At 39.4% G+C, this 144,179-nt stretch overlaps 2 protein-coding genes across 8 annotated transcripts in view; one reads left to right on the forward strand and one right to left on the reverse strand.

The window, feature by feature from the left end:
• The first annotated feature begins 15,638 nt into the window (after positions 1–15,638).
• Positions 15,639–96,590, forward strand: gab3 (GRB2 associated binding protein 3). Of its 2 annotated transcripts, none has more exons than XM_039766319.1 (10): positions 15,639–15,800; positions 61,089–61,392; positions 74,738–74,960; positions 75,181–75,530; positions 77,655–77,710; positions 77,792–78,044; positions 78,144–78,234; positions 82,744–82,846; positions 85,542–85,667; positions 95,383–96,590. In XM_039766319.1, exons 1-10 carry the CDS (start codon positions 15,729–15,731, stop codon positions 95,497–95,499), a joined length of 1,695 nt encoding a protein of 564 aa, XP_039622253.1. In that variant the 5' UTR covers positions 15,639–15,728; the 3' UTR covers positions 95,500–96,590. The 2 variants fall into 2 exon arrangements, with proteins under 2 accessions (XP_039622253.1, XP_039622254.1); XM_039766320.1 differs by lacking the exon at positions 15,639–15,800 and adding an exon at positions 53,778–53,813.
• Positions 96,591–108,897: 12,307 nt separating this feature from the next.
• The window catches only part of arhgef9a (Cdc42 guanine nucleotide exchange factor (GEF) 9a), a 147,888-nt gene continuing 112,606 nt past the window's right edge, over positions 108,898–144,179 (reverse strand). For all 6 annotated transcript variants that reach the window (XM_039766324.1, XM_039766322.1, XM_039766321.1 and 3 more), the window contains 10 exons: positions 141,467–141,646; positions 131,484–131,681; positions 130,758–130,937; positions 129,421–129,653; positions 128,240–128,369; positions 126,245–126,376; positions 117,048–117,291; positions 116,665–116,733; positions 109,317–109,417; positions 108,898–109,013 (listed from right to left, as the gene is read on the reverse strand). In XM_039766324.1, the coding sequence (XP_039622258.1) occupies positions 108,924–109,013; positions 109,317–109,417; positions 116,665–116,733; positions 117,048–117,291; positions 126,245–126,376; positions 128,240–128,369; positions 129,421–129,653; positions 130,758–130,937; positions 131,484–131,681; positions 141,467–141,646 (1,557 nt within the window). In that variant the 3' untranslated portion in view covers positions 108,898–108,923. The remainder of the gene's footprint in view (positions 109,014–109,316; positions 109,418–116,664; positions 116,734–117,047; positions 117,292–126,244; positions 126,377–128,239; positions 128,370–129,420; positions 129,654–130,757; positions 130,938–131,483; positions 131,682–141,466; positions 141,647–144,179) is intronic.

Consider the following 144,179-nt stretch of genomic DNA (forward strand, 5'->3'; position numbering starts at 1 on the left):
ATCCAAATGTGCAGCAACAGTGGACAACATAATCCATCTGTGTTCGCCATGTCAATATGGACTTGTGTGTGTGATGTTGTTGGTCTACCAGATTGAGCTTCATCAGTTATTCTTGCCCTTCCTGCTTTAAACCTTTATATTAGTTCATAACATTTCGTGGAGTTATGCTGTTTCTACTTTCATACTGAACCAATATTCTTCTGTGAAGGTCAGCAGGTTTCACTGCCTCTGCCCAAATAAATCTCACTACGGTACATTGATCAACAACGGTGTTCATTTGATCTTGGCTTCCACAAAATTAACAGCAGAGTGCTGCGTTCTGAGTGTTCAAAGTACCCATAATCCATCACAAACATGTATGGCATTGGCTTCTATCCATTGCAGTTACTACATAATTTTCAAATTGCCTTTCATTTTTAACTCTCACTCATATTACTTTATTTTTAAAATACAAGTTGGTTATAAACTCTACTTTTTTAAAACAGTTGTACAAAATATCAAGTAAATATATTATTGAGTTTGGTAAAGCACTGAATGGTGGTGCAACATAGTGGCACAGTGTTTAGCAATGCCGCCTCACACATCCAACATCCTGAGACTGAGTAGTCCACATTGTCTGGTAGTGCCCACATGTCCCCTGTGCATCTGTGTGGTGTCTACATGCTCTCCCCAAGTCTGTGTGGGTTTTCCTGCCATATCCCCAGAGCCATGCAGATGACATGTATTGGCACTTCCATACTGCCCTGGGGTGTGTTTGACAGCCCCAGAGATGGACTGGGCTGTTTTCTGCATTGCACTCAAGCTCTGGTCATCTGTGTCCCTGTAATAGAATAGTTTTAAGTATGAATGAATTAATTCTTGTTCATTTTTTCTTTTCTTTGACCTCACTCTTCAGCACAGCGATAACATTGCATCCCCACATTTCCAAAGCCTAGTGTTCAAATCCCGACTTGGTCACTGCCTGCGTGGAGTTTGCATGTCTTCACCACATTTTTATGGATTTTTCTAATCCCAGTCTCCAAAGACGTGTGTCAGAGTGTCTGGCAACTCTAAATTGGCCCTCCTTGAGTAAGTAAACCCACTAATAAACTGACATGCCATCCAGGGTTGCCTGCCATACGAACAAAGTGATCTAGATAAGCTCTGTCATGGAAGTCTGGGATTGGGGTAAATGGGTTAAGAAAAAAAAAAACTTTGAATGGATGGATTATGCCCTGCCAATTCATAGAAAAGAGACAATTTGTGTCATTCAATTGATTTTGTCATGTTTTAAACTGGCTTGTCTGAGGCGGTACTCATTTTATTGAGTTTCATGTAAAAAGAGTTGAATTTCCTCTAAGCTCGAGCTGGGAATGTCCCCCCTCTTATGTGAAATTCATGCAAAGAAAGCTAAGCCTTTAAAGGCCAGCCTAGTCAAAATGCATCCTGCCATGGGGAAGTAACGCAATGTTAACTGTCAGCTCGGTTGCCGGGGTCACTTTTCTTATGTTTCATAACTCATCTGCTTCCCTGTTTGCCCAAAAGCAGAATCGCTGCAGGGGTTTGCACCTTCTTATCTTCTGCACCCACATGGTTATTCACAGGACGCAGTGCTGCAAGACCATGCCAGAGAACTGTAAACAAATGTGTGAACCATGGAAAGCCTGTGAGTGTCGCTCTAAAGAAGTGAAAGAAACAAAAAGAAATTCTGGAGAGCTGTTCCCTTTCAGGATACTGTTCTAAATGAAGCACAGCAGCCTGGTTCTTACTGATTTACTACAAGTGCACAAGTCTGGACTTCTAGCCAATAGTTTATCTTGAGTTGAAGCAACCAAACTCTTCTGACACTGATATCCTTACTGTTACAAAACCCAGCAAAAGCACGTCCAGAACATCAAGCCATCTGCCTCAGAGAGACTACAAATGTCCTGATCTCCAGAGTTATGCATTCTATCTGGCCTTTTAATGGCCGTTCCATTATTATTAGTGGCCCCTACTATCACAATTATCAGGTGCTCATGATTTCATGTTTTGTCCACTAAAAACCTGAACTGCTCCCTTTGTAAATTCGACCATAGCTTTATTAAATTATCCTGTGCTGTAACAGTGTCTCCTCTTGGTAGTTTTTAAAGTAGACCTGTGTTGGATTTGTAATGGTGCTAAAATGTATTGAGTAGACTTTCAAGATCTTCCTAGTATCTACCAGCAATGCATTTTTTGTTTTAATTGATTTGCTGGTAAATCTACTGAAATAATTGATTGATGTGACTAGAGCTGCTCAATTCATTAGGCAACATTGGCAACCGGCAAGGGTGCCATCACCCGATGGGTGCTATTAATGAAAGTTAAGTGGCGCATACTCCAGATTCTGTGGAGGACCTCCCCTTTCCTTGGTCCATAAAGTCTAATAATACTGAATTTGGGCTATCGACACTGGGGCACCATTTCAATAACTCAAGTGGCACAATCTCCTGACACCAAGATGGAACCTTCTTTCTTGGTCCTTGAAGTCTAATAATACTGAATATATGCTATGGATACTGCGGGCACCATTTTGGTGACTCAGGTGGCTGGTTCTCCAGACACCGAGGGGACACACACCCCTTTGTCCTTGAAGTTTATTAATGCTGAATGCATGCTATGAACACTGATGGGTGTTATTCTGGTAACTCAGGTGGCTTGTGCTCTAGACACCAAGGAGGACCCTTCACCCTGGGTCCTTCAAGACTTATAATCCTGAATGCATACTATGGTAATTCAAGTGGCACACACTCTGAACACCAGGAACCCACCACCCCTCCTGGGGCTCCATATGCACTTTGAGTGGCACTGGATGTGACAATCGATTAATTTCCAAACCTACTTAATCTGATTATAGTTTCTCAAGGATTCAGGGTCCCAGGCAACATTGGGTGCACAGAATAAAACAGCTTAAGATGGAGAACCGAAGGGATGAGTAGTACTTGTGCTATTTTGACAGATTCTTTAGTGACTCAAAATCAACGAGTATGGGTTTGTTTTAAGGTGTGCCCTGTGGCGGATGGGCATCCCACTCATACTTCCAGTTTGAGTTCTAGCCCCCTGCAATTGGAGTAAAAAGATAGTTGATGGGTGGGTGGATGATTACTGGCAGTAAATACTACAGTGGGGTTCCCTCTGTAATCCTGGACTTTAATACTCTCATCCTCTTTGCATGTCTTCCTCCTTAAGCTCTGTTTCCTCTCAGAGCCCAAAAACACACTGTTAGGCTTAATGGCATCTGTAAAACTGCCCAGTGGGAGTTAATGTGTATGACATACCGGCATCCTGTCTCAAAAGCAAATGTGTTTCTTTCTTGCAAATGATGCTATGTCATGGGTTTTCCTGCTGAAAAGCAGGTTTAGGTAATAAATTAATGTACATATAGATGAAGGGAGGAGGATCCCAATATTGCTGATCTTTCAGACGTTACTGCTGTTCTTCTGTGGAGACTTTTCTCAGAATTTATCTCAACATTTATGGGAAATCCTGCCCACAGACACACACCCATACCCTGCCCAAGCTCTACAGAAATACATGCACACACATACTGTATAATGGCCTCCTCCGAAAGCAAACACTTCAGGGCCATCATAATGGAGTCATCATTTTCTGTCAAATAAAGAAAACTGAATATTTTCTTTTTTCTTAATGCACATATGAAAAGAGCTGATTTAATAATCAAGATGGGTTTGTACCTTAGAAATACATTTTTCACTTACATGATTTTCTTCTGTCAATGCAGAAAAAAATTAAAAGCTTCAAAAATTCTTTTCTAGCAGAATCATTAATATTTTCTGTATATTGCAATTAATTTGTTATATACTAAAATATACTGTTTTATATAATTAACTTATATTTATTATAAAATAAATATGTTTTGATCAACACTAATATGTGTGTATATACAGTACAGTATATATGTTACCGGCAATGTATGAAAGGCAGGCATTGTATAGAATGCCTAGGCAATATATACAGAATGGCAAAAATTGGACGGCAAAGTATGAAACGATTAATATTTCACACATTTCCTAGGCATTCTATGCAACACCAAAAGACAAACCGGCAAAGTATAAAATACTCCCACTAACAAGTAGGTTCATATTTTATTTTCTCTTGTTTTCCTCAATAAGAAAGTCTTATACTTTATTTTGTATTTCTTTCACTTTCATATACGTCTTTTCGATAAAAGCCTTTTCATGACTCTCTTTTAATACCTTGCCTACTGTAAATAGCATTTGTCATTCTATATAATGCCTAGGTATTAAATACAATGCCTAGGGAAAGTACATATAATATTAAAATAATTTGGATATTTCATACTTTGCCCAAAAACACCAGGCATTTTATATATTGCCTAGGCATTCTATACAATGTGTGCTTCATGCATTGCCAGTATGTATATATATATATATATATATATGTATGTACAGTATACAGTATATATATATATATATATATATATATATATATATATATATATATATATATATATATGAGGGTAAATCAAAAAGTAAAGAGAGAGAGAGAGAGGTTAGGAGCACGCACTGATACAGCGCATTGCCTCACCCACCACACAACAAACCACCTCAAGATCCCAGATTAGGACCCGAGTGCAACCATGCAATGGGTGACACCTCAGCACCACACTAGTTTAAATGTAGTGGAACAGTGTGAGGTTTTTTATGGTGGATGGAGTGCCAAGTCTGCCACCAACCCCCAAGTTTTTCCCTGCAGGTTGGAGGGCTGACATGCAGGGCTGGATGCAGATTAACGTCATACCCAGGACAGAGCAATTACAGGTTAAGGGCCTTGCTCAAGGACCCAACGAAGTAGTAAAGAAATTTTGAAAATTCTCTGGTAATTGCAGATAGAAGCTCGCAATACAACATGTCCATGAAGGCGTATGGGTAGTTCAAACATGCATATTGTGAAGCACTTAAAGTTAATCCAAGGTCAAATGAACATGGACGCTCGGCTGCACCATTTTTGAACAGTGTGCTGTAGTGAGATTTCTTTGGGCAGAGGGTGTGAAACCTGCCGAAATTCTCAAAAGTATGTTGATTTGTTCAGATCAGTAAGCTGTTTTGGTACCCATCTTACACAAACTTTATGGTACCCCAAATCATCAGGCATATGGCATGTGCCGATCCATAGCTGATATCCAAATGTGTAGCAACAGCAGACAATGTAATCCATCAGTCTTCTCTGATAAAGGCATTCACCATCTCATTGTGAGCTTGTTTGTTTGCACAATGTTGATGGTCAACCAGATCGAGCTTTGTAGGTCACTCTTGTTCTTCCCACTTTAAACCTTTCTATCCATTCATAAACTTTTTTTATTGAGTCATGCCGTTTTCACTTCCGTACTAAGCCAATGTCCTTTGGTCAATTTCAGTAGGTTTCACTCCCTGTGCCCAAAACAATCTCACTTTCGGCGCATTGTTCAACAGTGGTGCAATCCCACAGAGCATCTCCCATGTTCATTTGATCTTGGCTTCAGCTAGACTAACGGCAGAGATCTGTCTAATGTGTATTCAAACTACCCATAAGGCACAAACATGTTGTATTGCGTCAGTTTCTGTTCGCTTCAATTACCACATAATTTTCAAATTGTCTTTACTTTTTCATTAAGCCTCATACGCTCACCAGTCACTTAATTAGGTAAACCTTGCTAGTACCAGGTTAGATCCCCTTTTGACTTCAGAACTGCCGTAATTCTTCATGGGACAGATTCAGCTATGTGCTGGAAGCATTGCTCAGGGATTTTGGCCCATATTGACACAATAGCATTACGTAGATGCTGTAGATTTGTTGGCTACACATCCATGATGTGAATCCCAGTTCGACAACATCCCAAATGTGCTCTATTGGATTGAGATCTGGCGACTGAAGAGACCATTTGAGTACAGTGAACTCATTGTTATGTTCAAGAAGCCAGTTTGAGATGATTTGAGTTTTGTGACATGGCGCACTATCCTGCTAGAAGTAGACATCCTGATGGGTACACTGCATTCATAAAGGAATTGACAGCAACAACACTCAGGTAGGCTGTGGCATTTAAATGATTTTTAGTTGGCACTAAGGGGCCCATAGTTTGCCAAGAAAATATTCCCCACACCATTACACCACCACCACCAACATAAACCATTGGTACAAAGCAGGATGAATCCATGTTTTCATGTTGTTGATGCCAAATTCTGATACTACCTTTCTAAATGCCACAGCAGAAATTGAAACTCATCAGATAAGGCAACATTTTTCCAATCTTCTATTGTCCAATGGGGGTGAGCCCATGTGAGTTGTAACCTCAGTTGCCTGTTATACGCTGACAGGAGTGGAACCCTGTGTGGTCCCGGTGTAGTCCATCTCTTCCAAGGTTTGATGTGTTGTGCATTCAGAGATTCTCTTCTGCATACCTTGGTTGTAACAACTGGTTATTTGACTTACTCAAGCCAGTCTGTCCATTCTCCTTTAACTTTGACCATCAACAAGGAATTTCCACCCAGAGGACTGATGCTCAGTGGATATTTTCTTTTTTTTTAGACCATTCTGTATAATCAATCCCTAGAGATGGTTATGTGTGAAAATCCCAGTAGATCAGCAGTTTCTGAAAAATCCAGACCATCCTGTCTGGCACCAACAACGATGCCACATTCAGAGTCACTTAAATCACCTTTCTTCCCTATTCTGATGCTTGGTTTGAACTTTAGCAGTTTGAGTTGCTGCCGTGTGATTGGCTGATTGGATATTTGTGTTAACAAGCAGTTGAACAGGTATACCTAATAAAGTGTTTGGTGAGTGTGTATGTATACTAGGAGGTTCACTTCGCTCACCAACCGCTCACCCCGGCCTGCACTATGCATCCGCCACTTCACATCTCTACCACTCACGTTGTGAAGAAGGGGGCTGAATGCACCCCAAGGAGACACAGTTGCTCCTCCGAAACCCCCTCTTAAACAGTGATACGATAGGAAACAAACAGGTTTTTTTTTTACCTCATCTTTGCTCGATCAGCTGCTGCTTGCTGTGATCTGCATCTTGCATGGCGTTTCAAACATCTAAAAGCCTGTACAGCAGCTGTCCTACTCTTTGTCTTTTATTTACAGCGTGGTTAAATCTCTTGGCACAAAGTATTGCCTTGTAGGATGTGAGTTCTTGATATTTTTTAGTTTATAATTTAAAAATGGAATAAGAATCTTAAAATCTAACAACATCACTTTTAAGTTTGATAAATTCTGAAAAGAATGATACCAAACATATATATGTAGGTTTTAAAATAAGCCTTGATTTAAAGTGGACAAAAAGTGTAACATAAAAACGTGATGTAAAATCATTGTACAAAATCGTTGCACTTTTAGGCTTAGGATTTTATATATATATAAAGCCAGGACAAAGGATTCTTTACCTAGCCATGAGACCCACACAGTGTAAGTAGAACACTGATAAATGGGCATCCTGGACAGGATTGTTGGTGGTTTCATTCTTGGTTGTGACAACATAATGGAAGGATGGAAAGAGACTGGCATTCCCACGTGCACACCAGCAGGGCTGCCCATCAATTCCTTGGCTCCGACCAGGAAAGCTTCCAGTAGAATACTTCTATATTTTTAACTCCATCTAACCAGGACATGCCACTTGGGTGCAATGCTGTGGCTTCCAGGAATTCTAAAAGAAGCCATTCCTTCTTGAAACTTGTTTGTTAAATTGACATACATCTTATGAGCCTATGAATTGTGTCTGTGGTTTAAAGCTCTGAGATGCCCCCCAGTTTCCATACCACTTGCATAAAATGTATTGTTTTGCTTGTGCAACCACTAACCTGTTGATGACTTCATTGTCTTCATCATTAATCTAGCATGTCATATGGAGGTAGCCCTTTAAAGTGGAGAACAGGTGGTTGTCACACAGGGCTGTAGCATCTCACAGAGCGACCTTTGCAACCTGTGCACTGTGAACAGGGACGTTGTCATGGTGCAGAAGTGGGGCGGATAACAGAACACCTTGCAGCTTCTCCCATTTTGTCTGCTACAAGCTGAAAAGTAGATCTGCATATTATTAACTAGGTAAACGGGTCATGTGAAGCAGGTAATGAATGTGGACTACACCCTGTGTCACTTTTTATTGATCTAAGTGCTGCATCTGATACAGTCAATCCTAATTTTCTGCTCTCCTGTCTCCAATCAAACCTTGGAGTTTGTGGCATTGCTTTATTGTCATTGAAATCACATCTTACTGATAGGCAACTCATTTCTTTTTATTGGAAACACGAATGTCATACTGCTCTACTTTCACAAGGCTCTGCTTTAGGTCCCCTCCTGTTTAATATTTACATTCTGCCCTTAGACTCCATCATTCATCAACATGGTTTACCATTTCATTTTTATCCATCCATCCATCCATCCATTTTCCAACCCGCTGAATCCGAACACAGGGTAACAGAGCCAATCCCAGCCAACACAGGGCGCAAGGCAGGAACCAATCCCGTGCAGGGTGCCAACCCACCGCAGGACACAAACAAACACACCCACACACCAAGCACACACTAGGGCCAATTTAAAAATCGCCAATCCACCTAACCTGCATGTTTTTGGACCGTGGGAGGAAATCGGAGCGCCTGGAGGAAACCCACGCAGACACGGGGAGAACATGCAAACTCCACGCAGGGAGGACCTGAGAAGCAAACCTGGGTCATTTCATTTTTATGTTCACACAAATTTAATTTAGTACCAGGCTCACAGGTCAGCTTCCACCTTCCTCCTTTGTAAATTGCTGATCTTATATCAAGTTTTAGATGGCATCAAACTTCCTAATGCTGAACAGTGAAAAAACGTACATGAAGCCTGTTGGATCCAAAGCTGCTGTTCCAAGGGTTAGTGACTTCAGCCTTAGTTTAGATGGAATTGCAATGTCCCCTCTCTAGTGAAGTTCATAATCTTGGTGTTACTTTTGATCCTTCATTTTCTTTTCAATCACACATTTTTTTCCTTGACTATACTCACTTTCTGTCACTTGTGTAGCATTGCCCTTGGCTTTTGTGATGTAGAAACTCGTGTTTATGCTTTTGTTACTTCTCATGTAGATTACTGTAATCCACTCTTTTCAGGTCTCTTTGCCATAACTTTTAATAAAGTGTAATATATATAAAATTCTGCTTTCAGATTACTTACTGACACTAGTGAGAAGTCAAGCAAAATTACACCTTTTATTGGCTAACTAAAAAGATTACAATATGCAGGGGTGGCAGATGACAAGGGACCTTGTCCCACTGGGACACCTGGAACAGGGAAGGACCGGGAAAGGGGCAATATATTCCCCTGGACGCAAGAGGGCAGCCCCCCTGGCTTCCATCAGAGCTGGGAAGCTCAGCCCTGTATGGGGTCCGTGGCCGTCACCAGGGGGTGCCTGGATGGTTCCTGAGCCAAAGACAACGGCACTTCCACCACAGCAGGAAGTGCTGCTGGAACAGGAACAATGTACTCCCGGAGTGCTTCCAGGTGCAAGGGCAGCACTTCCTCCACACTAGGAAGTGCTGCCAGAAGACCATCACAGAGCACATCCGGGGCGGGATAAAAGGGGCTGCCTCACTCCATTCGGAGAGCCAGAGTCGGATGGCAGTAGATGGAGCTTATAAGAAGAGGAGTGGAGGCGGCTGAAGGAAGGAGGAAGAAAGGACAGAGCTATTGTGGTGATTAGGGCACTGTGTGTGTTGTTGAAAAATAAACGGTGCATGTTTTGGACACTTGGAGTCCGTGTCTGTTTGTTTCGAGGCTGATCTTTCACAGCAAGCTTTCGAGGAAACTCAGACCCCTTCTTCTGTCAAGATGTAATCAGAAGGAGCCTGAGTTGCCTCGAAAGCTTGCATATTGTAATCTTTTTAGTTAGCCAATAAAAGGTGTCACTTTGCTTGACTTCTCACTACATTCGTAATGGCTAACATGGTACAACACCCTAGTATTACTGACACTAGGAAATCTGCTTGTGTCACACTTGTTCTATTTCAGTTAAACTGGCTTCCTGTAGCAGCTCGTATAAAATATAAACTACTTGTCCTTACATTTAAAGCTCTAAATGGCCTTCTTTAATTTGTGAACTTCTCTGTCCTTACAAGCCTGTGTGTGTGCTCAGATCTTCAGGCACTAATATACATTATATTCATCTTGCACATCTGTCTGTGGTGGGATACAGATCTTTCAGGGTTGCTGTCCCCTACAGTCTGGAACAATCTTCCACATCATCTCCACAACTATACAAATTTAACTCCAACCTCAAAACACATCTTTTTGTTAAACGTTATCATTCCATTATTCAAATTTGACAGTCTTTACTCATCATTTCACCATTTAAAAGTAATAACAAAAATGTTTTATGCTATATATTCTAACTTGTTTTATTATATTCTGTGTCATTTAAACATTTAGGCATGCATTAGATTGAATAACCTTGATTATGATTGTAAAGTGACCCTAAATCTTAGTTAAGGAGCTATATAAGTAAAACTTATTATTACACTATGTTATCAGAATTTGTGTTCACCTAATCGCCACTTGTTTGAATCTTACATGTTAGAGGGTCACTATGCTTCCATCTTTTAAATCATTCTTTAGACTCTGGCTCATAGTGACGGAGCCAGATTTCATTTTCAGTTGCTTATTAAATTTCGCCCAGTGCCAATTCATTGACTTAAAGTTCTCCTTGCAACATGAAAATGCAGTGATGCTTCATTTCAGGAGTCAACATTCTGGCCATCCCACATGCACCGACCTGAGCAGGTATAATTGTTAAGAAAGAATGGATTCAAATGACCCATAACAAATCACTGTTGTGTCTGCTGTCTCACCCACCATCACTATTTGATTCTCCTTTCTGATTTGCTCCACAATTTCGTCTGTCGTCAGTCCTGCCACAACTGAATTCTGCAGTCCATCTCTTGTCTGTGACACATGAAATAGGGCTAGCAGCACACATTGACTGAGCAAAAATTAGTTTCCAAATGCATTTTGTTCACTAGTGTTAAAAATTCCCTAATCATGTGATTTTTGGCACCCATATTGACTTGGTTCCTGAAACAAGAATTATACACACCAAAAACCGCATGCTTGAAAGTTGTATTTTGTCATAGAGGAGGTCATCTTGGGTCATTTACAAAATTAGCTCAGTAGAGCACCAGAAAACAAAATTTATATATATATATATATATATATAGTGACCTGTAGGGGGTGCAGAAGTACCCCCAAATACTAGACACAATAAGGCCACACAAGTCCCAGATTCAAATAAGGTATTTCTTTATTTAAATAAATACCTGAAATCAGGCTTCTTCCTCAGAGTCAGCACAAAACAAATCTTTTTCATTGTCTTACTTCTTCCAAATCTCCCTAGATGAGAGTTGCCCCACTCCACCCCTAACTCTGAGCCCCCCGAGGTTCCTTTTTAACTCAGCACTTTTGGAGCCAGGACATTGCCCAAAGGAAGCACTCTGGTGTAAAAACCCAGTATGGCTGCCCAATTGGACTACTTTTCCCAGTATGCTTTGCGGGTGTGCATGGGTGCACCAGTCCAGGAGCACTACCACTCAGCAAATCCTTGCCAGGAAGGGAGGCCAGAGTGGAAGGACAGCAATTGGCTGTTCTCCTGACCAGATTGGGAATTTATGGAGGCCAGGATAATGGAATAATGGAATGCAGTTTAAAAGTAGACTCCGCCTCACCTCCAAAAGTTGCATCGCGACGCAGCAGACAACAGTTGCCATATATATGTTACGGCCAAAACCCGAAATCGGCCAAAGTGGAATGTGTCCGGTCAAATTGGGAAATGGCCAATGTCGCTGTAAATTGACCAGCCAATGTCCGATCTTTTCCTTGATTTCGGGATTTCGCCAGCCAGTTTGTGAAATGGCATGGTGCAATTGGCCAAAGTCAGAAGAAAAAAGGCATGAGCAGCAATTTTTTGCACACTTAGTAGTGCAATTGCATCGAGTGTAACCTTTGCCGCTGGTCAGTGATTGGAAAGACGCGACGGTTTGTAGTAATTTATCTTCTGTGCCTACGGATTCCAGTGTGAGCAGTTTCTCGTGCAGAATGGAAAACTCACTTCTGAATCTGCATCTGAATTTTTAAGCATCTTCGCATCTTGAGTGGACAGTCTTACATCAGCACAACGAATTTTGGCTAGGTATTTCTTGCCACTTTGAGAAATGGCCGGCCAAAGTAGCATATACACTGGTCATTTCTAGTAATTCGGACTTTGGCCACACCTTTCGGCCAAAATGTGAAATGGCCGACCAATTTGGGAACAGGCAGAACTTCGGGTTTTGGCCGTAACATATATATATATATATATATTTGCCGTCCTCCGCAGCTCTGCCCACGTAGTAGTGAAACAGGACAGTGAGGAGGGCCGTGCCCAGCTCCCCACTCCTGACGTGACGCTTCCTCCTCCCCTCGGCCTACATACTCTGTCTTGGATATATATCGCTCCCGCAAGTAAACTATGATTCTTAGCACAATCAGAGAAATCACAAAATCAACCGGAATGTTGAAGCAAATTATAGAAAAATACTTGATCTAAATACGTTAAGTAGTTCTCTCGTGAAAAGCTGACAGACAAACAGACAGACATTGGATTTTATATATAGAGAGAAAAATACGAAAACCCCCCCACACACACACACACACACACTGTAGAGGCAGGAATGTGGCATCAATCCATTGTAGGTCACACTCACCCATTCATTCACACAGGGCCAGTTTAGTATCACCAGATAACCTACCTGCACATCTTTGGGTAGTCAGAGGGAAACCCATTGAAAGAAACTGTAAACTCCATCCAGGAATTGACTGGAGATTGAACCCAGGAATCAACAAAATGCAAATCTTCATTTCTGTGCCCATCTGTCTGTTCCCAGCTCCCCTACAAATGTGTACTTGAAAGCTACTGTAGGTCCAGAGAAGGAATGAATGGATGGGTGTCTCGTAGTTTTTAATCTCCCAACATGCTGACTATAGTCGACTTACAGGAGGCTTGGATTAACTATGGATAATCAGTTCTGGTTCTGCTGCCTTTCCTGTACTCACAGTTTGATTAAAACTTGTCTTCTCTCTCTTAGCTCATCTTTTACAGCCTCAGCTTGCCTTGTTCAAACATGGCTGGTTGCAGCTGACCACAAGAAGTTAAAATCAAGCGGAACAACTTTACATGTGGGTTCCAATGTGGACAGCATACTTTTTATGAGTTGGTGCCTGTTGTGGATGAATGTGCATGGGGGAGAGCAACTTGTGCTAATAACGGTATGAAATTACATAACCCAAAATAACTGACATTTTTACAAAAAACAAACCCATAAATACACAGCCTGTGATTTGTCTTGACTGCTGGACTATTCACATAATATTCTCAAAGCCAGTTACCAGGAGCCAGAGAATACCAGGGTCCAAGTCTGGACTTAGTGCCAGACAATCGCAGGGTCCACTCACATACAAATAGGGCCATCTTAACTCAACCTACATGTCTTTGGGATGTGATGATACAACTGGAGTATCTGAAGAAACTAAAACGCGGGCACAGGGAGAATGTGTAAACATCCACACAGACAGCAAGCAGGCACAGTATTCAAACACAAGACTCTTAAGCAGTGAGACTAACTACTGCATCATTCCAGCATTATAAAGTCCTCTATCTGGTTTATGTCCATTCCGGTGCAGATTCAGGATATTTAATTGGCAGGTCTGGGACAATGCAGATTTGGAAAATGTATTAAAGCACAGTGTTTATGACATCCCAAACCAGTTGTACCTCTCTATGTTTATTTGCGACCCACAAGTTTATCCTTGGTGAGATGTGTGCTAATGTCAAAATGATCCACTGCACACATAACATGTTGTCCCCGTTGGTGAAATGAGCATGAATACCAGAACGGGTTTGGAGGTGCCTTAATGAAATGACTGCACATGTTGGTGCAACAAGCACACATGTCAAAGTGGTGGGACGGGTTTCCATATATGAGATCATCATAGATAAATAAGATGATATAAATCATGTGGCACTGTCGATTACTAAGGCGACCCACTACTATGGCAACCCATGAGCCATCAGCCTCAGCATATGACCCCACTGGTTGAGAAACACTGGACACAGCAGACAGTTTGAGTTAATGATTTTGTCTACAAGATATTCACATTTTCTTTCAATGTTTACTTTTCTTGTTTTGGGGTACCTTCTGTTTATATGTGCCCATCATCCTCCACAGTCCAAAGACATGACCAGGCTGCTTGGTGAGATGTGATCAGCTTCACCCTTTGATGGACCAGTGCCCATACCTGGAGCTGTTCCGGCCTTGACCTCTCATTGCTGGGATTATTAATGTACAGAATAAAGAGTTTTCTGAATATGAAGGAATGGGCAGATGGGTGTTTTTGACCCATCTAATTTATTACAATTGAGAAGATGTGCATGTGTGTGTGTGTGTAATCACCTCTTATGGCTACTTCCCAAGTCTACGAATGAGTGTGTAGGACGAGAAGTGGATATGACCCTTTGATAACTGGTATTTAGGAGTCTTACACCCTCCCAAAATCTGTTCCTTCTCTCTCTCACATACACATACACACAGATCAATTCATCTGCCTGTCCATCATTTTTATTCCATGTCACATGACAGATTACAACTTGTATCTGCTGTTCCTCATTTCATTTCTCTATCTCCCTTTGTGGCTCTGCCTTTTGCATACATTGTCCCTCACAATGGGATGATATGTATGTGTCTTTGTTCTCATTTTGTTGATATCTCTAAAAATATACGTCACGACTTTAGGGGCTTAAGCTTGACTGTGATTTCCAGCATGTATTCTGGTGTCTCCAGGACTGGTTCCTTGAGTCCAATGCTGGTATGGAGTCACTGTGATTAACAGTACCACCTTACAGAGTCCGACTCTTGGACCAGAGGTCACTGCTTTGTGGTGTCTGCACAGGTGTTTCCATGTGTCCATATTGTTATAGACTGGTACCCAGGTAGGTGATATGGTTGAGACAGTGAAGAGCATTGCCGAGTTCAGGATCTGACTTCCATCATGTTCGCTATGATCATGGAATGTATTATCTGTTTTTTGCCCACTGTTTGCCTTTCTCAAGCTGATGTGTGTATTACATAAACTGGCATCTCTAGACTGGCTCCTATGGTTACTGGTTCCCCGTCTGAGTTTGTGCCAGATAATGTCTAGCTCCATACTCTGTAACCCTAAACTGAATGAAGTGGGCTCAATAAAGGATGCATACCCTGATAACAATTATAGCATGTATAGGAAGACACATTTGGAGCAACAAACTTAATTTAAAAATACATACTGATACTGAAAAATACAGAAGATTCAACGTTTAATTTTGTTCTTACAGTCAGACATGTCAGTGCTGCTTCTCCGTCGCTTCCCTGCCGTCTCACATGTGTCCCGCTCAGTTATCCCAGCACGTTTCACTCGCCCACTTATCACCTTCGGGTTTTTAATCTGGATTCAGGTCTGTTTGGTTTTGCAGCTAAAGTGGTTTCCAGCAGCTATTGCGTCTTGTCGCCACTCTAGTGCTTGGTTGGTCTGGATGAAAACCGCTGTGTTCACATAGTGGGAGGAGAGTGGTTTTTGTCAAAGATCAATGCCTTGACTTCCTTTTCTTTGCTCCGCTCAGATGCAGCCAGTTTCGCATTCGCAGCAGGAGCGCTGTCAGCTAGCGGCGTCAGCATGAGCTCCGGGGATATTGTGTGCACGGGGTGGCTCATCAAGTCACCTCCCGAGAAGAAGCTCAAGAGATACGTGAGTAGTTGGCTGCGCGGGCTTGTCTTTTTTCCACCGCTGTTTGATCTTCATTATCTTGTAGTATGAACTGTATGGGATGCGCGTGTGCGGACACAGAGAGGACACTCCAGCTTCGAAGCTGCCGCCTGGACCGCCCTGCACCACGGATGCCCTCTGCAAGTGGCACAAAAACAAACTAAAAATGATCGTTTTGCCGCGTTTGGATTTACCGCGTACCTCTGCACCGAGGGTCGCTTCGAGTTTATTATATGTGTAGAACGGCAACTGGCGACAGTCATTTAGCTTAGCGCTCTCATCAACCTGTGACTAGATGGGGATTGAAAGCGATTGCACTGGGTGTGGAGACGCAAGTCTGCCCTCCTGCGTGTTATTACCGCCTTAGTAGACGTGCCAATGCTGCTTAAGCAACGCTGGAGGTCCCGTGCTGGTATCGTTGAGATGCCGCTTACGCTTTGTGATATGCGACTGAGCTGAGCGGCGCCTGCTCTGGGCGGCAAAGAGTCGTTTCTGTTCAAAAGCTTTAAATTATTGTCAGAGCGAAAGAAAGCAGGATATCCCGCTTTTCCACCCCCACCCTCCGCCCAATCCTATCCTATCCCACACCCGATTGGCGAGGCGGAGCACGCCGGCTGGCAGTCGCCACCTTGGTGCTTCGTCCAAATTGACAGCGTAGCGGATCGCTTAGAGAGTTTTCTTGGTTTGTTATTGCAGATGGCACGTGCCGTTTATTAGTCTACCCGAAGCTCGAAGGTGCATGGGGTGAAATTTAAAGGGGTTTTGATTCACAGTATTGTAAAGCCAACGTATTTACTGGTAAGTGTATTTGTCTGAAAAACAATGTATTTAAAGAAAAATGTAATCAGAGCTATGACGCTGATAACAGCTTGCCCCCGAAAGGGAAACCAAAAGACATTGTGTCTGTTGAGCTGGGCACCCCTATAGCAGAGTGACTAATACGTGGTGTCATTTCCTATTTTCAGCCAGCGATGCCACTCTGTTGGGACGCTATGGTGTCTCCGTTACTTTTTTGTCATTTTAGAAATACGTGTAAAATAACATGGGTACCTACCATCTTGGATGGTGGATGGGGCGCACTGTACGCATACCAGTTGCATGAAAGCTACAAAGAGATGCCTTGGTGTCATATTACTATATTTTTTATCAAATTAAGAGAAAAGAAACAAAATTTATTAATCAGCGTGACATCAGGAAAATACATGTGGGCGTACTTAATTTGTTGTTCATTTTTTGTTGAAAAGAAAAGACTGACCTGCGCAAGAATGGCATATTTTGTTTTGCTGGGTGCTTCATGCCACACAATTTTAAAGTTGCTCAGAGGATGTTCTAATAATTGATCAAAGCAGTTTCATCCAGATAACTGCCAATAAATAAATGCTTACAGATCAAATTTTATATTATCTCTACCCTGTACTTTCCCGGAGCATATGCACTTATTATTAAATTAGGGGTTTCCCCTTACATTTGTCACCCACTCAGTAATAGCAACATAGTAAAAGGAAAATGTAAACTTTACAGAAGCATTTCCTTTTATCTGATGCCATGTTTGTGAGCAGATACATGCAGCGCTCGGTGTGTAAGGTCGAGAGTAGTCTGTTAAAAAATCAAATCAAAAGTGGGTGATTATTTTGTACACTGAGGTTCCATTTCTTGGAGAAAGTTTCAGTGAGCTTGGTGGCTCAGTAACACCCACAAGAAAGGTTTTGATAAAGAAGGGTCTTCAGAGAATTTCTGCTGGACTGTAATAAAGTAAAGTGATGCATGGATGATTTTTAATGGTTACTGTTTTGCCCATTATCTGGCAACTAGTTGGCAATGGGGCTGTGGGCATACAGTACCTATATTGCTTGTACAGCACAAGCAGTTTCGTGTTAATGTTTTAGGGATGAGTTTGCATTCTGAACTCTTTTAATGTGGATGCGCTTGTTATAAATGAAGTATCCTGCTGTCTTACTGTGTGACTTACTAGTGACCTTACATTGCCAGTGAGCTGACCAGCAGCTGGGTCTTTATGTATTTAAATGCAGAATGCCTCACAGTGGGCTCACAATATATTTTCAATATGCGAACATGTATGTGGATTTTTGAACCCCCCATATGGCACAGCACCACAGAGTGAGTTCAAATTACTTTGTCAGTCTGCTACCCAGTTAATTGAGTGGCTGGATCTTCTCCTCTTGATATAAATGATCATTACACTGAGCTCACATTATGCTGTCAATAAGTTGATCACATGTTAATTTGTTGAATCTTTGCACCCCATGATGTATAGCACTTCACAGTGAGCTCACATTACATTGTCAATATGTCAAACAGTAGCTTTGTAACTGGATCTTCACCCCCCATTACACAGAGCACTTCATAGTGTCTTTTTTCCTATGCTGGCTAGGTGTTTAGTAGCTGGTTCTTTGCACCAATTTATAAATTAATGTTACAGTGAGTTCATATTACCGCTTTAACAAGTTGAACAGTTGTTTATTATCTTTCAGTGATACACAGTGCCTTATAGTGACCTCATATTACATGGGCAGTTTCAATAACCAGTAGCACATTATCTGGATCTTCATATCAAGGGATATACAGCACCCTACAGTGAGCTCACATTACATTGTCAATATGCCATCCAGTAGCTTTGTAACGGGATCTTCACCCGACCCAATGACACAGAGCACTTCATAGTGTCTTTTTCCTTATGCTGGCCAGGTGTTTAGTAGCTGATTCTTTGAACCCCTGATAAAGTAACCTTACAGTGAGTTCATATTACCACTTTAATAAGTTGAACAGTTGTTTATTAGCATTCTGTGATACACAGTGCTTTACCTCATATTACATGGGCAGTTCCAATAACCTGTTGCACAGTATCTGGATCTCCATACCACAGGATATACAGCACCCTACAGTGAGCTCACATTACCTTGTCAATATGCCAACCAGTTGTTCACTTGGCTGGATCTTAACACCTTGCGATGCCGAGTGCCATTCAGTGCATTCACATTATATTGAACTTTATAGTGAGTTCACATTACCCGTTTAATATGCCAACCAGTAGCTACGTAGATCTTTGCAGCCCACAATATGCAGCACCTTGCAGCGTTACAGCCCACATAACTTACCAGTAGCTCAGAATATGGATCACACCCATTGAAATACAGCATCTTACAATGATCTCACATTGCCACATCAATATGCAGCCCACTATCTCAGAAGCTGGATCTTCACACCTTGTGATACACTGAGTCGCAAACTGTGTTCAGATGACACTAACAAAATGATGACCTGGTGATCAGCAGCTGCATCTCTACTTCTCCTGATTCACAATGTTTTACAGTCAGCTCATATTACGCTGTCAATATGCTCACCAATTTTTCAGTAGCTGGATCAGGGCAGTCCATGATAAACAGTACCAAAAAGTGAGCTCATATTACATTACTGATATACCAATCCAGTAGTTCATAAGCTGCATCGTCACACCCTGGAATACTGAGCACCTCACTCGCACCTGGATCTTTTTCAGGCCATGGTAGAAAACCCTTTACAGTGAGCTCAAATTACATTGCCAGTATGCAGATCCGCAGCTTAGTAACTGGATCTTGAAATCCCCTGATACAGATAGATTCACAGTGTGTTTATTACATTGTCCTTATGCTGAACATTTCTTTTGTATATCAATCTTCACACCCCCTGATACGCAGTACCTTCCAGTGAGCTCACATTACCTTGTTAGTATATGCCAGCCGGTAGCTCACTAGATGGTTCTTTAACACCCCCTTCATACAGAGCACATTCACAGTGTGCTTACGTTACATTGTTAACATGCCAACCACATGTCCTGTAGTTGGATCTCTGCTCCCAATGATTCACAACACCTTACAGTGAGCTCATATTACACTGTCAATATGCTCATCAATTCTTCAGTAGATGGATCAGGGTAAGCACCTAACAGTGAGCTCACATTTCATTGCCGATAGCTGGATCTTCACACCCTGGGATACTGAGCGCCTCACAGTAATCTAGCTGGATCTTTTTCACACCATGATACAAAGCATTTTACAGTGAACTCACATTACATTGCCTGTAGTCTGATCAGTAGGTTAGTAACCAATATTTATGCCCCTTGATATGGATACCTAAACTGTGTGTTTATTACTTTGTCCATATGCTGACCAGTTCTTCAGTAACTGGATCAATGCACTGAATGAGGCAAAGCACCTTGCAGTGAGCTTGCATTACTTTGCTGTCCAGTAACTCACTAATTAGATCTCCATGCCTTATGGTAATACTGAGTTCCTCAAATTGTGTTCCTATTGCATTGTCAGTATGCTGACCAGATGTCCAGCAGATGGATCTTTGCACCCTTTGATGCACAGCCCCTTACAGCAATTCCCACTTACATCATCAATATGCTAACCAGCGGCTCAAAAGATGCATCTTACATACTATCTTGTGGAGCACCTTACAGAGGCCTCATATTACACTGTCAGTGTGCTGACCAGCAGCTCAGAAGATGCATCTTTACATACTATCATGTGGAGCACCTTACAGAGGCCTCACATTACACTGTCAGTGTGCTGACCAGCAGCTCAGAAGCTTCATCTTTGCACCTCAGGGCTCTCTTCAGCTGAGAAATGCCATACGGCTCTCTAATCAGCCCATATTCAGGGTGCTGTTTCAAGGTTTCATCACCCAGCAACAATCTGCTTCATAATAACCATTCTTGTGCGGTTGATACACAGACATGCAAAAAAAAAAAAAAAACTTTTGCTAAAATAATAGGAAGTGGAACTAGTTAAATATTTACATGCAAATAAACTCCCAGCTGTCTTGTACACTTTAGTGTTTCAAGGTAATGAACAGAAGCAAAAATCCAGAGGGGCTTGTTTTTCCCTAGAGACTGATTGACCCTTGGGGATTATGGGAGAAGGGCCCAGCAGGAAGTCCACTTGATATGGACAACACACTTAAGACGGCTGATGCATTTGGTTGTAATCAGTCGGAGGGATCTTGTTCTGAAAGGCGCCAAGGCCCCTCTGTCTGCATCAGGGTTTCCTGCCTAGAGGAGTTCAGCCGCTGCCCTCACTCACTCAAATTGCTAGAGTGGGAATCAATAGTGGACCAAGATGTTTTGAATTCTTCCAGCAGCTGGCATCAGTTGTATTTTTGAAAGGGGCCTGCCATCTTATAAGTTGTGACACCGCTTGCCTCCTATTTATGCAGTCTGTCAGGTTTTTCCCTCTTGGTTAGGCGTCTGCAGAAGCTTTTTATTTCTGCTGGCAGTTTCCTTTTGGGATTGTCTTAAAGCTCTTAAAGTCAGTTGCGAGTGAAAGATAACCCCTGAGCAGCTCTGCCTGTCTAAATGTTATCAGGAACTTAGTAGAAAAACATTCTGCTTAATTGAAAGTCAACTTCCAAGTAACTGGTACTTGGGACAGCTCTCTAGTGAGAAAAATTAAATGCACACATACCACGCACCCCGCCTCTCACCATGCTATGCAAAAAGGCCTCGAACCTTTGACAGATGGCACATTTAATGGCTGTAAATGTGAAGCAGGAGATGAACATGCAAATCACTTTCCACAGAAGTTCATGCTTTCTTTATCAGCTGAGCGAGCTGAAAAAGGGCAGCATTCCAACTGCTTGGAAATTTTATTTCTGTATTCTACATCACTGAGTGTAGTGACACACTGCTACCATTTTGAAGTAATCTCCTGTCCTCCACCCGTGGGCTTTGAAATGTTAATTGATTACCAGCAGTGTCCTATAAAGTGAGTTTACAGTTTGCACTTATGTGCCTTTTTATATTTCAAAAACAATGTTAGTGGGAGAAAAATATATTAGTATTAGAGAATGAATCAATCAGGTCTAAAATGCGGGATCTAGGCAACCGTTTTCAGAGATGAAGAAGAGACAGATGGCAAGTGAAGCAGAGATTTGAAGTACACACATGGAGAGGCAAGCAAAGACATAGAGAGGAGTAAGAAAACAAAATGGCTTGCAATGAGAGTAGGAGGATAATGAGATTTGATGGATGTAAGTGAGGAGTGAGATGTGAAGCAGAAGTGTGTGCTGAGGAGAGGAAATTTGAAATAATACTAAACAGCACTTGAGTGGAAGAAGATTCAAGAGTGTGGCTGGCTACATGTTGTAAGGGGCAGACATTCTGAAATATACAGTATCAATTGGTGAAGGAGATGCAGAGAATGCAATCGGAGAGTGGTGTGACTTGTCTGGCACAAGGAATGAAACCAGATATGTGATGGAAGCAGATAAAATGAGAGATTGGATTGGTAATGGTTATGAATGATGTGGTAGACATTAATTAGTTATGGTAGAACATGGAGGCTGAAATGTGCTGGATGAAGGTTATCAAAATGCTGTTGATAAATTATAGTAAGTGATATGTGGAAAAGAAAGGTAAAGAGTGAGATGAGACAGGTGAAATGAAAAGCAATGTGGGTCAAAAGTGATGAAAAAAGAAGGATAGTGAGATGTTGTTGAGTGTATGTGATAATGTAGATATATGGGCATTGTTGGGAGGGCAAAGAGGTCAACAAAAGTGGGGAGTGAGATGAAGTAAGTGGAGGTGTAGGAGGAGACAACATGACACATGGAGGAGCAAATGTGAAGAGTGAGATATAGCAAGTGAAGATACAAAAGTGGATGGAGGCATATCGTTGAGAATGATATGTGACAGTGAACACATAGCAAGTGAGTTGCATTGAATGATGCATTGTGGAGGAAGATAGAGATTGAGATAAGTTGAATGAAGATTACCAAAGAAAGTGAGATGTCATGAATGGAGAGGGACAAGAGATGTGGTAGATGAGTTACAAAGAGTGAGATGGGGCAGGGGAAAGCGGAGATTGAGATATGCTAAATGAAAGGGAAGAAAGCGATTCAATGTGATGCAAAGAATAATGGCAGATGAAGAATGGTGAAGTGTGAAAATAAAGAAAGATGTATATGTATTTTGCAGCATGATATATGTGGAGGAAAATGGTAAGTGAGACATCATGAGGAGATATATAGAAATAGATGTGGTGGAAGATTAATTGAGTGTGTGATGGGTTGAAAGAGAGTTAAATATGATGTGCTGAACTGCAATGGAGTGTGGGTGTTTAATGGATGAAGCTGAAGTGAGTGAATGGATGAGGGAAGGTGAAAAACAGACGTGATCGGTGAACTAGAGAGGGATATGTAATAGGGAAAGATGGGAGATGAAATGTAGTGAATAAAGGTGGGCAAGCGAATGTTAGGTAATTGTTGAGAGTGATACATGGTGAATGAATATGGAGGGGGGAGAGATGTGGTGAATGAACATGTAGACACAGTTATAGGTGTATTTAAAAGAGTGATGTGTAGTGAAGAAAGGTACAGACTGAAGTGTGGCAGAGAAAACAAGGAAAAAGTCTAGGTGTACCTATGATGGTGTTGTTATATTTCTTTTATAAAAAGGTAAATTTCCTCCTTGGGACAATAAAGTACTGCGGTATCTATCTATCTATCTATCTATCTATCTATCTATCTATCTATCTATCTATCTATCTATCTATCTATCTATCTATCTATAGTGATGTAAAATAGAGACCAAGATATGCTGAGTGAAGGCAAAGAAGATCTGGTAGGTGATTTGTAGAGCAAGCAGGTGAAGAGTAAGATGTGGTGAGTTAATTACTAGAAATGAATGGTTAAATAAACTACAGAAAGAGATCTACAGTATGACAGCTTAAGGTGTAAAATGAAATGTGGTGAGTCAAGCAAAGGAAACAATTGTGGTAGATAATAAAGTCATATGGTTGGAAAAGTTGGCACATGAGATGGGTACATTAAGGAGAAGAAGGAGATGGAATTGAGTTCTAGGGCAAAGTGACAAGGTTATAGGTGGGCCAGGATAGCAATTTATAACGTTTAGGCTAGAAAAATAAATCCTTTGGTGATTAAATATAATTAAAGCAAATAATTAATGTTCAGTATCATATCTTATCTCTTGTTAGAGAAAATAAATGAATGCTTGTAATATTTAAGAAAGATGAACAAAATAGTAAACCTCAAGTCCAAATTGATTAGCTTTAAATGGCCTCGTTAGCTCCAGTCATCAAGTAGAAAAATTAACAACAACAGATGTGTGTATTATGATGGCCATTTTATCACACAAATTGTCAGACTGCAACAGATCACATGATGTAGGATGTAAATAGCACACAAATTGTGCAGAGCGTACAGCTAATTTATAGTTACATATTTTGTATATGGAAATTGCAATCCTTGTTGATGGTAAACATTTTTAAACCAGCTAATGAGCCAAACATCATACGGTCATACTTACTTTTTGGAATATCCTTTTTTATATATATAATATACAGTCTTGGCAGTTTGCGCTGACTGTGTCCAGTGCTACCAACACACCTGCACAGAGGAGAGCAGAGAGCTTTGTGCCTTCCTTTTCTGTTTGCCATAAGAATTACCAGACATGTTATGTTCTTATTCTGCCTTTTGTTTTCAGGCTGTACGTTCTCCAGCTACCCTACATCATCTCTCATAGAGGTACTAAATCTGAGGCATATTTATGAACAATTCTGTGTCTGTTTTCAACTATATCTATCGTGAACACACATAAAAAATAAATCATAGACTTGTACAGCAAGCTGGATAAAAATAATGATATGAATCTCTGTTTTGACCTGCCACATTATTTCTCCATCCAAATACTCATCCCACTAATGAACCCTTGGTGTAAGTTTATTATGGCATAGGGGGAGTGGGAACACATTGCTTGTTGGTTAGACATGCAATTAAGAATTTCATTGTACTTTATTGACATGATAGTACTACTACTACTTCTACTACATAATCAACTTGTTCAACAGCACATGATAAAAAACAAACATAAAAATAACACAACAGCTGTGTGAGACTAATCTGTATCTTATGATTATGTCATGAGTACTAGTATTGTGGGTATATTTGTAAATTTTCCATTTTCTGGTTTATTTTTCATTTTGGGGTGTGTCCAATTTTTAAACTAATTGCCCGTGATGAACTTCTCTCATTTTTTGTTGTTTAGTCCACAATGTTGTAGAAACTCCTCACATCAGAACAGTGCAGCCTGACTCTGTTTAAAATGGGATGCTGTGCCAGAACTTCATCAGGAACAGCAGGACACATATTGGAAACTTATTAAGGGCAAATGTCACACAATCACTAGCATGTTTTTAGGATGTTTTCTTCATACAAAAACTATAGATACATGTAACAAATTACCAAGTAATATGGTAGACAATAGGACTTTGGGGACCTTCAGATCTCAAGCATTATTTGGGTTGGGTGGAATGGCCTGCTGTTGTCATAGTTCTTTTCATGTTCTAATAGGCACCCATGTCACCAGAGACTGGATTACCAGCATACAGGCTGTTGAAGATTGCTACACCTGGTAGCCAGAGATAGGGGTATGCGAGGATCCTGGCACCAGCAAATTAGGAGTGGCTGGGTGAAAAAAACAGGGTTGGTGGACATAACGTGAATGGGCAATGTCCCCAATTTCGACATCAATAAAGTAGGTGGTGGACAGGTGCTGTGATCTTCCCGTTTGGTAACTTGTTGATGACATGGCTAAGATGAGCTGAGATCAAGTTCAGTAGCCTTTTGTGTGTTTTCTGACATTACCCAAGGGTCAAAAGAAAAGTATGTGAATCCTATTTAATAAAAATAAATTATTCGAGTAATATCCAAGGTGGAACATATTTCCACAAAAGTGAAAAGGGAGATGGAAGGGCCACAATAGTATAATTGCCAAACCATTGGAAGAGAAAAAGAACTAATGCAATACAGCTCTGTACTACAAACTGTGATATAAACAGAGCCAAGTCTGTTTCTAAAACGTTCTCAGTTATCTTTGAACATTTTCTTCAACACATTTTGCAACACCATCTGAGGATAAGAAAATGTTCAGGAAATGTTCTTTTAACATAGACTGGAGGTCACTTCAGAGCCACAGACGATGGAGCTCACTATTCAAGGCTGAAATGATCTCTGTATCACAAATCAATGCAGTAGGAGTGCTAGTGGTAGTATTATCCCATGTTTAGAGTACAGTCAAAGTCTTGTATGTTCAACCAACATCACCACTCACTGGTGCCAGGACAAACTTCACTTTATGAAATAGAAAGCAGAAAATGGCTTATCTGATGTTCATTTATGCTTCCAGTTCATAGCAACTACTGGATGTAATTGGGCAGAAATACAAGAAGATTTGTCAAAATCATTCTGGCATTTTAGGACAGGCTTATTATAGTGTACATCAACCAAACATGTCAGATCCTCCTTGATTGCTATGGATTGCTTATTGACTTTGCAGATATGTGTTTAGCCATTTACACAGCATCACAGACCAGCATGCAGTGAAACTGCAAATTATCAAAGGTCAAACAATATTATACCCCTAAGCGGTAATTATAGTGGAGTGGTTTGTTCACCAGTCTGCACTTAGAACAATGGCATCTTCTTCTGTGCTCCATTCAAACCAGTTACAGTTTGAAAGGAGACTTTAATCCACAAGGCTGCCAGCTCTAGTCCTGCCTTTGCCTCACTGTGAAACCCTAAGGCATTTACTTAACCCGCTTGTGGTCCAACTGTGTTAAAAATCTACAAGCAGCTGTACCTTATCTTGATTTTTACTAAAGGCCCCTGCCAATAAATAATAATAAAAATGTAAAGCCAGTTGTTAATAATAGCAACTTTAAAAAACTTTTTCCAATGGATTTTGCAGGATTTACTCAACAACGTCCTCAGCAACATCAGCAATACCTAGAAACTTAAGCAGATCCAAAAATAATGATTTATGATTGGGTGGGCCCTGGCCCACCTGCAGATTCGCCTCTGGTAGAAAGTGTTCTATGCTGGAGGAAGTGTGAATCGTATTTAATAAAAATGGAGAAGCAGATGGGGTGGATGTGTTGCAGACAGTGAGAATTAGAGGATGAGGAGTGTTTTAGGTATAGTGAATGGAGGACTAGAGCTAAATACACAAGGTGACAGATGCATTGTGCTTATATTAGAAGTGAATTCTAAATAAAATTCTTGCAGCAGGAGCAAGAGGAGAGTGAAACTTTGTGGATGCCAGAGAGGAATCAGTAACACTGATGACACGGATTTGGCAGCAGAAGTGAGTGAATTATGGTATACTTTGTAGTAACGGTACTGGCAGAATTGTAATGTGTACAGTGCGTTTGCCCTGCATATGAAATAAAAGTGATGGTATGGCAGGTATCTAGAGACCAGCTTCCTGAAATACTGCATCCAAATGGTGTGAGAAGAGATAAATGGGATATACAGTAGATGGTTAGTAAAGAGAAATGGGGCAACACAGACACAGGCTATATAAAGAGGTACTGGAGCTACAGGAAGGGTCTATTTATCCCCCACCATTCCTGCACCTCAGCATCTCTAAATGGACACCAGGACAGCACATTCCCGCCCATGTCCATAGGTCCTTACCTCCACGGGAAATTCTCAGCTAAGTGCAGGCTCACTAAGCCGCTCTGCCTTTGTCCTTGTGGAAAAATTTCAAGGGCCAAAGTCAAGTTGCAGACTTCCTGCGGGCAGCTATGAAATCTGATGAATTGATTCTGTATTGTTTTCTGTTGTTGACGCCAATCACTGAGGTGAAGAGGAAAGCTTTGGCTGTCTGGGAAAGCAGACACTCCTGAAGGCTGCATTCATGTCTCTCACGCCTTTGACATGAAAGGATATCTTCAGAAAAGAACCTGTGGATGACAAGCTTATTTAACCCTGACTCTGCCTTGCACTTCCCATGTTTCTTTCTCATTGTTTTATTATTTTATTTCTTTTTGTTTTGCATCCTTTATTCACTTTTGTTGCAAAAAAATGCATTCAGATCAAATCAACTCTGTCAAAAACAAACAAACAAAAAGTTTTCAGCAAGCTTTGCTAGACATTGTTCTGCTGCTGTTTTTAGCTGAGAGCTATCAGCTTTTGCAAATCAACATGTCGATATAATCTCATTTGCAGCTTTTTTAAAAAAAACAGAAGTGTGCTTGTGTAATTGTAACTTATGTTCTATAAAAAAGTAATAACAAAAATGACATGGTGCCAGTGTTATAGGAATTCATTATACAAAGGCTGGGGATTTAAGAGCTTGTCCTCAGTATACTGAGAGGTGCCATTCTTCTATAGTGACCATACTTGGAGGTGCTGAAACACGAGAGCTTTATGCAGGGTGTTACAAAACATAACATTTTCAAATTGTTTCACTTATGGTCATGGAGCACCAGAGCCTGTTCCTGTGATAAATAGCAGGTGCAAGGCAGGAACCAACCCTTACCAGGGTACCAATTTATTTTAGTGCAAACGGGACCAATTTAGAACCACCCATTAATCTAACATGCAGGTCTGCGGGATGTGAAGAAAGAACTGAATACTAAGGAAAAAGTCATACAGGCAAGGACATGCAAAATCCTCAGAAAAAGCAGCTAGGCATGGTTGTCGGACCCAGGACACTAAATGCCTCAGGCAGAACCACTATACACTGCACCAATCTGCATCCCTCCATCCCAACATATAGCCAGTCATAATTAGCATTTCACATTGTGATTGACTAGTACCATGTCCAGAAATTGTTCCTGCCTATGTTTGCTGGGATTGGCTCCAGCTTCCATGGCCAGGTTAAAGTGGTTTTGGAAAATGCATGGATGGTTTTCATTAAAAAATCTGTTTCAAAATGCACTTGACGGTGTTGGGGCACCATTTGCATTAGAGAATTAAAATCAATGTACTGTATTCATGGGCAATACAAATTTATAATCAAAGCCTCCCAATGACACAAATGCATCTCCATGTCAGTTTTAACCATTCCATCACCTCAACATTTAAAGCTACAATAAGGATGCTCATGGAATGGTGCATTCTCTTAATTAACAAGACGTGCTGAGGCAGAGGTTAACATGCAACAGGGATAGATTGAGTTGTTTTTGGCCTCAGCACAGTTCCCTGTATTCTGCTGAGCTCTCATCTGTCATCATCTTACATATAAAGCATTTGTCTCTTGTGGTGCCTCTTGTGAGTCTGACACACAACATTTGTGCCTGTTACTTTAGCCACACATATTTACAGTGTAAGGCCGCAGTTCATTTCTGTGCTTCTCGCTTAGGAGTGGTCAGTAGGAGTAGTGACACTGTACGTTTCCAGCATTGAAGTGTTCAGTGAATATATTAGCCATAATACCAAGATCTGCGAATTTCCACTTGGACTGAGAAGATCCTAACAGGGTTACAGTCAACCAAGATAAACTGAGATAAACACTGGCCATTTGTCCTGCAAAAGGTTGCAGGAGTGTCTGATTTGTTCTACCCTCTGTGGTTAGTGTGTAGAGGCTAAAGTCAGCACCATTGTTACTCACAGCATTTCTATTCAGCAACAGAGATGAGCAAGGTGAAATTAGTGTCAGATTAATCCTGGCTTGTTGTGCCAATAATGCAGAAATTGGAAATGAAAAGGCCATAGCAGAGTGATATTAGTTAGTGTGATGATCTAGATAAATACATTGAGCGTAGGATTTAATTCATTTAACAGTACAGTGAGTGAGATGGACAAGGCAAAGACAGTGTGTGGTCTGTTTTAGCCACACTGTTCACCAGCATGGTGTCCATGATGGACAGAATGGTCAACTGTAACTTCTCTCTTAAGAGAGCAGTGAAAAGGATGAATGAGGTAACATAGGTATCTGATTAAACTCACCTTCTCTGGTCATCCGTGAGGTGGCAGACAGAGCTGAATGATGTGACAGCACCCTATGACTCAATTCAATTCTTTTTTGCAATGTAGGGTCAAAGCAATTGCACAAGTTTCCAGCTTGTGATTGGCCCTAACATTTCTAGTCATCCATGCAGGTATGGTCTTGAGAAGCCACATTGGCCCTATTGTCTCTGGCTAGAGATATGTAACCACTGAATGATTACTTTTAGCTTCTGTTATCTGTAAAAGGACAAACTGAAAGCCGAGTCTGATTGTTCTTTAATTCTCTGGTCAGCAGTATGCTATTCACTGGAAGGACTGGGCTGGCTGATGGTGACACTTGCTCTGTCCAGCAGCACTCAGATAAGCTCGAGGACAGCTGAAGTGAGCTTTTCAGGGTGGAGCTTAATGCCTTCACCAGTGTTGCTCTTGCCTCTAGCAGCTTTTTCTGGCAGTTATTTTATGCTGCGGGCAGTGAGTTCCAGTAATTGGTAGGGAACTCCTAAAAACAGATCAGTTCTGAAGCCTTCATTTCTAAGTGGTTGCAGCTCAGAAAAGGAGCACCTGTCTTAACCAAAACAACAAAAAAGGAAGCTGAACAGTCGGGAAACTGCTGGCCTACTGGCCCTGAGTAAGAATGAGTATGCAAAAGCGGCCGTGGTCACAAGGCTGCCTTCATCAGAGGCCTGCAGGTCCTCCACAACTAAAGAGTGACTGTTTAACTGAGGACCCTACACAATTTTATCATGATTAAAAATAAATCATGGAGATTAACCCATAGAGAATATTTTCGGGATCTATGGTTGAACAGCCTCTGCTCCATACAACCCATCCAGCCAGTAGTGCCTCTGTGGTCCACCTTAAAATTGGGAAAAATTCAGCAAACACTTCACATAGACTCCAGAAATTCTTCAGTATTATTAGTCCATCCTCCTGGTCAGTGTGTCTTTTTTAATAAATGGGTTGCAGGAGTTCTTGGAGCAGCTCCCTGCACTATTAGCTGTGATGTAAGCAAACATTCTGGTTTTAAATCTGCTATTTATGATGGTTTACTGTTATTGGTCTCACCGTGAATTACATTTTTTAAGATTATTCATCTACTGGGTATTTCTTTATTAGGGCACCATGTCCTTGGTTTTGATCCACTGGCACTTGTGTTACTTTCTTATCTCACTTTTCTACTTAAGTCATAATTTCTTCATTCCTTAATCTTGTCTTCTGACTGTCATCTCTTGCCATGTCTTCAGTTATTTTTGTCTCTGTGCCAGTTGCTTTCTCTGTCCCTATCTCCTCCTACCTATTTGATGCTTAATTTCTTCTGCTTTGTTTTCTTCCCAGTGTCTTTACATGCTTTATCTCCATGTCTGCCTTTATCTTCCCATCTCCTCTCCATGTCTCACCTCTTTCTTCACCTTCCCATATATCCAATCCAAATTGAGAATAATTGGTATAGCAAAATTAGTGGCCATACTCCTAATAACGTACTAAATGATAGATTGTAGGGTATCTGGAGAAGAAAACCCACCATGAAGGCAAAGGGCAGAATTTAACAGGTATGGTGATTCTTATGGCAAACAGAAAACTACATGCACAAAGCTCTCTACTCTCCTCTGTGAGCTCTCCTCTGTGCAGATGTATGGGCATCACTGGACACAGTCACTGCAAACTGCCAGGATTGTTTACTATAATATATCTCCTAAAGTAGAATATTCAGATAAATAAGTATCATTGCATCATGTTTAGTTCATTACCAGGTTTCAAAATGCCTACCTCCAAAATGACCCAAGTTACACTTTTTTTAGCTTTATACCAATTACAATTTCCAAATACAAAATATCTACAGTATCTATTAATTAAGTCTATGCTTTTCACAATTTGTGAGTTATTCCCATTTTTACATTGTGTGGCTTGCTGCAGTCTGACAATTTCCATGTGTGCTTGTCTTATATATAAACGTTTATGTGTGGAAGTGTGTCTGTCTGTCTGTGCTTGGAAGTGAGAGATGGAGTCAGGGTAAGGGCTCTGCCTCCAAGGAAACAGAAAACTCGCTTAGCTGCTAATAACACAAGCGAGGCACGCATATTAGCAAAACAAAACCTCAGAAGAAAGACAAAGTCGCTTAGCCGCTAACATCGGCAAAACAGTATCCCTTTTACTTTTCCTACAGCTGCTAATACACAAGCGAGACGAGCATGTCGGCAAAATGAATCCTCCTAGGAGAGTGATGCCCAGAGTACTTCTTTTCAATTACCAGACAGCTCTACATTTCAGTTTTTTTTCTGACGATTTCAATAGTTTCTAGGACCCCGGGCACACATCTGTTTTTGTTAATTTTTCTAGTAGACAAATGTAGCTAATAAGGCCATTTAAAGCTAATTAATTTGGACTCAAGGTTTACTGTTTTCTTTATGTTTATAACCATATCACAAGCATTCATTGGTTTTCTATAATAAGGGAAAAGATGATGCACCACATGGATTATTTGATTTAATCAAAGTTCATTGACAGATTCATAATTTTACTGGCCTCGGAAATTATGTCTTGCCCACCAAACTGCTACCCTGCCCCATCTATGGCCTTGTCACTGAATTCCAATACTCACTTCCATCTCCTTTTTCACCTTAATTCACCCAATCTCATGTGTCATCTTTTCCAGCCATATGACTTTATCTGCCACAAGTGTTTCTTTTGCTTTAATCACCACATTTCACTTTACACCTTAATCTGTCATAGTGTAGATCTCTCTGTGCAGTTTGCTTCATCATTTGTTTCCTATTTCTTAACTCACCACATCTTACTCTTTACCTTCTTTCTGAACAATTCACCTTCCACATCTTCTTTGCCTTCACTCAGCGTATCTTGGTCACCATCTATTTCTACTTCTACTGATAGATAGATAGATAGATAGATAGATAGATAGATAGATAGATAGATAGATAGATAGATAGATAGATAGATAAGGAAATGCACTGAAGGCTAGGCAATGAAAGGCACAGTATGAGCAGCAGCCATACCACATTTGCTTCAGAACACGTCATCCACCTGAAGCTAAGCATGTTCGGGCCTGAACAGTCCTTGGATGGGAGACCAACCAGGAAAATCTTGCATTGCTACTAGAAAAGGTGTTGGTGAGGCCAGCAGGGGGTGCTTATCCTATGGTCTGAATGTGAAGCCAATTGCCCCAACGCAGTGATGGGGCCACTGTGCTGTAAAAATGATGCTGTCCTTCAGATGAGACATACAACCAAGGCATCTTTTGTAACAAGTATTGGGAGTATCCCAGTGTCCAGGCTAAAATTGCCCACCACGGCCTAGTCGTTCTGATTCCTAATCATCCCCTGTCTCTAATTGGCACACCACTTCAACATCTAACAGCTAATGTGTGATGACCAGAGTGGCTGTCATTTCATCATCCAGGTGAAAGGCTGCACATTAGTGGTGGTTAAAGTGACTTCCCACCCATTGTAGCACTTTGAGCAGTGAGAAAAGCTCTATATAAATATTATGAATTATTATTATTGTAGTGAAGTGCACAGTATTAGATGGATACACAAAAAGGTAATGAAAGACATTATATAACCATAGACAGACGGATGAAATGCTAACAGTCCTGTCCTGTTATTTTGTATCTTATTCCTTTGTAGATTGTCTAGGAAATAAATTGGGCAAGTGCATTTAGGACTGAAGAAAGAGAACACTTCTTTACGCAAAGAGTTGAAGAGTTGACATGCAGTTGAAGTAAAACCCTTGACAAGTTTTAAGAAGTGTCTAGATGAGATATCAGATAGCTTAGCTATTAGCTAAACAAACAAGCCTGATGGGCTGAATGGCCTCCTCTCCTTTGTCAAATTTCTTATGTTCTCATGTCTCATATATTGTTATTATTTAACATTATATTGATAGAAATATGTTGACATGGATTCCTGAGTTTTTCTCAAATACTGCATTCTTTTATAGTTGGTGGGTTTGAGAAATACATGTACTGTAACTATTTCTAACAAGGTTTTATAAATATAGACTCCTGTAGCTGTCTTTAAAATGCTTACACAGTGTATATACTACTGTATATATGCTTATATCATAGATTTCTGATGCATAATTGCTTTATGTTCCAGGGGGTCTTACATCTTCAGTATAAGTGAGGAGGGAATGCCAATTCAAGTAGAAACTCTGCGCAGTTTCTACCACAGACACTGTGGTTGCAGCTCTCCCAAGCCTTAAACTCAACGTTTCCTGTGAACTAGGTTCTGCTGAAACACATATCTGCACTCAAAAATACCAAAGAACAAGCAACCTAATGTCATTTCTAGGAAAGGGTACAAGACAAGGGGTTCCCGCCTGGTCTGTCGGTGAAGAAGATAGCACCTCACTGTGGTGGTGCTGTCTTTTTTGGCAGAAGAACCTTCGTTCAAACACGGACCCCTATTGGTTGTTTATATGCTGGCTTGCTGATGCTGTGGCCAGACCACAAGCAGTGAAATTAATTTGGCGCATGACGTTCCTCTTCAAGTGCCTGAGTTCTTCCTTGTTGTTTCATAGAATATTTCAGCTGTCGGTAAACATGCTGTCTTATCAGCTTTCACTTTACGTGCATCAGTAAACCATACAGGCAAGATTTAGATTATGCTTGTTTCCCTAAATAAAATAGATTATTCTAGATAATTTGAATGTGAGATCGTGGTTGTTGGGGGTGGTTTCTAGATATCCAGGGCCCCTGCTTGTTTCTTCCTGTTGTGCTGTGTGGCAGCCACAGTTATAGACCGTGTGCAGATAAAGCTCCCTGCATCTCTTCTGCAAAGGACTGTTTGGACTGCAGTTTCCCTACCTCTATACAGAAAGAGGCAGCATAGTAACAACATTGTTAATGTTTCAACATAATATCTTAGAGGACATTCAAAGACAAGCTAATATTGTATGTTATCTGGGAACTCTAAATGTAGCATGTTGCCTCAGTTAGGCTAGTTTTGTAAGCAGTGTGAGCTTGTGAGATTGGACATTAAAACAAAAGGATGTTGTTTTTAGTCTCCACAAATGGAACACTATGTGGCCACAACAAGTTGTTTAACCTGCCAGTGCTCAAACTGTAGCCCAAAATCACAAACATATTAACATTCTGATCTTTATGTGACTTAAATGTAAATGTTCTTGCCTTGTTTAAGCTCTGGCTCCCAGTAACTCTTTACAAGTACACATAGATTTAGAGAATGGATCGATATTTAGAGAGTCCCTAGAAATGAATGCTCATATAGAATTTTATAAGGAGACAGTCACATTATCTTTTAGTTTTAGTTTCAATTTTAAAAATGTCCACCTGCAGCACTAAGGATCTGCTGACAACATCTATTATTGTTGCTAGCTGAAGAAAGGCACAGGGAAGCATTTGCTAAGTAGCCTTATCATAATACATACCTGTAAAAATATTGCCACTCTCTTTTTACTTTGTGCAATGATAACGGCATCTACCTGATATACCAAGCACCTCATGTTTAAATTGCATGTCCAGCTGCTGCACATGTGGAATTTGCAGGTTCTGCCCATGTCTTTGTTGATTTCTCTGGATACTCCACATTCCAAAGACATGGATGTTAGGTTAATTCTGAATGAGTGAGTGTGAGCTTTGGGGCATATGTGAGTGGGCCATGTAGCGGGTTGCTGCCCTGTGGTGCCTGCCATGTGCCCTAAGCTCTGTGCATCTGTGACCCAGAATTAGAATAAAACAATTTAGAATGGTATGTTTTTTTATTATTAACCCCCAAACAGCGTATATATCTTTTAAGAATTTCTCCTTTCCAAGCCATTTCTGGTTAAAATGTAATTTTTGGACCTTAACAAATCCGTCAACTCAGACACGTAATATCACATTTGTAAGCTCAAGGATATGGAGGACATGCATTCAGTAACGTTTACAGTGCAAGTGACTGTGAGGGGAGTAATGGAAGGATTGTTGGAAGTACCAGAATATGGAAGTGTGTAGTGTGCTATACCTGGCATTTTATCTGACATCAAGCATAGCATTCTGGGGTTTTGTGAGCCAAAAATAGGGACAGGCTGTTTGGGTATTTGAATTGCTGTCATTTATTTAACAGAACATAACAATGTTAAATCAGCTTATTTTAATTTAGGGTTACTAAGGGCAAAGCCTATCCCAGATGTATTAGGCACCAGGCAGGAGCCAATCAAATGGACCTGCTGACTTTATTAAATCTGGATTCATTTAAAGATTAATGTGTTTTATAATAGTTATGTATTATTTACTAAAGATCTTAACATTTATATATGATTTTTTTAAAATAAGTTAAGGCTCAAGAACCCTGCAATTTTATATTAGAGCAAAAGGGATGAAAAATATGTGTACTTTTTACATCCTAAAGTTGTCAAAATCTACTCCTTTCTTTTAGTAATGATAATATTGATCACTTGCTAGATACTAAAGAGTTGTATTTAAAGTTCAAAGGACAATCTGCACTTATGCTTCTGCTATTGTTCTGCACTTGCAAATCACCTTCAGATGTTCACCATACAAAAGCATACAGGTAAATACACAAAAAGTGTTATTGTGTGTTAAACACAAAGATGTGCCGTAAGGAGTGCAGACCCTGGCGAGATTTGTTTTTTGGGAATTGGCTGGTAAATTCCACCCAAGATGTAAGATGCTTATTATGTGAATGCTGACTTAATTTCTGCAGTTAAGTTTTATTTTGGTGTTGGTGTAGAAATTAAATATACTGTATATGTGCTTTCTCACAGAATCACAGAATTGCAAAAACTGTGAATTCTGCACACTTTATTGTTTTGTAAATGGCGCAGTGGTAGTGCCAGGGAGACCAAGGTTCACATTTGATTTCCTCCCACCATCCAAGGACATGTAGGGTCGGTGAATTTCCTGTTGTTAAATTGGTCCTAGTGTTTGTTTGGTGTGTGAGGGTGTGTGCATGTGCATGTGTGTGTGTGAGTGTGTTTGCCCTGTGATGGAGGGGCACCCTGTCCTTGATTTGTTCCTGCCTTATGCCCTATGCCGTGACCCTGGCCTGGATTAAGCAGGTTTGAAAATGATATGACACGGAAAATGAAATCTACATCACAATGAAGTGTGCAGAAAGTGAAGGGGTCTGAATACTTTCTGAATCCTCTGTATAAGTGTCAACTCATTTGATATACTATAGTTGTGTGGTCATATACTTGCAGACTTTTGTTCAATATCATATTTTGAATAGGTGACAATGTGGAAGCAGGTTTTTAGCATCTACCACGTCTAGCACTCCTCAGGGGGTGCAGAGATTTGAACAGCAGATTTCCTCAGAAGGTGGTAAACCACCATACCTGATTTTCTGAACTTTGGTAACCTTTCAGTAACACAGGACAGATGCATCTGTATTTTCCATTCCTTAGCTGTAATGGCTTCTTCCTCTGAATTTCATATAGTCAATAAATGAGATGTGCAGAGTTTGATTTTAGTGATCGTAAAAATGCAATGTGGTATCTTCCTGTTTCATCCATAAATGTTACCATTGAACTCTTAGTCTGTTCTTTTGGTCAATACCCACGAAACGGGGTTAGAAACTAAACATCAGTTACAAGCATGAAAAGCAGTTAATTGAGAATGTCATATATCAATTTAAAAGTGTTGAATTATATAGCATCTTGATGTTTATGTTGATCATATCACTTATCAGATATCTCATGTGGTACACAAGGAGACACATAATTAGCTAGGGAATAGCTGGCTTCTCCCTGTGGGTAAAAATTTTCATGTTCTGCCCATGTGTGGGTATTTTTCCATGTCGAAAGACATTCATATTAGATTATTTGGTAAAAATCTACATTTAACTGAGCAAGTGGGAGTGCCTTTAATGGACATGTAGCCCATCCAGAGCTGGTTGTTGGGATATGCTTAGGTTTTCCAAAACCCTTTAATGAACTAAACAGGCTCAGAAGTTGGAAAAGATTGCTTTTCTGTCACTATTTCATGGGTTACTGGAAACTATGGGGGCGACATGGTGGCGCAGTGGTAGCGCCGCTACCTCACAGTTAGGAGAACTGGGTTCGTTGGAGTTTGCATGTTCTCCCCGTGTCTGCGTGGGTTATCTCCAGGTACTCCGGTTTCCTCCCACCGTCCAAAGACATGCAGGTCAGGTGCACTGACGATTCTAAATTGTCCCTAGTGTGTGCTTGGTGTGTGGGTGTGTGTGTGCGTGTGTGTGTGCGTGTGTGTTTGCCCTGCGGTGGGCTGGCACCCTGCCCGGGTATTTGTTCCTGCTTTGCACCCTGTGTTGGCTGGGATTGGCTCCAGCAGACCCCCGTGACCCTGTAGTTAGGATATAGCGGGTTGGATAATGGATGGATGGATGGACTGGAAACTATGGAATGAAAGCTGAATCCCCAGACAAATTCTAGACAGTGGGAAAATGTTCAAAGTCAATGTGATAATCAGGCTCACACAGCTATAAGACTATTGTGTCAAGCCTGACCTCTGTCATATGATAAACCATTAGCTAGTATTTTTACAACACTTTACAAAGGATCCTGCTTCACAGAGAGATTATGGCACTTGTTTTCAGATCACACATGGCCACCACCACTACCAAACAGACAGTTACTTGAATCCAAGGAATGAGAGAGCACCCGTCTAGAGCTGGACTGGTACATGACATGATTTATGCATGTTTCTGAAATCAGCTACTTACAAAATACTTTTTGTGTTTTTTTTTTTTAATCCCAGCAGTATACTGACATCCTTTGCTGCTGTGTAGACACATTTGTATTGTATTTTTAAATAATGGTTCAGTCTGAGCTCCTGGTGAATTTCTTACATTAATATGGCTGAGGTATTAAATATCAAAGTTCTGTAAAATGTTGTACTTACTATGATTGCACCTATATTTACATTTTTTTCTAAAATTCTTATTTATGAAAACATTAACATTCACATAATAGGGATATCTAGGCTGTTTTACAGGATTCATTTTAGTGGAATTTCTAAGAAAGGAATTGGTGTAGCTCTAGATACTTCATAATGCATCTTAGAAACCGACAACCTGTCTGTGTGTGTTACTTGGTGATAATTGCACTGTTGAATTTTTGAGGTGTGGGACTTGCTAGTGTTTTAGAGTGAATATGATTCTAAAATGACTATAACATTACATTTACAAACATGCTTACAACAATTCATGGTTGTTGGCAACAGGAGCCTATTTTCACAGTATCAGGTACAAGGTAAAAGCCAAACCTGAATAAGAAGCCAGTCCATTTAAGGACTCATTTATGCACACACCCAGACACGGTCAGTTTAAATGAATTTCAGATTAACTTAACATGCACATCTTTGAGTATATGAGAAGAAAAATGGAGTGCATGGAGAAAACACCTGCAAAGACATGGGGAGAAGATGCAAGTTATACACAGAAAATGACCAGGCACTGGATTCAAATCTAGGTGCTAGATCGGTAAGGCAGTAGTGCTGACCACTGCATTGCTGTGCCACCCAACTTTAAGAGTTCAAATTTAAAATTGTTCATATTACATTTTTGTTCAATTTCAATTTATAAACACAAAAATGCAATGGAGTTTCCACTAAATTGCCATATGGAGTATTCTGTTCCGTTATAGTTTCCAATAGTCCTACATGAATCATACATACTAGTTCATTGATGAAAGGCAGGCAATAATACGATTTCTTTATTTTGTTACCCTTTTCCGTCTTGTAATCTTGTGAGCTGTATTGTAGTGATATGCCTTAACTCATATTTGATCAAGCTCTACCACAAAGTTATTAGTGACTTCATGGTGAATGCTATTCAAAGTACATTGCATGCAATGTGCAGCTTGTGCAAAGGTAAACATATCTAAACAGTGCCCATCAGGTTCAATAATGTGCTCTGCTTGACAAAGGGGGCCAGATGTGAGGATAGATGCCTCAAGCTTGTGTTTTTCAGCTTGTCTCCTTAGCCAGTAGGCCACTGCCTGCCAAAAGGGAGAAGAGGGTGGAGCAGCCTTTAGGCAGAATGTAACTGTAAATATAATAAATATTGTAGCAGATATGAGTGGCGCTGCAGGCTCAGGCCACCACACCTGTAAACTAAACTGCTTAGTGCTCTTATGTGTTTGTTAGACAGCAGGCAAGTGTACACTTGCTTTAAGGATGTGCGAAGATTCTCATGGTGCCATGCCAAGCTGGAAAAGAAGTGACTTAAGTGTTGTATTACAATCAGGAGGCCTGTGTGACCAGCAAGACCACCTCTCCTTGAAGAAAGTGTGGATCGACAATTTTTTTTTTTAATTAGTTGCCTGAGATTTTAAAATGGAAATCACAGTCAAACACTTTCATAAATGTATAAATCATAGCCAAACAATCTCAAAAACGACATTTAAAGGGACAAACTCAAAATCCTAATCTTACTTGGAATCATGTAATTCTTACACAAAAATCCTTTTTAGATTCTTTTCGAAGAGAGCCATTCCCTTAATATTTTGCAAGTCCTGACTTACGTAAATAAATATTTGCTTTAAAATGAATGGACATGCTTGAAAAGCAGTCGGAAGCCCAATTAGTCATATGAACTTGTGGCAGTTGTTCCAACATAGTCTATATGGGGTGTAGACTCAAGTTAGAGTCCTGAAAGCCCAGATGGGATACATGGTGAACTGAGCTCTACCATGCTGCAAAGGTTGAACTATGCCTTAATCATGTGAACATCTTAAATAACAAGACTGTGTTGTAGGTCACATACAGGGCTGCCAGATCCTGCAAAAATTCTCAGCCAAAAGACAGTTCAAAATCCACCTAATGCAACTAAAAATAGTCCAATAAATGATGTATTTCCCTTTTTACTATAATATATAGATTAAAAAAAAGATATAAACAGAAAATTCCATATACTGTATGAATGGTGTATAAACAAGTCCCACCGTTTTTAACACATTTAGAGTTCATTTAACACTGGCTAAGTTAACACTTAACTCTATTTCACCTTGCTCACTTTTCATATATTAATATATTATACATTAAGTTATGACATGAATGTGGCTGGAATCATGAGCAAACATTTTTTTTGTTTTCTTTTTCATTGATTTGATTATTTGAACATTCCAAAATACAGCCAGCTGTCACATTTATTTCTTACTTTCAGTCTCTTTTAATGTTATTTTCTTTCTTCTGTAGTTTTTGCTCAGCTCTCATGTTATTCAGTAACAGAACTGAACTATTTAAGTTTTCTTTGTGTCATACAATGGTGTTGTCTTCCTCACGTTCTTCAGCAAGGGCTAAGTAGATATCAACAGTGAAGAGTAAAGGTCTCCTTTGAGCTGGCTTGAATTTGAAGCAGAGTGTTGTTTTCTTCCACGTGTCCAAAACAACATTACACTTTTCAAAGAGTTCCCCTGCAATATTTCTCCCCTTGCCACATGTGTTGTTTATTCTTTTCTCTAATTTGCGCCCGTGCACAAAATACAGCCACAGATGCACACGCAGGACAGTCCCAAAAATCACAACATCCTCAATGTTCTGGCTCTGCTGCAGCCTTCACTCTGTTCTCCAAACTCAGTTGTTAAATTTATTTTACATTTGTTTTAAGTTTCCATATTATTTGAGGGTGGCATGGCGGTGAATTGGTAGCGCTGCTGCCTTGCAGTTTGGAGATCCCGGGTCCTCACTGCATGGAGTTTGCATGTTCTCCCCGTGTCTGTGTGGGTTTCCTCCGGGTACTCCGGTTTCTTTCCACAATCCAAAGACATGCAGGTTAGGTGCATTGGCGATCCTAAATTGTCCCTAGTGTGTGCTTGGTGTGTGGGTGTGTGTTTATGTGCCCTGCAGTGGGCTGGCACCCTGCCCAGGGTTTGTTTCCTGCCTTGCACCCTGTGTTGGCTGGGATTGGCTCCAGCTGACCCCCGTGAACCTGTAGTTAGGATATAGCGGGTTGGATAATGGATGGATGGATATTATTTGAGGCTAATGTTTATTGTTTATGAAGTCCAAGAAGCTGCACCCTGCCTAATTGATATTTTTATCCATGGAGCTGTTTTCTAACTAGCCCAATTAGGTGGAAAACCTACAGACTTGACAACCCACAGGGCACGTGCATCATGAGACTAGCAACCATGTAACATCATAGTGATCAGATACACAAAATGGCGGTGCACATGATAACCAATACACAAAATGGTTGTGCCCATAAACAAATAAAATCAATGAAATCACATCACCAAAATGACAATACATAATAAAACAAATTTGTGTGGATCTGACACTAGTAGCACATTAAGGTACAACTAACCCCAAGTTTCCTGTTGATTATTACATGCAGCAGGCTTCCTATTTCAGCCTGAAATACTGGAACTCTTGCTGTGCGTGTTAATGTCCCCCAGTTGTGGTGACAAGTGGCATATCGGCTGGGGTTTTTGCTTGTTTTGTGCCTTTGTTGTACATTTTTGCTTCATTTGCATGTGTTACTGTTTCTTTGGTTTATGAATCGTTATGGTTCATGTATCAGTTTCTAAGCCTGTGATATGTTCCATGTGTTTTTTGGGTGGTCCCTCAAGACGTGGGGCCACCTGCCACCTGGCAGTTCATTGTGAATGCGCTAGGGAGTCGGTGAGTTTACTTTTTCAACCTTCTGCTCTGTGTTTGACATTGTACCTGGATTCTGCATTGGGACTGAGCTTTGCTCTTGATTGGCTCATTGTTTCAGGCAATTCCATTTTACCTTTGTGTTCCACAGAGCTTCATTGTTTTTGGAGAGCATTTTTTGTGGAGGAAACATCTTTTATTTTACAAAGATTCTATTTGTCCCTTTTGTGTCTACTCTGGGTTTCCAACAGGATTCCCCACTCTATTGGGCATTTTTAGAAATGCTTTTGGGACTTATGTGCTTTGGAACTCATGACAATAACCATGAAACACAGAAGGGAAAAAATGAGAGGAAAGGACTGAGACGAAAGGCCTGTGCAGTGGGCTGACAACTTAGTCAAAAGGCCAGACTAACAAAGAGGTCAAAGATTACTAGCAACAAATCCATAGTAGTTGGGTGTTGTACCATGCTAGCCATTATGGAAGCAATGAGAAGTCAAGTAAAATAACACATTTTATTGGCTAACTGAACAGATTATAATATGCAAGCTTTTGAGGCAAATAAGGCCTGAAGAAATGTTCTGTAAAAATGGAGACAGAATGGAGAGTATAGAGGTTATTTAGTCAGAAGGATCCTTCTATGTTCATTAAATAAAACTATAATATAATAAAAGTAGGAAAGCTAATATAGGCCTAGACGCAGATGAAATTTACTGCAAACAGAGCCACACAGAAAGCCATCATGCTACTTGAATAAGAGGAAAAAGAGCCCAAGGCATGTGAAAATGTGCTTAATGGTAAGATAAATTACTGTAGCACTAAAGAGAAGAAAATTCAAAAGACAAATGTAGGATTTTCTAACTGAATTTTAGCAGGAAGAAAACTATCAAAGAGAACACAGAGTACTAGCTACGTCACCTGTCAAAGATGGATTATAGAATACATTTTAAAATATTTGATTTATCATGCTTTAAGTGCACCCGCAGCATTCCTCCTACGCCTTTCCTCTATATCCTTGTGTGTTCCAGCCTCACTTGCCTGGTACTTCCTCACTCAATCGTGTCCCCGTAAAGCCTGCTTCTAAGGTTCTTTGATTTCGAGACGTCTTGCTCGTCTCCTGTCAACATTTTGACTACAACCAATGGCAAGTGGGCTCCTATTACCTGCTGTGAAAGCATCATTTGTATTCTTGCGAATACCTCCAGTATTTGAAGGCAATTACTGCTCTTTGTGTTCTTCCTACACCTTTCCTCAGTATCCTCATGTGTCTCAACTTCACTTATCTAGCATGAATACTTCCTGTCTTTGAAGACGACTCTGTGTTCCTCCTACGCCTTTCCTTAGTATCCTTGTGTGTCTCAAACTGTCTTGTCTGGCACTGACTTCTCTCGATTGTGTTCCCATAAAGTCCGCTTCTCAGGCTCTATCTTTTCAAGGTGCCTTGCTCACCTCCTGTCTGTCCAATGGTAGACAGCAACAAATGTGAAAAATATGCAGATAAGGAAAAAGTATTTTTAGTTAACATGGAAGTCACTACATGGAGCATTAATGAAATAATACATACTTTAGAGAAAAAAAGGATGCCTATGATTAAAAATGGCTAAAGAAAAATGTGGAGTTTACACATTCTGCCCATGTCTATTTGGGTTTTTCTCAGTGAACTCTGCTTTTCCTACCATATTTTAAAGTAAGTCTGCATTTTAAACTAGCCTTCTGTGAGTATGAGCATGCAAGGGCTCTACAATGGACTGATGCCCTTTCTAGGACTGGTTTCTGTCTCACACCCTGATCTACCAGGATGGACTCTGGTCTTCCATAACTCTGAATTGGATTATGTGGGTTTGAGAATGTGATATTATATACTAGTCAGGGTATGCAACACTTCCCAGGGTGTGGAAACAAACTAAATTTCAGAATGAAACATAGCTTATGATGTTCTCCTGTACAAATGGGAAATGTGTGCAAAATATTATGGAGATGGGTTCAGTGGTGTGGACTTGCATACTGGACAAACAAACACACATTCAGCTTTATATGTAAGACATAGCCTTATCACTCAATTTTTGAAAATCGCTTCATACCAGGAAAACTTTCAAACACTACAAACTAGCAAGTATTATTCCATTACATACAAAATTGATTATGTCAATCCTGGTAACCAGTTAGCTTAATATACATCTACATCAAATATTCAAATAAATTATAAAAGACAAGACAGAAGCAACTTTTCAGTATGGGAGTGCTAACAAACAGTCAACATTGTTTTTGTTATATAGGAGAGATCAAGTTTCACCTATATAATGGATTTTTATTAGTAACGAAAACTGTGTTTGGTTTTAGTGGAGCAAATAGAATTAGCTGTCCTGACCTTTTAAAAGCTTTTGATCTGTTAGCCAATGAAAGGCTAGTCAACTTACTACAAGTAATAGCAGTGCAGGAAGCAGCAGCCAGATAGACACATGCAGTTACTTTTCGTATCTTTAGGGTGGTCCAGATCTACTTATGCAGATCCAGATCGTCTGGATGACTTTGATTTATGCGGGGACGATTCCAGTTTGGCACAAAGATGATTCTTCATGTAGTCAGTTCGCACATTTCTCGATGGTCCGGGATTTATTGGGTGATTTTCTGTATAATAAACTTAATAAGTTATAGCGCAATGAAAATTGCATAATTAGATCTGGACCACCCTATTTAACACTGAATGATAGGACAAAGTTTTTTGTGATTTACCCGACATTAGAGTTAATGCTGTGGCATTATTTAGATAAAGAAGATGTAGCTAATATGACTGTGAAACTCATAGGTAACACAAAGCTAGACGTGTCAGTAGATGGACAGTTACTGATGGACCTGGACAACAGTCAGATTTAGGCAGATATGTGACTAATAGTGAATGTAAGGTCTTATATGTCCTTTAGCCCCTATTTATCTCTCTCTGAATCACAACTGTGTGCCTCAGCTGTCCTGTATAGCCCCAGGGCCTACAAATGGATAATTTGATATTCTTAAGGGCTATAGTTTGGTAGCTCTCAAATCACACAAAAAAAGTTCTCTTAACAACTAGAATCCCTGATTATAGATTACTTCAGATTACTTGTGTGATCTGTGTGCCATCCGATTAAGAAAGTAAAAGGCACCCTGATTCACAAGCTCCACAACTGTTGCAGAGTTGGCACCATGGTTAAGGATATGTTGTTTGTTTTCTTCATTGCCTTTAACAATATTTGCCCACTTGTGTTGGAGTATAAGATCAAAGGCGAGACAGGTATAATAGATGCACCAAAGTGTCCTGTATCATTGTGAAGCCCCAGGACTGTGAGTTAGAGATGGTGGTCAGCACACTTTGCACCTTAGATCCCTGTTCTTTTCCCTTTCTCTTTACCCGCTACACATCCATTTTAAATTACATTTCTAAATTAAAGCATGTACAGAAGTTCTCAGAATAATCCTCCCTTCTAGGCTGCCTCAACAGTGGAAATGAACAGGGTGTATAGAATGGTGGTGGAGTACTTTGTCATGAAGTTCATAGAGAACCACCTGCAACTTAGCATTCCTAAGACAATGAAATGGTGCCGGAACTTCATCATTTTGGCAAAGGTGAAGGAGGTATAGACAATGGAGATAGAAGAGAGGAGAGCAAAATGGTGGTGGGTGGTGGAGGACTTTGTCATATGGTGCAGAAAGAATTTGAAATATCCAGGAAAAAGTAATTGGTGGTTGCCTTCTGATGTTCCACAGTACCTATGACATCAGTCTGTGTAATGTAGGAGAAGGTAGACATTGTGTGGATTATAAGAAATTTGTCACAACATCTTAATAGTACACTGAATTGGGGGTAATACAAATTTTGACAGAGCAGGCATTTCTTGAGATTTGTGTTGTTTAATATGTGTGACAAGCTGCTGTGGATGTTTTACTTTTCCACAGTGGGCAGCTTACTGTTCTATGCTGTAGTCTGCTGAGCCAGTAAAAAGAGAAGCGGAAAAGAGTATAATAGCAAAACCAAAATATACTGTGGATGATGTTGGCCATTCTCTTCATGAGACTATGTCCTAGAGCTTTTATAGCCACCACTGTATTCCATAGTATGCTAATACATGCTATTGTGACACTTTATTGCCAACAGCCATCAGATTATATAATGCCTACTCTCAAGATGCCCACTCATCTTCACCATTAGCAGTTATAATACACATTGACATATGTGTCATATTTTTATGTCATAATTTTTGTACTGCTTGTATAATTCTATGTCTTTCACTTATTATGTAACAGTTTGTAGTTTTTTGTGTTATGTTTTATATTCTGTGTTGCTCTTAGGTAAATTTCCCTTAAGAAATCAAATGATGGTCTATCTTTCTGTTTATACAATATATACAGTTTAGAATACAATACAGTTTATTTTTGTATAGCCTAAAATCACACAGGAAGTGCCACAATGGGCTTTAATATGCCCTGCCTTTTGACAGCCCCCCAGGCTTGACTCTCTAATAAGACAAGAAAAAACTCCCAAAAAAAACTCTTGTAGGGAAAAAAATAGAAAAGACCTTGGGAAAGGCAGTTTAAAGAGAGACCCCTTTCCAGGTAGGATGGGCATGCAGTGGGTGTCAAAAAGTAGGGGGTAAATACAATACAATATATAGAACAGAACACAAGTAATCCTCAATACAATATGATAGAAATGCAATAGAAATATTGCAAGTACAGAGCAGAATTCAACACTAGATGATATCACATAATACGATTTGGATTTGTTCAGAGTCCTGGAGACCTCAACCATCAAGTTGCCTCCCCCTATTGGCCATTCCAATCTATGGTGAGTGTGTCTTGTGATGGATTGGTGTCATATGCAGGGATAGTTCTTGCTTTATAACTCATAGGATCTACCTTAGTCTCTATCTCCCTTTGACGTTCCTGCATTGGTATATATGAGGTTGATAATGAATTTTTGGATGGATGGATGGATATGTAACTCATGATAAAGACTTGGGTGTCCATGCATTGTAATTTGTGCTCACAAGCAGATTGCATACAGGACTGATAAAAATGCATTTACCATCAAAACTGTGTGGAGTATAAGTTAGTAGAGGTTCTGCTTAATCTTTATAAAGTACTGCATATGTGTTTTGCTAAATGTGAAGAATACTATATGTAGTTTTGCTCTCCATATTACTAGACAGAAAAAACAGCCCCAGAGAAAGTTCATGGAAAATTTAGAAGGTTGATTCCAAGACTGGCTGATCTGAGCGATTAGGAATGATTGAAGGAGCAGAATCTGTTCATCTTTAGACAACGGAAAATAAGTGATGGCACATCATTAGGTTTTCAAAATTTAGTAGGAGTAAGTAAGGGGAATTTTAGCTATTATTTGGAATTTTTTTCAAAAACAAAGGGGACATATATGGAAGCTGGTTAAGTGTGTGTCACATGTGCCCCTCAGGGTTAGGAAGTACTTTTTTGCACAGAAAACTAGTGATGCAAGGAGCAAGTTAGCAAGCATTTTTGTTGCTAATAGCAGGCGGAGGCCTTTGGATGTCATTGTGATAATATTTTACAAAAAGTCTGCATTTCTTATGGGTCAGTACCAGCAGAGGTGCAGTTTAGAAAACAGTTTGAAGGTAAAGCAGGGGATCATTTTCAGTAGGACCCAAAACTGATAGCAAACATCAGTTCTGAGTTATCACATGTGCCTCTCGCTCTGGATTGAAGAATGGATGTAATCTATCCACGCTGAGCCTTTTAATGTAATTTTATGAGACATTTATTTTTTTCTGTGGCTCCCATTCCATGTTCCCTGTATGCGCTGTTCCTCAATTCACTAAACAAAAATAATGGAATTAAGTTACCACAAAGGAAGGACTATGTGCTGAGAAAAGGTCAGATCATGGTCTGCTTTTATACAGTATCGCCATAGTGAAATAAATGTACTCCATTATTGTGACCCCTTTCATATTGTGTATATGCAAAAAGTCCAAAAAGATAGCTGTACAGAGGGAACTATTCTGACAGCTCCTCTTTGCCCAACTTCCTGTTTATTTTCTATAGTCTAAAGCTCATTGGGCGTTGTATCATGTTCTTTCAGGCAGTTAAAAGATAGGACACGTGGCTTTCTGTCAGCACAGCAAGCCGATAACAGTCCATCTGGGTGGAATTGTGTGTCAGTTCCTTGTGGCCTAGCCGACAATATAAGAAGGTGGCCCCCTGCTGGCAGGAGGCAATACAGAAGAAGGATTATTTATTCCTGTGAATGACTTTGACTTATGTGGCAGGGGGTAGGGTGTGTCATGTTACTACAAGGTTCCCTAAATGACTCACATAAACCTTTGTGTAGATGGCTCCTATGACCACATACTGAAACTCAGCTGTTTGGTAAATAAGTGTTACTCAAAGAGGCAGATGGAATTCAGAACTGAGATCTTAATGTCAGAATGGTCGTGTCTCTCAGTTTAGATTGTGTATTCAGTGAAGCCATATCCTCTTTCAGAGCCACAGCCATTGCTAAAATATCTAGTAAAATGAAGCAGCCCTTAGCCTCTATAAAAGTGGGAGCCTTTCTGCTATCAGCCTACAACCACCAAAATAGTATAATGAGTCAGCACTAGTATGAGCAACCAATATAGTAGATACACAAAATGTAAGAAAGCAAATGCAGCAGAGACTGAAGTAGGATAACAGCTAAAGCTGATCCAAGAAAAACACAGTAAACATCCACATGCCAATGCTACTGAAGGCTGTCTACAGCTTTGGATCAGTTGTGAACCCCTGCTCAGACCAGTGAATCACTAGTCACAATTGTACTTCACAAATTAATCATTATTCCTGTGCCAGTCTATAAAGAGAGGAAGTAATGTACAAATCAAACAGATTAAACAGACAGTATGAAACTTTTAGGCTCATTTATAAAGACCCTACATCTCCTGCATGATGCCCCCAAGGTGGAGTCCCTGGCTGACATGGTATGATGTGTAACAGAAATCAGTTCAATCTCAAAAGGCATTCCTCCTCATGGTATTCATATAACTGTAATGATGAATCTTCAGAGGTGATGTCAGCAGATGCCCTTGGCATACATGTATTTATAAGCAGATGGCCAGCCACGACCAGGATATCCAAGTCTGAAATGAGCCTTTAAATGCAGATCATTAATAAAAAGAAAAAGTCACTGTGGCTCATATTGTAACAAATGTTTAGTTTTTCATGTATACAATGAATAGTTATTGTTCAGTCTGGAAATTCAACTAGTAAAAAGTCTGAGCCCAGAAGGAGTAGGTTTGTATTGTCACCTAGTGGCCAAGGTATTTTAATTTAAACCATAAGTGTTAATTTTTACATTTTCTCAATGTGTGTGACACTGAGCAAGTCACTCAGACAGAGTGTCCTCTAATATACCTATACTATGGGCTGCTGTTTACTACAGTATAACAAAATCTCAACTCTACTTTTGATCTGTTTTTCCTGCTGTGGGTGATGATGGCAACCTGTTGAACTTAGAATGTCAGGCTAATCAACAATAGTTCCCAGTTCACCCTTGGGGTTACTCAAGCATTCCCTGTCTAGTCAAGACACACAAACACTCAAATGTGTCTTTGGTCTGCCATGAGTCTTCTCCCGGGGGCATTTCTGGTACTGTACATGTCCTGTGGGAAGGATCCATGGACATGCTAACTAAATGACCAAACCACTCCAGATGGCTCTTCTTAATCCTGAGAACAACTTTTGGTGACAGGACTGGCTGAAATTTTCTTTTTTACACTCAGTGTGAATGAAACATTCCAAAGATATTAGTACTCGGATATTTACATATATCATTGGTTGGGGGATCTATCTATCTATCTATCTATCTATCTATCTATCTATCTATCTATCTATCTATCTATCTATCTATCTATCTAGAATGACTAGGCCATGGTGAATAATTTTAGCCTGGACATTGGGATAATCCCTACTTAGTACAAAAGATGCCCAGGGATCTTTTATGGCCACAGAGAGTCATAAACAGCACAGGACGGCATCATTTTTACAGCACAGTGTCCTAATCAACACCTCTTCCAGAAGCAATGCAAGCCTTTACTTATCTATCTATCTATCTATCTATCTATCTATCTATCTATCTATCTATCTATCATCTGTGGTGACTATCCATCCATCCTTCCATCTTCCAAACCTAATCTATCTATTATTTTCCCGGAAAATCAAAGACAAATGTAGTAGTAGCAGTAGGAGTAGTACTGTCACATATATAAAGTACAGTGAAATTCATACATACACGGGACTTCCACTGAAATAATATGGCCATCATTTTATTGCTGTGCTTTTAAAGTGACAAGGAAAAAAGATTTATTTAAATGTTAATCAGTGAATGTCTGTAACTAAAAATCAGGTTTTGATTCCTTTTCTTACCTAAACACTAAGCCAGAGACCAAGGTTGTATAGCAAGAAAAACGGGTCTGAAACACTAAACAAGAACACAAATTCTGAGATGACTAGGAAGTGCACAGTGTCGACCATTTATCTGATTGCAGCAAAACGTCAGCTCTGTGTGCCTCGGAGTGTTGTTGCATAGCAACACCATGACAACTGATGCTCAAAACAACGACATCTAAAAAAATAAAGATGGTGCTGAAAAAATATATGAAAAATATAGAACTATTAAAAAAACAATTTCTAATAAAAAAAACTGCTGTAAAATTTTGTTCAATTACCCCAAAAACCTATGTCTATAATGTCAGAAACAGCCTCCCAATAGAAGAGTAATTACTTTAAAACAAACAAAAATCGTAATGTGTTCATGAATGTGCTCTATGATTGCTTGGTTTATTTTTTTGAAAATTTTCAGGATTATTGGAGTGTTTTGAGCTTCATTTTTGTCATTGCTCCAAGTTTGGTTTTATAATATTATTAGGGATTGATAAATCTCTATAATGGGCAGCAACTACAATGAAATGGGAAAAACTTTACTGCTTTAAACTTATAGGCTGTTTGCAAAAATTGTGGAATGTTTATGGCTAATTGACTTGGGGTTTAAAAGCAAAGCTTGTCAGATGAGCTAAAAGATAAATTGGGAAGTCACAACCTACAAAACAGTATAGACAGTGCCACTGATTTATCTATTAATATTGGCTATAGACTAGAGAAAAAAGTAGGAAAAACGCTAAATCACCTTGAGTGATTTGAAACAAAGACTTTATTTTGTGGAGTGATACTTACAGAATTAGATTTTGTTCACTCCATTTAAGCACCTTTAATACTCCATGTACTTAATACCTGTATATGTGGTTGATTTACTAACTCCAATTCCTCTGCCTTATCCACCAAGGAGACTGAATTTATAAAAGATGAGATAAGAGAAAACTTGATAAATGGTTTTATGGTCTTCATTTTCATCAACAGGTTCAGAATTCTTTTTTTAAGCCAAGGAAGTTGGTTCTTCTGCACCCACCAAGGCAATCAATGATTTTTGTGAAATAATTTCATTTGTATAGACGGCATAGATGAGCAGACAGTAGCATTCAGCATGGCTACTGAAGATATTGGTGTACTTTAGTCATTCCTCTGCATTATTGCTATTAGAAGTTTGAGTTCCTGTCCATATTGATGCTTGTGTTATGTTTTTTAACTGGAAGAAAGACCATACTCAACTAGAAATTTCCAAGCAAGTTTCATTGCAGGAAGTTCAAGATCACACAAATCCTGAATGTATTTTACAATGACCAAGACCTTATTACCAAGCACCATTTCAAGAAGCATTCTGATAGTCCTCTTTAAGGAGAAAGACCACCAGCGACGTGAAATGGACAGCCACAATAGCTGACAATCAGTGAAAAACTGAAAACTTTAATTAATAAAATGAGAGTCTAACATAAATCTATCAGTCGAATTGGGATGATGTGCACCATTTTCAAGCATACACCACACAAACTTACATTGTTTCATATCTGTTAATGAAAGTTAAACTTTCCAGTTTTTTAAAAATGATTGCTTATATTTGTTTTTGTGATCAAAAATACCCATTTAGAGGTTTTACAGTTGTCATGTAAATAGATGCAAAAAATTATTCTTATCAGCAGATTGTGTTAGTCAATAGCAAAACAATGAACACTTTGTGAACAGCACACATTTAAGTAATAGCTGGTAAAGCACATGCAAATGAGCAGAGTGTCACACTCAAAGCAGCCCATCCATAGGAAAAACAGAATGACAGCTTAAGAAAAGTTTTTAAACAAAGAATGCAGAGATGATGAAAAGGGTGGAAAAAGAGAATAGTCCGAACAAGTAGGGGTCAGTATCAAAACCAGAAGACAAGTATACAAAAATAAAATCAAAAGAAAAGGCCAGACTTCTTTTGTCAAGCTAAATAAAACAGTCCTGACTTATATGGAACAACAAAGTATAGACTCTAAGTATGCGAGCCATCATGACACATAACCCTGCCCATGCTTTAGCATAACCACACCCAAACATGCATATGGCCATGGCCCTAGTGATGCACAATAACATACCAACAAAATGGAACTAAGTGATTTTAAAAACAAAATGCTAAAACAAGAAGTACAAAAGTTAAACAATTTCATTTAATTCCTGACACAGTGGAAATTTGTATTGACTGACAGAACTTGCCATGACTATTGCAATGCTTCCCACCATCAGAACATATTTATGCTTCAGCAACCACTAAGACAAGCCATGGCATAATGGATTCTCAATATCACCCATATAATATAATGTAAATGGTACGCAAAAAATTGATCATACTGGCAGGTCTAAGATTTTGAAGGAATAATAGCAATGTGTCTAAACACACACAGCAAATAAAGGCCTAAGACGTTTTCTCCTGAAGTACCTATTATGCTGTGTAACAAGGCTCTGTATATGTGCCTGACCCAACACAGACTGACACCAGAGGTGTGAATAAAACCAACAAAATTCTTTTATATTTCTTCACCTGTGGGGCACGTCTTCCCTGTGACCCACAGGCACAACACAGTCCCATGCACACAAAAACACAAACACTTTTCCTCTTTGCACCACCACTCCTCCTGGCAAGCATAGTCCTCCTCCCGACTCAGGCTCCCAGAGTGGTGGTTGCTGGCCCCTTTTATCAGGCACCCGAAAGTGCTCCAGGTGATTGATTGCCAAGTTCCGGCTGCACTTCCCATAAGGGCTCAGGAGTTCCAGCTGCAGCACCCCCTGGTGGCACCTGCGGGACCCAACAGGGCAGCAGAAAACTCCAATTTCCGTGGAGCCCTGTGGGAAACCGAGGCACTGCTCCAACCCAGGGGGGTTGCCATCTAGCGTCCACGGGAGGTATTGCAAAGTCCATGGCTGCTCCACCTGAACATATACCAAAGGGGCGACCCGGCCAGGTCTGCCACAACTGTTAATAAGAGCAAGACAAAATAATTATAAAACAAATGATTGTTAGGTGCTGTGATGGAGTGTCATTCTGCCCAGGGCTGTTTCCCACAGTGTGCCCAATACTAATCATGATTGGCGGAGGCTCCCTGTGATTCAGAATTGGATCAGCATGGTATTACAATGAGAAAATGAAAAGATTATCACCAAAGAATTCTTTAATGCTGCATGTTTGTGTGCTTGCAGGACATTGATCACACTCACCTATTCAAATGGCGTGCCAGCATGACTAGAATATTCGACAACACATGGAATGCACTCGTCCTCTGGTAATATATGCATGCTTCTCTGTAAAATGTCAGATGTAATGTAATAAAATATATAAATGTGTATTTCCAACTTACTCACAGCGGTAGTCACTGTACACTCCAACTCAAAGCGCACACACTAATTTCTATTTTTAGACATGTTCTCTTTCCTCTAGATTAAACATTACTTCTACATAAAATATGTTTCATCCAAAAGCTCACTTTTCAGCATTACACCATCACTGTCAACAGATATCTTTTCGAGTCTTACCTGGCATGTCTCATGGTATATTCAATTAACTGAAGGAAACTTGTTAAAGGAGATTGTATCTGCAATGATTCTTGTTTCTTCATATTTGGCTGCTAATTCTCAGAATTGAGGCTTTGCTGCTTTCTAGACTTATGGAAATAAGCACAGGGTAGTGTCGAGCATATGACATTGGACCTTAAACTATGAGGGTACCCGCTCAATTCCTGCCTCCTACCAACTCCTGTTTGACTCTGAGCAAGTCTGTTAACCTGCCAGTGGTCTGAATGTATGCAAGAAATGATACTGTATTTTGATCAGGTAAGATATCTTAATGAAAGTCAGTAAAATTCTGTGCCTATAAAAAGTGTTCACCCTCTGACACTTCTCAAATTTTATTGCTATAAATCATTGAATCACAGTTGACTTAATTTGGCTTTTTTGACATTGATCAACAGAAAACAGCTTTTTTAATTCAAATCTGAAAATAAATTTCTACAAAGTGATCTAAATTAGTTACAAATATAAATCGCAAAAATTTGTTCCCAAAAGTATGGCAAAAACATGGCACAACTAAATCATCACTGGTGCAACCAATTGGTTTAAAAAGTCATGGTATTAATTCAATGGAGATCACCCGTCCAGAGTCAAGGGGTTTTAGCTGATTGTAGTATAAATGCACCTTATTTGGAACACACAAGTACACTCCAAGTAACTCCAGAAAAAAGGTGACTGAAAAACACAAATCAGGGAATGGCAACAAGGAAATATCCAGTAGACTGAATGCCCCTTGGAGTCCAGTTAAATCAATCATTAAGAATCTGAAAGAGTATGACATAGCTATAAATCTGCTGTCCACAAAAACTGGGTGAATGTGCAAGAAGAAGACTAGTGAAGGAGGCCACCATGACACTTAGGAGAAATCTGAAGCAGCGCAAATCCATATGTGGACAGATGATCCACTGTGGCAACACCTAATGGGAACAGCCGAAAGAAAAAGAAGTTGTAGGTAACGTGTTATGCATAGTCATTACTTTTTAAAGTAACAATGTAGTGCAATACTTATTTTCTTGAAGTAAAAATGCCTGCATTATTGTGTTACTATGGAAGATTATTCCTGCCACTTCATTATAAAAAAATGTTTTGCATAAGTATTCCCTATTGTTGCAAAGACATTGCTTGCTGCTGTTGTGTACACCCATGTTCTGGCCTTCTGGTAACAGTTAGTGAGGGAGAGGTTAAGAATGTGCATTGCATGCAATCAAGTGGAAAGAACTGAACAAACGTTAGAGGTATGCAGTACATTTAATTTAATTTTATCCATCTTGTTTAGGGTCACAGAGAGCCAGTGATCATGGCAGCAGCACTGGGTGTAAGGCAAGGAGCCAATGGGCTCCAAATTCTATATCTGCGCCACCCCCTCTACTGCTCATTGGGCTTCTTTTATTGCCAATTTCTCCAGGTATTCCTGCACCCTCAGACAGGCCTTGGCCACCTGAAGAGCGTGTCTCTCTAAGGTCTAGGACCCAGTGGTGCTATTGTATATAAAAAACACAAGACAATTATTTAATTTAGTTGTGTTTCTGGTCAGTTTTATTAATTTTCATGGGTTTAGGATTCAATAACAACTACTGGCCAGTGAAATGTGCAGTTTTTTTTATACAAAAGAAGAAAAAGTAATGCAAAGTACTATTTGTAACACATTACACTTTATAATAAGCAGTTGTGTAATATGTCTAGTTATTTTTTTATACAATGAGTAATGTAACTAAGTTACTTTTAAAAGTAATATTCCACAAAGTTGCTTTGAAGGAGTTACAGGCTACAGTGGCCTAGATTGGGGTGACTGTATAGCTTTATGGGACAGTGGCAAAGAGAAAGCTTCTGCTAAAAAACACACATGACATCTCGCCTACAGTTTTCAGGAAGTTAGCAAAGAGATGGTTCCATGGTCTGATGAGACCAAATTTGAACCTTTTGGCCAACAGACTTAATACTATGTTTGAACACAGCACACTGTCAAAATCACATCATCCCTACTGTGAAGCATGGTGGTGGCAATGTCAGGCTGTGGAGATGCTCCTCTACAACAAATCCTGGAGGGCTTGTGAGGGTGGAGGATAGAATGAATGCAGTAAAACAGGGAAATCCTGAAGGAAAATCTGATTAAGTCTGAAAGAAATCAGCACCTTGGAAGAAGATTTGTTTCCCAGCAAGATAACAACCGAACAATCTAGGTGAGAATAGGCCATTCAGACCAACAAAGCCTGCCAGTCCTGTCCACTTAATTCTTCTAAAGTAACATCAAGTCAAGTTTTGAAGATTCCTAAAGTTCTTCTCTCTACCACACTACTTGGTAACTTATTTCATATGTCCATGGCTCACTCTGAGAAAAAAAAAAACTTCCTAATGTATACAAGTTTCCAACTGTCTCTCTGAAAGCCACATAGGAATGCTTCAAAAACAATATTGTTAATGTCCTGGAGTGGCCAAGTCAGAGTTCAGGTTTCAATCCTACTGAGAAATTGTGGCTGGTCTTTAAAAAGGCAGCTCACTCACAATCCCCATGGAACCTGACAGCTTGAGCAGTTTTGCAAAAATGAATAGGGAAAAAAATCACAGTGTCCAAAACTTCAAAGATTAGAGAGGCCTGTGCATGCAGAATCAAGGCTATCGTGGCTATCAAAAATACATCAACCCAGACTTGAATACTTAACAAGTATTATGTGTTTTACATTTGTAATCAATTTAGACCACTTTTCAGAGATCTGTTTACACTTTGACATTAAAGAGTCTCTTTCTGTTGATCAGGGTTAATAAGGCAAAATTAAATCCACCGTGATTCAATGTTGTAAAACAATAAAATATAAAAACTTCCATACTTTATATAAGCACTTTATAGCATTGTTTTTTGTGGCCTGTCTCTATGTCTCATGTTGCATACTACCTTGAGGTTGCTGGTGACAACAAATGAGATGGACTCAAAAATGAAGGTGGGGCAAATCTCCTCATGCAAGTGATAACAGTTGTCGCAACCCTAGTCACTGGTGGGAAGAACATGTGGAGCCAACATAAAGAACACTTTCCATGGCCTGTCTTTGCATCAGATGTTATTTTTTCTAGACAGGCATGTGCAAGTTTGTTTTAGTTCAGCACAGCGTCTCTTCACTTCCTCTTTGTAACACTTCTGGGAAAAAGGCACTGAGTTCCCTGCAATGGGCTGACCATCCTAGCTGGGTGGTGCTGTGTGTGTCAAGTGGTGGTGGAGGGGGGGAGTGAATGTATTCAGGGACAGAACTGCTTGTTAACAGTAAAGAAGAAGTCTAGTCAGCTCACTCAGTTTACAGTCATTAAACCCTTCCTCATACAAGAGAGGGGTGCAGTTGGAGTTATCAGATAGAGAGAGGGAAAAGTGAAGAACATATTAAATTCAATTCAGTTCAATTTGCTTTTGTTAGTTGCATCTCCACCTAACAGCTCTGCATGCTATATTATTATTACAAATATAGTCCACCTTAATAAAAGGACAAGTGTCTCTGGGTGTGTCTGTGTATTTGTGTGTCCGTCCGGATGCTAGGATTGAGAAGCAGAGTTAAAAATAGGCAAAACACGTAGAAGAAGGCTCAAGAAATCAAAAACGAATAATAAAAATGGCAAACAAGTGTCTGGTAATAAGAAAATTGATCTTATTGACTTATTCTGTCATCTGACATTATAAGCCAGCAATAGCAGCATGGTTGCAACCTTCTTGCACCCACTTGGGCCTTGTGAATGAGCTTTATAGCTATAATGCTAATGACTGATAACTTTGCATGGCTGGCAATACATAAGTTAAAATAATGATAAATCAGGAAAGCCAAAGCTCCAACATGACTAGGCTAGAGTTGTTAAAGCAGGACACTGCGGTGGCAACCACTGCGGCATTTTCCCTGTAAGACACTATGACTATAAGTGAGGTCAGTTCGATCAGCGACACCTAGAGAAAGTGCAGAAAAGAAGTGGCTCTGTCCGAAGAGGAAAAGGCTGTCGTGAGAGAAAGGGATAGGGTGCAAAGTACTTTACCAAACAAATGAAGTTCTATCTATCTATCTATCTATCTATCTATCTATCTATCTATCTATCTATCTATCTATCTATCTATCTATCTATCTATCTATCAAATGGATCAAATATAACACATGAGGTCTGTGTTGAGTACTTAGATTTCAACCAACTTTAGATGGATAACACAGTTAGTATAAGGTAACATATATATAAAACATCTATCCATCCATTTTCCAACCCGCTGAATCTGAACACAGGGTCATGGGGGTCTGCTGGAGCCAATCCCAACTAACACAGGGCACAAGGCAGGAACTAATCCCAGGCAGGGTGCCAACCCACCGCAGGACACACACAAACACACCCACACACCAAGCACACACTAGGGCCAATTTAGAATCGCAACATAATTGCTGAAATATAAACAGATAAATCAATCTTCTGCAATACACTGTTTAAAAATATACAGTATATGCAAATACATTTTGGACGAAAAGGAATTTAAAGGAGATAAAGGAAAATGTGCAGTAGGGTGTAAATGTTCAACAGTGTTGTTAAGCCTATCGTATACTAAGGCAGTGAAGACTGAGATCCATTCTGTATGTTAATGTTATCCAGTGCAGAATTTTGCAGGTACTGTGGTAATCCCAAAATAATACTGGGCAGAATTACGAGGAGACTGGCCATTTGTGCCTATCTGGAAGAGTGCCCTAAATTTCTAAGTGTATTTCCTGCAAAGTCCCTCTTCTGACTGCAGTCTAAGATGCTACAAATCAAACTGGAGAATTCACAAAACAGGGCCTACAAGCCAAAAAGGTGATTCAAGAGCTGAGTTTTCTAATACTTTAGATTACAATTGTTAGCAAGGAGCAGCAGCCAATTCACGCCAACCCAATGATTAAAGCTGCTGAAAATAAATGCTGACAACAACAAGACTCCCAAAATGAATCAGTGTTGTAGTGATTCAGAGCCTGTCCTGGTGGTGTCAGGTACAAGGCAGGTCAGCGCACTCACATACACCCACACTTACTCAAACTAGACAAATCTGAAGTTGCCAGTTGACCTAATCTACTTGTCTTTGGGATGTAGGAGGGAAATCAAGTAAATCAGAAAACATACATGGTGACACAAAGAAAATGAACAAATTCCACAGACAAAGGAAGTAGGCTAGGGGATAAACCCAAACTTCTAGAGCTGAACAATCAATTCAATTTTATGTTACACAGCTTCTCTCAAAGCAAAGAAAAACCAAACACAAATAACATCTATCTAGTTTTTGTCTGTCTTGAATCAACCATTAATCCAACTCTGAGTTCATGATCTGGTTCTTTGATTTCTCCAGTCCCCTTAACAGTATCCAGCCTCTCCACTTATTTAAAGCATGGTGGTTCCCACACAGTGTCCTTGATAATGAGGAGAACTTGTAATACTCCAGGTCTGTGTGCTCGTAAGGGTGGTCATTGACACAGGTGCACCCCAGAGAACTATCTTGTTTGCCTCGCTCATCTCCCCCTGCATAACCAATTATAAATACAATTCCAATTGATGTCATCTTCTTCAGTTAAGTCCTCCATGGTAGGCTGCATTGATAATGCAATTAAGAATTTCACTATAGACTGTACACATTTACAGTACTACTACTACTACTACTACTAATGGAGATGAAGACCACTAGAGAATGGTGATGGAGGACTTTGTCCTGTGGTGCACAGAGAACCGATTCCAACTGAACATTACTACGACAAAGTTGTTGGTAATGGTCTGCCAGGGTGTGGGATAACCCTTGTGAACAGTCACACTAAAGAGGATGAAAATGGAAATTAGCCAGTCCTACAAGTACCTGGGGATTCACCCCAACAGTCGACTGGACTGGCTGGACAAAGTAGGCTCTTCTTTTTCAAGGCAGTCATAGCTTTCAATATCTGTAACAAACTGATAGGGATGTTCCATCAGTCTGCCATTCTACCAGGGCACTGTTCTATACTGTGACGGATGGGGAAGTAACACCAGCTCAAGGAATGGCAGAGCTCTAAAATAATAATAACGAAGGACTGACAGTAAACTCACCAACATAGAGGCAAATATGGATGATGGCAAAAGAAGAGACCATCAAGGGCAATCATGCCTATCCATTTTATATTATGTTGACCTAGACCACCTTAAATCAACAGCTTATTCCACCACAGCGTGTTAAGAGATGCTACTGGGGTGCTTTTTACCTATAGTCATCAGACTGTATAATGCCTCCTCCAGTTTTGAATGTTTTCACCAAAGTTAGCTATAACAGACACATGGGCACAGAGACAGGCTTTCATTGGGGAAACTACACATCATTCAGCTAACGCACTGATGCATATGTACTGCACATTATATAAATACTGCACAGGTTATGTGTGTAATACTGGGTGTTCACTTTGAGGTCACCATTTCCCACATCCGTGTGCATTTATGCTCTATGTTGCTTCTAATGCAATTGGTTTACTTTTTGGATCAGTGGAGTTCATTCTATCTATCTATCTATCTATCTATCTATCTATCTATCTATCTATCTATCTATCTATCTATCTATCTATCTATCTGATGGTCCAGATCTAATTATGGAACTTTTAATGCAATACAGGAAAACAATACAAGACAAAAGAATTGTTTGAAATATCTTGTAATAAACGAAAATGGACTTACATTGAATTAATTCACTGATTTTCCATGTAATGTCCCACTTGTCCTCCATTCAGTTGGATACAGGTTCGGAGTAATAAACTTAATAAGTTATAGCATAATGAAAATTGCATAATTAGATCTGGACCACCCTGTATTTATATATCTGTTATATAATGCATTTTACTATTTATCTATCTGTCATTATATAGTGGCTATCAATATCTATCTATCTATCTATCTATCTATCTATCTATCTATCTATCTATCTATCTATCTATCATGCTATGAAATGCTATTCCCTCCACTCTGGTGTCAGGCAACTCACAACTTCTTCTGTATTCCCCCAGGCATGGCGCAAACGCTGGTTCGTGCTGCGTCAGGGTAGAATGAGTGGAAATCCAGATGTCCTGGAATATTTTCGAAGCAAGACGTCAAAGAAGCCCATCAGGGTGATTAATCTGAATGAATGCCAAGTGCAGATGCACCAAGAGGCCAGTGTCATCAGAAGAGAATTCCAAGACCACCATATCTTTGTGGTAAAGACAGCCGCCCGCACATTCTATCTGGTAGCCAAGACTGAGGCCGAGATGAACACCTGGGTTCACCACATCAGCCAAATATGTCACTTTGGACCTCTGGATAGTGAAACAGGTAGGATAGTCAGATATGTGCTATTAAAGAGAGTGTTGTAATATATTTCTGTCATTTCTTGGGGTACAGATAAACCTAAAAACAGGCAAGTACAGCATCATAGCTGTTTGTCAGTATGCACAGAATGTCAGACAAGCTCACCTACTGCGGTTGGCATACCTGTCTCTCTGTCGACATGAAACAACTTGGCTGTGGACTGATTTTATTGAAATATGGCACACTTATTCTTCCAGGAATTTTTTCAAGAAAGTTTTTTTTTTAGATATCTCAACTCAACTCTATAGATATTTGGAATTTCAAAATCTGTCATTGAAAACTACTGGCGAACGTGTAAACTTGTCTTTCTTATAAACATTATTTGCAACTTCAGTTTTGGAGTAGTTTACTATTTCAAATTTACCTTGACAGATATAACTTCAGTTTATTAACTTTGTATATTTTCCTCCATTACTCTGACAGTCACAGCAAAATGGAAGCATAATAAAAGTTAGTCAAATGGCACTCGTGGCATGCGCACTGGCTGCATCTCTAGCATACAAGCTCACATCTCCTGTTGTTTGACATAAGTTAACCAAAAAAGTAAAAAAAATAAAAAAAATCAAACTAAAACTTATCTAGGAATGAATGTAAGAGGAAAGGAATTATTTAAGAGCCACTCAGTAAGCATATAGTAAACATACTGTACATGTACTCATAGTTTACTGTACATTACGATAAAAACAACCTCACACCTGCATTATATGCAGACTATAGTGATTTAATATTCCTCTGGCTCTATAATTTATTGGCCAAGCTCCATCTTGCCATGCCCTCCATCTTGGTGTGAAGCAGCCAATAACTTCACTTTGAGAACTCAACACTGATTTTTCTTCTCCATCAGTTATTTCTATAAAAAATATGTTTAGGAAATTTAAAAGATAATTAGTCACAGAACCTCCACAACCAACAACTAAAAACAGGACATTTTTACATTACTTGAATTGGACACTTCTGTCTTTGAAAGCTGTTGAGTCACCATAAACCTGTTTGGGTTCCTTTTAATTTATATACATTTTTAAGTTTTGTTAAACGTTTATTTAATGTAATCTACTAATGCTTATAAGTTATTTTTATTATCACTGTTATTTCTGAATATAACTCATTGTTAAAAGTATTTTTTGTATATTAACTGATAACTGACTCTTTGATGAAGTAGCTAAAACATTTTAAAATGCTTAGTTAATCGGTTACCTAAGTGCTGAATGTTACACCCTGCACACATTCTCTAACTTGTTTGTTTTTGGTAAATGGCTTGTTTAAAAAGAGCAAGTTTAGTTTAAGGTGCTGTGGTGGGCTGGTGCCCTGCCCGTGGTTTGTTTCCTGCATTGCGCCCTGTGTTGGCTGGGATTGGCTCAGCAGACCCCATGACCCTGTAGTTAGGATATATCGGGATGGGTAATGGATGGATGGATGGATAGTTTAAGGTGCAGACAAAATTCAACAAATAGAGATTTGATGAGCAGTGTCCACACATTCAGAATATTGGCAAAGCTTTTCACAATTGATCACTTCTGCATTGCCCCTTCTTTGCATTTAGCTATGAAACAGCATGGCGCTGTGGTAGACACTGTTGCTGCTGCTCAGCTCCAGGAGACTGGGTTCTAACCCTGGGTTGGTCATTTGCAGCATGGGACTTGCCCATTCTGTCAGTTTCCTCCCATCCGCTTCCCAAGAGTATTCAGTTTAGATTAAGTGGTGCCTGGAAACTGTAGCCATGAATGATGAACTGATGTCTTATCCAAGTATAGCTCCTGCAATGCAACTTATACTACTAGCTCCCTCTTTAAATCCATGCCACCTTCAAGAAAAAAATGCATCATTATGCATTAGTTTGTATAAATTGACAAAATTATTTATAATCTCAAAACCTCCCCAAAGATTTATACCTAGTGCTATTCCATAGACGTACTGATTTTTTTATGTCTTGTCTAAAATCTACTTCTCAAGGGCTGCTGTAAATAGTCACGAAATTCTGGTGCATGCTGGGAAATGAGCAAGGAGATCTGATTAAAATTCGACAAATCCTGCTTTGAGCTTGGCTTCCCATTAGCATGGCAGAGAGTGCTTTTGTGTTGTGCATTTTTATCACTGTGTCAAAACAGCAACCCTCTAACAGCTCTCAGAAGATGAGAAGAGCGATAATTTATTTGTGCGGCTTTTATAATTTGGCAGTTTTAATAAAGCTCCTGTTTTGTTTTTCAGTGGTCATTAATTCCCAGAAGAGGCTGTTAGCTATGAGGTGCTGGTTTTATTTTTCGCTGAGCTCTGTTAGTGGAGCATCCAGCACAGTAGACTCCCAATCATACAGCAGGATTCATGAGCTGCTCTTGAAAACCAGCCCTGATAGATTTGGGGGCTCAACCTTGACCCCAGTTATGCAGCTGATTTGGGGTGCTGAATTGTAAGTGAAAAGAAAGATAAAAGACAAATTAAAGCTGGGTTCCAGAAAAAGCTCAAAAAAACACAAAATGAACAAAATAAAACCCTTGAGCCTGGTTAATCCAATTGAGGGTCCCATGGGGAACAGTCTGTTCCAGCCACTTTGGGTGCAAGGTAGGAGCCAACACTGGACAGGAAAAATAATTTATTTGTAGCAGTAGTTTTTGATAGTTTATATTTTATGGGAATTGTCAAAGCAAACAGGATGAAAAGTGCATTTTAATTCTAAGTAGTCATAATTAATGTTTTATATTGTAAGGGCTGCATGAAGGAAGCCTAAATAATAAAGTACATTTATGAGTTGTAGTGAAAGAAAGGCTTAATATTTTATATTGTAAGATGAGTAAGAAAGCAACCTGAATAAAATACATTTTTATTAGGATTAAATGTTTTATATTTAAAAGTGTAAGAGATGATGAAAGTAGGCCAAATAATATAGTAGTCAGATTTGTATTTGTAGTGGTATTAAGTAAACAACATGAAAGCAACCAAAATAAAATTGAATTTTTTATTCTAGTTAGTCTTCTGTTTTATATTTTATGACTTAAGAGGAGAATGAAATTATCCAGAGTGATCAAGTGTTTTCATTAGCAGTACTATTAATATTTCATATTATTTATTCTATCAGAGAAACATGAAAACAGCCCCCCAAAAATGTGGTGGAATTATTAGTAGTCATGTTTATTATTTTATGATTTCAGGAGTGTGAAAACAACCTGAAAAACATATATTTTACTATAAGTAGCCTTATACATTATATTTCATACTGTGAGAAGAGTATGGAATTAACCTGAATAATCTTTTTTTTATTTTAACAGAACCATGGAAGCAACCCAGATAAAAAGTTTATATCAGTAGTTAGATATTTCATATTTCATAATGTAATAGTGTGAAGTGTAACCCAAATAGTAAATATATATTTATTTTTCCTTGTAGCTGCAGTATTTAGAATTTTATACTGTAAGAGAAATATGTAAACAAACTAAATAAAAATAACATCAAACCTGCTTAAACCAAATGTAAACTGCTCAAAAAAATTAAAGGAACACTTTGAAAACACATCAGATCTCAATGGGAAAAACTCCTGCTGGATATCTACACTGATATGGACCGGGTAATGCCAGATCGTTTAATGGAAATTAAAATTATCAACCTACAGAGGGTTGATTTTAAACATATCCTGAAAATCAAAGTGAAAAAATGTTGCAGCAGGCTAGTCCATTTTTCTGAAATTTCATTGCAGCAACTCAAAATCGTACTCAATAGTTTGTATGCAGTGGCAGTTTTTGATATGGGCGACATGGGCCATTGCCCAGGGCGGCATCATGGTGGGAACAGCATCTTGGGTATTGGCAAAAAAATGTTTTGTTTTGGTTTTTTGCGTGCGCCCATGCTGCCCTGACATCATGCCAACGCATTTTTGGGATTGCATGGGCACCGATTAGTTTTCTATTGCCCATTTGCAGGGAGTAAGAGCGCCCTCCATTTGTGAGGTGCGCCTGCTGCTTGCAGCACAGGGAGTAGAGGGGCAGTGGGGGGTTCGCTGGCTGGCTGGGGTGGCATCTAATAACCAGCTCGCAAAATAAAACAAAATAAAAACAAACACAAAAGCACCAGACATTATGATATAGACTTATAATTTGCACCGATATGTTTTCTAAATTCAATCACACCCATATATGCGGGAAGTGAGCGCGAGGGCCCTCGGTGCGCCTGCTTGCTGCTGCCATGCTGAGGTCTCACACACAACCTGTCGAAAGGGAAGGGGGCGGGGTGCTTCCAAATAAAGCACATTTCATTCATAATATTGACAATCCAAGCCCATTATGTCACAATTAATTTTTCCTGGGTTGTGCAAAATCGCAGAAATCATTAGATGGGCACTCCTTGCGTGAGCAGCATAGAGCAGAGTACAGCAAATAGGAAGAATAAATCCTCCTGTGTAAAGCTGACGCCAGCTCAATATGTGTGCTCTCTCTATTCTTTATCACAGGTTAGTAAATTCGCCATAATTGGAGTGCAAATTACAAGCTTTAAAACGGTAAAATATCGTCAATGAGATTTCGGACATGTTGATAAAATGATTTGAGTTAGTAAGAGTTATTTTGTCTGGATATATATGTTTGTGTACTAACTTACTAATTCAAATGACCCGCGTAGTGGAGAGTGGTAAGCGGGAAAGTTAACCTGAAATAATAAACTGACTGCAGCTCTGGTGAACTGATGACTGGAGATGGTACTAAAGTGAAAATTCTTTACACTATAACGAAATATTTTGGTGCTCTATAAATTTAAAATTTGATTCTCTCTGTTAGACATTACATTTCCAATAGTTTGTTTTATTGCACTGTATTTTTTCATTGTTAATTAAAACGTTGGGGGGCGCAGGGGAGGGGCCAGGGGGGCGCCAGAGGGGGTGTTCGCCTAGGGCACCAAACAGGCTAGGACCACCCATGTTTGTATGGCCCCCGCGTGCTTGTATGCATGGCTGACAACGTATGGGCATGCTCCTAATGAGATGACAGATGGTGTCCTGGGGGATCTCCTCCCAGATCTGGATCACTGCATCACTGAGCTCCTGGACAGTCTGAGGTGCAACCTGGCAGCATCAGATGGACATAATGTCCCAGTGGTGTTCTATTGGATTTAGATCAGGCGAGCGTGGGGGCCAGTCAATGGTATCAATTCCTTCATCCTCCAGGAACTGCCTGCATACTCTCGCCGGGCATTGTCATGCAACACAAGGAACCCAGGACCCACTGCACCAGAATAGGATCTGACAATGGGTCCAAGGATTTCATCCCGATGCCTAATGGCAGACAAGGTGCCATTGTTTAGCCTGTAAGAGGTCTGTGCTTCCCTCTATGGATATGCCACCGCAGACCATTAATGACACACCATCAAACTGGTCATGCTGAACGATTTTACAGGCAGCATAACTTTCTCCACCACTTCTCCAGACCCTTTCACGTCTGTCACATCTGCTCAGGGTGAACCTGCTCTCATCTGTGAAAAGCACAGGGTGCCAATGGTGGACCTGCCAATTCTGGTATTCTATGGCAAATACTAATCGAGCTCCAATGTGCCAGGCAGTGAGTCCAGGGCCCACTAGAGGACGTCAGTCCGTCAGGCCACCCTCATTAAGTCTTTTTCTGATTGTTTGGTCAGAGACATTCACACAAGTGGCCTGCTGGAGGTCATTTTGTAGGGCTCTGGTAGTGCTCATCCTGTTCCTCCTTGCCCAAAGGAGCAGATACCAGTCCTGTTAATGGATTAAGGATCTTCTACAGCCCTGCCCAGCTCTCCTACAGTAACTGCCTGTCTCCTAAAATCTCCTCCATGCACTTGAGACTGTGCTGGGAGACACAGTAAACCTCCTGGCAATGGTACTTATTGATGTGCCATCCCAGAGAATTTGGACTACCTGTACCACCTCTGTATGGTCCAGGTATCACCTCATGCTACCAGTAGTGACTTTACCGTAGCCAAATGCAAAACTAGTGAAAAAAAACAGTCAGAAAAGATGAGGAGGGAAAAATGTCAGCAGCCTCCACCTGTTAAACCATTCATTCCTGTTTTGGGGGTCATCTCATTGTTGCCCCTCTAGTGCACCTGCTGTTAATTTCATTAACACCAAAGCAGCTGAAACTGATTAACAACCCCCTCTGCTATTTAACTGACCAGATTAATATCCCAGAAGTCTCTTTGACTTGATGCTATACTCTGATTAAAAAGTGTTCCTTTACTTTTTTTGAGCAGTATATTTTCTATTATTAGTCATAAATGAAAAGAACTAGAATGATCAAACATATTTGTTGCTAGCAGTATTTTTTTTTTACATTATGACACTGTAAATGCAGCACAACGGTTATTGCTGCTGCCTCCTGTGTTCAAACCCCCTGTCTGAATGTGTGAAGATTGTATGTTCTTTTTGTGACTGTGTGGGATATTTTCTGGGTATTCCATATTGACCTTTGAGGGTGCGCGAGTGGGCCCTGTCTAATGGCGTGTGTGATGGATGGCTGCTGCCCTGTTTAGTGCTGGTTCTTGCATTGTGTTGTGTTACCAGAAAGGAGTAAAATTCAATTCAATGATGAAGTATTTTAGTTTTAGCAGTGTTTAATATATCTTGTACTGTAAGTGATGCATAAGAGCAACTTCAAGAAATGTATTTAAATTATAATATCTGTATAAATTACATTTTGTTCTGTAAGATGAGCATAAAAGTAATCAGGATAATCAAGTATTTTAATTACTAGTAATAGCTTTATTTAACAGTTTTGAGACCATAAAAGAAACTCAAAGACAATCTATTTATTAGAGTCACTTAATATATAATATATAATATTTAAACTTGTCTTCTGATTGCTATATAAATTAGATCTCTGGCAGGGAATATCCTTTTAAATCCCACCCAGACATTTTGTCTATAATTAGGGACACCTGTAGATGTCATTCGGGGCTGTTTTTGACAACAAATAGTTTACCTAGCATGATGCGAGTTGCCTGTCCCCTATAACGTGCCATGTTGGTTTCATTGGAGCAACTAATCTCAGGCCAATGCTTGCAGGAATAGGATTTACTGCAGACAGATGGCTCTGCTTAACCACTTGGAAATTTTCTAGATTTTCATTCACTAGACTTGGCTTATTTTTTTGTCTGTGGGAATATGTCACAGTGAATATGTGAGCATGTGAATAACAAATTGTAAGCAAAACTAATGGAGATCCTTTCGAATTTTAAAAACCTTCATGACCAGCAGCATTTGAGCACTCTGCCCCATATGAGAGAACACCATCACGTATACACATACAGGAACATGGCACACCCATCGCCATTCAAAAGAAAATAAGATGCAAAGCAGTACCAGTTTAGCTATGTTTTCTCTTCATTTTCATTCAGTTCTCCTAAAGCCTGTCAGTTATGATCCTAGTAGTTTAGCCAAATGTAGCCTAAATGGTCTTACTTAAAGTTGACTTCTGTTTAAGCCAATTACGTCCAGTGTAACATTTGAATACAAGAAGACTGGGTCATTTAATTGTAGTTTGGACAAATCCATCCATTTATTGTACTCACAGATCTGTTACAGGGTTTCAGAGAATCAACTGCTAGCCTATTACAGTGTATGCTCATACACACACTGACATCTCTATTATATTACTGTAAAACATCCTGGGACGAGACAAGACTTTTTAGCCTGGGAGGAGACGTGACTTTCTCAGAGAGATACTTTCAAGTCCCATGGGACGAGACTTTGTGCCAAGAGATTTAACCATGCCCAGGGCCAGAAATAAAAGACAAAAGAGTAGATGACAAAGTAGAACATCGCAAAGAATTCAAAAACGTTGACATGATACACATGCAGAGCAGGTTAGAGACAATGAAAGTACTAAAATTTGAAAATCTCAAAAAAATGATAGTAAAGATCGCATTACCAAAAAATAACGGGACAGTGAAAAGAGATCGAATATATTGTTCGGATTTAAACTTTAAGCCGGAGACCTGTAGATCGTCTAATTTGTGTTGCCATCAGGGAAAAATAGTGTTTCTTCCCAATGAAGAGGTGTATCCGCGAAAATTAAAAGATTTGTTGTTTGGTGAAAGTAAAATACACATACGCGAGTAGCAGAGACATGAAGTGGCTGGTGCGTAGCACCAGTTTACTGGTAGCACTAGTTTACTTAATGTGGATCAAATTAGATTCACACAGAATAACTCACACAGACCGAGAATATATGTGTAGACTTCCCAAAGTGACCAGGTCGAAAATCTAGCCTGGATCTTCGGAGCTGTACGGCAGAAGCACCCTGCCACTCCCATTTTCATAACCAGTTTACTGTAATTCTGGTTGTTTCATCTAATTTCTCATTCACTGCTCTCTAATTCCATCCATACTCCCGTCCCTTTTTCATAGCTGCTCTGTGCAAAATGGAAAATGGAAGAATTTTCTTAACAGCAACTGAAGTGATCTGTCTACATTTTGTGTAGGATTGTTTTCATAGAGAAATGCCGCAGAATTCTTTACAAAGTTGTCAGTTTTCAGAGGAATGCAGAAGAATCCATCTTCCACCTAATTAAAATGTAATGCTTGCAGGTTTATTGTGTGGGTGAGTTTACACTACTGCTCTTTGATAGTGTAATGTTGTACAGCATTAAGCTGTGTTGTCTGTAGGCTCACCAAATCAGGCAGAGCCCATCAACATTTTAAATTAAGTCTTTGTGGGAAAAATAAGATTTGAACATGGGATAAAACTTTTAGTCCTGGGTAGAAGTTCAAGGAACACAAAGAGAACACACCAAATTAGGAACTCCTGTATAACTAGCATACGGTGATATACAGTAACAATAGTAAAGGAGCAAATATATTATCTCTGAGGCTAGGGAATCAGAAGGTTGCCGGTTCGAATCCCGTAAATGCCAAAAGGGACTCTGCTCTGTTGGACCCTTGAGCAAGGCCCTTAACCTGCAATTGCTGAGCGCTTTGAGTTGTGAGAAAAGTGCTATATAAATGCAAAAAAATATTATTATTATTTATGCATCCATATTCTGACCCTGTTAACCTACTCTAGCATAAGCATAGGATGACATCTGTCAGATAAAATGTTGGGTGGGGTGCTACTATCACATACACCTACACCTGATTTAAAATGCACAGTTCTTACTTAAAATTTGATTTGCCATTTTTTGCCCTTTCGCATTGCAGTTACAAGTTAAGTACAGCAGATGGCACACAACTGCACATCATGGTGTCATTTCGTTGTGGTGTACAGTGTAAGAATACAGAAAATATGCCTGTGATCATGAAAACAGTATGAAAAGCATATAAAGTGAATTAACTATAAAAAGATAATGGTGAAAATGATCTCCTAAATGGGTTCAAAACAGGAAGCTGTGTACATTCGTTCTTTCCTCATTAAATACTTTGTGATGTAGCCAGTGTGTGACCATTATAATAACTCTGCATTTCTCAGTTCACAGATGAAGATTCTCAGGTTTCTCAGTAGCCACTCTTGCATGTTCCTGATTTCAAAATAAATGGGATTTTCCCCTCTTTGGATTCATCTGCTTTATTCTTTTTTCTTGTCTTATGGGAAGTTCCCAACTGCAGACATTGCTAGTACAAATGGAAAAGTTTGACTGATGACCTTCACAGAATACGAATGCCCTGTCATAAATGCAAGTGGGATGGGTTTTATATATTCATGCGCCTGTCACAAGGCATTGCAGTCTCCGGTCATCATCCCTTGTGCAGACTCCTGTGCCTTTCTTGTACTGATGACTCAGTGAATGTCACCAAGACAAGGGTCAGCCATACACATTGCCCCTTTCAGATTCTACCGTTTTCTCCACAGGTTCATTTGAAATATTTTTTTGCAGGTGATTTTGTAACCTCCTTCAGACCCAGAGAAGATGACCCGGAATTTGATTTGACGAGCAGTTAGAGCCACACAACCATGTCCTGACATTTGGGCGAGCAGGTCATATCAGACAGGGAGCGAGTGTGCAGCAGCAGAGTTAGGCTGTCAGCAACTCCTCCTGCAATGCACGTGGCCAGAAAAAGTGGATGTGAAAGCTATCACATTTGAGGAAGATGTTACACGCTTTCCCTTTTTAGGGGTGCAAAGGGTCTAAAGAGGAAGGCTTGACAGAATTTGGCTGCTGTATAGTTGTGTGCTAGCAATCATCTCGATTCCATGATTTTACATGATGTAAGTAGCTTGTGTTTTATAAACTGCGATAGGATCATCTTCTCACTGCATTTGCTGAAGTCCAAGTAGCTGATGCTAATATTGTGTACTATTAATTTGTAAAAAGGTCTTACTGACTAAAAACATGCATTTAGCACCCTCCATTTACTGGTTAAACAGACTGCTGTTAAACTGGTCATCTACAAACACTGAGATCAAGCATGAAGATCAAACAGATAATGCCTGAGCACCTGCGGAAAATAAAACTTTATAGTGATCCTTGAGCGTACTGTAGCTAGAGTTCATGTTGTGATGGTCACAAATGTGGCAAAGCCATTCTTCAGGGCCAGAGAGATCCAAGACTGTAGTCTAAACTTCATAGTTAGGAAATGCCTGTGTTTGGGGTCAAGGAGACCTGGGGCCTCATGTATAACGCCGTGCGTAGAACTCGCACTATAACATGGCGTAAGCACAAAAGCTGAAATTTGCTTACGCACAGAAAAATCCAGATGCAGGAATTTGTGCGTACTCCAACTTCCACGTTCTTCTGCTACATAAATCCCGATCAGCGTGAAAAGTAACGCTCGTGCACGCACTTTATGTAACGCCCCAAATCCTCCCAGAATTACGCCTCCTTGAATATGCAAATCAATATAACTCGGCCTTAAGCTCAGCCTTCTGTGAAAAAACAATGGGAAAATGGGGAAAATATAAGAATTTCAGCGAATACCAAGTGGAGGCAAAGGAAAAACATACTATTTGTTCAAATAAACCGTGGTATAATCAACAAAAGGAAGTTGATCGAGTGACATAGCGTGTTGGAGAAACTTGAAAGCTCACATTCACAAAATCGCACAGTGCGGAAATAAAAAGAAGTCACATATCAAAGTCACCGTGAAAAGCCGAGTTGTAGCCCACTGTCTGAGTGTCATATGAAAGCTTATTAGGGTACAGAGAAAAAAAGTCACACAGTGGCAAAAAAGCGTGAAATGTCAACTTCAATCTCGACATTTCCACTTTAATCACGTAGTTTATTTTGTCATTAAAGTAGAACATCATAAACTTCACCTTAAAATCGTTTAATTAACCAGTTTCTCAAATCACATCGTAATTAAAGTAGCACGTTAAATGCTTTGTTTTGTATTTGATCTTCTATGTGCTCTATGTGTGTGAATCACTACTTGTTTCTTAAACCGGCTCTCTTCCTCCAACTGGACACAGAATCCATTACATTCGTGATATTACAGCTTTCTGAATAACTAAAATACTGAGATGTATATGTGATATTATTTTCATGATGACAGGAGTTAAAGCACATTATAAAACATGTGTTTCACTTCGATGAAATAATTTATTGCAGCAGTACTCAGGGGCGGCTCTAGGCTTGTGGTGGCACTGGGCAGAGGAAGAATCGGTGGCTCCTTCGCCCGCCAATGTCAGTAAGGTAGCTTATGCACGGTGGATGGCCACGTCCGTTGCAGACACTGCATAGCCGCCTCGTGCTCATGACACAAGCATTTAACTTTTGCCGAAATTTGTCGCTGCATTTTTAGCTGTGTTGTTATTTTCTCTTTCTGTTTTATATTCAATATATATTGGCGTAGCCATCACTGCAGTCAGTGCTTTTCTTTCCCCAAGTAACACAATCAGCTCTGTAATAGAAGTTAAGCCATCTGTAAGCTTAGCGCTTTTCGTTTCTTCAAAACGTTTAAGGAACATTGAAATATCTTCGTAGTACATGTTTAATTATTCTATCCTTTACGACACTCCCAGTGAAGAATATAGATTATTTAAATGAAGTTAAAGTTTTATCTGTATAATTTAATAAACATATTTTGCTGCATTTCACCTTAAAAATGATATCGTCATCATATGTAAATACGTGCTTTATAAAGTGGCTCAGGTTGTGCGATATTATAACTGTAGTGCAAGTTTACAGTGGGGTGATTGTACTTATAAGTACAAACAGTTCTACAAGGAGCAATTGATTGAGTGCATTTAAAGTTCTTGGGATTAAACTGTTTCTGAACCACGAGGTCTGTACAGGAAAGGCTTTAAAACGTTTTGCAGTGGCTGAGACAGCGTGTCCATGAAACTGTATACCGATAATTCTCTTTCTGATCAGCTGCTGCTGTGATTCACACTCAGATACAGTGATATAAATACTCTGAGTCGTGCAGTGAGAGTAATATGGAAAAAGATGATCCACTGTGGCAACTCCTAAACTGGAGGAGCTGAAAGAAGAAGAAGAAGAAGAAGAAGGAGAAGTGAGAGTAGCAACACTAAAGCAGTTATGGTATTTGGAATACTATGGCTGTTCCCTGGACCATTATATTGTTACAAGTTAATTACAATCAGATGCATTACACTAATAAACAATATGCGGTTAGTTTCAGTGTATTTATAAAGCCACGTCAGGAAAATAATGAGTAACCACACAGGAACAGTACCATTGCTTTGACGCTGGGTGCCGCCAGTATGCAAAACCGAGCGGAGAACTTGCGTACAACAAGGCATGAGGTACCATGGAAAAGTGCGTGGCTTTACGCCAAGTGTAGGTTTTATACATCGCGATTTGAACGTGGAAAAGTTCTTACGCAACATTTCTGTGCGTACGCACCGTTTATAGGTTGAGATGCACACAGGCCTATTCATGAACATGTCTTTGAGCTATGACTGCTGAAAGTCAGCTCTGCTTAACTGCTAGAGGAGGCCAGTCAGGGCACACTACTAGTGAAATACGGAAAATAAAAACGATAACATTTAAATGTTGAAAACAGTGTGGTAAAGCAGTGATTAATTCTTTACTGATTCAGCTTGAAGGATTTGAATTTCACTCTCTGTATAGATTTTGCACGTTCTCCTCATGTTTTTTGTGGCTTCTTCCTCTCTACACTCCATTTTTCCATCCACATCCTAAAGATTAACTGGTTAAGGTTAACTGGTTATTCTAAATTGGTCCACAGTGGGTAAGTGCATGAGAGGGCCCTGCAGTGGACTGACAACCCACAATAATGCTATGGCAGGCACCAGGCTTCCGCAACCATGAATTGGATTGTCTGCATTTGAGAATGTTATATGATTCCATGTTTTACTTGAAGCTGTTCAACCTGATGCTGTTCATGATGGTAGGACAAATTGGAACTATTATGACTTTATCTTTATTTGTGCTTTTGCAGATTCTGTGGAGAGCCTTTCTCCAACCATATCATCGCTGCAGCGCAGCCCATCAGGGTCCAGTCACACCTCCAGAATGACTGATGCCACCTCAAATTCTGTCCAGGACTTTCCCACTGACACAAGCAGTAGAGAAGGCAGCCACAGTGAGTCAGACTCCTCACTTCCCTCTGACTACCTCTTCTTGTCCCAATGTAAGACTGGGCCATCCAGTTTCAGTAACAGGTAAGTCATAGGGAAAACTTAACTGTAAATCAGTGTGACTACCTTTTTTTGTTCACACCTCAGCCACAGGACTGAGAGACAATATGTAGACGAGTCTTTAAAAAGAATTTATTTCATGGATTTAAGCCATTCAGTGTCAGTATTATGTGTCAGTGTTGCAGCATTATATCAAAGTCTGAGAAGCTGTCAGACTATTTCTCTTATTTTTCTCTCCTTTTAGATGTAACAGTTGGTCTCACTCGTCCCGCCTCCCAGATACGTTAGTTGATGACGTCTTTTCCTCCCCCGGTTGCTCCAGTCAGCCAACCACACCTTCTGTCCTCTCAGAGAGTTTTTCACTGCTTGAATCTGTCACTTCTCCAGCCATGGGGACCAAAAATCCCTGGCCAGAGGTCTTTATGTTTGATAAAAACTGCTCTGGACTGTTGCGGGAAAATTGCCAAGATGGAGAAACGCCTCCTCCTCGGCCACCCAAACCTGTCTATATGATGTCAAAGGATGGGGACATGGCAGACCCTGTACAACCCATCAGAGCATGCAGAAAATGGAGTATAGATGCTGCCTTGAGAGGTAAGATGGGAATAGCCCACAATTTCATTTGAGATCCCTCAGAAAAATGCCTAAGCATAAAGTATATGACACCACAGGCAGATTCCTGAATACTTTGAATATAATTAGCCAGTGAAGAACACTATATAATTACAGATAGATATATTAAATCTTATACAATTTCTACTGAGACAGATACAGTACCTAGTGAAAGGCAGTACATGTATATGTTAGGTCAGATAGATTGATAAGTAATATACAGTGCATCCGGAAAGTGTTCACAGCGCATCACTTTTTTCACATTTTGTTATGTTACAGCCTTATTCCAGAATGGATTAAATTCATTTTTTTCCTCAGAATTCTACACAATTCTAAAAACGTGAAAAAAGTTTACTTGAGATTTTTGCAAATTTATTAAAAATAAAAAAATTGAGAAAGCATATGTACATAAGTATTCACAGCCTTTGCCTCGAAGCTCAAAATTGAGCTCAGGTGCATCCTGTTTCCCCTGATCATCCTTGAGATGTTTCTGCAGCTTAATTGGAGTCCACCTGTGGTAAATTCAATTGATTGGACATGATTTGGAAAGGCACACACCTGTCTATAGAAGGTCCCACAGTTGACAGTCAATGTCAGAGCACAAACCAAGCATGAAGTAAAAGGAATTGTCTGTAGACCTCCGAGACAGGATTGTCTTGAGGCACAAATCTGGGGAAGGTTACAGAAAATTTTCTGCTGCTTTGAAGGTCCCAATGAGCACAGTGGCCTCCATCATCCGTAAGTAGAAGAAGTTTGAAACCACCAGGACTCTTCCTAGAGCTGGTCGGCTATCTAAACTGAGCGATCGGGGGACGAGGGCCTTAGTCAGGGAGGTGACCAAGAACCCGATGGTCACTCTGTCAGAGCTCCAGAGGTCCTATGTGGAGAAAGGAGAACTTTCCAGAAGGACAACCATCTCTGCAGCAATCCACCAATCAGGCCTGTATGGTAGAGTAGCCAGACAGAAGCCACTCCTTCCTCCTAAAGGTGTCTAAAAGGCACATGGCAGCCTGCCTGGAGTTTGCCAAAAGGCACCTGAAGGACTCTCAGACCATGAGAAACAAAATTCTCTGGTCTGATGAGACAAAGATTAAACTCTTTGGTGTGAATGCCAGGCGTCACGTTTGGAGGAAACCAGGCACCGCTCATCACCAGGCCAATACCATCCCTACAGTGAGGCATGGTGGTGGCAGCATCATGCTGTGGGGATGTTTTTCAGCGGCAGGAACTGGGAGACTATTCAGGATAAAGGGAAAGATGACTGCAGCAATGTACAGAGACATCCTGGAAGAAAATCTGCTCCAGAACGCTCTTGACCTCAGACTGGGGCGACGGTTCATCTTTCAGCAGGACAACGACACTAAGCGCACAGCCAAGATATCAAAGTAGTGGCTTCAGGACAACTCTGTGAATGTCCTTGAGTGGCCCAGCCAGAGCCCAGACTTGAATCCGATTGAACATCTCTGGAGAGATCTTAAAATGGCTGTGCACTGACGCTTCCCATCCAACCTGATGGAGCTTGAGAGGTGCTGCAAAGAGGAATGGGCGAAACTGGCCAAGGATAGGTGTGCCAAGCTTGTGGCATTATATTCAAAAAGACTTGAGGCTGTAATTGCTGCCAAAGGTGCATCGACAAAGCATTGAGCAAAGGCTGTGAATACTTATGTACTTATGTATTTCTCAGTTTTTTTATTTTTAAAAAATTTGCAAAAACCTCAAGTAAACTTTTTTCACGTTGTCATTATGGGGTGTTGTGTGTAGAATTCTGAGGAAAAAAATAAATTTAATCCATTTTGGAATAAGGCTGTAAAATAACAAAATGCGGAAAATGTGATGCGCTGTGAATACTTTCTGGATGCACTGTATGATAGCTAGATAGATAGATAGATATAGAAAAGCTCTATATAGAATTTATATGATTGTCATTTACAATATTTTATCCATAGATCATTAGTAAAACACATTGTATTTTATAGTATAGTTGCCTCTATTATATAAATGATGGATGCGCTTTGTAATAACATACATTATAAATATTGTCCTCAAGTAATAAATACTGTAAATAAATATTAGGTCTGTGCTGAGTACTTTCTTCTCAACTTGCAGAGGACATTGAGATGAACCACAGGAGGAATCCGGAGAAGAGATTCAGTCTAAGTCTGGTAAGTTGTTCAGTGAAACAAATGACCTCTTTTTGGGTCAGTCTTGACCTTTGTTTCTGACAGGACACCCTTTGATTTCAGCCACACAGAGTAACACCATTCAGCTGCGGACCTACAAGCTATTGTGACGATGCATATGTGCCAATGAAATCTCCCCTGGTAACATCTCACGACCTCTCTCCAGACGGCTACATTCCTATGAGTCCTTGTGTTGTCGCCATGCCACTGTCAAATGGAACTGCTGAGTTGACGCCCGTACCAAGTCCACTTCCAAAACTTCCACCAGATATGGAGCCTCCCCCTGTCAACCGAAGCTTGAAACCACGGAATAAGAGTAAGAGAAAAGATTGTGGGTAATAGCATGGTGGTGTATTTATACTTAGCAGTTGTTAACATTGCCATATTTTTTTTTCCTTTGCTCTACCAATTACAGCAAGACCTCCATCTCTTGATCTGAGAAGTCTGACTACAATCAGAGAGCACCCAGCTCGCCCCATTCTCACCAGGACCATGACAGAACCATGGTAATAATGATGGGGTGAGGGGGCACAAACTCTTATGTGAAGAATATTCACTTTGTGCATGTCTCTGAAATGTCAGGCATCTATTCTACAGTTCTATGTTAGATTTTTCTAGCAAGAATTTTGGAGAAGGACCAAGAGAAAAGCTAAACACTACAAGTAAATAAAAAGTCCTAATTCATTAAATGCAATTTAAATTACTCCATCTAAATAACAGGACAGCAATGGAGAAGGCAGAGGAAGGCAGCATTAGAGCAAAAAATTCAACCACAAATTGTGGGACAAGAGAATGACAGAGTGCTACTATCTCTCTAGAGAGTTAAGAAAAGGCAAATACAGTAAGTCCAAAAAATGAAAACACCTTAATCAAGGCTGCCATGTCATTTAAGAGCAGGTTATGTAAAAATAGTAATGTTAAAATAATACACAAACAAGAAAAACATGACACAAAACAAAAGTGAGATCCACTAAGCACTTTCATGTGATTTCTGTGCTACATGCAATATGTTTGCCATATACTGTATACAGTTGCACTTTAAACCTGTACATCTAACAAATGATCTTCATAGAATTGTAATGAATGTCACAATGTCAAACAGGAGTAGTTGTCATGTCACAGTTTCATAGCATATTGTAGCTGAAAGGCGACTGTAATGCTCCAGCATGGCTCAAACTGGTTCTCACATACACTGCAAAAAATGAAATCTAAGCAAGTGAAAAGTATTTATATCATGACAATAAATCTTGTTTTCCTTATTATAAGAATTATTGACTTATCAACAAATTTGTATTTACGATTATGTAGCTTACTTTAAGAAATCCTTTTCTTTAACCCATTGGCAGATTTTTTTTGTTAAATAAAAGCAGCACAATTTCCATTTCTTTTTTTTTTTGTCTAGTTTATGCATATGCATTTTTTTTGCAGTGTACAGGTTTTGGATGAATGCAAGATTTGTATGAGTGTTGGACATTTGTGATTCTCTCATCAGGAATGCTGTAGGGCTCACTTAAGACATGAACAGAAAATATAAAAATGTGTATAGAGAGTCTCAGTAAGGTTGTAGATTTGCAGAAAAGGGTTCATGTGGTGCTAGTGGGTCATTAATAGGGTGTTTGATGAACCGCTAGGACTTGCATTAAATGGTAAGTTCAGTGTTTGTCAAGATGAGGTTATTTTTCACAATCATGGTATATATTAATTTGCCTCATAAAATTACATTCTAAAGTGAAGCATTTTTCATAAAAGTAAAAAATAACTTGTCTGATCTTGTAGCGTATAATAGAACTAAAGGGTACACAGGTCCATTGGTGAATGAAAAACCAAAACTTGAATGGAAAATGGAAAACCAAATACTTTCCTTCAAGTTCATTTTTGAAGGAATGGATTTCATTACATCCTAATCAGTTTTTAGATTGCACAGATATTGTAAAACAGTGCATCCATATCACTTTAGAAAGGAAACTAAAAAAAGTAAACAAACTTTATGTGAGATAAAGAAACCTGGTTGGGCACCTCATCTCACTGATCAGGAGCACTGAGTGAAAGGCAAGAAACAGGTGCCTGCCCCTCACAGGAACATGCTAACCTGGAACTGCCATTTTAAATTGACTCTGTATGTGCAGCACAGTGGCGCAGTGGTAGTGCTGCTGCCTCGCAGTTAGGAGACCCGGGTTCGCTTCCCGGGTCCTCCCTGCGTGGAGTTTGCATGTTCTCCCCACGTCTGTGTGGGTTTCCTCCGGGTGCTCCAGTTTCCTCATGCAGGTTGGGTGCATTGGTGATCCTAAATTGTTCCTGCGGTGGGCTGGCACCCTGCCCAGGATTTGTTCCTGCCTTGCTGACTGGGGTTGGCTCCAGCAGACCTCCATGACCCTGTGTTAGGAAATAGTGGGTTGGACAATGACTGACTGACTCTGTACGTGTGTTAGGAAAAACACCACGCTCAGTCTGAAAGAACATGCAGACTCCACATGGACAATGACCAGGTTCAAAATTCAAAGCCATGACTCCAGATTCTTGAAGAAGGACCAATAATGATTGTTCTTCCCTGCTGCCCTATATAAGTGCTATTTATCTATGCTGTATTCAGTTTTGCTAGTAAAAGACATTGGCATTGTTACTCCTCTATGGCTTTACATTTCAGTCCATTTCACTTCCAGCTGCAGTGAAATGACTCACCTTAAATATGTTTGGAACTGCAGTTAGCTTCAATAATAAGCGATCAAGAGCACATTTTCTCTTCCACTTCAGCTGCAAGTAGTCACCCATGGTGATATGACCATTACGGACTCATTGATACACTTTCAGTGGGTCTTCCATTCAAGTGTTCACCTTCAGCCTAAACACTACAACCCATAACTATAAAAGGTGTCATAGCTACCATAAGGGGGTCAATGGAAACTGTAAACACTTTGTTTTTTAACTTTACATTTACACACTGAATAAACACATATTTCTGTGGTGGGCTGGCACCCTGTCCGGGGTGTTTGTTTCCTGCCTTGTGCCCTGTGTTGGCTGGGGTTGGCTCCAACAGACCCCCGTGACCTTGTGGATAGGATATAGCGGGTTGGATAATGGATGGATGGATGGATAAACACATTTTTGAACCATTTTCTCAAAAGACAAAATTGCTGCAAATAGCTTCACATTTGTGTTTGTTTTTGTGCTGATCAGCTTCTTTATTTATGTATAGTGGCTCTGAGCAGACAAGTGAACAAGTAATGTATTCTTATCTCTTTAAAAATATTTCTAAGAATCTGTTAGAAAATAATTTTTTCTAGTTTCCTTTCATTATCACAAGAATGCCTCATAAACATGTAAGGCATGCTTTCTTTAATTGAAATTGCTGCTTCAAAGAGAACATATTGGTAAGCTTTTTCTATCATCTATGGACCTCTGGTACACTTTAGCCTTATTGTAAGCTGCAAGAACACACAAAGTATCTTTAAAATATATAAAAACACTTCACTTTAGACACAATTTTATGTGGCAAAGTAATAGATACCATAATTGTGAAGAAAAAAATTTCAACTTGAAAAACACAGAACTTATCCTTTAACAGTTTAGGGACTACATCTTGTGGTGTGGTGGTGGGGGTGACTTTAGGGACATTCAAAACTCAACTTGATGTTATTTTGGAGAAATTAGATGGATAGGAGTTTTATAAGTTTTATGAGCTAAATGGCTTGGTCTCGTTAAACAATTTCTGATGTTCTAAAGACATATAATGCACTCTCACTGGGAACTCCCTTAGGTATTTTGCAATGTTCACTATCTCTCAAACAGAAGATGCACAGGGTGCTTACTGAACTTGACAAAGATCTAGAAAATGCATATTGGTCTCACATTGTGGCAAAATAAATATGTGCCTTAAAGATGTAGACCACATTTATAGGAAGCATAATGTGAATATTGTGGCAGGATGGCACAACTCCTCACAGCAGCCTCCCAGTGTTTGCATGGCTTTCTCTGGGTTATAGGTTTATAAGGTTAGATTAGGTTAAGGTTAGTTATAAGGTTTACAAGGTTATAAGTGTGAGTGTCCCTTGAGGTGGGTTGACATCCTGCATAGTGTCCCTGCACCAGATCCTGCCATGATAGGCTGTAACCACCATGGCACTGAATTGGATAAGTGAATGGATGGATGGATGGATGGATAATGAGCATGAAAGCTTAGACTGAGGTGTAGTTTTGCTGAGGAATTCTGATGTAGGAGTGTGGGATACTTTAAAGATGGAAAGAGCAAGTTTAAATAGAACTTGGGTCTCATAAGGTTCATAGAGGGACTAAGGATGTAGTTTTCTTATAATACCTACATAGAAGGTGCATGTGTAGATTATATAATATAGTCCATATATGATTCACACAATGGATGTAGTATGAATCCATGACTCATATAGGATTTTATGGATCGTGTGAAGAGTGTGGGACACAAGTATTTAACAAATAATGATAAATTTGTCTCGCATCAGTGCTTGGTGCTCAGGTAGGACTAACGTTGGGTATGAGAGGTGTTCCAGGATTTATAAAGATGGTGACATATGTACATAGGACAAAAACATTGAGATACTGTATAGACTACATACTGGACTCACCTAATAAGTAGTGGAGGAATGTGAGGTTCACTTAAAACTCTATAAAGTTAATATGTGGTATACAGGACAAATTAGTTTTGCTTATACAGAATGAATGTATGGATAAATAGGAGTGTAAGATTCATGTTATGTTGACATAATGAGTGCAGGACATTTTCAAAATGTGTTTGTGCATATTAGTTCACAGTGTACAGCTGTCTCAAGCAGAAATAATATGGGGTGCCTGTAATATTTGAATTGGAACAAAATATGCTTGTGTAGCTCACACAGAGTACATGAAGGACTCAGCCCCGCAGGTGCACAGGATGAAAGGCACACCTGGCGTAGACTTTTCTTATCCAAGTTCCCTTTAAGATCTGTTTGACAGATGAACCCGGGGACACCTATTACACACGTAATGTCTGTGCTTTCACTTTTCAGCAACCCAACAGGGAGATCATTTTGGGAAGAACATCACCATCACTTCAATGAGGGTCCAGGCAGCTCCAGCGGGGGAGGCGAAGAAGATGGCTATATTCGAATGGTAATAATCCTTGAACCCCAGAGTTGTCCCATTTGGTGCTATTAAAAGACTGAGTAATTTACAACTCAGGTCGCATCCCAGCAAGCACAGCAAAAATATCATAATAGGAGGTGGCTGGCCAATTTGCTTGCTGTATTACCACCAAAGTGTAACTTTGAACTTTATGTAAGAACTGCAGGCTCACATAAGTTTATTATTCTGATATTATAATTACTTACATGGTCCTTTTTAACTGTTATCTGTTGCCACTTGTTCTTAAATGTATCAAGTATATAACATAACTGTGTGTATTGATTATTTCATAATTTTGGCATTAATTGTTACAAACAAATTGCACCTTATAGAGCACCTTTTCCTTTTTTTAATTTAAATGTTTTATTACAGAACTGCAAATTCACATCACACATTAACAAACTGAATAGCTTGTTCAATTAGTGAATCCATTGATCAAGGAAAGCGTCTACACTAGGGGTGACTGGGGGATTTTGGGGTTTACAGACATCACTACAGGTCTCTGTATTATTCCAAGAGACAGCACCAGTGGTGGCATTCAATGAAGTTTTAATGATAGTTCAAAAATTGATTCATTCAATATTGATTTTCAGCTTTCTTGTCATCAAAGCCTAAAATTATATTTTCCTCATCATAAAATGGACTTGAATTATGCCCACCAAGAACAAAGAAAAAGTTACTAATGCAGTCTTTAATTGGTCTCCTTCTACTATATTCTGAACACTTACTTGTCAGGTACATAAATGTATTTAATGTTTCATTGTGGCTTATCTCTATCACACTTAGTAACAATATGCATTGGCTTTTTAAAAAAATGTAAGGTTTTGCTTTGATAAAAAATGTAGTGTCATCAGTTCATTTCAAAGTTATTGTCATGTGTACACAGTGCAATGAAATATCTCTCTGCACATTTGACAGGGTACCACTGTCCTTTTCTGGTGGCCTCAATATAACCCTGTACTATAACATCAAAAAATAACAGTGGTGAGCAAAATGCTAAAGTTTTCTTTCACAGTTTCACAAAACTGATGCCAAATTTCTTATTGCATGCAATTTTACAACCGTGAAACTCACTAAAAAAGAGTGCTTGTAGTTTTAAAAGTTTTCTGGGAGGCCGAAATTAAGGAACAGTTCTCCTTAAGGGCTTGGCAAAGGTACACCACTTTTGAACCCATATACCCTATATACTCATGTATAAGTCTGGCCTTGAAACCCATAAAATCAATCATAAAATCAAACCCTGACTTATACGCCCGTTCAAAAATGCGACACTTAATTTTTTTTTTTTTACATCTTCTTGCCTCCTCCAATCTCGCACCAGTTTCTCAGACACATCAGAATTTTGTTGCAGCAGCACAGTTACCGATTTCTTTCGCTACTTCAACGAAGTTTAATTTAAAATCACTTCATATTTTCTTCTGATCGAATGCTCCATCGTAGATAAGGGATGCTCTTACGATAAAGGTGTATGAGGGTGTGAGATACATTTAACACAAATCACTGCAATCGTCACTTCAGAATAGTTTGGGTGTTACCGTGTGGTCAGGTAGGCACAATACATAGAAATAAAAGGCAGTGTGCTCCGTGGTTACTCTCTCAGGTGGGCGTTAGCATTTCATAATCTCTTGGACCAATAGCGTGAGTTTTCCACATTCGACTTATACGACCGACATTATAAAATACCAGAAATTATATGGTAAAATCAAGCCCCGCGGGAGAACTTAAACACGAGTATATACAGTATTTATTAGAAAAGGATCTAGATGAAAATAAATAGGAAAAAATAATCTTTATGAAATTTAGCATGGATAAACACAATGCACAATAGACAAAATGTCATACTCTTAGACAAAAGATATAATTTAGGAAGCCAATACAATTGTTATCCAGATTAGTTGAGTAGAAAATACTGTACCAGCGTTTTTGGATGAGATTTTGCTTTGGCTGGTAAAAAAAACTTTGTGCGTGCTTATAATAGTGTTCTCCTATCAGCCCCAGCACACTCCTATTGGGTGATAGTAATTATAGTCTCCGTATCAACTCTAGTTTTTACAGTTACAACCCCTCACCCCAAAATGCCATATAGCTTATATTTAAGTTGGATGCATGACAAAATAGAAGCAAAATTTTGTGAAAACTCGTTTAGCACTTTTTGTGAATTTTGTGTCTTTACTGAGCAAACAGACATACTAGCAGATTATGACTTTATTAATATAGGCGTATATAAAGTACAGCAGGTCAGGTCAGGTTGGGGAGCATGCACTGATACAGCACGTTGCTGCACCCACCACATGACGAAACAGCTTGGGATCCCTACCCCCAGGAAGACACGCGGTCCAGTCCCACCTTTCAGAAATGATCCTCTGTCTGCCACAGCCATGTGTTATGTGGGCATCGCCTTCGCCTGGTCCAGCCACTCGGATCCTCAACAATGAGGATCCTATGAACCGGATCACCCTCGGGGAATCTTTGCACAGTATACCTAAGACCCTATAAAGGTTAGAAGTGGCCCTTCTCCTAGACTACTTCTAGCCAGACTAACCTCTGCCTATGAAAATCTGTAAAGTGCTAAGAGACAACTTATTATGTTACATGCTAAATAAAAGTAAATTGTAATAAACTAAAATCCTTGAAGATGCAGTGTGGTCAGATTCCTTTCTCTAACTGGCCTATTTCTTTTCAGTCACAGGCAGAAAGACATCCACTAAGACAACAAAATGGACACATTCTCGATGAATGGCCTGGAAAAGTCAGCCTGGACTACCTAGATTTGGACTTTAACTTGGTCTCTCCTTCTCCTGCCCAGCAGGTAACAGCCCCTGTCAAAGTAATGTCTAAATGCACTTTCAGATTGAAGAGCTGAAGATGCAATAGGTAAAAACAGATAGAGAAGAGTATGATTCCACACACAAAACAAGTACCAAAAAGCAGGGAATATAATGAAACACACATACATAAAGGTTGCGAGGCATACAAATTCATGAATATTTACAACTTGGAAGAAGCTGAGGGGCACACATAAAATGGGGTCAGCAACAAATACAGTAGAAAAAAGCATTTATATTATATAGAGCCTTTCATGATGAACCACACACCAGAGTGATTTCCATGGTGGTTACAGACTGTATATGGTGATCTTATCACTCGAAGTGTCATAGTGTGTCATCAGTGAGTACTGAAGCTTTGTCATTCAGCTTCTTAGGCACCAGGCCACACTGCCAGCCTACTGTAAAAGATCTAAAAGCTGGCTCTAAAAGTAGCAGATATTAGGAAACATAGCCACGCGCACAAACACAGAGGAGCCGATTGTTCTTTAATATATGCGCCTCCTTCAGAGCGAGGTGCGGCCTGGAGTCACGATTAGCTGATTAGAATTGCTGCTCTTTCATCAGCTATCTGCTACTGACGGGGAGGTCAGAAGAGTGGATCTGATGTTATTAGAGTCCTGTCAGTTATAGGCCTGATGCTGACTCGAAGAAGGGAGGGGGCAAGATGAAGCTTGGGCTTTACTGTACAGTGGAAATCTGTAGCAGAAAGGCATGTTATCTGCTATGTCTGCCACAATGGAAAAGGACAAAATGAGAAGCAGAGACATTTTTTAATCACTCCGCTAGAGGGCAAGAAACCTGGCTAAAAAAGATGTGTCTAAAGGCGTTAGGAGGGTGTGCAAGACCTAAGAATGCTTCTGTGCAACTCACATCTTAGAGATGTTTCTCCTAGTGAGGGGGCTGAGCTCAACAAGATCCTAGTCTGAGCACTGGCAGGATTTCAGAGGGCCCACGGGGTTCAGGATAAATGATGTCAAACAAGATCTCAGACCGAGCCATAAAGACAATGAGCGAGGGAGAGAGAGAGAGAGAAAGAGAGAGAGAGAGAGAGAGAGAGAGCGTTGCTAAAAATATCGAGAGCTTGACTGTAATTACGATGGGGTGATGACTCACGTAATGTTCTCTCAGCGAGTCCCCATCCTTCTGAGCACTTCGTAAAGTCTGTTTATATTAGAATCCTCTCTCTTGCTACCCACTCCTTCTCCTTATTTGATGCAAATAAATACAAAGGAGCACAGAAAGTAGGTGCAGGGCTTGTTATACGGCCCACTTTCCAGAAGAATTAAGGTTTTGTTTACCCCTAGGTCTACACATCCCAGTCCAGCATGCAGTTATTCTTCTGAAAACTGTACAGCTTTCTTACACACCCACATCACCCAGTTTTTCAGCACTTATGCAGCCACCAACTCGTCATTCCTGTTTAACCCTGCCTGGAAGTGAAGTTCAGCAGGCTGAATCACACAAAGATCGGCTGTGGCAAAACACATGTGCTGATGAGAAACAATCTAGGTGAGGTACCAGGTGGCTACACGCTTGAAACAGACTGTATAATGGATTCCAGCAGATCAGCTACTGGAATGAAACAAGTATAAAACAAAGAGTTATGAGAAGGAAACAGGTCCAAGTCTTTACTGATAAAATCATGTTATTAGTCTCCACAGAATGCCTGTTATAAGTCAAACAAAGAAGAATCTTTAGGTCTCACCGAGAAGTCTGAAGCACAACTGATACTGAAACTTAAAAAGATCAACTGTGTAATAATATCAATTAAAGGAATATTGATAGATCTCATATTAAGGTAATCTGGGTCTTAAGCAAAAGAGTCAATCAAGACCAGCAACCCAGATTTTATAATAGCACTTGTCCTCAAGCTGTAAGATAAACTTAACATCTGGAACCTAAGAGTCGTCAACATTAATTTGATGAATATGTCAATGTGTGGTTGTGAAAAATTGTTTTTTTGGTAGAGGCTAAGGAATGATGATTACTGTTGTCCTTATGCTGTATGCTTGCTTTGGTGTTTTATTGGGATGAGCTTCAACAAGGCAAAAGTCACGTGACTGACTTTGTTGTTGCAATAAAGTGTTTACTATAGATTACATATTTGTACTGCATCATATATAACTAGACTTTACACAGAAGGATCTGACTGGGACAATGATGGTTTGATAAACTGTGACACAGTGTTATTTTATAAAGGAAAATGTAATAACAAAAATTTATTATCAAAGTATTTTCAGATCTCATTTTGGATATTATGGGTGTCTACTCATCCATCTATTTTTTTTATCTTGCTGATTTGATACAGAGCCACAAAGTAATAAGTCCATCCATCCCGTTATATCCTAACTACAAGGTCAAGAGGGTCTGCTAGAGCTAATCCCAGCCAACGCAGTGCGCAAGGCAGGAAACAAACCCCGGGCAGGGTGCCAGCCCACCACAGGGCACACACACACACCCACACACCAAGCACACACTAGGGACAATTTAGGATCGCCAATGCTCCTAACCTGCATGTCTTTGGACTGTGGGAGGAAACCGGAGCACCCAAAGGAAACCCACGCAGACATGGGGAGAACATGCAAACTCCACGTAGGGAGGATCCGGGAAGTGAACCCAGGTCTCCTAACTGCGAGGCAGCAGCGCTACCCACTGCACCACCCAAAGTAATAAGTGTATTTGATAAATGATTATTATTTAACTGAATAAAATTAGATATACAGTACATCTCATTGAGGCATAACTATAATATGAGGCAATGCGATTGTAACTCTCAAACATTTTTAGTATGGTACAAACTAAAATGCGTCTGATATTGGTATAGTTTTTCTGTTATGGAGAAATAAGGGCCTAACTATAGTCTAATTTCATTCTGAAAGAAGGGACTAAGAGTCTAATGCTGATCGAAATATAGTTCTCACTTGAAGTTATCTGAACTTTCATATATGGTAAAATAGCTTCAAAAGTTTTTTTTCATAAATATACCCCCTGGAAGAATGTATATGCTCTCTATCTATCAATCAATCTAGCTGAAGTAGTATTTCTGAATCACTGGGGACTGCCACTGGTGGGTTGTGAGTTGCATCTGTTTATAATGGTAATGGGATGCAATGGATTGTAAAGTGGGTTGCAGTGGGTCACCACTCCAACGATTGTGCCTGATTCCTCCACCCCCCCAACTTTGACATTCACACTCATATCTACAAAGGGCAAGGGGGGGTCCCAAGCAAAGGGCAAGGGGGGTCACAAGTACACTCATAAGGGTAAAAGTGGGATGCATTACCAAAAATGTGCTTGATGTGTAAAGTACAAAATACAGTTTAGTTCAAATGTTTTCAAAGTGACACAAGTAGTTTAGGTCCCTTTGGTTATTGTACAATTCCAGACAAGAGTATGGCAAAGGCATCATATACAGTAAATCCATCCATCCATTTTCCAACCCGCTGAATCCGAACACAGGGTTACGGGGGTCTGCTGGAGCCAATCCCAGCCAACACAGGGCACAAGGCAGGAACCAATCCTGGGCAGGGTGCCAACCCACTGCAGGACACACACAAACACACCCACACACCAAGCACACACTAGGGCCAATTTAGAATCACCAATCCACCTAACCTGCATGTCTTTGGACTGTGGGAGAAAACCGGAGCGCAGACACAGGGAGAACATGCAAACTCCATGCAGGGAGGACCCGGGAAGCGAACCTGGGTCTCCTAACTGCGAGGCAGCAGTGCTACCACTGCGCCACCGTGCCACCCTATACAGTAAATACATCATTATAATAATTATTATTATTAACAACAATGTACAAATAAGAAAGGAATGGGTTAAACAGATTATTTATGGAAATAACACATGGGTCAGGGTGACAAGAAGTACTGTAATAAGGGTCTTATTTGGATGTAATCTAGTACTGATATGGGATAATAGGGGGGTTATTAATGATGAGTGACATGGAGTAATAGGGCTGAACTATATGTGGTGACTTTATGGTTAGTATTGCTGTTCCACAGATTTAGTATCTAGTAGATAGATAGATAGATAGACAGATAGATAGATAGATAGAGTGCATCTGGAAAATATTCACAACACCTTATTCCAAAATGGATTAAATTCATTTTTTTCCTCAGAATTCTACACACAACACCCCATAATGACAATGTGAAAAAAGTTTAGTTGAGGTTTTTGCAAATTTATTAAAAATTAAAAAACTGAGAAATCACATGTACATAAGTATTCACAGCCTTTGCTCAATACTTTGTCAATGCACTTTTGGCAGCAATTACAGCCTCAAGTCTTTTTGAATATGATGCCACAAGCTTGGCACACCTATCCTTGGCCAGTTTCGCCCATTCCTCTTTGCAGCACCTCTCAAGCTCCATCAGGTTGGATGGGAAGCGTCGGTGCACAGCCATTTTAAGATCTCTCCAGAGATGTTCAATCGGATTCAAGTCTGGGCTCTGGCTGGGCCACTCAAGGACATTCACAGAGTTGTCATGAAGCCACTCCTTTGATATCTTGGCTGTGTGCTTAGGGTTGTTGTCCTGCCGAAAGATGAACCGTCACCCCAGTCTGAGGTCAAGAGCGCTCTGGAGCATGTTTTCATCTAGGATGTCTCTGTACATTGCTGCAGTCATCTTACCCTTTATCCTGACTAGTCTCCCAGTATCTGCCACTGAAAAACATCCCCACAGCATGATGCTGCCACCACCATGCTTCACTGTAGGGATGGTATTGCTGTGGTGATGAGCGGTGCCTGGTTTCCTCCAAATGTGACACCTGGCATTCACACCAAAGAGTTCAATCTTTGTCTCATCAGACCAGAGAATTTTGTTTCTCATGGTCTGAGAGTCCTTCAGGTGCCTTTTGGCAAACTCCAGGCGGGCTGCCATTTGCCTTTTACTAAGGAGTGGCTTCCGTCTGGCCACTCTACCATAAAGGCCTGATTAGTGGATTGCTGCAGAGATGGTTGTCCTTCTGGAAGGTTCTCCTCTTTCCACAGAGGACCTCTGGAGCTGACTGAGTGACCATCAGGTTCTTGGTCACCTCCCTGACTAAGGCCCTTCTCCCCCGATCGCTCAGTTTAGATGGCCGGCCAGCTCTAGGAAGAGTCCTGGTGGTTTCGAACTTCTTCCACTTACGGATGATGGAGGTCACTGTGCTCATTGGGACCTTCAAAGCAGCAGAAATTTTTTGTAACCTTCCCCAGATTTGTGCCTCGAGACAATCCTGTCTCAGAGGTCTACAGACAGTTCCTTTGACTTCATGCTTGGTTTGTGCTCTGACATGAACTGTCAACTGTGGGACCATATATAGACAGGTGTGTGCCTTTCCAAATCATGTCGAATCAACTGAAATTACCACAGGTAGACTCCAACTAAGCTGTAGAAACATCTCAAAGATGATCAGGGGAAACAGGATGCACCTGAGCTCAATTTTGAGCTTCATGGCAAAGGCTGTGAATACTTATGCACATGTGCTTTCTCAATTTTTTATTTTTAATAAATTTGCAAAAACCTCAAGTAAACTTTTTTCACGTTGTCATTATGGGATGTTGTGTGTAGAATTCTGAGGAAAAAATGAATTTAATCCATTTTGGAATAAGGCTGTAACATAAAAAAATGTGGAATAAGTGATGCGTTGTGAATACTTTCCAGATGCACTGTACATAGATAAATAGATAGATAGATAGATAGATAGATAGATAGATAGATAGATAGATAGATAGATAGATAGTGGAGGAAAGTATTCAATGTTGGTGTGTCATTTACCCCTGAATGAGATTAACCAGGTTTAATAATGTTTTTAATGTTTTGGTATAAGTATGACAAGGGTAATATTGTTCTAGAAAAGATGTAGTTACAGTAAATCATTCATATGAAGTGGTATAACATGAGCCCACTTATGAATCACTTTTTTGTAATACAAAGAAAAGGTTCAATAGTGATGAGTTAACAAAGTAGCATGATATAATGTGGGTCTCTTTTGAGTGTAAAATGGCATGCTATATATAGTGCTGACACTGATGCAGTCATGGAAGATAAGTATTGTTTTATGGGTCTTATTTAGGTGTAATACAATTCTGTTTCAGTATTTAATTATAATGCGGATACAGTAGTGATATGCGTTCATGTGGATGTCATTAGTGATTTCATTATTTGGAAGGAACCTGGAGTGCCTGGAGGCCAGACCATTCAAAGAAAAATCCCAATTGAAAATCCAACAGGGAGTTGGAAGCCTGGAAAGTGAAAGTGTTACCTGCTGTCTTTTTTGGATTTCGTAAAATTCTGAAAAAAAGTAAAACTAGTCTGACATAAATGTAATCATAGGAGTGTCATGAAGTATTATAATATCTTTCTCCTTTATCTGTGAAACATTATTAATGGAAGGTAAGAAGTGTCTGATTCCAGAGCAGCTGAAGGGATGATACAAAACAAGTGGGTTTCTAGACCAGGATATGTGTCTGAAACTGATAACTCCTAAAAATTATGAAGGCTTCATGCATCAAACTATTCTGATATGGATGTTGTATGAGTTTTACTGTAATATAGTGCTGAGAAGAGAATGGTAATGGCATGTGATGTGAATTTAAACCACACTCAGCTAAGAAACATAATGACGTTGTACACACCTAATTTGATGATATGCAGCTCTGGAGGCTTTCATGAAATGGTGTGTGTCTGTTGAGACTGCAGTTTTAGTTTAATACCCCTCAGATTTTTAGCCGTCACTTAAATTATATTTGACCCAAACCCAGGGGTCCTTCATACAGTGAGCAGCATGATAAACTGTATTCATAAATTCAGACGTCTTAAAAAGTCTAAGGATAAGACTAATCAGATTTTCCCCATGGTCCAGAAGAGGGCACTTTAATGTTGGAAAAATATAATGCATATTTCTTATTTAAATACATAAGGCTGGATTAATAGTTTCAGGAGGCTGGAGCTGGCACAGTAGTTCTTTGGAGCCAGAAGCATTTGCACTTCAGGGTGTAGTTATGTGGAAATCAGAACTGGTGATGTTGAAAAAAAAGGAACCAATGTCAGCCAACATAAACATCCTTATTCACAGATGCACCTAAAATTCCTGTTAATTTACCACTAAATGAGGTGTTCATCCTTTAGCAAGGATGCTGGGATATTTTGCATATTTACTCCAGAAAAAAAAAACACTTAATGATGTATTTATACTGTATGGATTAACATTTGGCACTTTTGAGGTGAGTAAATGCACAGACAAGGCAGGCCATACTAGGCAATCAAGCTCCATGGGTAAATGTGATGTAGTTGTAGACCAATAAGTAGGCCTGGATAAAAAATATTGCTTTTCCAATTAATTGTTGTTTTTCATGAAAAAAGATTCAATATTGATTCTTAAAATCTCAACATCTATCTTGTGTATCTCCATCCTGCTAATTACTATATGCAGAATTTGCTTATCTTAATTTTTAGTGTGCAATCCAGTAGATGTTGCTAATGCACTTGTTAAGGCTTTCTACAGGAAAAGCACTTTGCTACCTCACATAGGATGAGAAGGGTCTGGCTGCAGTACGACTGCAAAAAATGGTGTGTCCTCCTCAACTGAAATCAGTGCCTTCAACACTTAACTTAGATGTGTGGACTTCCTCCAGGTTCAACCCTGTGTTGGTAAAGAGCCATATATGTAAGCTGTGCATTACAGAAGTGAAGTATTGCTGTAACACAACAAACTTGAGAAATCATTTATCCCGGTGTCACTCATAAACATAATCTCAGTCAACATCCAAATGAGTAGAGCCTAAACAATCTACACTGGAGATGGTGGGCAGTTCCTAGCTTCCATTTAATTTGCTTCATGCCCAAAAAATAACTGAATTTATAGCAATTTCTATCTGTAAAGATATAAGACCTTACATCGTAATGAGGGCTTTCAGGAAATGATACAGGTTTTCAAACTGCGGTATTCTACACCAAACAGAAAGTAAATGAGAGAAGTCATTGAACCCAGGCTTGGTGAAGATTTTAAGTAAAGCATCGCCACGTCTCTCAGTTCAGCGGACAGAGTAGCCCTAACTTGCAACAGCTGAACATCCAGGGCAGCAGATTCCTACGTGACAATCACATGTCACTACATTAAAAATGATGGGGCACCTGTGGTGGATGTGTTGCACACAAGCACGCTGCATGCCAGTCACACCAGGAGCAACCTCACTATCTATACGGTTTACAGAGCTGCTGAGATGAGTGGCCGTTCTAAAAATCTTTCTAGCATTTCCAATGTGCTGTTCCATCGAGTGACCGCATCAGTCCGAAGTTTGTGTGTTGGAAAAGTTAAAAAAACGTTGCTTCTTTATAAGTATGTGGCTAACTGTAATGCTACAGGGGGAAAAGTTTGCAGTGCTGCAAAGCAAGCAGGCAATCGCTGGAATTTTCACAAGAGCCTGCGACACCAAATTAAGTGTATGTGCAAAGCAGCTGACGTGAAGTAGCTCCATAAGCTGTACCGTACGGATCATATTAGCGGCGTTGTCAGTCATGGTGTCTGGTTCTTTTTATTTTATGTCCCATTCATCCAATGCTGCTGTCAAAATGCCAGCACTAGATTCTAATTTTAAAAAGGCTTCCTTTTTGTCTAAAGAGGAAGTGTGAGGACACATTTTCAAGACGGATTAACATGATTTCTACACGTGAGCAACTGAAGATACGTGTAACTTGTACAATTATAGCAAGACACAAGACTTTCCGCTGTATCTTTAATTTTGACTAATTTAAGATTATTTGAAATGTCTAGTAGAGGAAAAAATTTGGCTAACAGTTCAGTTGAAGGGTGTCTACATTCATAAAACAAAAATAGGTTATTGAATAATATATTTATTATTTATTAATATTGAATACTTTATTTATTATTTAAGAAGCAATACTTGATTATTTTATAATAATATTAATTAGAAGATGACATAGATGTTTTATAAAGTTGATGCAATTGTATTGTATTAAAACTAGGAGTCCCCCTAACATGTGTGGACTCTGATAGGGCAATACATACTGTATGTTAGTTAAATTATGGTGAATTTTGAATGAGTGCATGACCGTGAAAGTTATTTATTTTTTTATTTTTTTAAGAGCAATGATATTTTCTTCCTCATCTTCCAAATACTGTTAACTATTTACTATGTGGACAGCCTTCAAATAGAGTGTTACTGAAACTTGTTACATTATATTAATGTTCTTTATGTGTGGTTAAGTAATCTCTAAAAAAAAAACCACCACTTCAAATATATCAGTGCACGCTAATTCAATCAAGATAAATTCAATATCAAATCAAAACGGGGTATTGTGAATCAGAACTGAATCGAATAGGGACATCATTACCACAGCCCTACCAATACTTTCCTAGTATTCCTTCATAGTCATTCCACCAATTTTTATATACAGTAATTGCTTTACAGCAAACATAATTCCACCAGAAGCAGTACAGTAAAGTACATTGATTTACTTTACAATATATACAGTATTAACATATGTAAAATGGTTTTTTTTTGGTATTTGGAACACTGTACTAATCCCCAAGGGGAAGTTGTCTAGCTGGTTATATTAGTTTTCCATGGTCATGAAGTGATACAATACTAAGATTTAAACTTTCAGTGTTTGGCCATAAGTGCTTCAAGGGGACATCAAATACTAAAAGACAATACATTGTTTTTCTGGTTTTTTTTAGAAGCTGTTCTTGCTGGATGAGGAGAAAGTGGATTATGTCCTGGTAGACGAAAAGAAAACACAGGCTCTTCAGAATACAAAACAGGAGTGGACAGATGTTAGGCAATCAAAGGCGTGACTGGCAAGAAGAGAAGATGGAATGGAACTGGTGCCAGGATGGGGTTCACCTTCTATCTCCTTTATATTTCTGACTGAGCTTGCTACTGCCACCTGACAGGCATATGAAAACTGGATTGTCCACTCACCTATGCTCAGGGATGAGGACTACTGATGGGCAAATACAAGACAAGCAGATGACAGATTTTTGTCCAAAGCTACCACTTGACTGAATCATGGCAGCTCTGCTGTACCCAATGTTGCTATAGCCTGAGGCACAAACTGACTCTTCCTGTATCGGTACCACTGTCTTCATGATAACTAACACTAGGGTTCGAAGGCGCCTCAAGGAGCATTTTAATTGGCATTTTCACAGTGGACACTGTGGGTGTGACATCCTGTGATCAACTTCTTGACTATTGCAACCAGGCTGCCACACAAACTTTTGTTTATGACAGCAGTGGTTTTGGGAGATACAGATTTGATCCTGAATATATGAGCATTATTAAGGGGTAAGAGTAGGTTCTGAAAGCTAAATGTGGAGGACTAGATGTAAAAATGTTTCTCTCTTTTCTGTGGCTAGATGGGTGAGGTACAACACAAGCTCTACCCACTGACATTTCATGGATTTTCCCCTCCACTGTTCAAGTAACAATTCATTTTTAATCTGCTGCCCTTTCAGGTGAACAGCATCCCTAATTTGGTTACAGAGGTACGTATGTATAACTTACAATGTAACATATATTAATCTGTCAATTGCTTTTCATGGGGCGCTCCATTATAAAGTGTATGTTATCAAATTAAGATACAGAGGTTAATTAATTTATTTTTATTGATGTGGTGCACACAGTCACACACAATGAGGTTATGGTACGGTATAAGTATAAAGTATTAACTCTATATATGCTAGATGTCTTGGGGGTTAGCACTAGCATTACATGCTCAAAACCTACATACGGTGTTTATTAAAAGTATTCTGCCCCTTGAAATTTTTCACATTTTATTGCTATGCAACAATTCATTTGGTTTGTTTGACATTTATTAATAGAAAATGACTCTTTAAAGTCAAAGCTGAACGATTTACAAATAAAAACAAAATAATTTATCTCATAAGTATTCCCCCACTTTCATATGACAAACCTAAATCATCAATGGTGCAGTCAGTTGGTTTAGAAGTCTCATAATTAGCTCAGTGGAGGTCCCCTGTCTGGAGTTTCAGTGAATTGTAGCATAAATGCACCTCATCTGAAAGGGCCAACTCGAGGTGAATCATTATCATGGCCTAACCTACACAATGAAGACAAAACAACACTCCAAGAAACTCAGCGAGTAAGTGATTGAAAAGCACAAGTCAGAGGATGGATACAAGAAAATATTCAAGTCACTAAATATGGCAAAGCTGTAAATCTGTCCAGAGCAGGCCCTACATAGAATCTGAGTGATCATGCAAGAAGACTAGAAAGGGAGACCACAAAGAGACATATGATGACTCTGAAGCAGTTACAAGCTACAGTGGTATACTGTGCAGGGGTGCTTTGCCAGTTTTTATGTGCTTTATGGGAAAGTTTTGGGCAGCTTTATGCAAGAATTATGGTTTCGGGTCATCAGGCTAAACACAATGTTTGAACAATGCACATTATCAAAAATACACCATCCTGACTGTGAAGTGTGGTGGTGGCAGCATCATGCTGTGGGGATGCTTCACTGCAGCAGACCCTGGAAGGCTTGTCAGGGTTAGGGTAAAATGAAATGAAGATTTCTTCCGGCAAGACAAGCACCGGAAGCATAAAGCCAAAGCTACACAGGAATGGCTTAAAAACAAAGTTAATGCCTTTGAATTCAGATCTCAATCCAAATGAGAATTTGTGTTTGGACTTGAAAAGGGCTGTTCACGCACAATGTCTGTGCAAACTGACAGAGCTGGAATAGTTTTACAAAGAAGAATGGAGAAACACGCAGTGTCTAGATGTGCAGAGCTGATACACACAGACACCCTGGACACACAGACAGAAGGCTGCAATGCCCACCAAAAGTGAATCTACTAAATACTGAACTATTTTATTTTGTGTTGTACATTTGCAATTAATGTAAATCACTTTGCAAAGATCTGTTTTCACTTTGACATTAAATAGTCTTTTTTTGTTTATCACTGTCAAAAATGCCAAATTAAATCCACTGTGATTCAATGTATATAATGATAAAATGTGAAAACCTCCAAACGGGGTGAACACTTTTTATAGGTACTGTAGTTTATACCTTAGTCCCATCTCAAAACCCCTCACTTAAAAACCAATGATTCTGGGTGTTGTGTTTAAGATGAACCCTTGTGATTAAATTATTAAGGCTCACCATGGTGTAATATGTATTGCCAACTCCATGTACTCTTGCATATCTATTTATGTTCTTTGCACCTTCTGACATTTCACTCACACCCACTAAGTGTAATCTATTTGAACCCCATTATCTTTAACATTCAGCCAATCAGTTTTGTTGTCCCCCAACATGACCTTTAATAGATCACCCTTGATGCTACCTTGTATGCTTTTTTTAATATGTGACACTCTCTCCTATCTTGTGATCTCCATAATTACCTTTGTTGTTATGGCCTCTCAGCAAAAGGCTGCAGTGACCCTCTGCCTCCCACTGTTGGCTTTAATGTGAGTTAAGTCTATACATTGCCATCACATGAAAGAATGACCAGAATGAAGTAACATGAGTGTATTGATACCTAACATTGTGCCCTCCCACTACTTCTTGTGAACCTTGATTGAGGTTCTTTAATTGGACATTGTGTTCCACTGCTTAAAACTTCAAAATTAAAGGATGACTGGGTGGACAGAAAAACATAGAGTGCAAGTAACCTTTTTTTTTTTTTTTTTTTAACTTTTTCAATTTGTGTTGGTTTACAAAATCAATAAATTTAATCTGATGTGAAAGGGTGTTGAGGTAACTGATACATAAAGACGTCCAGTGGTTGGAAGTTTAATAAGTACTTGTCATGCGTATCATTTTAACTCATCTATTTCAGAATTAATGTGTCAGCATCCTTCCTGTGGTATATGTCAGCTTGCACTATTCATATATATATCCATCCATTACCCAACCCACTATATCCTAACTACAGGGTCACGGGGGTCTGCCGGAACCAATCCCAACCAACATAGGGCGCAAGGCAGGAAACAAATCCCATGCAGGGCGTATATATATATATATATATATATATATATATATATATATATATATATATATATATATATATATATATATATATATATATATATAGTATCACAGACGGCTGGGGTACTTACCCAGCCGGGACGCCTAAAAGGACCGGAAGGTGACAATAATAGCTTCCGGGTCAAGAGAGGACAACCGCCCTGGATAAAAAGAGGACAAGATGGCGGCTGAACCTGCCAGGAATGCCCAGAGTGCTTCCGGGGCAAAGGGCAGCACTTCCACCACACCAGGAAGTGCTGCCGGAAGATCATTTTCAGCCACCTGGAATGCATCCGGGCGGGAATAAATGGGCCCGCCTCCTAATAGTCGGGGAGCTAGAGTCAGGAGAGGGAGCAGGACGAAGCTCCCAGGAAGAGATTGGCGGCGAAGGACAGAGAGAAAGAAGTCTAATTGTGGTGATTATTGCTTTGTGTATTGTGTGGTGTTTCGGGACTGTATTTATTTATGTTAAATAAACGTGTGAACTTTATAAAGAAGTGGTTTCCGGGCAAGTCTCACAATATATATTGTAACAAACTGAGGAGGAGACAGCACAAAGGTTTGGGGTTTTCCGGCCCTGTATATTGTGCAGGATCCACAATAAACTGTAAATAAACAGGGTCAAAATTACAAACAAAACTGTTCATAAGCGCGACGTCGTATCATGGCGTCGGCGGCCATTTTATTAGGGAGGAGCCGGAAGTGGAGGAATGCTGGGAAGGACCGTGAGGGAGGATGGGATTGATGACGTCAGGACAAGATGGCGGAGGAAGGGCGGAAGTACCGTGCTGCGGTCAAAACCCGGCTTATGGAGGAGGAAGGTCCTTTTTCCTATGAGGAAGCAGAGGGAGAAAGTTAGTACCCCGCCATTCCCTGCCGGCGAATCCAGGTGCGTTCGAATCCATCCGCGGTCTCCTACCCTCCTATATATATATACTAAGGGGCTTCACTCGCCAACCCTGGTGTTTGGTTTTCCAGATACACACTCTTAAGATTTTTTTTTGTTTGAATTGTTGCTATTTCATTAGTTTCACTTCATTTCAGAACTTCTGTAAAAACAATATTTGGAATCTTGCATGTCCCAATATGCTGAATCTTTTAAATGAGGTCCACGAGACGTGTTTAATGACTTTGTACCATAATTCAGGATAGGTTTCTCTGTTTGGAATTTCAGCACAGACGAAACGATCTATATCATCAGCAGTTAATAATTTTTTTTACAAAGTAATCAATAAATGCATTTTCGGTAAACTCCATTTTGAAATTCTCAAGATTCTTTATTTGCCACATGCATAGTTATACAGGACAACACGCAGTGAAATGCATCCTGATCTGCTTATCAAAATCTGTGCAAAGTTACTAGAATATCAGTTAGATTAACAAAAAGTCATAGATTGAAAGATAACAGTATAGTAGAACATAATAAATAAGTAAAATTATGTGAATAAAGTAGAATTAAGTGTTAAGGTGCAATAGTGCAGGGATTATTGTGCAAAACCAAAGTTAGACAGGTGCATAGTTAAATGAGGCAGTTTGTTTGTTTGCACTCCTGCGATCTTTACTTTCTTTTTTTTATCTTTTCTAATTTTCCTACTTTCATATCCTTTAACTTTCTCCACAAGTGTATCGTGCTGGTATTTTTTTTTTGAGTCTTAGAATTCCACTGCTTTCACAATCTGTAACCTGCTCTGCATGTGTTTAGTGCCAACGTTTGTGAACGTCTTTATGAAGTTCTACTTTGTCTTTTACTCTGTCTTTTAATTCTGAGCCAGACTGGACGTGCTTTTTTTCAATTCCACTTCTTCCGGACTGATAATTACTTTCCTTATTTTCTGAATTTGCACCTAGATTATTCTTTTTCGCTCTTTTTTCTCTCCAACGCTTTTGAGTCTCTTTTCTCCACGCTGTTTTCTTCTTCACTTAGTCGTCGACGTTTCATTTATAACGTATTGTCCTTATACACTTTATATGCGCTGAGAGTCCTGGATCTGTGTGTGCTCAAATCCTTTAGACGACTGAATGTTTTGCTGCCTGTTGGCTTATTTGATATTGGTTGTAAGTAGGGCATGTCTTGCAAGAATCTCATGTTCCATGTCATCGCGAGACGGTCCTGGGTCAATCTCTTAGCACAAAGTCTCATGTTTAAGGTCCAATCTCTTTCATCTCGCGGTTTCTTTTAAATATCTTCCATGATCTTAACGTGAAGATCACGTCTCAACGCCCTTGTGTTTATCTCCAGGATTTTTTTTTATAATAGATATATATATAAACTTCTTGCACAGGTCAGTCATGTCTAAAAGCAAAGACTGAACAACTAAACCACAGCTAACCTAGGCAGACTGCTAAATTGACATGTCATGGGCAGTTCAGCACTGGGCAGCTATTATACATCACTTAGAGCAGGAAGTCTGGTCACTAAGTGTATAAAAAAACAACTAATAACCTGGGTAGAAACACTGACTATCAGTGACACTTTGCTCAATGTAGTCAACAATAATGCCTGAGGCTGCTTCGATCAACTTAGCACCTAAGCTCAGTCGGCTCTCAAAATTAGTGGCTGGCAGTCTACACTGGACTGACACAATGTGGTGGTAAGATAATGGGATATTAAGTGCAAGGGAGCAAGCTGAGGATTGATGAGTATGTAATGTGCATAACCAGGACCTTCAGCCTTTCCTTACCTTATTTCTTCACAAAGAAATACACAGCAATGCCATATTGTCCTTTAACTCTTTGTCCCAAAATATCATGTGACACCCAAAGGACCAAGTCAATGATTTGCTTTATTATCTCTGCATTCATACTTTCCATCCATCACTAATAAAATCTGTTTAATCCAATATTTGTCAAAGGGACCAAAGTTTACCCCAGCAGCATTAGGCACAAACTAGGAACCAACCATTAAGTGATGCCAGTCTGTAACAGAGCTCGCTTAAGCACACAGCCACCCACACTCATAAAGAGTGAATTTAGAATCACAAATTTACTTGACAGGCGTGTCTAGGATATGGAACCAGATTACAATGTATTGCCAAAAGTGGAACAATTCTAAAAATTGGAGTGTAGCACCCAAAAAGGTTTTCATAAATCATAAAAAGTCATTAATATATTGTAAAATCAGGTGTGGCACTACTTTTGTGAAAATATTTCCCTGTCTGTGTAGGTTTCTTCTGTAGTATTCCAGTTATCCTTCCACATATAAAAGATGTCTGGGTCGGATTAATTTGAAATTGTAAATTGTACGCACGCATGCTCTCAAGTGGGGTTGTAAACTGTTCAAGGCTGGTTCCTGCTTTGCACCTAACAATGCCTGCATAGACAGTTTTAACTGTGACACTAAAGCAGATGAACAGCTATAAAGTTAAATATATCTGGAAATTAAGTATGGCAACACTATACAAATACAGTGGTGTGAAAAACTATTTGCCCCCTTCCTGATTTCTTATTCTTTTGCATGTTTGTCACACAAAATGTTTCTGATCATCAAACACATTGAACCATTAGTCAAATATAACACAAGTAAACACAAAATGCAGTTTTTAAATGATGGTTTTTATTATTTAGGGAGAAAAAAAATCCAAACCTACATGGCCCTGTGTGAAAAAGTAATTGCCCCCTTGTTAAAAATCACCTAACTGTGGTGTATCACACCTGAGTTCAATTTCCGTAGCCACCCCCAGGCCTGATTACTGCCACACCTGTTTCAATCAAGAAATCACTTAAATAGGAGCTGCCTGACACAGAGAAGTAGACCAAAAGCACCTCAAAAGCTAGACATCATGCCAAGATCCAAAGAAATTCAGGAACAAATGAGAACAGAAGTAACTGAGATCTATCAGTCTGGTAAAGGTTATAAAGCCATTTCTAAAGCTTTGGGACTCCAGCGAACCACAGTGAGAGCCATTATCCACAAATGGCAAAAACATGGAACAGTGGTGAACCTTCCCAGGAGTGGCCGGCCGACCAAAATTACCCCAAGAGCGCAGAGACGACTCATCCGAGAGGTCACAAAAGACCCCAGGACAACGTCTAAAGAACTGCAGGCCTCACTTGCCTCAATTAAGGTCAGTGTTCACGACTCCACCATAAGAAAGAGACTGGGCAAAACGGCCTGCATGGCAGATTTCCAAGACGCAAACCACTGTTAAGCAAAAGAACATTAGGGCTCGTCTCAATTTTGCTAAGAAACATCTCAATGATTGCCAAGACTTTTGGGAAAATACCTTGTGGACTGATGAGACAAAAGTTGAACTTTTGGAAGGCAAATGTCCCGTTACATCTGGCGTAAAAGGAACACAGCATTTCAGAAAAAGAACATCATACCAACAGTAAAATATGGTGGTGGTAGTGTGATGGTCTGGGGTTGTTTTGCTGCTTCAGGACCTGGAAGGCTGGCTGTGATAGATGGAACCATGAATTCTACTGTCTACCAAAAAATCCTGAAGGAGAATGTCCGCCATCTGTTCGTCAACTCAAGCTGAAGTGATCTTGGGTGCTGCAACAGGACAATGACCCAAAACACACCAGCAAATCCACCTCTGAATGGCTGAAGAAAAACAAAATGAAGACTTTGGAGTGGCCTAGTCAAAGTCCTGACCTGAATCCAATTGAGATGCTATGGCATGACCTTAAAAAGGCGGTTCATGCTAGAAAACCCTCAAATAAAGCTGAATTACAACATTTCTGCAAAGATGAGTGGGCCAAAATTCCTCCAGAGCGTTGTAAAAGACTCATTGCAAGTTATCACAAACGCTTGATTGCAGTTATTGCTGCTAAGGGTGGCCCAACCAGTTATTAGGTTCAGGGGGCAATTACTTTTTCACACAGGGCCATGTAGGTTTGGATTTTTTCTCCTCAATAATAAAAACCATCATTTAAAAACTGCATTTTGTGTTTACTTGTGTTATATTTGACTAATGGTTAAATGTGTTTAATGATCAGAAACACTTTGTGTGACAAACATGCAAAAGAATAAGAAATCAGGAAGGGGGCAAATAGTTTTTCACACCACTGTATCTATTTTATCAGCATACTTTTTCTTCTGACAAAAATGCATTGTGTGTTTACCAAAGACTGTCCATGCATAATTGTGCAAATGAAATCTCTCCGATGCTAGTGTACTGTAGATAAACACTTTGTTATAAACCTTACACTGGGTTTATGAGATAAACACTTCAGACTGAAAAATTCTTTAATTGGGCTGCTTCCTTGCAGAGAGTGCACAATTTCGTGATGCAGAAATTGATATCTTCTTCCTAATCCTTTTTTTAAAACTAAAACTGCTCAAGTTCATTTGCGGTCAATGATGAGGGAGCAGGGTCCTGTGTTGCATGCCTTTGTGAATGTGTATGTGTGTGTGTGATTGTGCATGCATATTTATTTAATTGTCTGCATGAGTGTTCATTTTTCTATATATATATATATATATTTTTTTTTGTCTATGTGGATGCAGTTGCTTATGAGTGGTGTACAGTATGTGTGTTTTGCAAATGTGTGCATATGCATGTGCTTGTGTGTGATGAGAAGGGAGGAGGGCTCTGCGCTCCTTCGGTTAATTGCTTAAAACTGTAGAAATGACCCACAGCTGTGATCTAAACAGAAACATTTGAATAAATGGAACACACCACACCACCACCCAGCGTACCTCCATTTGACCGCATTTCTGCCGAATGATCGCAAATGGCATCGAAAGGTTTTACAGATGATGATCTAAACCCTCCTCATGAAGATGCTGCTATAGGTATGTGGGAAAGGAGATGGTAAACACTGGGCCTGAGGAAAGAATCCAGATCCAGTCTGCTCGATCCTGATTGGTTGGAGGAGGAAAACAATAAAGCATCACATGAGGTGTTCAAAGAGCTGAAAGCATTTATTGTAAACAGAATGTTTTAAATACATGTACAAAACATAACAAAATCAGAATCTTGCCACTTAGGATAGGATGCACAAATGCCTGAAAAGAATTAGAAAATAATCACAAAAGTGAACCTTATTTACACAGAAAATTAAAAGCAGCGGGAGAGAGAGAGAAAAAAATAAAATGTTCCTGATTGCTTGGAGAGTGAGAACACAGCAGCAGAAATCCTACAAACAGAACATGGAAACAAGGCGCCAGGGTCCAGAGTCTGCTAAACTGAGCAGTGATGCAGTAACCGAAGGGGTATCGTACAAAACTTGGAGCAAAACACTGAGCCGGCATCATCCCTACCTCCCCCAAATGTCAGGTACATAGGGGTGGAAAGAGTGAGTCTGTGGCCCCAAATCTGCAAGGAGGTACAGAAGTGAAGTGCTAAACTGACACCCTCCGATCCGATCCTCATCATTTTGAGGTGTGCAGACGCAAAGCACTTAGCCTAGCACCCTTCATCCAGTTGGAGGGGAAACACTGAAGCAAAATACTGAGCTGTCATCTGATGGACACTAATTGTCCGCCTAAATGGCAAATCTAGACAAGAGAAAGTCTGGGCTGCTGATTGCCACACCAAATGCAGGAGCTATTCAGACAAAAGAATCAACCAAGGAGAAGAAATTATACAGAGTTGATTCTGAGGATGGCGGATATTTTGCTCTGCTAAGTGCTTTGTAGCAGCGAAAGATACTATATAAAGCAATGTCTGATTTGGCACACAAGCTTTTTCTCACAAGTTCCAAAATCTTTCTAAAGGTAGGATGTTTGGAAGATTGTCATATTCAGTGGTATTAAAATAATGTCTGAGCTATTTTTGCTCTCAATACAGCAGTAGATCTTTACATTATATAGCACCTTTCAAAGCAATCATTATTACAAGGCATTTTTACCTTTCTCACAACAGCAGAACCTGCTCAGTCGTGGACCAGGAAGGGTACAAGGTTGTGCTTTTTTTAACATGTGAAAACGCTAGATCAGCTTCCAGGTCTGCAGCTCTAACCTCCGAGACCAATTTGGCTTCCCACAACACTCCTAATCTCCACCTGAGGATAGTGATCCCCCAAGATCTCAATGGGAAATCAGAGAAGAAGAAAAAAATAATAGTAAGAGAAAAAATATGAAATTCCCAGTAAGTGTAGTGTGCAAGCATTTTAAAGAAGTGCTCCAAAGGGCTAAGATCTAAAGGCCACCTGCTGTTTGGGAGCACTGAGGACCAGCTTCCCAGGCAGGTCAGTGACAGCTGGAGAGATGTACCGGCTCAGGGTTCGGCTCACGTGCCGAGACTTTTTCTGTTGTATACAACACTGAGAACGGCTCACCAAGATACAAAATTTCTATATCTAAAGTCAATCAACAAAAAATAGAGAACAATTTGTTTCTGTAACATTACAGCACCAAGCAGACATATATATTTTCTTAGGTGACTATTTACAATGTATGAAACATTAACTAAATATTCGATTTGAGGCATATTAATGACCATCTTCTGAAAACACAGAGAGGGTGTCTGCATCCAAGTACGTCCACTTGTCTCCTCCGTAAACTCTCTTACAAATATGATTTGGCACACAGTACGCACTGGGTCTGCTTCCACAATACCATTCCCTGACCGTCTGCCCATAAAAGACTTTGTTACGAAATTGTAATAGAACTGTAGTTAAACCTTGCAGTACCACATCCATGATGTCCTGAAAGGCTAATAACTATAGCCCCTATTGTGCCATGCAAAGTATTGGTCAGCCTGTAGATGTCTTTCCAGATTTGCAAACTTCAGGTTTTCATGGTTACACTAAGACTAAATTTGTTCCTTGGAATCAACTCATAAACTACTGCTTTTGTTTTCAGACAGCATTGGTCTTCCAGTAACCTTCATCTATCTATGACCAGCTAAGTTTGCAGTTCAATTTGAAGCCCACCACTACCTATGCCTTAGCAAAGGTCTTTTTGCTGCCTAATTTCATATAGCAATGATTAGATGGGGATCTTCATCCACTGTCAATCATGCCAAGGTCTTTAACTTGCATACCATAATTAACTATGGCCACCAAACAAGCTTCAGCTTGCAACCATCCACAGTCAATTATCAAAATAGGAACTCCAGCATTTTACATTAATGATTCACCATTGGCACTACTGATTATTATGGTCAAACAGAGAACTTTAATCCTGAAGCATCACTGCTGTTCGACCAGAGCTGTTGGCATTTACCCAACAATTAGCTTCTTGGAAATAATATTCCTAAAGTAAGCTACTTCTCCTCTGTCTCCCCCTCTTACTTTAACTTTAGTACCCCAAGTGACACACATTAACTGACAACTTGTGATTCAAAGGTTGGTCAATGAAAGAGGGTCAACATTGCACTCCTTGCAGCTCAGAACTATAGCATCTGCCTTATACTCCAGAGAGTTTTGAAACATTCATTGAATGTGTTTCCTTTAAAACCATACATATTGCCTTTTCTGGTCATTTGCCTTGAACTCTCAACCCTGCTCTGCCACACTTTTGGAACATTTGTGCACTTGGAACGCATTGAAGCATTTGAAATGGACCAGAATGGAGAAGACACTCCTATGAAAATTAAACTGCATTACATCTGGAGTTGAGCTGTGACTTTGCCCAAACTTAGCACTCAAGTACTGTGTACCACTTGTATAATCCCAGAGTATTAGTCCACTCCATTTGTTGTACAGGGCAAGTGCATCGGTGGTACAAATCCAGTATCTTGGTTGTGTAGCCCCAGTGCATAAGATGGTTTAGTACACAGCTATACTTTGCAAGTGCAGGATACTGTCTGTTTTAGGGCAGTGCATCGACTATGCAAGCTCAGGGCACTGGCTGTCCCAATCCAGTGAGCTAGCGATTTGTTCCACTTTGTTAGCTGTAAACTTTCAGCATATTTGTCCATAAGAACTAAAACATTTTATAAAGAAATTCAGTCTACTGTTTGTGTAGCTCACGTGCTCCTGAACTGAATCAACTGTTCAACTCCAGTAAACTTTCCAAAGGCCATTTCAAATGGTGCAAGGGTTAATGAGATTTCCTCTCCTTTTCAGGAGGAATCACAAACCTAAAATAAGTGTCTTGACTATACAATACACTTTATCCAAGATCACTTTCACCCTGCCCTACTGGCCACACTGTAGCAGAGTAACCATCTGAAATGAAAACAGCGGGGTTGAGGCATTCCTGAGGGAAGAACTAGGAGGGCATTGAGATAAAACATTCTGTAATTAAATAACTACTGACAACAGCAACAACATGAATGCCTCTGCCCTGCTTGCCATTACCAAAATGCTTCACAATGGGTGTTGTGGAAAAGATGCGAGTTGTGTGCACCCTCTGAAGTGAAGGAACACAGTAGTGCAAACTCACAACCAAACACCCAACCCCACTGTTTTCATGCACACACACATTCACAGACCAAAACATACAAAAAAGCAATATTGAACATGAAATCTCACTCACCACTTTGATGTTACAGCATGATGGTTACGTTTGACTGAACGTTAAAACAAAATAGTTCATCCTGTTGAACTGGGCTACAGTGAGAGAAGTGGCCTCTGAGGGAAAGTTGTTCTTATTGAAGATGACACAAGGTGTCATCCTTTAGAACTCTTCATTGTAAGACAGGCTCACGGTAAAGGGCATGAGGTGGAGGTGTCAGCCACAGGTCCCCAGCAAAAGAAAATCTCACCTGCTACATAACTCCAGCAGTGATGCACAAGACAATTCTTGAATTTAAATATATATATGTGTGTGTGTGTGAGTGTGTGTGTGTGTGTGCACGCTCAGTTAGATAGATAGATAGATAGATAGATAGATAGATAGATAGATAGATAGATAGATAGATAGATTTTAATAAATAAAACAAATGTATATACAGATATTTAAAGAAATTTCTAACATAAAACACATATTTCTGGTCCATAATAAAGAAAATACCCTGTCAACAACAGCACTGAACACTATGACAATGCCTGAAGTCTTGGTGCTCAATGCGTTCCTTAGTCAACTAAAGGATATACAAATACTTTATATATAGTGCAGGGCATTTTATGTATATGTATATGCATATAAACACATACACATACATAAACACATACCGGTACACACTTTATATGCACATATCCTTGTGGATGAATTAACTGCCCCAAGCACAACTCACTTGCAGCAAGAAACCTAAATACAGTAACCACTAATGGAACCTCGCTTTTCAGCACCTGCCTCCCCATGATTGTGCCACAATCCCCAAATTTTGAGGGTCACACAGAAAATTTCCTTTTGCTATTACTGTCATTTTTTTTTTTGTTTGTTTTTATTTCCTACGTGTTGACACAGTTGTCCCTCTTACAAGAAGGATGCAGTTGGAGGGTCCTGTTGCTGCTGTTGTTCAGTTTTCTCAAGGCCAAAGCCTACAAGAAAATAAAAACATTTCAAAGAACAAGAGAATATGAGGGCAGCGCTTAGGGAGTCAGGAGGTGGTGGTCCAGGATGTGCGAAAGCAGGCAGGTGGTCAGGCAGGCATTTACAAACTCCAAATTTCACCGGTCCTCTTTATTAAGATATTGTTAAGCTATTTGCAGTACAGTGCTTCTCAAAAAATAAGGTGGTCCTTCTAAAAATGTCTACTTCTTTTATTTTTTAAATGGTGTTAACCTGCTGAAGTTTTGCCAGAAGGGGGACTGGCTGCGTTTGGGTTCAGTGAACTCAAATACCTGTGACTGGGCCATCCCATCAGTCACTGGGAACTGTCCCTGATTCAGTGGATCCTGGGGTGGGGGATAAGAGGGGGGCATGGATCTTGTCTGACCAGCACCTAATGACAAAGAGAGAAAGTAAGAAATGGGAAAAAATCAAGTTAACAAAAAGTGGATCTATGACAGAAAGAAACAGACAAAAACTATGTTTTATTCAAACTCATTTGTTGTCTGTACATAAATTCATATTACATGCCATGGTTGTTTTATGGTTTGAAAATACTGTCATGCTGAAAAAGTAAAAAAAACAAAACGTAATAATTGAAGCAATTAGATTGAGAATAAAAAGAAGAAACAGGAGATGAGAAAAGAGGGAAAGTAACCTACATATGATGGTAGACAAGTGAAACAGCTCAAAGCAGTAGGTGTTTGAAGGGTAGGAGAACAAAAGTGAGGAGCACAGAAAAACTAACAGAGGACATGATACAGACAAAAGCAGCAGAAATAAGAAAATCTCTCATTTATTTGTAGGTAAGTTTTTTTGTAATTTAATGACACATTGCTCTATCAGCAGATTACTCTGCAAATCTACAGAGTACAACAACTCCATTCATCACCAGTGGGTCGCTAACACTGACAATAAAAACCCAATCCTCAAAAACAACCAATATTAGTATTCTTTCTTGTCAGCACTCTGAAATACTTAGACATCAAGTTCCATATCAAGTGGGAGCTACAAAGGGGTGGTTATTAAGAGGCATTTGTAAGGTTTCCAAGTCAAGGAGCCAAATAAGTAAATAAAACGTCCCCTTCATAACAGATTTCAAATATGAAGAATTCACAATTGTGTGCTATCACAGCAGCTCATGAAAATTCAACAGTGTCATGGATATTGGAAAGACGTCACCATCAACCCATAAATTTAAGGGTGAACTTTTCACAAGGCGCATGTCTGCACAACAGAATTCAGCATGATGAACAGTGTCTTCTTTAGGAGGCCAGTAGTCTGGTACCCTCTTCTCTTCCTCCACTGACAAGCAAAGACTTTTTATCTTTGAAGCAGCGAGAAGATAAGCAAAATGACACCTTTTATTGGCTAACTAGAAAAATTACAATATGCAAGCTGTCAAGGCGATTCAGGCAAGATTGTAATCTTTGAGGTGGATAAGAGGGGCGCCCTCTTATTCAGTGTCCAACATGACATTTATAAGAAGTTGTTTTCAATTTAATGACACAAGAAAAACATGGAATAGAGGGGAGAATTCACAGACAAAAGAACCAGAAGCTCTTTTAAGCTATTGTTACTTTAATGTAGGGGTTCCCAACTCCGGTCCTGAAGGGTCCCTGTGGCTGCAGGTTTTCATTCTATCCTTTTTCTTAATTACCGACCTGTTTTTGCTCCTAAGAATTAATATTAATTGATGTGCTCTTGAAGACTCAGACCCCTTAACTTAATTAGCAAAACAATAATGAGATACAAAATGAACCAAAACGTGACCAGCAAAACATGACCAACACTGTTGATCATACAGTATCCGAAAATAAAGAAAGGTTAAGGCCTGAGTAATGCTGATCTGCTTAGGTCCCCAAAACATTTTGACAGTGCTCTTAAAAAAGAGAAAATCAACATATATATATATGCTATTGCACAATGAGAGCTGCAACAAGCCATGGAATTAAAGAAAGGGTTTAATCAACAACAAAAAATTACAGCCTAATTAAGGTTGGAGTGAAACTGGTTGGAGTTTCAGGCCCTGACTTAATTGGTCTTTTGTTGGCTCACTCACTTCACATTTCATTTCCCTTTGGTTGCAATTTAAGGAAAGAAATGAAACAATTCAGAGGAACAATGAAGAAATTCAGGGGAACAAATCTTAAAAAACAAGCCAATTAAATTTAATTCAAAAGAAGCTAATAAGCAACAAAAACAGGTCATTATTTAAGAAAAAGGTTAGAAAGAAAACCTGTAGCCACTGGGGCTCTCCAGGACCAGAGTTGGGGACCCCTGCTTTAATGTAAAAATTAACATCTTCTGTGCACCATACTTATATCTGCACTCTTCCTGATTTTCTTTGTCAAGTAATCACAAGAACGTTTTCAGGTCTTTAAACAAAATCTAATATAATATAATGGATGGGCACCAGTGTGAACGAATAACATTATTTATTGATGTAACAAAGCTATATGACACTACCTTTAACATTGTAAAAATGTAATTGTCCCCTTATAATCAATAATTACTTGTTACTTTTAGTAACAGAATTAATAGCACTAGTGGTAATATTACCACATGTTCAGAGTGCAGTGAAATTCATTTTGGCATGTCCAGCCTAGCTGCAATGACTACAACCAAGTTCTCCCTCTTCAACATTGCATGTGGAGGGATTTCAGCTCACTGTTTGTTCCCTGCAGAACTGCTTTAATTTAAAAATATTGGTGGGTTTTTAAAACATGAACTGCTCATTTCACGTCCTGCTGCAGCATGTCTACTTAGTTTAAGTCTGGACTTGGACTACAGGAGTGCAAACTGTTAATTTTGGCGTTTTTTTCAGCCATTCTGATGCATAATTTATTTTGTGTTTTACATAACTGCCTTGCTACATGATTCAACAATTTCTCAGTCTCAACTCATAGACAGATGACTGGACATTTTCTATATATTTTTTTAATATGAATCAAGATTTATGATTCCTATGATTATGGCAAGAAATCATTGTTCCAAGGAAGCAAAGAATCCCTACACCATCACGGTACCACCACCATGACAGACTGCTGGTATACTATTTTTACTGAGACCCATGTTGCTCCAATTTGGTCTCATCTGTCCATAGAATGTTCTCCCAGAATTCTTGGGGATTATCAAGGTGTCCACAGCAAACAGGAGGCAAGCATTTCTTGTCAGAGATGAAGCACATTTTCCCCCAGTATTCTTCTAGTTGTGGAGTAATGCAAACTGACCTTTACAAAGGCAAAAGAGGTCTTCAGTGCTTTGTTTGTTTTTTATGACAGGTTGTGACATTCTGGATGATTTTGGGATGTGCCTTAAATTATTTTAAGTATTGGGAAGACTTATTACTGCTCCAAGTTATTTTCATGCATCCTTCTATCCATCTTCCAAATCCACCTATAAACAGCAAGGTCACAGGGAAGCTGGAGCCATCTACAGATTATGGTTTCTCATTGTGGAGATGTTTCCCTTTTCAGATTGCTAGGTATCGGCAACTCTTTGGTAATTTTCATTGATTGAGGCATTATATCCTTTCTGAATCTTTGTTCAGGCAACTACACTCTGAAAGTAAGGATCAAAATAAGGTTTACACTGAACAAGGCTGGCTGTGTTCAATCAGCTGACTGTAATTATCCTTTTCATTAGGTTGATTTAACTAGGGGGCAATTACTTCTTCACCCAGTGTCAATTCGTGTTGCATAGCTTTTTCATTAGATAAATGAAATACATGTTATTTGTCAATCCAAGTGCCCCTTATCTAATTATATATTTTGGCCGAAGACTTGAAACAGTCCAGTGTCAAAAATCACAATAACAGAAGAAACCAGGAAGGAAGAAAAACTATCCAGCACTAAAAGTAACATTTTTAGATCACCTCTCATCATGTGTAGGAGTACCAGTGGTGCAGTGACTAATGCTGTGAACCTTACTGAGTTTAATCCTGTATCTGATCAAAGTATGCGTGGAGTTGGCACATTTTTCAGTGTCTACATGAGGTTTCCTCCAACATGCTCAAGCAGGCTGGATTAATTCGTTACTCAAAATTATGGATGTGTGTATGATTGTGTACTGCAATCGACTGGCACCCTGTCCAAGGTTATTTTCTCCTTTGCACCTGCCACTGCCAGGATAGCCTCTCTCTGTCCACAATTCTGGATTGTATTAAGTGGAGTGAGAATTTATGAGGAGAGATGTCAAGACTATACAAGAAAATGATCAGTGCTGGCTTCTGGAGGAGATGTCAGGTTTCAAGGGAAGCATTTGGACTCACTGTTTTTATGGACTGTCTCTGGTTTTTAACTTTCTCATTTTTAAAGGATTATTTACTGAACTGATTTTAATGTCCACGAGCACCTTTTATTTTTGGATTTTTTATTGAATTTTTGGAGCACTGCACTTGACACTGTTTTTAATAAAAACACTATGGCACTGTTTCACCTACCCCTTACTATATGTGTGTTTTGTCCTCATCTGCCAACCACATCCGGTTATAACTACCAATGGTATCAGGTCCTAAATAAGAGTGGGAGCATTGAGCCGACCTGCACTGTCATATTCTCATATGAGAGCTATGCCTATGATACACTGCTGTATCTATAGTTCCCTCAAGAGGACCACACAGTATCAGATCTTTACATGTCTCACTTATATTGTAATCTTGATGTAGGAACACCATATCTAGCTCAGGTCATTATTGTTAACACCTGCCAAGTCTGTACACAACTTTGGGATTACTGACCATGCAGCAATAGTCTCTTGGTTTTGCATATTCATGACCACAAGATTAGACTGTATCTGACAAAGTAGGCTGCACAGCTCCTGATCCAGGCTTTGGTCTTGTCAGGTCTGGACTACTGCAACTCTCTGCTGGCAAGATTGCTCATGTGTGTCGTGAAGCCACAGCAGATGATTCAAAATGTATGTTTGGTGTTTACCTGGTCAAGGCAGACACATGTCAATCTTCCATTTAGATCAATGCTTTGGTTCCCTGTAGCGGCGCAAATTAAGTAAATCCTTAATTCTTACCAAATAGATAATGGGTCAGCACCTATCTATATATATATATATATATATATATATATATATATATATATATATATATATATATATATATATATATATATATATATATATATATATATATGGAGTACCCTTGTGAGGCCCTATACTCCTTCTCAACCACTCAAAAGTCCACAAGTGTGGTATCAAATCTATATCCAGACACTTTTCATGTGTAACTCCTAGCCGGTAAAATGAGTTGCACACCTTCAAAATCTGACTTCCTCAATGTGTTTAAGAAGCGTTTGAAACCTCGTGTTTGGTGAATTTCTGTCTAATTGATAATAGCTTTGATAGGATCTTGCAACTAATGAAGTGTAATTATTTTGTATTTTAGTTTGTGCTCTTCACTTGTGATGATCAATTTTGTAACATTCTCCTGTAACACTTTTTCCCAAACAGTCCCGCAGGAAGACATTTAATCAATTATCTTGACCTCTTTTGTAACTCACTTTGCATAAAAGCAACAGCTTAGCAAATAAATGTAAATGTAAAGGAGTATATATTGCCACTCGGGTGCACATGGGAAACAGCTTAAGGGCTCTGGTGACAATAATAATAAATAATAACAATTATATACAATTATACAATATACTTTTCTCACTACTCAAAGCACTTCAGATAGTGAGTGGGGAGCCACTTCAACCACTATTAATGTGCAGAATCCACCAGGATGATGAGACGGCAGCCATTTTGTGCCAGTACGCTCACTACACATCAGCTATCCAGTAAGAGACTGAGGATGATAAGGGGGCCAAAATGAATAGGCTGTAGTGACAAATTAGCCAGGATATCAGAATACACCCTACTCTTTGCAAAGGATGCCCTGGGATCTTTAATGAACAGAGAGAGTAAGGACCTTGGTTTTGCATCTCATCTGAAAGACAGCACCATTTTCACATCACAGTGTCCCCATCTCTGTAGTGGGGTTACTGGGATCCACATTCAGGCCACAAGGTATGCACCACCTGCTAGTCTCAACAACATCTCTTAAAGCAGCAACCCAAGCTTTTCCTTGTTTCTTTCCATCCAAGTAGCGGCTGGGCCTGAACATGCTTAGCTTCAGGTGGATGATCTGTTCGGGAGTGCATGTGTTATGACTGCTGGATAGTAATTACCCACCAAACCAGGGGTAGGCGCTGCCTGTTCTAATGCCTTCTCTCTTCCTCCCTCTGCAGAACAAAAGACTGACAACTGTTTCACATTTGACGTCACTTCTTTTATCCGTCCTCCTGGACCTGTCCCTTCCTAATTGGAGTACATATGAGCGGAAGTTTGGCCTACTGAAGAAGTTCAATTCTGAGCTCCTGTCTGAAAAAATGTTATATAAAACTCGTTGTGTGCTTTTCACTGTTATCTTGTTTCAGTTATACAAGGTCATCAGGGTGATGCCCTAACCCTTTGACATTGTTTTGTTATTTGTATTGTGAGAGATGGCGGCAGTTTATCTCGGCCAGCACCCCCAGGCCGCTAGATGGAGTCCTTCCTGCAACATGGAGGTGCCCCAAATTCCCACAGGGCATCATGGAAAATGGAGTTCGACTTCACAGCCCTGCTGGATACCATAGGGGCCACCAGGGGATGCTGCAGGAAGGCACAAATGTTTCTATTTTAGCCCAGAAGTACTCCCTAGTCACGGGGATGGAAGAAATGAAGTACAGACTGAGCCGGAGTTGGGAGGGAGTGTGACAGAGCTGCTGGGAGGAGAGGAGGATTTATTGAGTATTATTGTGATTATTGATGATTATTTGTGTATTGTGGAGGTGGAGGTGCTTTGTGCACAGTATTAGAAAAATGACATTTATTTCTTATACTTTTATTACCTGGTGTCTAAACGTGTTGTCTGCGAGTTTCACGGGGCAACAGTGACCCATACTGTCACAATATATACTGTATATATATATATATATATATATATATATATATATATATATATATATATATATATATATATATATATATATATATATATATATATATAAGGGTTTAGTTCACTGCAAGGTATATTTAAATTCATATTCACACCAGGCTAAATCTAGAGATGTTAATAAGCATGACATATAAATCTTTGGAGTTATCTGAGAAATTGTGAGTATCCAGAGAAAAATCATGTAACATGGAGAGAACTCGCTAACCCCAAACAGCAACTGATTGCATCAAGGTTTGAATCCAGGTCCTCAAAGCTGTGCAACAGTTGCCGTAACCATTGCACAATCATGTTGCCCAATCTAATTAAAGTAACTTTAAAGAAACTAGTGATCTTTAAAAGAGTAAAAGAAGTAGTAAGCAACATTTAAAGATAAAAAGCAGTGATAAGACAAGACAATAGTCCAAAGTAAAGGAGATGACAAAACAAAGTTTAAAGCTAGAAGGTGGAATGAAATAGAAAAGAAAGCATTGAAGCTTAGAGGAAAATGTGACAAGAAGTAGTAAGAAAAGAAGTGAGCAATGAAAGCTAAGCAAGGGCAAAAAAAGAGGAATAGAAGACAAAGATGGGACAGCAGAAGGTGAAAAAGACATGAGCCAGGCACTAAATCCCACAAAAGAAAGGAAAAAAGGCAAAGTTCCAGTGAAGCTTACCTTTCTGCTTACTAACTTTTCTCACTGTCATGGCCGCCTGCCGCTTCTGATATTCAGAAATTTCAAACCCTGTGTGATGAAAGGAATCAGAGAAAATGAAGTAATATGAGGAATGAAGTTGTTTAAGAAGCCTTTTGGAGTGTTGATTTATATGAAGCTTATTTGCCTTTGGCCACTGAGGCTAAGACATGGCTTTACATGGTTAGCCTCATGTCTCAACCTCTAGAGGTTATTATTTTATATGATTTGCACACATGATGAGCTGTCCAGGGGTAGGTCAGCGATTTACTATCACTGCACCCTGCAATTGATCTTTTAACAACAACTTGGTGACTCAGTCTCATACACATACATCACTTTAGAAAACAAGATTGATACCACACCTATTTTTTCATCTTCCTGAACCATTTTGCGTTCCTCGTGAAAGGCTCTAAGCCACCGAATCTTCTCTTCCAGCTTTTTGGCAAAGAACAAGTGGATTTCCTCTGTTTCCTTGTTGTGCAGTTTGAATGCATTCTTCACACTCACATTGAAGTCATCATCTCGACCATCATCTGTATCTATCACTTCATATCTGTCCATGTCGATCCGGCCTTTGTAGTAGAGAATATCCCTACGGATAAGATCCTTGCAAAAAAAAAGAGCCACATAGCTAGTCAGGGACACATACTGGTCAAACAGACTAGTTCCTGCACCATGGCTTTGCTGTTCTAATGATGAAAAAAAATACCTGAGATTTTAAAACACTACAATCTTTAAAAAAACCTGTAAAAGAAGCAGGAGCTTTACTATGAGCCGTTCTCTACTAAGAAAGTTACTGATCCCTATCAAGAATTAGAGGGAAGGTGCTTTATGCTGGGATTTAATTGTTTACATATACATTTTCATTACATTTTATGCAAGAGAAATGTGGCTGAGACCAGTATTAGCCTCTGATAAACCCTCAACAATGTCTATCTGCCTGGCACCATTGTGATCTTACATTGCACCTTCACTGCCAGTATGTTTCAGCCAACTATTTATGTGTACCCACAAAATCATTCCACACTCAGCCTTGCAAAAAAAATGATTTTCATCTCCTTTTTGGCAGTCATCGTTAGAGTACTTTGAAAGTGGAGCCAATAATGATTACTTAAGACTTGAATGTGAATGAATATTTTAAAGGACAGATTCATTTTACTGAAATACATTCAAAGCCTAAGGCCAGAGATAATTTTTTAAAAGAGGTTAGTAAGTAGGTAAAGTTAATAACAACCATAGGGTTAAATGATGAAAAAAGATCTAATATGAACTGGATAAGTATGCTCAAAAGGGATAAACAAATTATAGTCAACATCTCTGACATAAGAGATCCAGCTATCCAGCTATTCAAAAAACAAGAAAGTACAAAGGATCAAGCACATGTTAGAGTCAATGATTTTTCATGATGGTCATTTGTCAGTTTAAAAAATGAGGTAGATAATCTTAGATGAGACTCAGCTAACTACTATTGTACCTCTCCAGAATGTGGAAGGAGTGGTAATGGGTGTGTCTGCAGGTGTAGCACACAGCACCAAGTCTTAAATTATGAATTTCAAATGATAAAAGTCAATGAATTGATCACCAAAATAGAAGATCATCCTTATCCACATTACTTGAAAATTCCAAAGGTTTGTGTTCAGAAAAAGCACATATGGTGCAAAAAATTACTTTAACCATCACTAAGCCAAGAGAAACTGCAAAGGAGTATCTGTTAATACAGGCTTAGTAGTCTCACAGACATGTGCTGCTTCTCTTGAGAACAGGAGATTAACAGTTGGACAAGAGTCATCGCAAATAACAGTTGGTGACTTTTCTATTCCTAAAACCTTTCCTTTTGGACTAAAATTAGCAACAACACTGTAATAAACATTAATCAAACAAAAAGATGTGTTTTTTTGTATTCAGGTTATCCAAATGAATTTAATGAAATCAGCATGCTGTAAAACTAAAATGGAGGTACTTCCTACTTTAAGCATTTGTTAATTTATTGTAACAATCAAATCTTACATACAGTGGACTTATGATTCATTACAATTAGCACATTTGTACCACTTTCATTATTTATTATTTAAAAACAAAAAAAAATGGATTAATATCCATTACTACATTATAAATACACCAGGCACTGTGTTTACCTGCAGTTTTTAGGAGGTGTCTATTTTATTAATTAAAAAAAAACATTTAAGGTAGTTTTAAATGTCATACAATGTATGTATGTTGTACTTTCTTACTTCACCCTTCATTGTTAGTAACCCTTAGCCTGAACCGCTTGAATTTCATTAGCTCCTGATGTTCATCATCGTTTCATAAAGAAAGGTATGTCATTTAAACTAACAAATCAACCAAAAATGTGAGAAACTATCCTGCATTTGTTTAAATTATGCAAAACTGATTGTTGGATTCAAAATTAGTTATACTTTCCCCTAAATCAGGGCTTCTCAAACTCAGTCCTGGGGACCCACTGTGGCTGCAGGTTTTTGTTCCAAACAGATTCCTAATCAGCGACAGCACCCGATAACACTGATCTCATTTAATTAGCTGCTATTTTTCTCTCTTTTTCTCCATTCAGAAAAGCATAAAAGCCTGATTTTTACATTTAAAAGACATTTGGAAATAGTTCTGCTTTTGCTATAGATTTAAATGCTTAACTCTCTTGAATAATCTCACTGAATAATCAAAGGCTGCAGCTACTTTAGCATCAGACCCACTAATTAGTAAATAATGGATTAATTAAACATTTAGAACACCTGGAAAAGCAGAATGAAAATAAAGGCGAAAATACATTATTCCCATATAACTGCTTGGTATATTTAAATATTTTTACAAAACTTAGTTTTCAAATTTCTATATTGTTCCCAAAACACAGAACTTGGGAAATAACACATCACTTAATTAGCCCAGGAGTCCAATTAAAAACAGAAGCTGGTTGGAACAAAATCCTGCAGCCACAGGGGGTCCACAGTACCGAGTTTGGGAAACACCGCACTAAATTAATCCGACACTCATTTTATTTGATTTCTGCAGACTTTTGAAATGTCTTTTATAAGAAATAGTGATTCAGCTTTAGAATCTCAATGAAAATGAATGTTTCTTATTTATTTTAGGAATATATGTTACTGCTAATATGTCACACATGAAATGTTACATTTTAATTAGTTGAAGGAAACTAAACATATATATACGCAAATACTGTTATATACTGAGGCCAGTTGCAGGTTGTCCAACAGACCCTGAACCCAAAAAAGGTCAAAGATACCATTAATATAATACAGAAGGGTGCAGAATCTTAAAAGTATAGGTACAAAAATAAAATGAACCTTTCATGTTTCTCTGTGCACTCCTTCAACCTTTTATTTTTTCTTAGGAATTTCTTATTCCCACAAGTTAGTCTCTTGTACACTACACTCCCAACTGACAAATTGTCACAGGGCCTTTTAAGTCTCTGCATGGAGCTATTTACAGGGGAATCCCAGGTACCACTTCTTGGGTAAGGATATGGCTATAGAACTCCTGGGGTTATCCTGACATATATGGCGTTTTTCCACTGCATAGTACAGCACGACACGGTTCAGTTCAGCTCACTTTTGGGGGGTTTTCCACTGGGAACAGTACCTGGTACCTGGTCCTTTTTTAAGTACCACCTCAGCCGAGGTTCCAAGCGCCGAACCGTTACCAAAACGTGACGTGTAAACTCTGCTGGTCACTGATTGGCCGGAGAAAATCGTCATTACTGCGTCACTGGCTATTCTTTTCTTTAAAGGTACACACACGCGGAGGTTTGTGTCCCGTCTCTCCATCGCTGGACGCAGTTTGTTGCATAAGTGGATGAATGTTTCTTCAGACATTCGAAAGTTCTCCAGCCACTGAGTGTTTGTAAAACCGGGAACAATCACATCCCACCACTCTGAGGCACGGTTAAATGTCCAAACAGATGGTCTGTTGCGGCGACTTTTTTGCAAAATGTGGAAGATCTGTAATATACAGAATCAGCATTTTAATGTTACACTGGCAGTTAAGTTCATTTTATGTTTTGCAACAGTGATAAAAGTTAGCTAGTGATGTGCTTTTTTTAGATGCTTACCCTTGCGCGTCGTCGAGCTAAAGTGTCGTTGTCTGCGTGTTGTTGTAAAAGTTCCACGGTGTCACGGCAGTAGAGGCGGCGCAACTATAACGACACGTGAATAATCCCGCCCACTCTAAAGCGGTACTAAACTGCAGTCGAAACGCAAACAGAGCCGAACTGAGCCGAACCAAGGTGAGCTGTACTGAACCGTGCTGTGCCGTACTATGCAGTGGTCTTTAGATAGCGAGCCCCTCTACTGCCACCTAACAGCTTGGAGAACACAAGGTGTGCTTCTCAGATTATCCTGAATTTGAAGTGGTGCACCAGATAAAACATTGGGGAATGCATCCCATTACAAACAGTGGTCTCTTGTCACTGACCATACTGGCAGTATACCATCTATCTGGACCTCTTACTGTTTCCTATTTTGCACTACGGCAGTACTGTTGCACTTACAGTCCTGTTATGCCCTTTTCAAAATAAAAATATAGTAAGAATCTGGACTAAAATGGGACAAAACTAACAAAATCTAAAATAGAAATATACTTAAGGAGAAATTTTCTTTACAACAAGAAATGAATTCAGATGAAGGAAATGAAATTATGGTGCTTCCATTCCTCCTGCTGACTGCAGCACTAACTTTATTCCATGTAAACCAGATCCACGACTAAAATGCAGTAGGTTTTAAGAGGGATAAAGAGTTGCTTTTCTAATTTCACAAATTCTCAACACTTCCTCACTCTGTGAGCATGGAGGAGTATTCTGTACCTAAGAGGGCAAGGGGCCATATTATAAACGTGGATTCTCATTACTCAGCTAATGAACAAGAAAGTACAGATAAAATGAACCAAAGTCAGAAAGCCTGACAGAGCAAGAAATACAAGAAAAGGAGAGAAGGTGAGCATCTGTTTAAAGAAGTAAGCAAATTCTAAAATTAAACATGCCCACTGCTGGGCGCACTCTAGGGACAATTTAGAATCGGCAGTGCACCTAGCCTGCATGTCTTTGGACTGTGGGAGGAAACTGCAGCACCCGGGAGAACTCCACGCAGACATGGGAAGAACTCCACGCAGGGAGAACCCGGGAAGCGAACCCAGGTCTCCTTACTGAGAGGCAGCAGTGCTACCACTGTGCCACCGTGCCACCCTCCAAAAACATAATTATTCAAAAAATAAGAATAAACACAAAAGTCCAATAACTTATCACTGAGATTTGGTCAGGAGCTAAAATGAGTCTCAGGTGACCGTTAATTAATTGGAACTGCTAAGCAACTAAAAATGAAAGACATCACGAAAAGCAAACTGCATGGAAGGGTAAGATAGAACACTTGAGAACAGAGTTTGTGGCATAAGACCATTGTGTCTCAACTCTGCATCTAAGCATCTCTATTGTGTTAATGTAGGTCTGACCTCTTCAAGCATGTTTCTCTTATTTGTGCCTATACAGTATGTATCATATAAAGTGTCTATCTATCTATCTATCTATCTATCTATCTATCTATCTATCTATCTATCTATCTATCTGCACCAGTACATACCATATTTAATAATATTAATTATAATAACATTAATATAATTTATTTCTAGTTTAATGTGAATGTTTCCTTTCCTGCTGTTCTCCTGTGTCTTTTTCTGTATGCAATAAAATTAGCAACCAGTACTTTTGGTCATCATGCTGTATCAACAACAATAAACTTAGATTTTTAATAAGGTGCATTTTCAGTAAGGCGGCAGTCTACAAATGAACAAGTAGCATTAAAATGAACAGCTCTAACATATGGTAGAGGACCTCTTATATAGTATGTAATAAGTTGGCTTGGAGCATTGCTGCTTTTTTAAGAGCCCTCTTTTATGAATGAGTACATGATAGTCATCCTTGAATATCCAATAATAATTTTAACACATGGCAAAAAAGGAAATAAACTTAGAAAGAATACAGTGCTCATTCACTTCAGCCATTTACTATAGGCATCTATAAAAAAATTAATTATTGACAGCAGTTGGTTATTATTATGTAAACGGTGCTCATTAAAACTATAATACCAGCATACTCGCCTCATTGTTTCTGCCATGCCACTGTTATAAGCCAATCCATTTTCCCAGTTACAGTGAAGGAGCAGTAGAGAAGCATTTCTCGTGTGTTAAGTCAGTCATAAATTCTAGCATTCTGTAGCCACTATTCCTGCTTGCATTCACAAATCATATCTTTTGACAGAGCCAGTAAAGCTATTATGCTGGCAAAATAATCAAATACCAGCCTAAACATGTCAGTTTAATCAATCATATATATGTCATAAATGCACCATAGTTCTATCCATTTGTTTATAGTCAAAACTAAACCTGACCCTTACTGCCTTTCCAAAAGCCTAGTAAAGAAAGTATGCCAAGAATAATCACTAGATTAGATCAGATTAGATAGAACTTAATTAGTACCCAGAGTGAAATTTGCCTTTTTACACAGGCTCTTTAACTAAATAAACAAATAGATAGACATATATATATATATATATATATATATATATATATATATATATATATATATATATATATATATATATATATATATATATATATATATATATATAGTGAACGATAGGGGGCGTCCTCGCTCCCTTGAACCCCTGTCCACGACTCCAGACACCAGGTAAAAGTCCAAATGTTGACTTTATTTCTCTTCCACAGTGCACACAGCACACTCTCCACCACAATACTCATATAAATCAACTATTCTCAAATAAACCAATCCTCCAGCTCCCAGACGCGTTGCCACCCTTCCACCCAGCTCAGCTCGCCGTCTGGGAGCTCCCACAGTCCTTTTATATCTCCTGACCTGGAAGTGTTTCTGCCCAACAGTCCACAAGTCCTTATTCCTTCCGGGTCAGGGTAAATAGTCCTTTTCTTCAACCCGGAAGTTCGCGCTCTTCCTGTGACGAACCTCCGGTCACAGGGCACAAAGAAGCCCTCGGTCCTCCTGCAGCTCCCTCCTGTGGCCCCACGGCATCCAGCAGGGCTTTGCATAAAAACTCCAATGTCCATGATGTCCTGCTGGTCTTCTGGGGACCTCCACGCTGCAAGGAGGGCTCCACCTGGCGGCTTAGGGGTATTGGCTGGGATAAATGGCCGGCCATCCTTCACATATATATATATATATATATATATATATATATATATATATATATATATATATATATATATATATATATATATATATATATTGTCAGGGATGCCAGGGGCAACGACCGCCGGGACGCCGTGAGGGACGGATGTGGGTCTCGCCCACCCTGGATCACGTGGGGGCCGTCTCCCTGGTTGCTTTGGGGGCCACGGGTTAAGGGCATGGAAGCCCCACCCTGCAGGGGCCCGTGGTCACCGCCAGGAGGTGCCCCAATGCCTTGGGGACCTGTTCCCTCAGCACTTCCGCCACACCAGGAAGTGCTGGGGGGAAGATTTAGAAGGGCACCCGGAGAGCTGCCGGGAGAACAGCCAGCACTTCTGCCACGCTGGGGTGTGGCCAACGAGGGAATGCCGGAAGCCACCTGGAGCTCGTCTGGGAGAGGATAAAAGGGGCCGTCTCCCTTCATTCAAAGCTGGAGTCAGGTGGAAGAAGGATAAGGCACGAGAGGAGTGTGGAGGCGGCCCGAAGAAAAGACATTTGTGTGGCCAGGACACTGCATTGGGGTTTGTGAGTGTGCACCTGACTTTATATTTGTAAATATTGTATATATAATAAACGTGTAGTGGTGACAAACAACATGTCTGCCTGTCTGTGTCCGGGTCGGCTCCACAATATATACATACATATATATACATATATATACATATATATATATATATACTTGCGGTGGGTTGGCACCCTGCCCAGGATTGGTTCCTGCCTTGTGCCCTGTGTTGGCTGGGATTGGCTCCAGCAGACCCCCGTGACCCTGTATTCGGATTCAGCGGGTTAGAAAATGGATGGATGGATGGATGTATATACACACACACACACGGATACATACAGGCATATTGCTGATGGTATAAAGGTGTCCCAGTAGTTTTTCCTGACCCACTTCTGCTGAATAATTCATTGGCTGAAAGTACTCTATGTTAGTGTGTCAGACAGAGAATGTGCTGCATTGTTGATAATGGCACACAGTTTTGTTTTAATTCTCTCATATGTTTCTACTTCCATGGTGTCCAGCAACGCTTGTTGATTCAGTGAGGCTTGCTTAAAGTGAAGTTACCAGCCTAGCACACCACAGCATTGAAAATCACACTGGCCATCACAGAGTTGCAGAATGTGGGAAGGATTTCACTACCCACATTAAAGGAACATGTAAGAAAAGAGAGCCTACAATAAGTCTACTCTGCATTTTGTTATATAGTTCCTCTGTGTTATTAGACCAGTCCAACCTGCTTTTTATGTGGATTCCCAAGTACTTTATAGAGTTAGGAGTGTACCATTTCTGCATCCACACCCTGAATAGTCCACAACCCCAATTTTTTTCTGCACCAATAAACAAACTTCTCCACCTGACTCCTTTACTCCGTCTCACCCTCTTTATCAACATAAACTGATATTAAGATTTCAACTAGCTTCTTCCATGAGTTTAGTGCACAGTAACATATGTAGGTTGCTTACATCCATTCACCAACCATTTCTTCATCTTTGACTATGAAATACAAAATAGACATATACAACCGTTCTAAAATTGCCCATCTAAGAAGCAATTTCTGTATACTAACCTTATGATATAACGTGCATAATTAAAAGAAAAGAAGCTGAATAAAGATCGAGGCCCTAAATATGTGACTGATCACTCCTGCTTAAATTTGGAGCCACTCTATTCCTAACTAGTTATAAAATATTTCTTCATTAGTAATAAGTAATGTAAAACTATCCTCATACTAAGCTTCTAAAACAGCCCAACAAAAGTACTTGGGACTGTCCTGGAGTCCCTGAACACTTTTTTCTTTACAAACTGTTTCCAATACTTCTTCTTCTTCGTCTTTCGGCTGTTCCTGTTAGGAGTCACCACAGCGGATCATCTGCTTCCATACTTGATCAATTATTATAAAAGCTAGCCCTATTGACAAACCCAAAAATATACATGCTTCTGAAAATTAAAAAATAATAACTCATGTATCTTTTGAAGACATCATTCATTTACCCACATACAGATGTTTTCTCATTGCACATCAGTGAAATTAGAACAAGTAGCAGGAAGGAATACTTAAGTAGCCATACTATGCTGTCACATTTTTTAACATGGGGGATGTAACCAAGAGTAGCGTTTAACATTTTTCCTAAAACAGCACAGTATACTGTATAGCATACTGTAGCTAGAAAATAAAGTTTTTAATAATCTCCGATATATACATACAGCAAACACGTTAAATGATAGCGAAATGTAAAGTGAGATTAGCTTTGTAAAAAAAAATTTCACTGATCTGCTATGCACTGGTAGACAGAAGATTAGTGTAGCAGGTCTGAGCTCCGCACAGATGCACAACTTACTTTTTTACAGAGAACCATCTGGTGATCAAACAGAAAGAAGACTCTCTGCTGGTTTCGGCCATAGGGCTGATAAATCCAGGACATCTCTCCAGTGTATATTAGCTCTGAGCTGCGGTCCAGAATGTCATCTCCCTGTACACAAAAAGAATAGTTACAAAACATGTCCTTTTCATGTGATCACCGGGTTTTTAGTTAGAATGGCTAACATTAATAGTTGTAAAATGAATATGTTATTAAAAGTACACCCTCTTCTAGAAGGCATATTAGGCTGCTGGGCTACTATACATTTTGACCCATAAGGGAACCAACTACTTTATAGATACAATTTTAGGTGTTGTTCCAGATATGGGCTGATGTTTTTGGTAAAATCAAACAAGCTTCTTTTACCTGACTGATGCTACGACAACAGCATGTGGTCAAGCAATGCTGTCCAAGCAAGCGATATTTCCTTAAGTAGGGGAGATTCAGAAACATTCTTAGTGTTTAAATTAGTGATGTTGATTTCAAGGATTTACTTACTTAAGTCTGACAAGGTTACACAAGATAGAAGACAGAAGATTAAAGACAGCTTTTATTCTGACCAACTGATACGAAGGCTGTATCTGCCAGAACTCCAGGGGCACTTAGCTGTTCTATCAGGAGGATCAAGCTAATAAACTATGGGAGAGCTCTATTCGGTAGATCAAAAGAAGCAGTAAGTCCTACTGCATACTAAGAGAAGGCTGACCAGCTCTTTTCAAACTGCATGGATATAATCAATACACCAGCAGTGTTTTTCACTTAAACAGCACGTTTTTTAATCCAAATACTGCACTCCAGCATACTGCACCCCTTCTGAAAATAAGTGCAAAGGCTCAACTACACGGTAAGGCCTTCACAAGCAAATGTATTCTCCTAAAAGCAATAAAAATATATTCATATATACAGGTATTTAGTTTACTTTATGCATATTTTTCTTTCCTTGTCTTCACCTACTGAATTGTCCTCTAATAATCCAGACAACATATATTTACTCAGAAGATCCACCTGCTCCAAAGAGTACAAACTTTCCAGACACTGCCAATGTTAACTCACGGTTTCTGCTCAGAAATTCACCCAGTGTGACACTCCTCTCTCAGCCTCTTGTCCTCTCTTAAGAAGACAGTATGAGGGCCAAAAATTGAGCCTTTTGAACTGCAGTAGAGCCTTTTATATGTGAAGAAATGAAACAGAGAGGGGCACAGGATACCCTTGCAGTTGCAGCAGATGTCAGTAGCCTTCTTGCTCACTCAGAGCCAAGGGAGTTTTATTGGCTGAAACAGCTGTTCTGTATTCTGAAGGCCCTGTGTACAAGTCAATTAATGCCATCCCATGCTAAGTTAAAGAGCCATTTAAGGATTTAATTCAATCCACACAGATAACAGGAGATAAATGGCCGCAGGTTTCCTTTTAGAGAAATAGTGGGGCTCTGATGGCATCTACCCTGAGGAAGGCACTAGAAAGACTTGCTGTAAGGAACCTCTCAATATCTGTTTTTTTGTGTCAGCACCCTGCATGGATTCTGCTGACTAAGCAGTAAGGCAAGGGATCTAGTACAATTTTAAAAGAAGGTGATGATCACTCCTGTACTTCCATAGTTTAAGTTACTGGCTATGCCTAAAGGTGCTATCACTTTATTTCCTATTCAGGATCTTTCTCTCTCTTTAACTACGGGCCTTCAACTATACTGAGCTCTAAGCCTCAACTCTAGAGCTCTCTGGGCAGATAACCTAGATGATAGCATTCACCCATAAAAATTCATACATATTTGCCTTACAACTTACATTGTGTAGCAGTTTCTAAATATACAGTCAATAAACACATTGTCCTACTATAGGATAAATGCATGAAAACATATTCTTAGAGCATAAATACATTGTGCACACTAAGAGGCATATTCTCAAATTTAAAATATTAATTTCCATCCACACACAAACACATCTGAGCGCAAGCCAAAGGCACAGTTGAAGCACCTACCTCCCAGTCAAGAACTGATGCCTGCCACTGTGCAATCTTGTCAATATTTTCCAGCCTCCTCTTCCTCTCATTGATTTGTTGTGTGACATTTCTCATGACTGCTAGGGCAGCAGCAACATACCTGTAATCACTAATACAAAAAAGGGCAAATTAAAACAAATGACAGTCCATTTTCTAAATCATCAGCATGAAGATATTTCAGTGCTATCTTTCAGTAAATCCTTATCTGCCCGGCAGTATTGTAAGCTTGGTTCAGCAGGTAGACAACTAGGCATGGCCTTTTAAGTCTGTGGACGGGGCTCAGGCCCACATATTAGAAAGCTGCCAGCACAGACTAAATGGGATGTGACAGATGGGAATGCACTGTGACACTTGCTTTGGGAGTGTCACTTCTTTTGGAACACTTACTGTTTCTTTGGATGTAAATGCTGTTGAAATCTTTTGACATGGCACTAATGAAATCAGCAGAGCGATGCATCAGTGTGGCAGGTGTAAAAGATGGAGATAAGAGAGCATGCTTGGCGGCATTATGTATCACATGTCGTAGAAGGGAATCAGTACAAAGGAAAGCACAGCAAAGAGGTTCCTACTGTCTAACTGACTAGGGTTCATGGTGGACAGACCAAAGCTGATTTTATATAAACCAAGAGGAAATGAAAAGCTTTCACATGACAAAGTAAGGAGCTTTTTCTCCAAACTGGAAAAACAAAAGCAAAAGGAAAAAGATGGGACATTACGGTTGAGTAGTTAGGGTCTACAGTTACGAGGGACATAGGCATAGAAAGTGTTACAGTTACGAGATGCACAGAAGCCTATGAAAATGTCTCCACTCACAAAATATGAAAAAGCTATGACTTCAGTTTGGACATTAGGATTTGTAGTTAGTAGGAGTCCTGTGGCATGCAGTTAAGAGAATTGAAACTTTATTACAAGTGAAGGCACTCAAAAGTTAACAAATCAGGAAAAATAATGGGTTCAAGAGTCATGAGGGGCCGTCAGACATTATGTAATATGGTTGGAAATGACTTTTCTCCATCATGAAAGCTTAATAACCAGACGGATTACGAGACTCTGAATTTTTGAGGAACACCAGCGTATTAAAATTCACATGGGATATTACTAAATCACACAAAGCTCTGAGTGCAACTGTTTGGTACATTATATTTATTTTATGAAGATACCTGTGGTCCTGAGCAGTGTACTTTAAAAGCTCTGCCAGCTGCAGCGGGTATTTGCAGATCTTCTGAACTGGTGTGAGCAGGAAGCCATCTATGGCAATGTCAATCATCTGCTGCAACAGCCGACAGGCTTCAAAAAAGTGCTGGTACCTGCCATCCTTCATGAGCTTAGAGAGCTCCATGCAGGCGTCCAGGTGATTGTTACAATATTCTGAGTAAATCCAGAATCCATCTTGCTACAAAACAGAGGAAACAGGTGATCAGTTCCTTAAACTGTACAGTGTCATCCACAGCATCAGAGCCGTCTCACCTTTGACATCCACATCAAACATCTCTGTAAGTCTTCTTTCTACCACCTCAATAATATCGCTAAACTCCGACCAGCTCTCACCCTGGAAGATGCAGAGAAGCTCGTCCATGCCTTTGTCTCCTCCAGGCTGGATTACTGTAATGCGCTCCTCATCGGGATTCCTGGCAAGAGTATTCAGAGACTCCAGTATATTCAGAATTGCGCTGCCAGGATCCTGATGAGGGTGTGAAAGCATGACCATATCACCCCAATCCTGAAAACCCTTCACTGGCTCCCTGTCCCACTCAGATTTGAGTACAAGGTCGTTCTCCTCACCCATCAGTGCATCTATGGACATGCCCCCCTTTACTTACAGGAACTCCTTACCCCTCATATCTCCTCACGCACTCTCCGCTCTGTACACACTAACACTCTCCAAGTCCCTAGAACCAAGCCTCGCAGTATGGGTGATACTGTGGCATCTGTGGCACCGAGACTGTGGAACGCCTTCCCTGACTACCTGAGAGCCCCACAGTCGACTGATGTTTTTAAACGGAATCTAAAAACTCATCATTTTAGAAAGATATTTTGTTAAAGTATAAATAGATTTTCTTGTTTTATTATTTTTATTTTTTACTCTGTAGCACTTTGAGATTTCTAAAATATGAAGTGCAATTATCAACTTACTAGTCAAAAGAGCATTAGATAAGAGCATTCAGCCTATAAGCAGAATCTTTATTGCTTACTGAAATATGTGATAAATGTTCCAAGCCCTTTACAAGGGTTCTCAGAACCACATAAAACAAGCTGATAGTCCGCTAGTCACATTGCTGTGAACAACTTCTGGTAAAAAAAAAACCAAAAACACTCAGTTGCTCTCTGTCCACACACATCTATTGTACATCAGACTCTTCATAAGACACAAAAATGTAGAAGAGCAGCTTATCAGCCACAAACGGTGACCCTGTCATACAGGAAAGGTCCCAGAAAAATACTTCTAGCCAATTCAAGAATCCCCTCAAAAAGTGCCTTTAGAAGGCCATGTACTTACGTGTTCTAAGAAGCAGGGCCCAATTTCACTGAGGTGAGGCTCCTCTGTGTTATACTGCTTCTCCAAATCCCTGACAAAGCCCATCTGAAATCTATAAATGTCCTCAATATTTCCAAAGATTACTTTAAGTTGATCATCATTGAACATGTCCCGACGTTTGCGGCACTGCTTCAGGTAACCCTTAAAGAAAAAAAGCCAGTAGACACATAAAGGGCTGAATCATTATTAGGCAGATCAAATGTACAGTATGTTGAAAAAAGGAGTCAAAACTAGGCAGAAGGCAAACAGAAGGACAGCAAAGAAGGCAGATGCCAGGATATGAAAGAAGTTAGGCTGATGCACAGGTGGTTCAATACTAAGAAAGGGAAGACAAAGAAACAGGGAAGAAATGACGTATAAGGGAAAAAAGGAAAAATGAGTATATGAAAAGAAAGAGTTAGAAAGACCAGTAATGGAGACACAGACCAAAAAGAGACAGTTGAGTCTACAACAGAGTGTGGACAAATGAAGTAAGAGCAGAACATATTGTGCCAAAGATTATAAAAGTGAATGGGAGAGATGGATGCCTGAAAAAAAAATACTGTAGGACAAGATATATTGAGCATAAAGCAATATTTGACATGATTCATGGAATTGCTTAAAAAAAGAGGAATGTCAAAAAGTAAATGATGGAAAATTCTACTCTTTATGAATTAGTTGTTCATTTTGCTCTCTTTACTAACTTACCTCACAGATGTCCTTCAAGTGTTTGATGTAGTGCCTCTCTGTGCTCATAATTTCATTGATCACATTGGCTCTCATCTGGTCTCTGTTTTGGAGGGGTCTGCCAAGGCACAGGCAGTCGTTGGTGGGGTCCAGATGACCATTCTGGACTTCGCTGGCCCCTTCCACAGCCTCCACACCATCTTCTTGGTTTACCCATAGCTGTGAGGATACATAAAAATGAGATTTATATTGATATGCTGAATTTCAAAATGCAGTGAAACACGGCACTGGTTACCATGTATTCACTTTGGCTTTATCTACAAAGAAGCAACACGCTTGCAGAAAAATGGGAGCCAGGACTCTCTCTATAAAGTCCTTCAGCAGAAGCTACTAAGCATGGACCTTCCTCATGAGCATGTCTGCACACAATTCAAGATTAGCTCACAGTTCAGCCACTGTAGAGCATACCTGAGTTATGTCATCTCATCTCCTTGTTTCTTTGAAGGTCAGAATAAATGATATGAATAAACAGAAAATAAAGGAGATGAGTTCTAATTCAAAATGAGATAGACTTTCTGACTGTCCATAAATCAAGACATGTTATTTTAATAGTACTCTTCAAAGCAGGAAATGTGGCCCAAAGAACAAAATTTACAGAACCAAGAATTTACTGCAGATATATAGTTACATCCCATTTCAGCCACTAATTCACACTGTTTCCTTATCTCAAGTTCCCCATTATTTGTGTGCCTTTCTGTTAAAGGATTTAAAACATGGATTCTCTCAGTACAGATAATAAGTTCCAGGAGTAAAGAGACGTGTTCTGCACTGTTTTTGGGATATTTTTTATTAGCTGTATGTACTCAATACAATCTTGATGATTAAATCAGTTGTTTATTTTTAGTGGCACAATAATTGACCACCAATGATGCCATTGATGTATTCTACTACAAAGTTCACCACTGAATATGCTTTGCATGTGCAAGTGTTTATTTGTGAGTAAACATCATGCAGATAATGTTTTATATGCACAAAAAGCCTAATATTTTTAACTTATTCTTGCATTTTGCTTTGTAGTTTGCACTATTACTATTGTACTATTGTACACTACGGTTGCATTGTATTCCTGAGGTTGCAACAATAGATTGGCCATCTAGCTCTGTGAAGAGGATTACTTGTGTTCTGTTTTGTGTGATGTATTTACCCAAATTTTTGACACCCTTTGCAAGCCCAAACTACCTAGAAAGAGGTCACTCTCTGAATTGTCTTTCATCCATTATTTCCCTTGTATGGTATCGGGCTATACATGAAATACATTTTTGTTGGGTTTTTTTTTGAGAAAAAAAAAAACAAATATAGTGTGCTTTTTTATAAGGCCCTGCTCCCTATAGCTCCTGACTTACAATGCGTCTTGCCCTTTTTTTGGTACTGATTTATCAGTAAAATGATTTCAAATTGTGAAATTGTTGGCTTTTTTAAGATCTAGTGATCATTACTCTACTCATGTTTTGTTCCTTATGATTATAATTGATATGTCAGTCAGTCATATATCCTATATATATCCTAACATAGGTTCACGGAGATCTCCTGCAGCCAATCCCAGCCAGCACAGGGCACAAGGCAGAAACAAATCCCCGGGCAGGGTGCCAGCCCACCGCAGGGCACACACACACACACACACGCACACCCACACACCAAGCACAAACTAGGGACAATTTAGGATCGCCAATACATTTAACCTGCATGTCTTTGGACAGTGGAAACCCACGTATAAATGGGGAGAACATGCAAACTATGCGCTGGGAGGATCCAGGAAGCAAACCCAGGTCCTCCTTACTGCGAGGCAGCAGCGCTACCACTGCGCCATCGTGCCGCCCTAACTGATATGTCCCTGAATCCAATCATCACAATGTATCAAAGTAATGAAAAATATTGATATTTATATAGTTAGGTCCATAAGTGTTTGGGCAGTGATTATATTTTTATAATTTTGGCTCAGTGCGCCACCACAATGGATCTGAAATGAAGCAATTGAGATGTGATTGAAATGTAGACTTGCAGATTTAATTTAAGGTCATTTAACTTGCATGAGCCATTTTGAAAATACAGCCATTTTTATACATGATCCCGCCATTTTCAGGGACTAAAAAGGATTTGGACTAACATAATCATGAATATAAAATCTTTAGCAGCCAATGACTGCCTGAAGTTGGAGCCCACTGCCTTCTCCAAGTGCTAGATTTCCACCCTACTGACGTTTTGCCAGGCCTTTACTGCAGCTGTCTTCAGGTACTGCTTGTTTGTTGGACTTTCTGCCTTCAGTTTTGTGTTCAGCAAGTGAAAAGCATGTCCAATTGCTTTGAGGTCCATCAGCTGTCTTGGTCATTGAATAATATTCCACTTCTTCGCCTTGTAAAATAGGGATGAATGGATCAATACTAAAGTATTAATGCTTCAGATCCTGACCTTTTAATTTAAACATTGATATTCATATTAAAAGTATCAATACTGCACATTTTCAATGATATGCAAGATTATTAGAAATTATTTTTAAACAGCATTTGATGGTGAGAAGTGTGTCATATTCTGGAAAACAGGAGCTGCTTTTCCTTCTTTGTTTCTCATCACTTTACATTCACATTGGCAATGTAGTGGAAATGTGTACGTGAGGCATGTTTTACTTCACTGACTGAACAATAATGAAGAAAATGTGAGACCTGTCAGAAGACCGCACTTTACTGTAACAACACCACAAACTTAGTAAAACACATAAAAGTCAGTCACGTTGCCGAACACACAGAGTTATAAAAAAAAGCCTTCCATAAAGGCAGGCAATACCCAGACAATGTTAGTATTGTAATCTGATGTAAGGTTGTTCCAATATAGGAATATATTACATTTATAGCTTGATGAATGGACTTGCTCAAAACACATTTTCTAACTTAATTATATTTATTATATCCATTTTGTAAAAAAAATATTACTCAATATTATCTTTAAATCCTCATCCTACTAAAAGCAGTAGTCCAAACCATTACCCAGGCAACGGTATAGCCGCGTCTTCTCCTTTTACCTGTAGGTGTGCCTAGTATTAACTGTCTCGTAAAAAACGTTTTTCAGCAGTCCAAGTGTTGCACGCTCTTGACATTGATATGAGTGATGTTGAGGAGCCTCTCATCAGCAGTGATAATGAAGTGAATCTGTCTTCAGTCATTGAAATTGAAATGGTCAGCGAAGCCAGAAGTGAGTCAGATGAATCCAAAAGCTCAGTATTTGCATTATTATGATACTTTTTACATTTCTGACTGCATACGTTGAGTGTTTTGCACATTTTAGAGTAATAAACAAAAATGTAATTTTTTAGCCAAAAAATGCAATGCTAACGCTTGTTGTTGTTCCGCAGATTTGCAAGATTTGAACATGTTTAATAATTTCTGTTATTAAACAAGCAAAGTAGACCAATCTTGGACTCTATTATAATAGTCTATTAATGTAAAATCTTTAAAATGTGACTCTTTTTGTCCACAAATTCTGTAAGTTTTTACCGAAGATTAACCATTCTTGTAAGACTACACACTCTGGCTGCATAAGTATTGGGATTGGTACTCAGTATCACCTGGTATCGGATTGAAAAGAAAATGAGCAGTGTCGTCCATCACTACTGTAAAGCACTTGGTTTGATGTCACAGTATGATTTGGTTCATTGACCATCTGTACTGTCAAGCGATGTCCTATCAGTTTTGCAGCATTTATCTGAATCTAAGTAGACAGTATGGCCACTAAGGACACTTGAGAATTCATCCTGCAACTTTTATAAGCAATTATATCATCAATAAACACCAGTGACCCACTTCCATTTGCTGTGCCTCCGCCACGTTTCACAGATGATGTGGTATGCTACAGATCATGAGCCATTCCTTCCCTTCTCCATACTCTTCTCTATCCATCATTCTAGTACATATTCATCTTAATTTCATTTGCCCAAAGAAAACTGTTCCAAAACTGGGCTGTTTTTTTTTTTTTTTATATTTTCTGGCAAAGTCTAATCTGTCCTTCCTGTGCTTAAGGATTACCAAGGTTTGCACCTTGTGGCAAACCTTCTGTATTTACTTTCATGAAGTCTTCTCTTGATTGTAGACTTGTGGCAATGATAGGCCTCCCACCTAGAGAGTGTTCTTGGTTTGGCTAAATGTCATGAATTGTTTTTTCTTCACCAAGGAAACAATTCTGCGATCATCCAGGACAGTTGTCTTCCATGGTTTTCCAGGCCATCTGAGCTCACCAGTGCATTTCTTCTCTTTAAGAATGGAGCACATTGGTTAATTTGACACCATTCCTAGTGTTTCTGCTATCTCTCTAAATGGTCTGTTTTGTTTTCTCTGCATAATGATGGATTGTTTTACTTACACAGAGGGGTCTTTGGACCTCATATTGTGAGTTAATAGATACCGCTTCCAAATGCAAATTCCACACTTGGAATCACCTCCAGACCTTCTACGTGTTTAATAGTTAATGAAATAATGAGAGACCTGCTATGGAACAGCTTGCCAGTCAGATACAGTTTCTGTTTTTTAACTGAAAAATGAATGCTGTTTAAAACCAGCACTAAATGCAATTGCTACATGTGTTAGTGAATATCAAAATAATTCAGGATAATTTCATTCACATTAACTCTTCATTACATACAAATTAGTGCATGAAGGCGACATTAGCTGGTTAATAACACTTACGGAAAAGTAATATTTAATAAACAAGTCAAATTAACGCATACTTCTAATGTCACAATCAATTGATAGTTGAATTTCCCTGATCTTTCCTTTGCTCTTCAGACTTGTCCTAAGTACTGTTGGATAGGTACTCGTACTAAAAATTTTGACTTCAGTGTCAATACCAGCTTTTATACTGTACCTCAGTAGCAGTACCAAAATAGTTCCAAAGCAAATAACAGGCAATTCTTGTCTCATGCTGCTTCATTCCACCAGCTCGCAAACATACCCACTTCCCTGCTTTGTAGCACAATCTTCAGACTCCCTACTACACTGAACTCTGCACATCATTAACAGGAAGTCTGGAGTTTGAGGGTTGGGTGGATCGCTCCTTGCAGTCTCCACTGCATTTACACAAATATATATATATTGGAATACATAGAAACTTCCGCTGGGATTCCCCTAGGTGATGTACCCTAGAAATAATACATATAATTATTTCAGTAATCAAAGTGAGTTGAGCGGGTCTGCAATTTAGATTCCGCTCACACTGATTAATAACTGAGCTTGAAAACTACCATTTAATTCTGCTTCTGAATTTAATGTAATGCTGGTACCATACCATTTTAAAAATTATTTTTTTTTGTACATTTTCAGCATCAGTATACCATGCAACCCTAGTCCTAACTTTTAAGGATACCTTTCTGAAAAAAATGCATTATTATTACTAGTATTGCACTTGTCAATTTAAGATTATTACCTCAGAATTACTATAAAACAGACTGTGTTCTGTTGTTTATCAAGCTGCTTCACGTAACTGATCAGACTTTACCTACAGTATGCCTGTGTAACAATCCAGAATTTTTCTTCTTTCGGCTGCTCCCGTTAAGTGTTGCCACAGCAGATCATCTTTTTCCATATCTTTCTGTCCTCTGCATCTTGCTCTGTCACACCCATCACCTGTATGTCATCTCTCAGAATATCCATAAACCTTCTCTTAGGCCTTCCTCTTTTCCTCTTGCCTGGCAGCTCTGTCCTTAGCATTCTTCTCCCAACATACCCAGCATCTCTTCTCTGCACATGTCCAAACCAACACAATCTTGCTTCTCTGGCTTTGTCTCCAAACCCTCCAACCTGAGCTGACCCTCTAATGTACTCATTCTTAATTCTGTCCATCATCATCATCACACCCAATGCAAATTTTAACATCTTTAACTCTGCCACCTCCTGCTCTGTCTTCTGTGTTTTTGACAGCGCCACCGTCTCCAACCCATGCAACATAGCTAGTCTCATTACTGTCTTGTAGACCTTCCCTTTCGCTCTTGCTGGGACACGTCTATCACAAATCACTCCTGACACTCTTCTCCACCCACTTTTCCCTGCCTGCACTCTCTTCTTCACTTCTCTTCCACACTTCCTGTTACTCTGTAATGTTGATCCCAAGTATTTAAATTAATCCACCTTCGCAAACTGTCCTCCCTCCCCATTCCTCTGACCTCCTTCTCATTAAAACACATGTATTCTGTCTTGGTCCTACTCATCTTCATTCCTCTCTTCTCTATAGCATATCTCCACATCTCCAGGATCTCCTTGACCTGCTCCCTACACACGCTACAGATCACAATGTCATCCACAAACATCATAGTCCACAGGGACTCCTGTCTAATCTCATCTATCAATCTGTCCATGACCACTGCAAATAAGAGATGATCCCTGATGTAAACCCACCTCCAGCTTAAATGCAACAGACACTCCTACCACAGACCTCAACACTGTCTCATTTCCCTGTACACAAACCTGTACCACTTATACATACTTCTCTGCCACTCCCAACTTCCTCATGCCATACCACAACTCCTCTCTAGGCACTGTGTCATATATTTCCAGGTCCACACACACACAATGTAACTCCTTTGGACTGCAACATTACTTGTGACTAGAAACCGTTCAATTCACTTCCATGCCATCCAAATATGTGACATTTTTGCATCCACCACATTTGACACCTTTTACTTATACTTATTATATTAACATACATTACTTTAATTTTAAATGCATTACCAATAACATAAACAGTGTTTGAGGAATGTTTTTAAAACATTATCTAAATGAATTCAACTTTGAAATGAACATATGAAGCAGATCATTTCTGTGGGCAGGAACGTTCAATGGTGGAGCCCTTACAACATTGTCTACCTTATGTCAATGCAGGGATAGAAACTGCTCCCAAATATCCTGAACTGCATAAGTTAGTTATAAAATGGACTGCTGGTTGGATGCACATCTGTAGCAATGTTCAATACAATCAGGATTACTTTAAAGGCTCTGTTTATTTTTTGAGGCTATATATGGTGTTGTATTAAAAGGCAATTAATTTTGCCATCATTTCAACTGCCTCATTGAAATGCGCAACACTACAAGTTAAAATGACTGCAACTGACAGATGATTAGTCACATCATCACACTCTCAGTGCAGGAATTTTTTTTATTTCTAATCCAATTCTATAAACAGACAAAAGTGTTAGAAATGTTTGGGTTTTTTTTTTTTGCTCTGAAAGCACACTTGGATTTCACTGCTTTAGTTAACCATGGGATTTAAAAATAATTTCAAGCTCCATAGACATATATAAATTCAGATCCAAATAAGTAGAAAAATAACTCACAATTTAAATATTACATATCACATATGACCTGAGCCCAATGAAATGAGGTACATAACATTTTTATATCTTTTCTTCGCCTTGTGGTTTTTTTGTGATGAGAGCTGGGAAAATGTTCAATCTTATGTTTTCATGGTCACAAGAAAATTCCTGATGTAATGGGTCTGCACCAATCAATATCAAAACATCCATGAAACAAATCTCAGATTACTTGTGCTGCATACTCCAACAGTCGGGGACATAGTAACATCCCAAATACTTTTCTTTTTTTAACCTTTCCAAAGAATCTACTTGCATAAAGAATTCAAATTATATCAAGCCTTTGAAATGAGGACTGTATTTGCAAAAGTAGAAGCAAATGCTTTCTGTCTGCATCCAGGCCGCACTCATGAACAGTCTGTACAATGTCTCACTCTGTCTTTTAGTTTTTGTAAACTTGTTTGGTCTACGGTTATTTTTACTATTGTTTTAGAAATTGACAGAAAATATAACAAAGTTATTGTAAATAATCATTAATAATAAAATAAATGTATCTTAACATCTTATCTTTTTGTTTTTGTGGTCATTAATATTAATCAGCAGTGCAAAGCTTTTGTTTTTGACAAAGTTGGCAGTGTTTGGTAGCTTTTGCAATTCTTTAAAAAATAAATATGCACTTTGACACAAACAACTATTTGTAATTACTTATTAAAATCCCTAAATACAATATCTGAAGAATATAAAATATCACCTTTAGTTATGCCAAGTAAAAGCTCAGCATTTACTTTAATTAATAGGTCTATGATTATTCAAAATGATTCTGTGTGATCTCTGTTAGTAGTAACCCATATCCTATATCATACTCCACTTTGCAGCATTAGGTCTATGTCTATAAAAAATATTATACTATACAACTATGCTGTTCTGAGGCAACACTCAAATAAAATGCATTACATACAAAATAGATACAACTGGCTCACATAGTATGCTTTGTAAGGGGAGGCAAGTGCTAAGACGTATGTAGCTGAAATGATAGCACATTATTCATACTGGGTGACAAGCAGACAGCTATTGATTGATATGCTGATCAATGTTCATTTAAGAAAGGGTTTATATGGAAGAGTGTGAGAAGTATGGGTCACACAGTGAGTGTGTAAGTGTACTGATGTCATGTTACCAGAACTACAATAGTATCAAAATAGCATCTACAGTGGGGTAGACAATATGTCACAGCAGAGTACATAAATAAGTCTGCAATAAAGCTAAGTTTATAAGAAAAGGATGTGACTCAACTGGAAAATACTGAGCAACTGGTTGTGTATATGTGAAAAATAAATTAAGTTCCGGTTTAAGTAAGGATTAAAATAATCTCTAATCGGTAAGTAATATCATTGTGATATGTGCTTCAAATGGCTTAGCAGACTTAAAAGTATTTAACCCGTGCTAGAAAAAAATGTTTAACATACTGTCAAACAATATATGAGAATGTTTTTAAGCAGGAAGACAAGCTGCAGGAATAACCCAAGGATCTTCTCAAACGTAAACCTTTATCAAATGACAAACTACAGGAAAATAGTTCAAGCCAACATTCAGGCACAACATTCTTTTGTATAACAGATTATTTTCAGAATGTTCCAGTTACCTAAAGTAGGGACACGATGGACATGTAGAATGATCACAATGTTATTTAAATTAACTTGTTTTACACTGTTTAAACAAGATACAACTATTTTTGTAAAACTGAATTCACTCTGGTTTCTGTTCTGAAATTTGAACAGCCATCCAGCTATGAAATCTTTTCTTCACAGTCAGGCCATCTGGAGCAGTGTGCTGGGAAGTGTGCTTCATTAATCCTAGGACCACATATTTGTGATGCACGTGTGTCAGGGAATCACCTTCCTGGCTCTGTGGAGGTAAGCAGTGCCACCCTGGAATGAGAGGGGGCACTGTAACGGAGCCCTCACCTTCAGCCCACCCCTTCCAATCGAGATGAAATAAAAATATGCAGTTCCAAGAAGGTGGCAGCTCCTTCTGGAACCAAAAGGCAATGGAGTAACTCTGCTTTTGTTGTATGACTTTGGGGGCTAAAATATGCCTGATTATTGAGCCCAAGGCATCAAACTGACTTTAAACCTTCTGTTTCTTCAGCTTGATGCCTTACAATTATTTTCCTGGCTCCTTGCGGTCTGTCCACTGCTCACATACTCTAGTTCTGCTGATAATATTGATACTCTGCCTTTCTGTGCCACATCAGGCATTTGTTCCAAGATGTAAAAAACTAGCCTTAAAAGTCATTTTAAATGATGTTTGGCCTTCTCCAAGAAGCCCTCTCATGTTTTGAAGTGAGTATGTGTGAACCGACAGCTGAGAAATATAATCTACTTTTTTAAGAAATTTGTGCATCTTGAAAAACATACTAGTTTCTAATGAAAAAATACAAAGATACCCTTAGTCTCCATATCTATGGTTATATTTTTGGAGAACCTAAAACCGCTGGCACATTTCATAATTTTCTTTTGAAGTCATGCTAACCAGTGATGAACTTTTACATTTGTTTTGTTTTTTGTATTAGTTTGTTCTTATTCTTGGTGACCCCTTGAACAACAGACATCAAGATTTTCCCATCAATACAATGCACAGTCAACATAAGTTAACTTACTCTTACAAAACTGGCTGGAAACCATCCTTCTTCATCGTCAATCTGTCCCCACCACCAGTCCTTATTGGATGCATCTAGGACCTTGATGACGTCGCCAGCTTTAAACGCCAACTCCCGGTCGGCCATGGTGACGTGATCCCATACTGCCTCTGCACTGACGATAGAACCACCAGTGATCAGCTGTGGGGAATGAAAAAAGTAAGAGCGCTGTCAAAAATGTGTTGCCTGAAGTTAGTAGTCAAGAGTAACTCACTTTTGCCCTGAGGAAAAAAATATATGATTAGAGGTTAAGCTCCTTATTGTAATGGAGAGCAAAGCATTTGCATGAGAATCAGGGCAGCATTGACTAACAGGACAGTTTGGGTTGGGTATCATGAACCCCTGTGCTGAAGGTGTAAACCCAATTTCTGTCATTATTACTTTAAACTGAGAGCACTGAGAGTTGCCAGTGCCTATAGGGCAATGTGCAGCACCTACTAATTCTACAGTCAGTATTTACAATTTAAAAAATTACATCCATAGACAGCTTATTATAGATAACCTACAGCTCACATACTTCTACATTTTATCATTAATGATTTATAGGTAGGTACTACATAAATATAAAACTGATGAGCAGATAGTTATTGGCCCAATCCCTAAACTCAGGACCCATAATCAGCAGACAACATCCATAATCACATACAATTCTGCAAGATTTAGCTAATATGCACCATCTTCATGCATATCCATAAGCATCTGCACTTTAGCTGCCTCACTTCCTGTGACTTAGATGTCGCATGATTATTTAATTTAAATATTTAAAGGATCCCAAATCTCATTAAGATAAAGGAAAATGAGAACATCGGGTCAACCCACTTTTAACAGTTAAATGAACTTTATAGGCAGAATGGCCTCCTCATACTTGCTGTCCTCCATATATAGGGTGGTCCAGATCTAATCTAATCTGTGAATTTCCCATTAGGATTAATAAAATATCTATCTATCTATCTATCTATCTATCTATCTATCTATCTATCTATCTATCTATCTAATTATGCAATTAAGAAAAGGCGAACACATCGCACCAGCTGTTAGACTGAGAACCGTCTCCCCGCCATTTTGGAGTGCAGGGCAGGTGCTGCCTTCTATTGGCAACAAAAAGAAGTTTTTGTGAATTCTCTAAGTAATAAACTTAATGAGTTATAGCTTAATGAAAATTGCATAATTAGATCTGGACCACCCTATATTATGATGTAATCTCAACCTTACTAAAAAGGTACAAATGATTCAAAATGAACATTAACCCAAATAGACAAAAAGGATTTGTTAGTATTTTACACTTCCTTCTTCAATGGGTGGAAAATGTGCATCTTCCAGAGAAAGTGACTGACACTCAGGAAGGCAGCTCACATGGCAGAAACAGCATTGACAATGCCTGAACTGGACAGCAAGAGGCAATGACAAATGCAAAGTGGCAGGTATACATCCATGGCTTGTTTACTGTGACCTTGAGCAAGTCACTTTACTGGCCTGCAACTACTACATGTACATTTATCATGTTATCAGGAATGGGACTATAAAAATAAAGACCTGATGATACTAATTTATTTCCAGTCTTTAATGATGGATCAAAATTCTACAGCCTAACAAAGATATTTTTTTTCAAAGCTCAGAATTTGGCTATGACTAGCTAGAAAATGTAATTAGCAGCTGGTGTAGTTAAAATAAAAAAAATATTTCCTCTGGAAGTGCAAACAAGATAAAAGCACAATAAAAAGTCTTACTTTACTGCACTTTTTAAAATGATGAAAAGTGCACTGTCAAAATAGAAAACTAGATATGGCCTTTGATATTGACATTTAAATAAATTAAAATGCAATATATAAGCATTCTTAATCAACTGCACAATCAGAAATGTATTCAAAAGAAATGAATTGAAGCTGCCACTGAACTGTGTCTGCTTTCTCAAAGTCAATAATGCTGTGCAGCATCTTAATATTCAGTACCTATTAACAGCTTCCCTCCATCCCTTCAGCACTTCTGTACAGTCTTTTATTTTGTTCCACAAAACCCTTCTATTTCAGGTAACTTTCTTTATTTATTTGTCAGCATTCTACCTGTATCTTATATTCCTTATCTTTCATATTATTTCATCTTACATTCTTATCTTTCATGATATTATTCTTATCTTCCTTTTCTTTTTGTTCTTCCCTTGAACATCTCTCTGTATGTTTGTTCTTTCAAAAAGAAATTTGCTTTATGACATAACAGCAAATATGCCATATGACAGAAAACATCATACACATGTACATATTACATTCAAGGCAGCATAATCACAACTCTGGAGATCTTGGTTTGATTTTTAGATTGTTCCATCTATACATGTAATTTGAATGTTTAGAAGAATTTTTATTAAGTATTCAATTTTCCTCCATATTCCAAATCTATACTAATAAAAGGCAAAGCCCTCACTGACTGACTGACTCACTCACTCACTCACTCACTGACTCACTCATCACTAATTCTCCAACTTCCCGTGTAGGTAGAACGCTGAAATTTGGCAGGCTCATTCCTTATAGCTTACTTACAAAAGTTAAGCAGGTTTCATTTCGAAACTCTACATGTAACGGTCATAACGGTCGATAACGGTCAACAACGTCCGCCATGTTGAACTTCCTTATTTATGGCCCCATCTTCACGAAATTTGGTAGGCAGCTTCCCTGCGCTAACT

Source organism: Polypterus senegalus, chromosome 10, assembly GCF_016835505.1.
Source record: "Polypterus senegalus isolate Bchr_013 chromosome 10, ASM1683550v1, whole genome shotgun sequence".
NCBI classification, from domain to species: domain Eukaryota; kingdom Metazoa; phylum Chordata; class Cladistia; order Polypteriformes; family Polypteridae; genus Polypterus; species Polypterus senegalus.

What these genes read in the sequence shown, in the direction of transcription:
- gab3 (XM_039766319.1), top strand. Translation starts at nt 15,729, where the DNA reads ATGAGCTCCGGGGATATTGTGTGCACGGGGTGGCTCATCAAGTCACCT. An exon ending in AGAGATTCAGTCTAAGTCTG is followed by an intron (nt 77,711 to 77,791) that starts GTAAGTTGTTCA and finishes CTTTGATTTCAG; the next exon opens with CCACACAGAGTAACACCATT. An exon ending in CTTGAAACCACGGAATAAGA is followed by an intron (nt 78,045 to 78,143) that starts GTAAGAGAAAAG and finishes TACCAATTACAG; the next exon opens with CAAGACCTCCATCTCTTGAT.